Source organism: Oncorhynchus tshawytscha, linkage group LG33 (genome assembly GCF_018296145.1).
Source record: "Oncorhynchus tshawytscha isolate Ot180627B linkage group LG33, Otsh_v2.0, whole genome shotgun sequence".
Lineage (NCBI taxonomy): Eukaryota > Metazoa > Chordata > Actinopteri > Salmoniformes > Salmonidae > Oncorhynchus > Oncorhynchus tshawytscha.
The window spans coordinates 21,447,491-21,549,894 of NC_056461.1; the positions used below are offsets into that span (position 1 = coordinate 21,447,491).

General features: G+C 41.5%; 6 protein-coding genes across 15 annotated transcripts; 2 read left to right on the top strand and 4 right to left on the bottom strand.

Annotated features, from left to right (window-relative positions):
* Positions 1-426: 426 nt before the first annotated feature.
* On the bottom strand, positions 427-46,056 carry LOC112230963 (atrial natriuretic peptide receptor 2). The gene is made up of 22 exons (XM_024397401.2): positions 44,514-46,056; positions 40,477-40,658; positions 37,435-37,548; positions 36,995-37,130; positions 36,761-36,855; positions 34,909-35,044; positions 30,211-30,295; positions 23,795-23,915; positions 21,736-21,810; positions 20,631-20,708; positions 18,650-18,754; positions 18,332-18,403; positions 14,781-14,940; positions 14,503-14,658; positions 13,896-14,064; positions 12,186-12,332; positions 11,311-11,434; positions 4,085-4,153; positions 3,820-3,994; positions 2,467-2,565; positions 1,370-1,461; positions 427-957 (listed from the first exon to the last, which is right to left on the bottom strand). Exons 1-22 carry the CDS (start codon positions 45,214-45,216, stop codon positions 895-897), a joined length of 3,156 nt encoding a protein of 1,051 aa, XP_024253169.1. The 5' UTR covers positions 45,217-46,056; the 3' UTR covers positions 427-894.
* Positions 40,537-52,851, bottom strand: LOC112230964 (anaphase-promoting complex subunit 2-like). Of its 4 annotated transcripts, none has more exons than XM_024397406.2 (15): positions 52,117-52,851; positions 51,601-51,859; positions 51,178-51,490; positions 50,912-51,044; positions 50,455-50,665; positions 50,157-50,276; positions 49,879-49,996; positions 49,501-49,679; positions 49,201-49,342; positions 48,899-48,974; positions 48,327-48,530; positions 48,068-48,200; positions 47,711-47,952; positions 47,324-47,566; positions 40,537-40,658 (listed from the first exon to the last, which is right to left on the bottom strand). In XM_024397406.2, exons 1-14 carry the CDS (start codon positions 52,192-52,194, stop codon positions 47,354-47,356), a joined length of 2,421 nt encoding a protein of 806 aa, XP_024253174.1. In that variant the 5' UTR covers positions 52,195-52,851; the 3' UTR covers positions 40,537-40,658; positions 47,324-47,353. The 4 variants fall into 4 exon arrangements, with proteins under 4 accessions (XP_024253174.1, XP_024253173.1, XP_024253172.1 ...); XM_024397405.2 differs by lacking the exon at positions 40,537-40,658 and adding an exon at positions 46,478-46,538; XM_024397404.2 differs by lacking the exon at positions 40,537-40,658 and adding an exon at positions 46,478-46,538 and having other exon boundaries at positions 47,305-47,566.
* A 1,831-nt stretch (positions 52,852-54,682) lies between these two features.
* Positions 54,683-59,688, top strand: LOC112230569 (Sjoegren syndrome nuclear autoantigen 1-like). 2 transcript variants are annotated; one of them, XM_042311699.1, is made up of 4 exons: positions 54,683-55,059; positions 58,531-58,589; positions 58,728-58,927; positions 59,421-59,688. In XM_042311699.1, exons 1-4 carry the CDS (start codon positions 54,956-54,958, stop codon positions 59,511-59,513), a joined length of 456 nt encoding a protein of 151 aa, XP_042167633.1. In that variant the 5' UTR covers positions 54,683-54,955; the 3' UTR covers positions 59,514-59,688. The 2 variants fall into 2 exon arrangements, with proteins under 2 accessions (XP_042167633.1, XP_024252617.1); XM_024396849.2 differs by lacking the exon at positions 54,683-55,059 and having other exon boundaries at positions 55,727-58,589.
* A 2,197-nt stretch (positions 59,689-61,885) lies between these two features.
* LOC112230965 (taperin) lies at positions 61,886-90,094 on the bottom strand. The gene is made up of 4 exons (XM_024397407.2): positions 87,822-90,094; positions 65,687-65,885; positions 64,772-64,896; positions 61,886-64,618 (listed from the first exon to the last, which is right to left on the bottom strand). Exons 1-4 carry the CDS (start codon positions 89,895-89,897, stop codon positions 64,556-64,558), a joined length of 2,463 nt encoding a protein of 820 aa, XP_024253175.1. The 5' UTR covers positions 89,898-90,094; the 3' UTR covers positions 61,886-64,555.
* A 1,935-nt stretch (positions 90,095-92,029) lies between these two features.
* Positions 92,030-95,521, bottom strand: LOC112230967 (transmembrane protein 203). Of its 2 annotated transcripts, XR_002950394.2 has the most exons (3): positions 95,394-95,521; positions 92,553-93,353; positions 92,093-92,147 (listed from the first exon to the last, which is right to left on the bottom strand). XR_002950394.2 is itself a non-coding variant. In XM_024397415.2 (2 exons), the coding sequence occupies exon 2, from the start codon at positions 93,037-93,039 to the stop codon at positions 92,623-92,625; it is 417 nt and encodes a 138-aa protein (XP_024253183.1). In that variant the 5' UTR covers positions 93,040-93,252; positions 95,394-95,479; the 3' UTR covers positions 92,030-92,622. The 2 variants fall into 2 exon arrangements, 1 of the variants encoding a protein (XP_024253183.1); XM_024397415.2 differs by having other exon boundaries at positions 92,030-93,252; positions 95,394-95,479.
* Positions 94,442-99,493, top strand: LOC112230966 (delta-aminolevulinic acid dehydratase). 5 transcript variants are annotated; one of them, XM_024397410.2, is made up of 12 exons: positions 94,442-94,674; positions 96,136-96,258; positions 96,418-96,468; positions 97,024-97,120; positions 97,237-97,372; positions 97,477-97,560; positions 97,685-97,773; positions 97,932-97,987; positions 98,091-98,178; positions 98,291-98,377; positions 98,621-98,750; positions 98,852-99,493. In XM_024397410.2, exons 2-12 carry the CDS (start codon positions 96,143-96,145, stop codon positions 98,908-98,910), a joined length of 993 nt encoding a protein of 330 aa, XP_024253178.1. In that variant the 5' UTR covers positions 94,442-94,674; positions 96,136-96,142; the 3' UTR covers positions 98,911-99,493. The 5 variants fall into 5 exon arrangements, with proteins under 5 accessions (XP_024253178.1, XP_024253177.1, XP_024253180.1 ...); XM_024397409.2 differs by lacking the exon at positions 94,442-94,674 and adding an exon at positions 95,492-95,588; XM_024397412.2 differs by lacking the exon at positions 94,442-94,674 and adding an exon at positions 95,504-95,568.
* Positions 99,494-102,404: the final 2,911 nt, after the last annotated feature.

The window sequence follows — 102,404 nt, forward strand, 5'->3', positions numbered from 1 at the left end:
TTCAACAGATGGGCCCGTTCAAGATTCCCAACAGGTTATGCTGTGTGCATACAATTGGTTGGATTTCCCTTCAACTTCAATAGCATACACTTTCATTCTTAAAAAAGACAAATCATTCAAGAAAGTTCTTACATTTTTAGAGGACGGCATAAGGAAACTTAATTCAGTAGGAGTTAAATCTAAAAGAAAATATTTGGTTAAGCATTATCAGGGGAATTTGGCCCAGTTCTAAAAGTTCTGACATGCAGCCAGAAATAAGTAATTAGCTGGCTACAAGGAATGTCCCCCTTATACCGTCAATCATGACACTTCAAAGTGTTATTGTTTTGATCAAAAGGACATTAACAGTGCAGTGCACAGACCCACACAGGACTATGAAAACACACTAGGTTAAACCATAAATAATATTCTCTGAACAATGATTTGTTGTGTTTTACTCCGTTTATTGAACAAAATATCTTACAATATCTTGGATGTACATATATACATATATCATCTTGTACTGTATGACATCTCTGTGGAACTCTAACCTCTGCATTGACATTGATCATTACACTGTGCCCATCTGTTATGAACGCTGTATGGACTATTAATACATCATTGACTTCCAAACACATTATACAAATCTTGATATAAAGCACAAAAAAATATGAATTCATCATCATCGAAAAGTACTCACTCTCAGGACAGAAAGATTCTTCATACAAAACATCTTTACAACTTTTTGCAGTTACCGTACACAGGTATTAAACATACCATTAAACATCCCTTCTTTTCGTACTTTAGGAGGGTATCACCTTTAGGACTTATTCTAAAACAAATAAAGCAGTGGCTGGCTGTGCCACTGTGTGGCCTCCTGTGTGTTTGGCTCCAATGTGAGTACAGCAGCGCCTCTCAAATAACGTACACGTCAGTCTTCTCCCCCTGAAGCCAATAGGTTCTCATTTTGCCTTTGCCCTGGAAAAACACAGAAATCAATAGGTGTCATCAATGGAGACGAGTGATGGCTACACAAAAGGGCTTCTCTTCCTTAAAGGGTGACCCTGACATCTGCAGGTCCTGTTAGAACCCATCTGACATCCCTAGAGAGTATTACTACTCCACATAACCAGATATTATGGTTCTCTTTCATTTTGACAGGAGAGCACGGACATCTTTTCTTCACGACACTCGTAATCTGAGAGGCCCAGAGCTCCACATCTACTGACATGCAATGCATTCTTCCACCAAGAGATAGAATAAACAGGATGGGAATCACAAGACCACATTTACCATTCTTTCATATTCCTTTGTCTATTAAACAATACTCAATACGTGAAGCCATTAAAGATAACGCTGACAACACATTCATTCCTCTTCGTGGCCTCACCTTCATTTCCACGTCTCCTCTTAACTGGAGATCAAAATAGCCAAACTCATCCAGCACTTCTTTGGTGGCTGAGGAAAGGTGGATCCTCAAGGCTGTGAAACACATCAATGAGACAAGAGACACATCACAGTGAGTGTTTTGCAGGGAGTGACACCCAGTTGCATTACATGCAAGCATTTACCCTCTGCCATATGCACTGGGGCAGACAATAACAATCATAATAGACACGCATACTGTACGTTAACCAAGTAGATCTGTCTATGTTAGGTGGTCAAAAGTAGAAAAGAACAATGAAATTCCTTCCTGGTGCTATGGATATAGTGCCTAGAAACAACTGTGGACAGTGCAGTCCCAGAGGTGATTCCTACCACTATAGGATATTTGATGGTATACAGTTTTATCACTACGGATGTGACATGGGTATAAGTGTTATTAACTATTTATCAATGGACGTGAAAGCACACAGCAGGAAATGGGCAGGAAGGGAGTGGGTTAATCAATAACGTGATGATTCACTCACAAAACCTCCTGGCTGGCACAACACAGTGGCTCCCTACCACCACACCAGTTAAGAACAGCTGCCAGTAATACCAGTCCAGATAATCACTCTTAAACTACGATGACAACCTCCATCCTGTCTGTTGCTTTGTGACTATAAATATCCCATTCCCTGTCTACTTTATGCATCCCTTGACGTTTACGTTTCTTACAGGGACGTACGTGCAAAGAGCTAGTCCACAATTTGTACAATTGGATGGTCATGGACTCTCAGACACAAGATATCAGTCAGATTTAGTTAAGACAAATAATGACGGTGAACCAGTCTTTCACAACACCATTGCATGAGACCAATACAACAGGGAATACTCGGTGGACGAACAACCACAAAATCCAAATCCGAGCAAATACCACATAAATAACAAATAACGAGTACTTAGTAGTCAGTGTGTCAACTGAAACATGTTTATTTTTCCCCAATTGAATTCTAGAATGTGACCATTGTTCCATGCAGCAGCATTTCGTTCAAATATTTATTTATTTAAGAAGCGCTGACAGCCACTAAAATAGAACAACAGAGATCCGAATCTGACACTCACCCTCTCCATTCGATTCCATCCGAGACGCTGTGTTGACAGTATCTCCAAATAAACAATATCTGGGCATTTTCAGACCCACCACCCCAGCACAGACAGGTCCTGAACAGAAGAAAGGCAGTGAATTATACTGGAAATATACTCCATGGAAAACCATCATTTAGATAAAGTAGCATTTCTTTCATTACCAGAACCTCACATGATAAGTTGAGTGTACTTAAAAGCATGAAAGATTAGATTGAACTCAAACAACGCATGCAAAAAATGATGGGATTTGAGCACCTCCCACGCAGACTGTTGAAAGACCTATCAGTGATGTTCATGTCAAGTGTTTGAATAAGAATATACTGTACATTCTGCCTGCATGAGATAATGTCCGAGAGCTAATGGACAACAAAAAAAAACAGAAAAGCTTTACCTGATACGCCTGTACTTGTTCAAATATTGTCAATAATGGAGAAATTGCCAGAGATTTCTCAACTGAAATACAGTATGTCCTGAAACCTAAGATATTGTAATCAACGGTCATAACCATTCACAACAGTTTATAAAAATGACTGAGCAAAAGCCCTATGTGATCATGAAGCAGGAGTAGACAGGATACGTAAGTGGGCAATTGAATCACAGATGAGTTCTTGGCTAGTTGACTATTTGCAATAGTGATAAAAACAAAACGTTTTATCATTTAAACATTTTTACTCAATAGGGGTCTCAACTTACTGTTGAGAGTTAGAATAATAGAATGTGCCATTTCAAAACATGGTTGTGCATCAGCGATCACATAATTAGCCCATATCAGCAAATAAAATTGTATTGTTAAGTTAGTCTAGCGGCCAGCTATCTAAACTTGTAGTCAGTTATCATATTAAAAACTGCAAACATTTTCCTCCACCCTATGGAAAAACATGTAGAATTGCATGAAATGAGTTAGAAAATTGCAATATCTTCTCCACGCCCAATGGCAAAACAAGTACAATTGCAGGAAATGTACTTTAAAACCCATGAGGCACTGCAGCCCCTCATGAGTACCATTTTTTTTGTGGCCCCCACCTCCATCAAAGTTGCCCTTACCCGATTTAAGCTATTTGTCATAGAATTAAATAAACTGACAATGGCTAGGGGCCAGATCATATAACATTTAGGAGGTATTGAAAGATTGAACTTTTATGATTTATTCAAGTTTTTTAGGCGGTAACTATGTAGAAGCCAAGGATAAGGGAGAAGGATTGGGCAGTGCCCAAAGACACAGATTAATTCAACTGGACACAAACTTCTTTTTTTTAAACTGCCAGCTTCCTACACTAGTTAAGCATAACACATTTTAACAATAATTCCAAACTCCATGTGAAATGATACCTGTGTGGATTCCTATCCTTAGCCGTAGCTGGTCTTGGGGTCTGTGTCGAATCTTGAATGTTTTCACCTGTTCTAGTAAGGCTAATGACATCCCAGCGATCTCTCTTGCGTGGAGTTTACCATTCCTTACCGGAAGCCCTGACACCACCATGTACGCATCACCAATGGTCTCCACCTGAGATATACATGACAACATGTCAGCAGGTAAAACAGGTGATTATATCACTGGTTGAAAATAACGAAAAACATGATTACTCCGACTTACCTTGTACACATCAAAATTATCGATGATGGCATCAAAGCAGGTGTAAAGATCATTCAGCACCGTCACAACCTACGGAGAATTTAGAAAGACTTTAGGTACAGTACTCAGGTAAACTAGAAACAGTTGTTCACGGTTAAAACGCTCAGAAACACCACTACTAAAAGCATATTACCGTTACTCTTCTGCTCCCTCAGTCTCTATTTCAGAAATACTTATTTAGCTAGTGGCAAACTTTTGTGAAACAAAGCCATTTCAAATAAAGTGTCCAAAGATAGTAAATTCCACTTTGTGCGTTCATGAGGCATGTTCCATTTGGTTTGCCCCTGTGATTGACGGAGATGTGGTTCTGCATGAACTCCCAATGGTTCCTCCAGTCAGATGAAAATATGTCTGTCTGTTCCCCCGCCTTGGGCCAGTTCCCAGAACCTCAGATTACTGAGAAATGCATTTGCATGAGTAAAACAATGCAACAGACTAAATACTGGGAACACATTTTCAAAAAAAGGATTCAGAATTTTAAGATAAATAATTACGTAAAATATCAGCTGTTTATTCAAAAAGAGATATGAAGTGTTTCATGTTCTCATTCGTCAAACGACTGTTTCACTATTGTAATGCCCCTGAGTAGCTATTAGTTAGGAGATTCAGTGTGCTCATGGAGAGAGAAATGGGGTTCAGAAAACTATTTCAGTGCTAGTTTATACATTCTTTATTTCACCTTTATATAACCAGGTAAGCCAGTTGAGAACAAGTTCTCATTTACAACTGCGACCTGGCCAAGATAAAGCAAAGCAGTATGACACAAAGAACACAGAGTTACACATGGGATAAACAAATGTACAGTCAATAACACAATAGAAAAATCTATATACAGTGTGTGCAAATGTAGTAAGATTAGGGAGGTAAGGCAATAAATAGGACATAGTGACAAAATAATTACAATTTAGCAATTAAACACTGGAGTGATAGATAGTGCAGAAGATGAATGTGCAAGTAGAGATACTGGGGTGCAAAGGAGCAAAAAATATATAACAATATGGAGATGAGGTAGTTGGGTGGGCTTTTTACAGATGGGCTGTGAACAGGTGCAATGATTGGTAAGCTGCTCTGACAGCTGATGCTTAAAGTTGGTGAGGGAGATAAGACTCTAGCTTCAGTGATTTTTGCAATTCGTTCCAGTCATTGGCAGCAGAGAACTGGAAGGAAAGGTGGCCAAAGGAGGAGTTGAGCTTTGGGGATGTCCAGTGAAATATACCTGCTGGAGCATGTGCTGCTATGGTGACCAGTGAGCTGAGATAAGGCGGGGCTTTACCTAGCGAAGACTTATAGATGACCTGGAGCCAGTGGGTTTGGCGACGAATATGAAGCGAGGACCAGCCAACGAGAGCATACAGGTCGCAGTGGTGGGTAGTATATTGGGCTTTGGTGACAAAATGGATGGCACTGTGATAGACTGCATCCAATTTCCTGAGTATAGTGTTGGAGGCTATTTTGTAAATTATATTGCCGAAGTCAAGGATCGGTAGGATAGTCAGTTATTATGTTTACCAGCATGAGTGAAGGATCCTATGTTGCGGAATAGGAAGCCGATTCTAGATTTAATTTTGGATTGGAGATGCTTAATGTGAGTCTGGAAGGAGGATTTACAGTCTAACCAGACACCTAGGTATTTGTAGTTGTCCACATATTCTAAGTCAGAAACGTCCAGAGTAGTGATGTTGGGCGGGTGCGGGCAGTGATCGGTTGAAAGGCATGCATTTAGTTTTACTTGCATTTAAGAGCAGTTGCAGGTTGTGGAAGGAGCGTTGTATGGCATTGAAGCTCGTTTGGAGGTTTGTTAACACAGTGTCCAAAGAAGGGCCAGAAGTATACAGAATGGTGTCGTCTGCGTAGAGGTGGATCAGAGAATCACCAGCGGCAAGAGCGACATCATTGATGTATACAGAGAAAAGAGTCGGCCCAAGAATTGAACCCTGTGGCACCCCCATAGAGACTGCCAGAGGTTCGAACAACAGGCCCTTCGATTTGACACACTGAACTCTGTCTGAGAAGTAGTTGGTGAACCAGGCGAGGCAGTCATTTGAGAAACCAAGGCTGTTGATTCTGCCGATAAAAATGCAGTGATTGACATTTGAGTCGAAAGCATTGTCCAGGTCGATGAAGACGGCTGCACAGTATTGTCTTTTAACGATGGCGGCTATGATATCGTTTAGGATCTTGAGTGTGGCTGAGGTGCATCCATGACCCGCTCGGAAACCAGATTGCATAGTGGAGAAGGTACGGGGGATTCGAAATGTTCAGTGATCTGTTTGTTATCTGTAGTTGAAGTTTCAGATGGGCGTATCATTATTTGTTAAACCATTTTGACTTAATCTAATATTTAATTATATACAGTACCAGTCAAAAGTTTGGACACACTTACTCATTCAATATTATTATTTCATTTTTTATTACTATTTTCTACATTGTAGAATAATAGTGAAGACATCAAAACTATGAAATAACACATATGGAATCATGAAGTAACCAGACAAGTATTAAACAAATCAAAACATATTTAATTATTTGAGATTCTTCAAAAGCAGCCACCTTTTTGAATTTAATTCCATTTATTTTGAGCTACAGACATTTACAACAATGTGGACCCAGAGGATATCAAAGTATTAATTAAAATGCTTATTTCCAAAGTGGTCCTTGATAGTAAAACAATAACACGATTAAAAGAGAAGACAAAAATACAAACAACCATAAATACATTCATGTATATTGACATCCTAAAAAGTGTCACTTTTCACTGCACTTCTCCCTAACCTTAAAAATCAACCATATTCATTTCACATTATAACAATCTATTAACTGCACATCGCATCGATCCTTCAAATAAATACACCAAACCAGCATTAGGGGCACAAGGGGCAGTGGGGTAGTTTCCCTTACTTGGACAACCTTCACCAAATTAGACAACGATGCCTGCTTTTTAAAGCAATTTTTACTTTTTATTTGCTTTATCTCCAAGGGAAGGCTATTACATAGACAAATGCCTGTATGGAAAAAGTGCTCCTCGCAGTTCTGTTTACTTTTGCGATTTTTAATGTGGTCAAAAAGGTGGATAAGGCAAGTATCAGTGGAATGAGCTATTGTAGTAAAGCCAGATTGTAGATCATAAAGTAGTTTGTGCTCAAGAAGGTATCCCTCAAGTTGATTAAAAAGAAATCTCTCAATAACTTTGGATGAGTTGCTAAGGATTGACACAGGCCTGTAGATTCCTACATTTGTTTTACTGCTCTTCTTGTGGAATGGAACCACCCGGGCTATTTTGAGATCCTTGGGAAATGTACCACTACTAATAGAAAGGTTTACAATATGTGTTATCATTTTAGCATTGACAAAAGCACTATCCTTTATGATTCTTGGCAGGAAGATTATCCAGCCCAGTTGCTTTGTTTGTGCAAATAATTTGTGATACCTTTGCTATGGTAAAAGTTATTAATGAAAGACTGGCCAGTGTCCAGAGCAGATGGGTAACTTCTTAACCAGAGATGAGGCTATAGTAAAAAATGTGTTAAATTAATTTGCAACCTGTGCCTGGTCATAACATAAAACATCATTAATATCCAGGCCAATACTACAGGATTTTACCTTATGGGGATTTTTTAAGCCAATGTCCTTTAAAATTTTCCACAGTTTAAGGGGCTGATGTAAGTTGTCAGTAACGGCATATACCCTTTGCTTTGATGACAGCTACTGTATGCACACTCATGGCATTCTCTCAACCAGCGTCATGAGGTAGTCACCTGGAATGCATTTCAATTAACAGGTGTGCATGGTTAAAAGTTAATTTGTGGAATTTCTTTCCTTAATGCGTTTGAGCCAATCAGTTGTGTGGTGACAAGGTAGGGGTGGTATATATAGGATTGCCCAAGTTGGTAAAAGACCAAGTCAATATTATGGCAAGAACAGCTCAGAGAAACAACAGTCCATCATTACTTTAAGACATGAAGGTTCGTCAATCCGGAAAATGTAAAGTTTCTTCAAGTGCAGTCGCAAAAACCATCAAGCGCTATGATGAAACTGGCTCTCATGAAGACCGCCACAGCAAAGGAAGACCTTAGTTACCTCTGCTGCAGAGGATACGTTCATTAGAGTTACCAGCCTCAGAAACTGCAGTCCAAATAAATGCTTCACAGAGTTCAAGTAACAGACATCTCAATATCAACTGTTCAGAGGAGACTGTGTGAAAATCAGGCCTTCATGGTCAAATTGCTGCAAAGAAACCACTACTAAAAGACACCAATAAGAAGAAGCCTTGCTTGTGCCAAGAAACACAAACAATGGACATTTTTCGTTCCATTTGAGATTTTTGTTCCAACCGCTGTGTCTTTGTGAAACAGAGTAGGTGAATGTATTATCTCTGCATGAAGCATCGAGGAGATGGTTTGATGGTGCTTTGCTGGTGAAATGGTCAGTGATTTATTTAGAATTCAAGGCACAGTTAACCAGCATGGCTACCACAGCATTCTGCAGCGATACGCCATCCCATCTGGTTTGTGCTTAGTGGGACTATCATTTGTGTTTCAACAGGACAATGACCCAACACCCCTCCAGGCTGTGTAAGGGCTATTTGACTAAGAAGGAAAGTGATGTAGTGCTGCATCAGATGACCTGGCCTCCACAATCACCCGACCTCAACCCAATTGAGATGGTTTGGGATGATTTGGACCGGAGATTGAAGGAAAAGCAGCCAACAAGTGCTCAGCATATGTGGGAACTCCTTCAAGACTGTTGGAAAAGCATTCCAGGTGAAGCAGGTTGAGAGAATGCCAAGAGTGTGCAGAGCTGTCAAAGGCAAAGGGTGTCTACTTTGAAGAATCTAAAATATGTTTTGTTTAACACTTTTTTGGTTACTACATGATTCCATGTGTTATTTCAAAGTTTTGGTGTCTTCACTATTATTCTACAATGTAGAAAATAGTACAAATAAAGAAAAACCTATGAATGAGTATGTGTCCAAACGTTTGACTGGTACTGTATGTTAACTAAATAGAGCACTAAATGGTTGATGAGATACCTGAACCTCAAAGCCACACTAATGTTAAATAATACTCTGCGTTCTGTAGTCTTAATTAAATAGATCATTGACCTGAAAATCATGGGTAGAATAACTGACATTCAATATACTGTATTACACTGCTACTAAAAGCTAGTGGATGGATTCTTAGCTCTGGGCTATATGAACATTCATTTGCTGAAAGGTAGATGTATGACTGTTCTTGTAAGTAGCTTTCTGCTGGATGTATAGAATTGATCAGTCTGGGTAAAAAAAAACAGTGGTCCTTCAACTGGTTTTGCCTCGGAACCCAAATTGAACCAGGTTGTCTCAGTTGCGATACAATATTTACATCATGAAAAATAATTGGCAAAATACAATCTGGAAAACAAATTTTTATGCTACACAGATAGTAAATGTAGCAATTACATGACAAGGGAACAACATTCCCACCTCTTTCATTGTCAATAATACAATTTTGCCCATATTCATGGTAAAGAATGTTAAACTTACTGGCTTGAGACCAGAAAATTAACCAAAATAGTGCTGCTAACAGCACTATATTGAAAATATTGTGATTGAAGACTTTTTGTTCTCTAAATCAAGTTATTTTAAAAAGTAACCTCATCATTTCTACACACTTTCTACTTGATTTACGTTGCTTCAATTCAGAATGCAGTATTTTTAAAATGATTATGTTTTTTTTACTGACACCCGCAAGCCACTCAAAGCCTCCCGCAACGCACCAGTGTAGAATCGCTGCTGTAAAGTATCTTCACAACTTTAGAAGAAACACTCCAGTAACACCATCTTAATTCCTGGCACAAGTTGCATCAAGAAAAAAACCTGGTTCCTCTGGATACATTTCAGAGTTCTGAATGACCAAAATGTTATTTGGGGGAAAAACAACATGTTGGGGCACTGCACGTAAAACCATTGAGACCATTACAACCATCCCATAGGCCTTTCATCGTCATACAGTACATTTAGACCCTGTTGAAGGGTCTCTCAATGATATGAGTGGTCTTGAAATCTTCTTCATCTGAGAAAGAAATTCCATTGCAGCTATGGCATCCAGTGACTCAACAATGCGTCAATATGCTCTCAGCTCTCAGTACTATTTTGAGTTGTGGCCTCAGTGTGGGAATGCTTTATACTAGGAGACATACGGTAGGTGCTCTAATAGGCTCTGTGAGGTTACGTAAGTGACAAAGAAGCTCCTCTTCACATTCTCTTCTTTTCTTATAATGAGCTTTTGGATCAACATATATTTAAACTTTCATGTCAGCTACCTCGGAGTGTCTTGGGAGAGAGTTGACATTGTAGTCATTTAGCAGACACTTTTATCCAACGCGACTTAGAGGAGCAGTTAGGGTTAAAAGCCTTGCTCAAGGGCACATCAACTTGATTTTTTTACCTAGTCGGCTCGGGATTAGAACCAGCGACCTTTCGGTTACAACATTCTTATCCTCCCGAGTGGCGCAGCGGTCTAAGGCACTGCATCTCAGTGCTAGTGGCGTCACTACAGACCCTGGATACGATTTCAGGCTGCATCACAACCCGCTTTGATTGAAAGTCCCATAGGGCGGTGCTCAATTGGCCCAGTGTCGTCCGGTTTGGCCGGGGTAGGTCGTCATTGTAAATAAGAATTAGTTCTTAACTGATTTGCCTAGTTAAATAAAGGTTCAATAAATATAAACACCACCCATACAGGAAGTCTAATTTCCCCCGGTGAATTAATACTTTGACTCAATAAATATTGAGTGCATTTTACTTAGCAAAACTAACTGCACATACATATGGTATTCAAAGTCGGGGTCGACACATTTAAAAAACAAATAATACACACACACACAGTCACACACAGTCACACACACACACAGTCACACACAGTCACACACACACACACATATATATGAAAGATAGACAAATAAGTAAATGTATTTATTGGCTCTCTTAATTTGGATAAGAGAGAAGAAAATGATCATTTTTTGATGTAAAAATTTTAATCTACCGATTTTATTTATGAGTCATTTGATTTGGGGTGGGATCCCAAGAAATTATAGCAAAAAAACAACAAAAAAAATGAGGCTCCCGATAAAAAAGTTTGAATACCATTGTGTAAGGTATGTAATCTGATGTTGGTTAGTAGTGGATATCTCTACGAACAGTTGTTTACCTGCAGTGGTGTACTCTCAGCTGACATTGATGTGAAGCCTACAATGTCACTGAAGTAGATTGTCACACTGTCAAATGCCTCCGCTTGGACCGTCTCCCCTCGCTTTAGCTGCTCTGCTACTGAGCTGTGGATAAGAGAACACAAATTTAGTTAAACAATGCAGAGTGAAATGCTAATACAGACCTATGAATCAACAGTGACAGTAAGCTTGGCAGCTACGGTCCACAATGAATAAGGGAAGCTATAGTATAAGCAGATCCTAACAGTATCACTTCCTTTCCATGAATATTTTAAAGGACAGTAATTACATTAAAGAGCCAGGGGCACAGTGTAGCACTAGTAGCTAGGTTAACCCAGGACTCTAGTCAAATAGGCTGAATTCTGCAGTGAGAGAAGGTATCGCTCCGTTTTCTCAGGCCCTTTTCTGCCTGTCAAAAGGGCTTAAGGTTGGGGGGAGACATTTGGGCAGACAATGGGATGGTAAATGAGTGTGACTACACCACTGAGACAGACAGCTTAAATAGACTGAGGACATGGCTTGTCATTTGCTGCTTTCGTATTATCAGAGGTGCTTAACCCCCCTATCACATTTCTCCTCCTAGTTCTGGTTAATGAGAAGTTTGCTTGTCAGCTCCCATCTTGCCTTGCCCTTTCATCTCCTCTCTGCTTACGTAACTGTAAATGTGTATATTTCAAAAAAAGTGTGAGATAGAAGTGAAAGCTGATGCACTCTTCCACGCCGTGGAATTTAAACAATGAATAGGTGGAACGGCACAACACAGAAAATAGTCTAATTTTCTCTGTTTGATAATCAGAAGTTCAGATGTATAAACATAATAGTGCAAGAGGAGAATCCAAATAATAATTATTCTGACTGTGGCAAGATCTGGTAAAGTAGATTTTCGGCTTTTCTCTTCTCCTCCAGGTAGGCTTGCGTTCGTTCCTCTACCAGGTTCTCCAGGTTGTTGGCGTACTGCTCCATCCTGGACAGCAGGTTGTTCAGAATACTGGTACTTCCCTCCCTGTGACACAAACAGACAGAAAGATGACATACCCATTCATTTGTTGACATTCTAAATGAAAAATCTTTCCATTCCATTAACCTCACCTAATATGGTCTATTCAATGTGTATTTCAGAACTGACTTCATGGTCGTACTTTTCAGACCCTTTGTCTATACAGCACAGTGATTGAGTCATTCAGGGCTATACTGTAGCTGTCCAGTACTGTACACTCAGTGTTTGGAATCTTTCCCACATCTCTAATGGGTCATAGATCATACACCCACATGTAGAGGAACACGACGCTAAATCAAGACATTAAATACAGACGGTGGTAAATAGCAGTGCATCAAGGGTAATCACGTGAAGGATACACAGCTTACTCTCTTAAAGTACACGATAGACTGGCCCCGGCCCTGAATCATAAGGATTGTCACTGAGGACTGAGGACCCATAGGAGGGGAGAGATTTCACATTCTTTACCCAGCCGAATGGTTATCATAATAATCAAGGTCACTTACAGAGAAGTGAATTCAGCCATTTGTAATACACAAAGTGAGAGCCCCTTATGTGGGCTACATCAGATCGTTTACGACACTGATTACTAAAGACCCTGTTTGTTCTTGTGTCCTTCAGCCAGGGTTTCACACACCAAAAATAACACGCCATCAGCCACTACGCCAATAAATTATATTTACGGAATGAAATGAAGTGCTTCTGAGAGGTATCAATCATGTCTCTCTTACCTCAGGCCAGTGGAATTGGCCAGAAGTATCACTGAGGCTAGCGATGCAAGTGGCTATATGTTAACGTGACAGACAGACCGATCCAGAGCCCTGCTTTGAGCCACACGGCCAAGCCGCCAGTCAATATAATGAACCACAACCTGTGTTGTGATCTCCCTGTCACAACTGTCAGAATTCAAACGGAGTACGTCTAACTCGCCAAAACAAACAGCCTTTGTACTTGTAAGAAATACAGAAGCGTTGAATGACATGAAAACAGTTCTGCAGCAAGGGGACACATCTGATAGTGGGGGTGTTGTAGGGAAAAGGAATATGGCCCTGAAAGCTTGATCCGGTGACAAAACAAACACCAGGGTCTGATTTCCTCCCACAGCTCATAAAGCACTTGGTTTTCTTGGTTGCAGAGGTCACTCCACATCTTCAAGGTTTTCTGGATTTTGATCAGCAGGTAGATCACATATTTCTCCTTCTGTGACAGGTCTGCCCAGCTCAAGGGAACACGCACCCACACAGAAACCAAAATATGCATCTGAATAATGCATGGGGTAGGCCATGAAGAACAACAAGATAAATATAAACTCCACACTTGTGGAGGATGAAGACTTCCTATCGCTCTGATCTGAAATTATTTGTGTGTGATAAGCAGCACCACTTTCTTTCATCTTATTTATATTAATGCTATTCCCTTTTCTAGCATCTCTTGATAATATCAACTTCTTTCAATTATATCCTCCATTTTCCTTTTCAAGCTTCTTGATAAAAATAAATCCAAAGAAAATATGATCTACATGGAGGAGCTAGGCAGCCATTTTGGGGCATGGTGGTGATCGGTGCTCACTTGTTGAGTTTGGTGATGTAGATCTTGATATGGCTAAAGTCGGGCCGCTCGACGGGGTCCTCGGCCCAGCAGCTGTCCATCAGGATGGTCAGCTCCTCACAGTGGCAGCTGTTGTCTGTGGTGGGCCGGAAGTAAGGCTTCTGGCCGTTACGCACCTTCTGCACTATCTCTGCAGTAGTCAAGATAGGGGAGTGTTAGTGTGTGTGTGTGTGTGTGTGTGTGTGTGTGCGTGCGTGTGTGTGCGTGCGTGTGCGCACTGCAGTCTCTAGGAAATTGATCGATCCATAAAGTCCTAGGGAGAACTGAAACCAGCAGTACTGCAGCCCTTGAGCCAAGGACTGGAGTGGTCCAACCCGGAAGATGATTTTCTTTATGCATTAGGGAACATGCATGAAGGAGGAAATGGGGCAAAAAAGTTTGTCTTTTTGGTCTTAATTCATGTTAAGGGTTAGGCATTAGGGTTAGCAGAGTGGTTAAGGTTAGGTTTAAAATCAGATTTGATGACTTTGTGGCTGTGCCAGTTAGTGACCACTCTGCAGAGCTGCCTCCAGTACATGAGTCATTACAATAAATGCCAACCTGCATTTATTAGCATAATTAGTTTTACCTTTGGGGCTCAGATCCATGCCGTCCACATAGAAGGGTCCATTCCTCAGGGCTATCTCCTGTAGTATGATGCCAAAGCTGTACACGTCTCCTTTCTGGGTGCCCTGTGGAGGGTGTCTGTCGTAGATCAACAACTCAGGGGCCGTCCACAGCTTCTCTAGAAACACAACAAACTCACATTAACCACTGAGCATCTTCTCCTTTATCCAATCCTCCATTTTGTTTTCTTCCATTGGTGAAGAGGCAAAGTGATCACCTCGGCTGGCAATGTTGACCTACTTGCATAGAGTGCGTGCGAGTCGTCATTTTCACATGATGAACGGAAACTGGCCAGGCCGTAATCCGTAATTTTCAACACAAATCGACTGTCCACCACACAATTAGATGACTTCAGATTTCCATGGGAGCCGATGTAGCTGTTGTGAAGATAGTTCATTCCCTGACGGAGCAAGCATTAAATTGACCGTTCAAAAATAAATATCCTCCAGTATAGCATACATGAAAACATACACATCTGATCATGTGGAAATAATGTTTTGAGTTTGATCGAAATGGAAATGTGATGGAAATTCTGCACAGAGCTAAGTGTTTCAAGTAGTACATTTCACATGGGAAATCTAATTCCTACGGGGACACAAAAAGTGCACTGTCATGTATATGTCTAATATTTGTAGGAGCGTATGTCAGAATGTGGCTTATAGTGCCTTTTGCTTGTTAGAAAGTCCCTGTTGTTGACAGCTTGACGGACTGTTATTTTAACAGCAATTTGGTTAATTTCCTCCATGATCCATATAAAAAAAGCCCTTTTGTTAGAGCAGGCTAAAAATAATTCTTGAAAATACATGGATGATTACATTTGATTAAGCGGAAGGAATTTTGTAGCGAAGTTGTCATTATGTTGCTTTCTAAGTTTTCAACCTGGACTCAGGGGTAGATGTAACATAGTAAATGTAAATCTGTTTCCCTGTAGCATGAAATGTTACATTACATATGATGTTACAATTTGTATGATATGTTACAAATTGCAATTCGTACAATATGTTACATTTACAATATGTATAATATGTTACGAATTCCAATTTTTCTGGCTTATATTAGGTAGGTGGCTAACGCTAGCTAGGTGGGTGACGTTAGCAAGGCTAGGGGTAAGGGGTTACGGTTAAGAGTTGGGTTAAAGGGGTAGTCCTTTCCTGCAGTCAAACGAGCTAGGGGCCTCATGGGTGGAATGTTAAATGTTAAGAATTCCTTAATTACTCAACATCATTTTGAAAAGCCGCCAAAACTCTGGTGATTCTTTGTAGAACGGTTTTATTATATGTCAGTCTTTTGTGATGTACAGTACCAGTCAAAAGCTTGGATACACCTACTCATTCAAGGGTTTTTCTTTCTTTTTACAATTTTCTACATTGTAGAATAATATTGAAGACATCAAAACTATAAAATAACACATATGGAATCATGTAGTAACAAAAAAAAGTGTTAAAAACAAATCTAAATATATTTTAGCCACCCTTTGCCTTGATGACAGCTTTGCACACCCGGCATTCTCTCAACCAGCTTCATGAGGAATGCTTTTCCAACAGTCTCGAAGGAATTCCCAAATACGCGGAGCACTTGTTAGCTACTTTTCCTTCACTCTGCAGTCCAATTCATCCCAAACCATCTCAATTGGGTTGAGGTCAAGTGATTGTGATGGCCAGGTCATCTGATGCAGCACTACATCACTCTCCTTCTTGATCAAATAGCCCGTACACTGCCTGGAGGTTTGTTGGGTCATTGTTCTGTTGAAAAACAAATGATAGTCCCACTAAGCGCAAACCAGATGGGATGGCGTATCACTGTAGAATGCTGTGGAAGCCATGCTGGTTAAGTGTGCCTTGAATTCTAAATAAATCACTGACAGTGTCACCAGCAAAAGCACCCCCACACCATCACACCTCCTGCTCCATGCTTTACGGTGGGCACAACACATGCGAAGATCATCTGTCCACCTACTCTCACAAAGGCAGAGCGGTTAGAGCCAAAAATCCAAAATTTGGACTCATCATACCAAAAGACAGATTTCCACCTGTCTAATGTCCATTGCTCGTGTTTCTTGGCCCAAGCAAGCCTGTTCTTATTATTGGTGTCCTTTAGTAGTGGTTTCTTTGCAGCAATTCAACCATTCCTCTGAACAGTTGATGTTGCGATGTGTCTGTTACTTGAACTCTAGGAATCATTTATTTGGGCTGCAATTTCTGAGTCTGGTAATTCTAATGAACGTATCCTCTACAGCAGAGGTGACTCAGGTCTTCCTTTCATAGCGCATGATGGTTTTTGCGACTGCACTTGAAGAAACTTTCAAAGTTCTTGAAATTCTCCGGATTGACGAACCTTCATGTCTTAAAGTAATGATGAACTGTCGTTTCTCTGTGCTTATTTTAGCTGTTCTTGCCATAACATGGACTTGGTCTTTTACCAAATTGGGCTATCTTTTGTATACCACCCCTACCATGTCACAACACAACTGATTAGCTGAAATGCATTAAGGAAAGAAATTCCACAAATGTACTTTTAACAAGGCACACCTGTTAATTGAAATGGATTCCAGGTGACTACCTCATGTAGTTGGTTGAGAGAATACCAAGAGTGTGCAAAGTTGTCATCAATAAACTCAAATATAAACTATATTTTGAGTTGTTTAACACGTGTGTTATTTAATAGTTTTGATGTATTCACTACATTTCTACAATGTAGAAAATAGTAAAAAATTAAGAAAAACCCTTGAATCAGTAGGTGTCCAAACACTTGACTGGTTCTGTATATAAAATGTAATATTGGGATGAAAATTTTAAATGTAATACATTTCAACTCTATATCTGACATGCTACAGGCGTCTTCTTTTTTTAAAGCCCATAACCATGTGTGTGAGGTGTATACTTTAGTTTCAAAGTAAATTTGTTTAAGATTACCAAGAAAAAATTGTGTGGGGGAAGGGTTAGCTAACATGTTAAAAAGTTGCAAAGTAGCTAGAAAGTATTAAATATTTGCAAAGTTACTAATTACCTAATATGCTAAGGTGGTCCGTAATGAGATTCACGCACGCAACCTTTGGGTAGCTAGACGTTCGTGTTATACGCCCAGCCACTGCTGGTTTTGCCTTAAGTAACCGTCTGACTTATGTAACCACACCAAACATAACATATCATACTAATTTAAGTGTCCCGGATTTAAATTTACTATGTTACTTCTAGTCTATGAGACCAGAGTGAAGTTTTCGGTCATACTAAGTGTGATGCCAATGTAAAGGGCGTCACACTGCTTGATTAGTGAGCAACACCTCCTCCTGATTCAGCTCATGACGAGGCTCGAACCCAAGACCTCTGTCTTGCTAGCACACGTGACCGCCCTCCTGAAACGTGTTACGAGTCGGCGCCACGCAAAAAGCTTGCTATTCGCTGGTGTAAGTGGGGACACTTCAGCCTGAGAAGTAAGTTTCACACATCCACATGTGCTACATCAATACCTACTCTCTCTAATATTCATTAGACATTCTCATTGAACCTTTATTTAACTAGGCAAGTCAGTTAAGAACAAATTCTTATTTACAATGATAGCCTACCCCGGCCAAACCCTCCCCTAACCCGGCCAAACCCTACCCTACCCCGGCCAAACCCACCCCTACCCCGGCCAAACCCTACCCTACCCCGGCCAAACCCTCCCCTAACCCGGACGACGCTGGGCCAATTGTGCGCCACCCTAATAAGGTACCCATGTGACCTCAAAACAACCCAACTGCAGTTACAATCATAGTACATGTATTGTTGGCTGCTATCAAACAGGACACATACCTTGACTATGTCGTTGATGAGTGAATAGCGGAACATCCAGTCCAGATTGATGCTCTCATTCTCCAAAATGTCCTGGAAGTAGAAGTACAATTTTCAGCTGACATCGCTAATCCTGACATCGCTCTAATTCATCTGACATCTCCCTGTTTCACATAACGTATCCATCATTTGAATGAATAATAAATGAATGAATAATAAAATTAGCAAGACCACACCGAATGGTCATTTCAATATTCTAGTTGGTCCAAGTGATTATACTTGGCAAAACATGCAAACACAATTGAAATGCTATTAAACGGAATGATTGTGAGATCTTACCTGAAGACTACCTCTGGGACAATATTCAGTCACGATGCAGTTGTTGGGAGGGTCAATGCAGGCACCGATGAATCTGGTTAAATGATTGAACTGCACATCTCTCATCTGTAAACAAACAAATTGACATTCAAATCTCTCTCTCTCTCTCTCATATGGCAATAGATATGGTTTTTCCTTTCTAGAAAAGCAACCCCAAAAAAAGCACCTCATCAGAATAGTCCATTTACAGCGTGCAGGTTTTGGTACAGTGTCTTTTCTACACGTTGAGTATAGCATTCCCTCATTGGCCATCCAGTTGACACGTGCATGTGAATAACTTGGGCCGGGAGGTTATGAATGAGGCAGTGTTGTGGGAACTTACAGCATGTGAAAAAATGCAGAGGTGTTGAAAGGAGGTACTGGCTCTAATATGAGTGCATAGCAGTCAAACGTGTAAAAGGCACTACATGGAAAATTATCATTAATTCCATGTCCTCTTTTTACAACCTGGGATCTCATCCAAAAATGAATCATGTCAAATAAAAGCATACAAAACAAAATCCTATAAATGATGTTCGGGCTTGTCACATAGGAAAGCGTTGCATGCTCTGTATTTAAAAGTTCCATATGATGTGTATGTATAAACAACAGAGTGAAATTGAATCCAGTCCACACATCCTCTCTGTTTCAATACATCCATGCCCTGGCAGGGAGGATATACATAATATCTCAGAGCAGTGTGAAACTTCCAAAAACAGTGAGAATAACCTGTACAGTGTGTTTTGGTTTGGGGCCGATTCACTAACAGAGGTGAGTGACAGCTGCTGAAACACCAAAACCAGGGAGTCAGTTGCTCCTGTTTCACAGCTCAGGAGAAGTTAGCATACCCTTTGGCCTATATAATTTCCCCTGCGGAACACTAGCAAAGGGAGGATAGGAGAGAAGAGGGGGAGGATAGCCTCAAAGACAAACGGTTAAGTTTCCATTGGCAGGCCCCACTCTCCCTCATCTGGTCGGCTCTTTCATGAGCGGGGAACTGACAGCCGATCAGGTCCCTGGGGCGTCTGATGAGCAGCCAGCTCAGACTGGTGTCTCTCCTGAGTGCGCCGCCCACCCGCCATCGCTGAGTAGAGGCATCCAGGGCCTTCCCATCTACTGGGCCACAGTTCAGAGCGAGAGAGCGAGGGGGTGGGGTCTAGGCTGCCCAGAGCCTTGTCCATGGCACAGATGATAACTCAATTAATACAGACCCAGAGATCCGATAATAGCACTGACTAACGTCTGGCCTTTCATTAGCCTCAAACTAATATGTTTCAGCAATGTTTTGTCTTTCCCACATCGTGTTTCAAGTCGGATGTATTCTTCCCCCCCCCACACATTTCTCTGTCACTGTCTCATAAATGGAGACAATTTTCTTCATCCACAGCTGTTGCAGCTGATGTTGGAGGACGTTTGAGGATCTGAGTCTTTAACAGCAGCAGCACAGGTTCAGTAATAAGACATCTTCTGTAGCGGCGTGAAAGAGGCCCTCCTTCGAACAACTTGGTAATGATTCAGCACACACCCCCCAATGCCCACACTGGTTTTACCACCTCAGTGGGAGAGCCTCATTCTAATACTGCTGCTGCAGAGGGGTCATAAACAGAGGCATGCTCACCTAAAACAACATGAGGCAGTGCCCCGGTAAAGGGACATTCAACTCTAGTCCAGGAGGGTCAGACTGTTTACTAGTTTGGACCCAAGTCCTTTCATCGGTGACTGGTTCAAACATGGGGAAATCAGGTGAGTGGTCTCTATAGCAGCCAATAACACTAAATCATCAATGACGTATAAGAGGGAAAAGACCACTCGCTGGACTAATCTTAACAAACGCTTCAGGAATGTATACCCCTCTGCAGTGAGGCAGTAAGGAGATAAACAACCCACCAGACTTTATGACAATAACTTTAAGTAATAACAGCAGACATACACAGTTAAACATTGGGTACTGGTCTGGACTTACATGTTTGAGCTCGAACAGCACTTGTCTGGTCAGCTCGATCCTCTTCTTGTTCACATGTTTGATGGCCACCAGGTTTCCCTGTGTCAAAGAGATAAAGAGATGGAGATTAAAAACCTTCTACTGCAGGTTGAGCGACAGACTGCTGTGTAGTGTACTGGGACTATAGAGATATGTTCTTTAGTAGGGTTTCCCAAACTCAGTCCTGGGTCACCCCCCTGGGTGCACGTTTTCGTTTTTGCCCTAGCACTACACAGCTCATTCAAAGAATCAACTCATCATCAAGCTTTGATTATTTGAATCAGCTGTGTAGTGGGCAAAAACAAAATGGCACCCCTGTGAGGCCCCAGGACCGAGTTTGGGAAACCCTGGCCTATAGTATTATTTTTCTATGACAATTCAATAGGAGAGACCTAAATGTGACCATCTATGGGATCTGTGTGACGGACAGGCATCCATTCATTGGGAAGAATGAAAAGGACAAATATAATGCTAATGGGAACATATCTATGCATATTTTTCACAGAATTCTTGAAAGGTAAAGGGGAAAACACACGGGACAATAGGTGGACTATAGTGTAGATATAATAGTGTATGGTATATATGCCAGCTATATTTAACATCTGTTCTATGCTACTGAGATGGAGAGTTATATCTGTCACTTTGATATGTAAAGATAAGTCAATCTACAGAGAAAGTACCATCAAATCCAAGGTGTGAATTCTAACTAGAAAAAGTGAGAAAAATACACAAACTTTGGATACTTGATCATAGGGATATAATCCTATATGGTTGAATAGAAGAACAAACTAAATTGTTACATGTAGCCAACAGCCACGTATCAACATTCAAGGCCTGACATTGATATTATATTCCTCCACCCTCTCAATAGACTCGTTAAACAGAGACATTAACAACAACAACAAGTTGCTAGCGGTGTCCAGACTGCGAGGTGGGATGTGAACCACACTCTGTGTCTCACCAGCCATCTGAGCTGAGCTCTGCGGAGCTCGCCCACTCTCTTATCCATCTCCTCTGTGAGCATGCACATGTGTGGGTGTGAAGGAGTGAGCAGGAGTTGAAAATATCAGAACTCAGAAAGCCTTACCTTAAAATAGCCTGTTTTAGCAAATAGCTGATATTTTCCATGGGCAGTAATCAAGGAGCCGTAGCTGGAGCCTCTCTGGAAGGAGTAACAAGTATCCTTTCTCAGATAAGATACAGTCAGAGAAATGTTCAGGTACACTACAATTAGGTTCAGTTTGGTTATTATAAAATGTACAAATATACAATGCAACGATACAATGTTCACTGATACAATTGAGTTCTTTTCAGAGCTTTAACATTTTATTCATATCTCAAAACATTTTTAAAAAAGGCTCAGTGTATATTTGCCAGGTAAATGAAGAATTGGCATGTTTTCATATGCCAAACAGAATTCTGGGGAGATGTACGTGTAGGAACGAGCGTGCACAGGGTGAATGAAAAGGGAGTGAGGGAATATATTAAGTGTCAGCATGCACCACATATTAGTAAATAATGCAAATATTGGCAACGCATGGCATACTGGAAAATACATTTGTTTTGTAAATCAACATGTTTTCCACAGTTTTATCCCAGGAATTGGACTGAAAACTTGTAATGAAGAAAGTGTGTGCATGAATTCCTGTACATGTGTACTGTAAGTGTGTAATTATTGGCACCCTTGATAAAGATGAGCAAAAAAAAGACTATAAAATAATACAAATACTGAGCTATATTGTATGCAAAAAATATATACATTGTTATTTTATACTAATACAATTGCTCAGAGAAACAGATTTTGTTTAACAAATAATACAAATATTATTAAAAAAATTAGTAGCACCCCTGTTTGCAATACTCTCACTCTCCCCTTGTGAGGATAATGACACTGAGCCCTTTTCAAACAAATTGTATGTTATTGGAGAACACATTGGGAGGGATATTAGACCATTCCTCCACACAGAATCTCAGAATCTTCAGATCCTTGATATTATTTGGTCTACTCTGCTCTTATGAACTGCCCTCTTCAATTCAAACTACAGGGCTTTAATGTTGTTCATGTCCGGAGACTGAGTGTTGATTTTATGGCCAATTAACCATTTCTTTGTGGATTAATGATTGGTGCTTGCGGTTGCTGTCTTGCTAGAAGATCCACTTGCAGCCAAGTGTCAGCCTCCTGGCATAGGCAACCAGGTTTTGTCTAAAATGTCCTGGTACTTGGTAAAGTTCATGATACAAGGGCCCCAGGACCAGTGGAAGAAAAAACATAAAAAAGACCCACAACCACATTTTTCTGCATATGCTTCTGTTTTTCAACGCCAAACCCACCACTGGCGTGTGTGGCCAAAGAGCTCTATTTTCATGTCACATGACCAAAGCACCGGTTCCAATCCAATGTGCCAATGTAGTTGATCAAACTCCAGGTGGTGCTATGGTCAGATAACATGAAAATAGAACAGAGGTGCCAATCATTTTGTCGACAAGCTATTACTTTGTTAAACAAAATCTCTTTCTCGAAGCAAGTGTTGTAATATAAAAAACAACAATATATGAATTGTATGTATGTATGGGCCAGACTTGGGGATATTTTAACAATCATTTAATATGAGTCTGCCATTGCAAACCCAGCAACCTTCAATAAACCACTGGGAAGACTTTCAAGAATGTATAAACTAACAAATGATTTGGACCGTCTTTCACTCCTTCTCTGTCTTTCTGTGTTTCTCTCTCGGTGTAAAACATGTTCTGTATGTAGACACTGACATGTTCACACATGTTAATGCCATGTTTGCTATTTTGTTTGCTACTAAACAATAATGACATCAATAATAGTACCCAGAGGCAGATATCTATCCTCTGTGATACTTTAGGTCTATAGAGAGGATGAGCCTTTCATTTCACAGACTAAAATGGAATTCTAATCTGCCAGAGAAACAAGAACGTCTTAATTTCTGACGCACTGCAGTGCCAGGACTACTGATAAATTGAAATTCAATATTAAGATCAAATTGTGAGGAAATCTTTTAGGCAACCAGCATGTCATAATATGAGATATCTCTGAATGACTAATATACAACATACTACAGACCATTCATTGGTTTGAACTCTTGAGTCTTGACAGGATATTTCAGAGACAAACGTACCTGTGAGAGTGTCAGACGGCTGCCTGCTTTTTTGGGGTATTTGTTGGGGCTCTCAAACTGCAGGTCCTCCCACTTTATCCTCCACAGCATTCCAGCCAACTCCTTCTCCAGCTTCAGCTTCCTTCAACAGGAACAGCAGGAGGACACATTAATAAAGGGGTTTACAACAAAGGCACAGGACTGAACGCTCACATGTGGATGCAGTATGCATGGAATGGTTGTTATCAGATTGGCGAAACAGAAATGACAGAATCATCAGCCGTGACAGAATCATTACTGATGAGCAATGTATTTGTGATTTTTCAACAGATTTGAAACTTGCCATTTCAAATGAGATATTCATCTTTATGTCAGTGATATTTTCTCAGGTGCTATCTGTTAAATGCAATTGTTGAATGATTTGGGTTCAGTAGTCTAACACTGTCAGAGGGTATAGTTTGAATTGTAAACAGCTCTACTAAAAAAATGATCAAATATAAGTTGTGGTATAGTGAATAATCAGTCTGTAATAATGTAATGCTACAATGCTTCCTCCGTGATGTTGATCGAACGGCAAGTTACTGTAACTGCAAGTTAACAGGCCAACAGAAAATACTGGGTGACCAAAAATAGCCCACTTAAATATTTATTGACATTTTAATTTTCAGGTCACTGATTTCAGGACGTTTTTTCTGGTGTTATTTTTAAAACACCAGTATAACTGGCAGTCACTCCGAGACTTGGAAAAAAATATCCAAGTGAATCAACACATCTGGTGCAGATCTCTCAGGACCTGGTGTTTCTCAGCATTCACCGATTTGCTGCAAAAAGTCCATGTTTTTAAAATTAAACTCTTTTCCTCAAGCATAGCTCAAATGTTGAGAAAGTGAGCATTTTGCGGGGGAAATCCTTATTAGTTTGACACATTGAAAAGAGCAGAGCCCACACATTCCAGGCCAATCTAAAAGGTGTAAAACACTTCCAGATGGTGGCAGTGGATTATTGCAGCGTTTGCATATTGGTGGATTTTATGCTTCTACTGAGCCACCCGAGTTGGCCCCAAAAGAGACTATTATTTGTTTCTTTTAGAGCACATTTTCAAGTCAAACAGTCCAAAAACCTTTTGCTGGGTCCTAACATTGAAAACCTCCATGGCCCTGCATTCCAGACAGTTTAGAGTATTAAAAAAAGGCACTGGGCTTTCAAGTTAAATTCTGTTTTTAATAGGGTTTAAATTCAGAAACTTCAAAAACAGACATAAGTTGAACCAAAAAATAAGAACTACAAGATAAGTTGGTGTCTGATCAGCTACAATTAGTAAAAACAAAAACCAGATACACAAATCAACAAACAATCAATTTTGTAACGTTATTTGTTCCATGCCGGTGGGTATATAAGCTCTCTGGACTGTGCCCGTATGGAAGAATGGAAATTTCACATCATTGCAGGGGAGCAGCGCAACCTTTCAGGGCAGGAAACACCATTAAACCAATTATCTCTTCCCAAAAAGTATTTTTCTATTTAAAGGCCTTCGTTTGCAGGCCTCTGGCAGCCGCAGCACCAGAGTGTGGGGCTCCACACTAGCTCTATTGTTTCATAAATCCCATATGTGAATACCTTTGCTGGACCAACTCTCCATTAAACTACATAGCCTAGTAGGTTCTGCTCAACTTCCCCCTCACACTGCACACACATTTAAACCCTAGTCAGACGTCATTAGAAAGCTAAGCTGACCCTCCTTTGAATGGTGCCCGATACACATGGAAGAAAATCACACAATAAATGGTGACGTCCGTGAGAAAATATGTGTTCACATTTGGTATAAGAGAACCCCATATATGACCAAACCATGGAGTTTCATTTAAAGCTAATGCCCCACAAATATGTCTATATGCACTTGTTTCTGTTTCACTTTTCAGTCTCTAAGGCATACATTTTTTTGACCCCTTTTTCTCCCCAATTTCGTGGTCTCCAATTGTTAGTAGTTACTATCTTGTCTCATCGCTACAACTCCCATACAGGCTCGGGAGAGATGAAGGTCGAAAGCCATTCATCCTCCGAAACACAACCCAACCAAGCCGCACTGCTCCTTAACACAGAGCGCATCCAACCCGGAAGCTAGCCGCACCAATGTGTCGGAGGAAACACTGTGCACCTGGCGACCTGGATAGCGTGCACTGCGCCCGGCCCGCCACAGGAGTCGCTGGTGCGCGATGAGACAAGGATATCCCTACCGGCCAAACCCTCTCTAACCCGGACGAGACTAGGCCAATTGTGCGTCGCCCCACAGACCTCCCGGTCGTGGCCGGCTGCGACAGAGCCTGGGCGCGAACCCAGAGTCTCTGGTGGCACAGACCCCTAGACCACTGCGCCACCCGGGAGGCCCAGGCATACATTTTGATGAAACTGTGATAGGTAAAGATAAAGATTTGGTCATTAACATCCTGACAAATAGAGAGGCAAATTAATGTTTTAATATTTAAAACATAATTAATATGAATTATCAAGGTTCCACCTGTGACGGACAATATTAACATCAATATTTGGGGTGACAGTTAGATGCTTTTATTTACAGCTCAAAACTCCAACTGCATGAAGAGCAAGCGCAAACATTCACATGTTTCTCTAGATAGACAGGGTTCAGAGTACCAATTATTTTCCCAGCAGATGCATAAGCACACGGGTGGGTTTTTTTGCCACCGCAATTAAAAAGCCAATTATGCAAAACTATAACTTATTTCTGAAAACTCACTACAACTCTAGATCAGTTCACAAACATGTTGTAGCAAAGTTCAATACAATGCGAGTGGGGATCAACCAAAGATCTCAGTCTACATTCAGTGTAAAGAATAATAACAAAGTAACGTGTTAATGATTATTATGCGAGTGTAACGATGCAGGCGTTCAACTACAGTGCCTTCAGAAAGTATACATACCCCTGGACTTATTACACGTTTTGCTGTGTTTCAGGCCAAATTCAAAATGGATTAAATCAAATGTTTTTCCTCACCCATCTACACACAACACCACATAATGACAAGGTGAAAATGTGTTTTTAGAATTTTTTGCTAATTTATTTCAAATGAAATACAAAAAATATCTCACAGAACAATATCTCACATACTTCCATATGTGTTATCCATAGTTTTGATGTCTTCGTTACTTTTCTACAATGTAGAAAATAGTAAAAATAAAGAAAACCCTTGAATGAGTATGTATGTACAGTTGAAGTCGGAAGTTTACATACACTTAGGTTGGAGTCATTAAAACTCGTTTTTCAACCTCTCCACAAATTTCTTGTTAATTAACAAATTATAGTTTTGACAAGTCAGTTAGTGCATCTACTTTGTGCATGACACAAGTAATTATTCCACAATTGTTTACAGACAGATTATTTCACTTATAATTCACTGTATCACAATTCCTGTGGGTCAGAAGTTTACATACACTAAGTTTACTGTGCCTTTAAACTGCTTGGAAAATTCCAGAACATTATGTCATGGCTTTAGAAGCTTCTGATAGGCTAATTGATATAATTTGAGTCAATTGGAGGTGTACCTGTGGATGTATTTCAAGGCCTACCTCCAAACTCACTGCCTCTTTGCTTGACATCATGGGAAAATCAAAAGAAATCAGCCAAGTCCTCAGAAAAAAATTGTAGACCTCCACAAGTTTGGTTCATCCATTGGAGAAATTTCCAAACGCCTGAAGGTACCATGTTCATCTGTACAAATAATAGTACGCAAGTATAAACACCATGGGACCATGCAGCCGCCATACCGCTCAGGAAGAGGACACCTTCTGTCTCCTAGAGATGAATGTACTTTGGTGCGAAAAGTGCAAATCAATCCAGCAACAGCAGAACAACAGCAATGGACCTTGTGAAGATGCTGGAGGAAACAGGTACATAAGTATCTATATCCACAGTAAAACGAGTCCTATATCGACATAACCTAAAAGGCCGCTCAGCAAGGAAGAAGCCACTGCTCCAAAACCGCCATAAAAAAGCCAGACTACGGTTTGCAACTGCATATGGGGACAAAGATCATACTTTTGAAGAAATGTCCTCTGGTCTGATGAAACAAAAATAGAACCGTTTGGCCATAAGGACCATCGTTACGTTTGGAGGGAAAAGGGGGAGGCTTGCAAGCTGAAGAACACATCCCAACCATGAAGCACGGGGGTGGCAGCATCATGTTGTGGGGGTGCTTTGCTGCAGGAGGGACTGGTGCACTTCACAAAATAGAGGGCATCATGAGGATGGAAAATGATGTGGATATATTGAAGCAACATCTAAAAGACATACAGTCAGGAAGTTAAAGCTTGGTCGCAAATGGGTCTTCCAAATGGACAATGACCCCAAGCATACTTCCAAAGTTGTGGCAAAATGGCTTAAGGACAACAAAGTCAAAGTAATGGAGTGGCCATCACAAAGCCCTGACCTCAATCCTATAGAAAATTGGTGGGCAGGACTGAAAAAGTGTATGCGAGCAAGAGGCCTACAAACCTGACTCAGTTTCACCAGCTCTGTCAGGAGGAATGGGCCAAAATTCACCCAACTTACTGTTTAAAGCTTGTGGAAGATTACCGAAAATGTTTGACCCAAGTTAAACAATGTAAAGGCAATGCTACCAAATACTAATTGTGTGTATGTAAACTTCTGACCCACTGGGAATGTGATGAAAGAAATAAAACCTGAAATAAATAATTCTCTCTACTCTTATTCTGACATTTCACATTCTTAAAATAAAGTGGTGATCCTAACTGAACTAAGACAGGAAATTGTTTACGAGGATTAAATGTCAAGAACTGTGAAAAACTGAGTTTAAATGTATTTGGCTAAGGTGTACGTAAACTTCCGAATTCAACTGTACATAAGTATTCCCACCCCTGAGTCAATACTTTGTAGAAGCACCTTTGGCAGCAATTACAGCTGTGAGTCTTTCTGGGAAGTCTCTAAGAGCTTACCACACCTGGATTGCCCATTTTTCTTTTCAACATTCAACTGTTTGTTGATCCTTGCAAAAACAACCTTTTTCGGTATTGTTTTTGATTTTCAAGCAGATTTAAGTCAAAACTGTAACTTTAGGTTATTGTCCTGCTGAAAGTTAAATTAATCTCCCAGTGTCTGGTGGAAAGCAGACTGAACCAGGGTTTCCTCTAGGATTTTGCCTGTGCTTAGCAACATTCAGTTTATTTTTTATCCTGAAAAACTACCCAGTCCATACCCATAGCATGATGCAGCCACCACTATGCTTGAAAATATGTTGAGTGCTACTCAATGTGTTGTATTGGATTTGCCTCAAACATAACACTGTCACATTTTTCACAGTATTACTTTAGTACCTTGAGCAGGATGCATGTTTTGGAATATTTTTTATTCTGTACATACAGGCTTCCTTCATTTCACTCTGTCAATTAGGTTTGTATTGTGGAGTAACTACAATGTTGTTGATCCATCCTCAGTTTTCTCCTATCACAGCCAAATTCTTATTTGCAAATGGTGACGCTGCGCCGCCCTATGGTACTCCCAATCACGGCCGGATGTGATACAGCCTGGATGATTAAACTTTGTAACTGTTTTAAATTCACCATTGGCCTCATGGTGAAATCCCTGAGCGGTCTCCTTTCTCTCCGGCAACTGAGTTAGGAAGGACGCCTGTATCTTTGTAGTGACTGGGTGTATTGACACACCATCCAAAGTGTAATTAATAACTTCACAATGCTCAAAGATATAGTCAATGTCCGATTTTTATACCTTCTTTGCGAGGCATTGGAAAACCTCCCTGCTCTTTGTGGTACAATCTGTGTATGAAATTCACTGCTCAACTGAGGGACCTTACAGATAATTGTATGTGTGGGGTACAGAGATGAGGTAGTCATTCAAAAATCATGTTAAAAACTATTACTGCACACAGCGTCCATGCAACTTATTGTGAGTTGTTAAACACATTTTTACTCCTGAACTTATTTAGGCCATAACTAAAGGGTTGAATACTTATTGACTCAAGACATTTCAGCTTTTAATTTTTTTACAACAAAAAATATATAATTTTAAAAACACAATTCCACTTTGACATGATGGGGTATTTTGGCCAGTGGCAAAACAATTCTCAATGGAATCCATTTTAAATTTAGGCTGTAACAACAAAATGTGGAAAAAGTGTGAATACTTTCTGAAGGCACTGTATTTAGGCCAGGTAGTGTAATGGAGTTTGCCTTGGCAACTGACATACTTCTGCACCATCAGCTGCTGAGTGGTTGCTCCTGGCAACAGTCATGTCAATTCCATGCTGGCACCTTTTGTGTTCCTTATAAATAAATATCTCACTCTCTATCGCTCCCTCTCTCCGTCTACCCCTCCCTCCAAGATGAAAGATGTTTATTTCAACTACTCCGTCTTCAGAGCACAAGCCTGCGTGAACAAAACAACTCACCTATAAATGAGGAAGCTGGAGATTCCAAAAATGATGAGGGCTAAGCCAGACCCAACAGCTACAATCCCCAGCACTGGAAGGTGAGCTGAAAATACAGCGAACCAAATTATGCTTTAAAAAACCACAATACATTCCTGAAATAAATATATTCTGTATTTTCACTTTCAGGCACAATAACCACCAGGAACATTTCAACAATCCTGAAATTCCTAAAAAATAACTAATTGTACTACCACACTAGCCTAAATTAAACTCAAACTTGTGGCTTCTTGAAGATATATTCAACACACCACTTGTTACATCGTATTTTCAAATGTGCCTTTTTCAACCATTCTTCTTTAAGTGACCATCTGTGGGGCGTCATTCCAGTTCCCCATCAGTCCAACTCGTGCTAATTGAGTCAGAAGGTCATTCCTAAACAAGGCAGGATCCTATTGGTCCCTTAACCTTGTTCACCAGGCATAATGTATAGCAACTAGATTCAGCCGTGGGCCGATTTTCTCTTGAGCGTATGGCCTGGGAGCAGGAACATAATTACTAATCATTTGTAGACTGCAAATTAACCGAAAGAAGCCCAAACAGATAAAATATTTGACTAAAACATAATAATTTCAAACTTTATACACAGTATGTGATCATATACAAATGTACATAATATATATATATATATATATATATATAAATAAAATGCATGGGAATACTTTGGAACAGATTTCCAAAATGACTTGGAGCTGACTTGCTGGTGTTTTTAGTGTTGTATATAAAAAATAAATTTTTTATTTATTTTTATTCCACTTTTATTTAACCAGGTAGTCTAGTTGGAGAACAAGTTCTCATTTACAACTGCGACCTGGCCAAGATGAAGCAAAGCAGTGTGACACAAACAACAACACATGGAATAAACAAGCATACAGTCAATAAAACAATAGAAAAAAAGAAAGTCTATATATAGCGTGTGCAAATGGCGAGGTAAGGAGGTATAAGGCAATAAATAGGCCATAGTAGCGAAGTAATTACAATTTAGCAAATGAACACTGGAGTGATAGATGATGATGTGCAAGTAGAAATAAGTAGAGGGGGGCAAATAAAATCATGCCAGTTGGGGAACCATGCTGTATATCATCATGCCGGTCTTCCTTCTGTGCCACTGGCAACAGACAGCCAGACTCGTACATCAGATCATTATTTGTGGATGGACTCCACTTGTTGGAGAGATTGGGAGGCTGATGAGAAGCAACACTCATTCGTTATCTATAGATACCATATCACTTCATTGCGGCGGCCTACCTAATTATTCTTTATTATCTAATACATGTACATTTATTCAAAGGAAGTGTTTCTCCTTACACAGTGTTCAAATGTTTCATCTATACATGCCTTCCATGAAAAACCATGTTGCGCATGAAATACAGTTGAAGTCGGAAGTTTACATACACCTCAGCCAAATACATTTAAAATCAGTTTTTCACAATTCCTGACATTTAGTCCTAGTAAAAAGTTCCTGTCTTAGGTCAGTTAGGATCACCACTTTATTTTAAGAATGTGAAATGTCAGAATAATAGCAGAGAGAATTATTTCTTTCAGCTTTTATTTCTTTCATCACATTCCCAGTGGGTCAGAAGTTTACATACACACAATTAGTATTTGGTAGCATTGCCTTTAAATTGGTTAAATTTGGTCAAACTTTTCGGGTAGCCTTCCACAAGCTTCCCACAATAAGTTGGGTGAATTTTGGCCCATTCCTCCTGACAGAGCTGGTGTAACTGAGTCAGGTTTGTAGGCCTCTTTGCTCGCACACGCTTTTTCAGTTGTGCCCACAAATATTCAAAAGGATTGAGGTCAGGGCTTTGTGATGGCCACTCCAATACCTTGACTTTGTTGTCCTTAAGCCATTTTGCCACAACTTTGGAAGTATGCTTGGGGTCATTGTCCATTTGCGACCAAGCTTTAACCTCCTGACCGATGTCTTGAGATGTTGCTTCAATATATCCACATAATTTTCCATCCTCATGATGCCCTCTATTTTGTGAAGTGCACCAGTCCCTCCTGCAGCAAAGCTCCCCCACAACATGATGCTGCCACCCGTGTTTCACGGTTGGGATGGCGTTCTTCGTGGTGTAAGCCTCCCCCTTTTCCCTCCAAAGATAACGATGGTCATTATGGCCAAACAGTTCAATTTTTGTTTCATCAGACCAGAGGACATTTCTCCATAAAGTACGATCTTTGTCCCCATGTGCAATTGCAAACCGAAGTCTGGCTTTTTTATGGCGGTTTTGAAGCAGTGGCTTCTTCCTCGCTGAGCGGCCTTTCATGTTATGTCGATATATGACTCGTCTTACTGTGGATATAGATACAGTGCTGTGAAAACGTATTTTCCCCCTTCCTGGTTTCTTATTTTTTGGAACATTTGTCCCACTTAAATGTTTCAGATCAAACAAATTTTTATATTACACAAATATAACCCAAGTAAACACAAAATGCAGTTTAAGTGATAATTTTATTTATTAAGGGAAAAAAACTATCTGAACCTTCATGGCCCTATGTGACAAAGTAATTGCCCCCCCTTGTTAAATTATGAATTTACTGTGGTTAAATCACATTTTTTGGAAAGCTGAGTTCAATTTCACTATCACACCCAGGCCTGATTACTGCCAGACCTGTTGAATCAAGAAATCACTTAAATAGAACCTGTCTAACAAAGTGAAGTAATCCAAATAAATTCAGGAACAGATGAGAAACAAAGTAATTGACATCTATCTGTCTGGAAAGGGTTACAAAGCCATTTTTAAAGCTTTGGGACTCCAGCGAACCACGGTGAGAGCCATTATCCACAAATGGAGAAAATTTGGAACAGTGGTGAACCTTCCCGGGAGTGGCCGGCCTACCAAAATTACCCCAAGAGCGCAGCGACGACTCATCCAAGAGGTCACAAAAGAACCCACAACAACATCTAAAGAACTACAGGCCTCACTTGCCTCAGTTAAGGTCAGTGTTCATGACTCAACCATAAGAAAGAGACTGGGCAAAAATGGCATCCATGGCAGAGTTCCAAGGCAAAAACCACTGCTGACCAAAAGGAACATAAAGGCTCGTCTCACTTTTGTCAAAAAACATCTTGATGATCCCCAAAACTTTTGGGGAAATATTCTGTGGACTGACGGGACAGTTTTTGGAAGGTGTGCGTCCGTTACATCTGGTGTAAAAGTAACACAGCATTTCAGAAAAAGAACATCATACCAACAGTCAAATATGGTGGTGATGGTCTGGGGCGGCTTTGCTGCTTCAGGACCTGGATGAATTGCTGTGACTGATGGAACCATGAATTCTGCTCACTACCAAAAAATCCTGAAGGAGAATGTCCGGCCATCATTTCGTGACCTCAAGCTGAAGCGCACTTGGGTTCTGCAGCAGGGCAATGATCCAAAACACACCAGCAAGTCCACCTCTGAATGGTAAAAAAGAAAAAAAAAATGAAGGTTTTGGAGTGGCCTAGTCAAAGTCCGGACTTGAATCCTATTGAGATGCTGTGGCGTGACCTTAAAAAAGGCGGTTCATGCTCGAAAACCCTCCAACGTGGCTGAATTAAAACAATTCTGCAAAGAAGAGTGGGCCAAAATTCCTCCACAGCGATGTGAAAGCCTCATTGCCAGTTAACGCAAACGCTTGATTGCAGTTGTTGCTGCTGAGGGTGGCACAACCAGTTATTAGGTTTAGGGGGCAATTACTTTTTCACATAAGGCCATGAAGGTTTGGATAGCTTTTCTCCCTTAATAAATAAAATCATCACTTAACCAAAGTAAACACAAATTGCAGTTATCTTTGTGTAATATTTACATTTCTTTGATGAATTGAAACATTTAAGTGTGAGAAATGTAAAAAACAACAACAAAAAACAAATACCTTTTCACAGAACTGTACTTTTGTACCGGTTTCCTCCAACATCTTCACAGGGTCCTTTGCTGCTGTTCTGGGATTGATTTGCACTTTTCGCACCAAAGTACATTCATCTCTAGGAGACAGAATGCGTCTCCTTCCTGAGCGGTATGACGGCTGCGTGGTCCCATGGTGTTTATACTTGCATACTATTGTTTGTACAGATGAACGTGGTACCTTCAGGCGTTTGGAAATTGCTCCCAAGGATGAACCAGATTTTCTTTTCTGAGGTCTTGGCTGATTTCTTTTGATTTTCCCATGATGTCAAGCAAAGAGGCACTGAGTTTGAAGGTAGGCCTTGAAATACATTCACAGGTACACCTCCAATTGACTCAAATAAAGTAAATTACCCTATCAGAAGCTTCTAAAGCCATGACATCATTTTCTGGAATTTTCCAAGCTGTTTAAAGGCACAGTCAACTTAGTGTATGTAAACTTCTGACCCACTGGAATTGTGATACAGTGAATTATAGGTTAAATAATCTGTTTGTAAACAATTGTTGGAAAAATGACTTGTGTCATGCACAAAGTAGATGTCCTAACCGACTTGCCAAAACTATAGTTTGTCAACAAGAAATTTGTGGAGTGGTTGAAAAACGAGTTTTAATGACTCCAACCTAAGTGTATGTAAACCTCCGACTTCAACTGTAGCATCAACAAAGACGGTACAACACTACAAATAATTATTCAAACTGCTGTAATACTATATAAGCACCTGACTTAACCATTAAATCACTTGTACAGGAGCCAGCCTACTTGACCTACCATCAATGCAGATAGGCTCATCAGAAGAGAAGACGCACGGTGGGTTATCCAGAGGTGGGCTCCCTTTGGGCCAATGAATCCTCTCCGTTGAGGACCAGATGATCTCTTTGTTAGTTCCATTGTAATGGGCCACAAGCTGCAAAACACCAAGAAAAAGTTGTTGCTTTGTTTACAAACTCGATTCCCAAATGATACATTCAGAGGGATGAATAAGAGGCATGTTACATAATCAAAAGGAGCCCTTTTTCTCACACTTCCAATAAATATCACACCGCAGAGTATTATGAAAATGAGAGCCTGTTTAAATTTCACAGTAGCATTAAAGCTGCATATTAAAATAGCTGCTACTCTCCTTGAATACCTTTAAAACATGAAAGCCCATCAGTGAAGAACGCAAAAGTTTGGCCTGAATGTTTTGGGGGGCATGCCCATAATAAATAACCATATGACTAAAATGTTAAACATTAAAATATGCTCATGTATAAAGCAAGACAGGGTATCGTTGACTTATACTGGTCCTTCTCAGACAAATTGGTAGTTTTGAAAAGGTTGTCTGAGAAACGGTGTTCTTTCATCTCAGGCGGCGGGAGCTTTATTGTTTGATGATATGGCATTTGCCAGCCCTGTTAATAGCTTCCCTTGTTACAGAAGGGCATTGTGAAACATGACTCCAGTGTCTCTAACCAGCTGCTGGAGAATGTCAATATAGCCTGCCTCCCTTGTGGAGGGCCAGACAGGCATGTTGGGCTGGGTCCTCCCTGCTACTCAGTCTGTGAAGGAGAAGGGCAGCCCCACTGAGAGGGCCACAAGAACTATGCAGGTTGTAAAAGTTTGTTGAGGAGCAGGGGGGCCATTCAACTCAACCAGTCGTCAATGGCTTCAATAGCTGCTGGTTTCAATAGAACCGTGTCTTTCTAATCAGTGATTTATTCACATCAAGGAGTTTTAGTTAGGTTAGTGGACTCTGATCAATTACCCAATTTATCAGTAAGAGTAATGACCCCAGAATATCTCCCAAACAGTAATAGCCTTTAGTCTTTGTATGATGTTGAACATTTGCTTTTAAATACATTGATGGCAAAGCATTGGGTTTTCAGCTCCCCAATTCAGTATGCGGAGAGTAGTTGAGGGAAATTCTTGTTACAGTAATTACAGAAAACTAACATCTGGAACGGATTAGATCAGTCCCCCGAAAGTACTGCTCTCACTCACTGTTGTTATTTATTGTCACCGAGTTTACTATTGAGATCCATTTTAAAATCATAAAGTGCACAAATTGATATTTTGACAACAGATATTTTTGTAGTTTAGAAATATACATTTCTATTGAAATGTTGGCTACAGCAATTGACAATAAATAAACAAGAGGCTTTAAAAGAATAGCTCTGCATCCATCTCCACTGTGGGATATTGTAAAAGCAGGAATTTGAGAATGAACACTGTTATTGAATGTTCCCATAGGAAAACACATTGATAATGCCAAGTGTTTACTTGGGGAACTCAAGGATTCTCTTGTAAGTCACACTCAAAACGAACCTGAAAGTACCTTCGTCATAGTGAACGTATGGCCACTCATCAGAACATATTTGCATAAAGTATAAATAATGGTGCACTGTCTACCACTATGGTAAATTAGCAACAAATTGTGTAATGTTGATAAACGATTGGTCCTTTTTGGAATAGTAATAACTGTCATGACTGTAAAGTTAACTTGCCTGAAAAAAAAAGCCTGATAACAAAATAGCAAGTTGTGTCTTTTTGTGAGTGGCTTCTAAAATAGCAAAGATTTAGATGTCTTCCCTAATTAAATAAAGGTCAAATAAATAGATCTACCTGCAGAAGTAACACTTACCCCATACTCTCCAGATTCCTGGTTTGTCATTGCCCAGAGGTTGAAATCAGTGTTCCTAGCATTGTTTTTGTCTGTGGTCACAAGTCCTGTAACCCCTTAAAACACAAACAATCTTCACATTTAGACTTTTCATATCAGTCATAATGCAAAAATAGGTTTCCTACCCAACTGACACAAAAAGGATGATTGCAAAGTCAACTAAAAGCAGCACCATTATCAACTCATAATATTCACCCCAAAATCGCAGGTTTTGCATCCTCTGTGTGATGTTGATTCCATCGCTCTGTGAGCCCCCCTCCGCCAGCGTCTCCTCCAAGGCCTTAGCATACATCACAAAGCCATCATAGAAGCAGCCAGCAATGAAATCCATCTGAAAGGAATGGAGGTCTGTACATTAGCCAGCAAGAGAGTAGTCTTCATAATCTTCATTCACAAATGCAGCTTTTGTTTACTATTTGCATGGAATTATATTTTGACCCTTATGTGCATGGCTCTACTCCCTTTCTATCTCGATTTAAATATCTGGTTGAGCCCAGTTAGATGCCAAAACGCCATTAATCTTCACAAAGAAGGAGTCAAGTGTTTAATGAATCAAAGAAATCCATTAATTACTATGTATAAATGATCTCTTTTATAGCAGTGGCTGAGATGTGGCAGGATTTCACACAACTTACCAGAGAGGGTTCTATGTTCACATCAAAGTCCTTCTGGGCTCTAATGTGGAGCTCATCTTGGAACTCTTTATACTCTGGATTATCAGGCTCCCTGTATGTTATTACCAACACAGACTGGAAGAAAGAGAGAGACAACATTGAGAAAGTGGAACATTACTAGGGAATTACACCCAGAGCATCATAAACATGTACCAACTATGACAGATTTATAATCATGGCATGGAGAAGGATTTCCTACTGGGTGGAAATGTAAATTATTACAATTGTAATTCGAAATGCTTTGAAGTAGGATTAAAAATGAGCAGATGTATCCTGTTTTATAATCAGTCTAATGAACAGTCCCTTGTGAGTAAACGGCAACAACATTTATGGTGAAGAATGCACAATTAGCTGTGTCCAAATGCACTTAAACGCATGGACATGTCTTGAAGACTAGGGTGAAAACGTTAAAAACCAAACAAACAGCTGTGGTAACTATATATATTGCTTATGTTATATTTCATTTTCTATTTGCACGACTTGTTACAAATTGCTATTAGACCACAGTCGTGACGTTGTTTGATTAATTCTGTTTGGATGGAGGCATATTGATGGATGGAAAAGCACCGCTTCGGCCTAAGATTTAATATATGGTCATCATTTGAGTTGACTTGGACTTTGCCTTGTTATTAATGATATAAGCTAAATCTGGCTGAATGGTCAGATTCAGTAATGATATACAATCGACAAGTAACTTCCAAACGCAATCAACGTTCTATGAGTTGCATATTGCCATAAATCCTTTTACTGCTTGTAGTCAAATGAAGATGTTGTATAATCAGTAAAACAGGGCCAAAATCGTATGTTACAAGGTAGAAATATATCACGAGCAGAGGCATCCATTTGAAGTAAGTATTAGGTCTCAACAAACTGCTTTAGGAATAGCTTATCTATCTCCATCTAAGTGCCTTCATATTGTGTCTGTTATATCTAGCCTTTCTATTGTAACACTTCAGAAAAATATACTTGCAATAACCTGACAACAGCACACACTATTTCAGTCAAGTTAATAAGCTTAATTTGTCTTTATCAATCCAAAGCCATTTGTAGCGCCTTTCATTAAGTTCTAGAGGTCTACGCCAGAATGTCTAATACTAAGAGACTACAGTAACTGCAGCGAAATCAGTGACATTTAACGACCAAATTGGAAGAGAAGCATCTGTACCCCCCCCCACTTACTTATTTCTCAATACATCAACATGCAGGACTAAGTGGCTTTTAGCTGAAAACACATGCTCTCCTTTATTAACTCCATCCAATCATTAGTCCTCCGAGCAGAGACAGATTCTTGCCTGCCGAGTCAGAACCGTTATGAAGTTCGTTATCATGTTGATCAGAGAAACGCGCTCATTTGACATAACTGTGATTAAAATAAAAGCTTTGTCCATCTGCACAATGCAATTTCCATTTGACTTTTGTGGGACAAAGCATTGTTATCATAGGCAAAGGTCAGTTATGATTTGATTGGATGACTAATGCAGTGAGAGGCTGGTTTTGGGAAAGTTTTGGGGTTAGGTTGAGAGGATGCCTTGTAGGCCTACTGTAGAGAGAGGGACATGGTTCTCGTTAGCATCCTCATTAGGTTATGAACAATGAACCATAATTGTCCCAAGCTGGTTGTCAATGGCTGGTGACAAACATGCCTGGAAAACATCTCTAACTCTGACAAACAAAAACATGCATTGTAAACAAATACAAATATGCATGAGGTACAAACATCCTAAAAGTTTTATAATAAAACTTTACAGCAGTGCTGAGCGATTAGTGTTTTTTGAAGTTGGTTCGGTTTGGGTTAGATTATTAGAAAATAATCACGTTTTCAAACATTTTTTTAAACATTAAATGCATAATGACAATTATTTGTTAGCTTTTTAATGGAAATTCCAAAGCAAAAACCTTGAAAATATTCCATTGTCTCCAACAGGTCCGCACATCAACAGAAAAATAGGAAGTTACTATGAAATAAATAAAAAAACATTTTATTGTGTATATTAATGAATTTTTATTTGATTACTTTATTATTTTTTATTCCTTAGTCATCATCACATCTCTGCTCAGGCAGTAGCAGCCAGACAACGTGCTATGTGCTCCCCCATACTGTCTTTAGTCATCCTATTTAGTAAGGCTAACCTGCCTACGTATGCTGCAAAGCTGTCTGATGAAATAATTGTACTTCTTCAAAGTAAATCATGCATACTTTCACACACTCTCTCTAGCACTCTTTTGGTTGTCTTGTGTACATTCCTTTCTCATGCGGTCTGTGTGTATCTAACCTAACGTACCAGGTGTAAAAGTGTATCCATCTCGGTCAGAGCTGGAAAAAACAGGCACAATGGATTATGGTCATTGTAGTTCATTACCACGTTCTTGCTCTGAATTAGGTTGAATCTTCGCTTAATGAAAACTAGAACTCCCTTCAGCCCAGTGCCCCACATAGTTATTGGCATGATTTCTCTCATGAATTATTTGATTTCTCTCTGAAGAAAAGGCGCATTGGGCTCACAAAAAAGAAAATTCACTAAATGGAATTCAAGTAATTGAAACGATGTCGCTCGGTTCAAATTAAATGTTGGTTAATCGCTCAGCACTACTTTACAGTAATTCATACTTGTCGGTAAACCTTCAATCAACTTGGTGAACTTTGTGTTCCCTTTGATACAGGTTCAGTTGGAACAGAGGGATGTGGAATGATACTGTTGATGGACAGGCTTGTGATGCACACACGAAGTAGAGGCTTTGAATTGAATTTCCTCAGTGAGAGACATCCATTTCACAGGCCAAATGGCAGTTTCAGACTAGTAAACTTGGTTCCAATGACCGGAGGGGAAAGGCATTGACAGTTCAACATCAAATTAGTGACAGAGTATTTGGACACAATTACTAAAAAAAGGTTTCTCTGATAAATTAAATTAGCAAAACGTAATGAATGAAAGGGAACAAAGGCAGGAATATTTCTCTGTCTCCATGTCTCTATCTGTCCAACTCTTTGTCTGTGCAGTTTACCTTGAAGACCTTGATGGGATCAATCCAGAGGCTGTCGTTGTTCAGCCAGGGTTTGCGCTCCGTTAGGCTTTCCGCAAACACATCCAGATAGAAGATGGCGTAGTTCTCAGGGTCTGGGATCTCACTCTGGAAAAGCTTCATGATACTCAGAAACGTGTCCGGAGGCCCACAGATATACACAACTGTAGGGAAGACAAAAACACGACACAAAGGTTTCTTATCACTCTTTATAGGAATTATGTTAGCACTATTCAGTGAAATTGCTCCTCTTATCATTGTTAGACTAGATTTAGATATGAACCACAGATATGAAATCAATCCAAATCTCTAACTTTTGGGAAATGCAGTTCTGAGGAAGCATGTGTAGGTAGGTAGACCTACTGATGGTGCACATTCGTGCGTGCACTATTTAGGGGGAGTGTACATGTGTGTTTACAGGGTGTAAAGCTGTCTGTGCTGTTCGCCTGTCTACATTACACAATCCCATTCTGTTTGCATTCCGTCTACTCCATGGACAGCATGTCTGTAGGCATGATTTCCATTCACTGCATGTCAGAGTGACTTCTGCCAGGTCTAAGACAGTCCTCCCAGTTAGCAGACATTTCCTAAAGTGTTAGACCAAAGTCGGCACAGAACACCGCTCAGACCTCAACTCTCATCTCTTCCAAAACAGCTCACAAGGAGCCATGCCAAGTAGTCCCGCTGTCTCCTGGACATCGTCCAAAACAAATGTACAAAAAGGCAAGGAAAAAGTCCTCCTGTGTTGTAGAAATCATAAGGATCTGCCTGGGCTTAAGTTAATACAAAGCACTTCAAATTGTTTGGTACATTTTATTTCACTTCGTGGCAGACAAAGATGGCAAACAACCAACCTCGTCTTAATTTAAAATGACTAGTACAAGGCTGCATTCTGTCCCATGACTCACACAACATCTACATGCAGAGAAGGATAATGCTGCACTATTCAACACATCCCTATACAATGAATACATTCAATTTCAGTATTTTTTTTTCCTCTCCAGGTGAGACGCTTGAAAAAAGACCAATAAAACAGTCTCTACAAAATTGCATCTTTAGAATGTAGTCAACTTTCGTGTTTATCTTACTTAGTGTTATATAAATATGACAAAGAGCATTAGACATACATACGTATAACCTATGAGATCATGTTAGCATTATGGTATAACCATTATGGTATCATGTTAGAGGGACTTGAATAACTCCTGTAAGAGGACTTGTATACTGTACACCTTCATCGCATGTCTCTGTTCTCTTCCAGGAAGATAGTACACAACTTCCACAAACACATTTCCACCTATGAGGAAACTCACTTTGTGTTTATAGTGAGGGGTCTATACCTTCGCTCCATCATGTGGGCACCTGTGTTAGCACTCATGTAGCTTTTCAAGTCTGCAACAAAATATTCACATATGTACCTCCACAAAAAAGAAAACATAGCTTGATGTATTCTTCCTTTCAGCCATGTGGCATTTCCTTTCTCTGTATGTCTGCTTTTAGTAGTCTGACAAGCATCAAGTGGTGAGCTTTTCCAGAGGCAACCTGGTGGGATTTTAAAACATAATTGGCTTCATATTAAGTCTAGGAGTTAAGGTTTGTCCATTTGAAGCAGGTAAATGTTTTTTTTTCTTCCCATGAACAAAGGCCATTCCGTTTTCCAATAATTAGACCGGTTTCCCATCAGAAGACAAAATAGGAAGGACTATGATGGAGTGCATCAATTTACATTTCACATCTGTACCTGACAACAAGAGGCTGAAAAAAAACAATTGAACTCAAAACTAGACATTATTGCCAAGCCGTTGACTAAAAAGGAGAGACCACACAGTTGAGGTAAAGGTTGACAGCCCAGGGGTTATCTGTTGGTGATCTCATCGGGATAAAAGTGAATGTAATTTCGAGCCAGAACTCCAAGCCTGGACAAGCCCAGACAAAACCATTCACTTCTGTGACCCCAAGCTCACCATGGGCGTGCCTATAATTCGGCTAAGAGGTTTGGCAGCATTCAAAGTGCCTGTTCCTGATATAACATCAGTTTGGTACCCCCATATGCAGTGTTTTTAATAATCTTACTGCTGGAAAAAGTTTTTCAAGTGGATAAACCCAGTCATTTACATGAGTCACTCATCGGCCACACAGTCCCATCTGTGCTATGTTGTTTAGTGCAGAGTCACTCTATAATGTTCGAATCTACTGATTTCTCAATCAGTACCCTGACAATAACTACAAATGAAAACAGTGTGCCAAGAGTAACATTTAGTGGTTAGAGTAATGTTTTGGGGTTATTGAGAACACTGGAGGTCAGTATCTACCCAGAAGATGTGAAAGAGCTTTTACTTCTTCCAGAAGCACTTAAAAATCAACAGAGCATTAGATGTTTCCAACAAACAGAACATTTCTGGGCCAAAGTATACATCAAATATCACTTGCCTGCTTCAGAACATTGAACATAGATTTTAGCAGCATTGATGTTTCTCTGTTGAACTTTCATCTACTGGTATTTTATCAATATGTTTATATTACAGTAAAATGCTAAGGTCCAAGGTGATTTATGCAACCATGTCAGTAGAATGTATCATTAACATCATTCATTCCAATTTTTTAAGGATTCCCTGAGTTGCCAACAAATATTCATTGAAAATGTAAAAAGCTACCAATTCTTGAAATCATGTGTGAAATCGAGGTTCAAATAAACCCATATTGAAGCCACTCGACCGTGTTGATAAGATAAACAACAAGGTAGATGTTGACGTGAGAGATGACTAACAGAAAGCAAACACACACAAATGACTGGTATCAAACAATTTAACCAATGTCAAGCTTTGATTTGCCAACACAATTGGCAATTTGCCATGTCCAACAATAAATCAGGGAACAGCACTGTCACTTTCATCTGGTCTCATTGTGACCCTCTCTACAAGACATTTCTTAACCTAACAACAATATTTTGCTATTTATCACAACATTGAAATAATGTAAATGTACTGTGATGTGTATAGGATATGGTTATCTGAACTAATTAAAAGTTTGAGTTATTTTACCATTAAAATTATACAGTTTTAATAAACATGTAATAACATATCCTACAGCAAGCATTACCATGTGTCAATATGATTTTAGACTAGGTAAATAATCTGAATATATTGAGCTAGCCTACTAATGGTCTAATTCTAAGCATTTCTTATAAATGGCTCTGAAATAAGCAAGACTGTACTGTGTACTCAGATGGCTTACTTTTAAATAGAATGAGCTGCAAATTAAATTAAAAAAATATGATTGCGAATCAGCATTCCAAGATATTGTAAATTAACATGGGGCCATTGTAATTAATTAACGTCAACAATACATACATAATATTTACAACAATAATTCACATTTCAGGTTAAAATGGCTGTCTATTAAATTGGAATATATGTTGTAAATAAAATGCATGCAGGGACCCTTGAAAAAGAGAAGAAAGAACCCACGAGCCCATCACAGAGAGAGACAGGCACACACTTATTTTTCTTCAAAAAATACGCAGGTGGACAAGAGCAATAAACCAGTGGTCTGGTCACACACGGTGCATAAAAGTGTATTCTTTCTCGTCTACCTGTTATTTTAGATAAGAATGTCAAGAACAGGTTTAAAATCCACGGTAGGCCCATGTCAAAACCAAGAACTCAAAACTGAATATTATTGTTGGCTAATATGCTTACCTATCACCAACACCAAGTTTACTAGGCTAGTTAAAGGCCAAACTAGTATCTCATTATTGTCGAGACAATGTTGCATGCATTTTGGAAATCTGATCAGATTCTTGGAGCTAGGCTATTATGGCAACATCCACATTTCCATATGGCACAGCTGGTCAAAAAGCACATTTTTGTTTTCATGACTTTTTACAATATAGCCAATTTTGACATTGCAGCTGGCCTAGTTTAGAGGAAATTACTCAGTTCTGCCTCCAGGACCAGACTCATGACAATACAAGTCAACCTGCTATCGCACATGCGTAAATAGCCAACTAATAGACTTACTTCTTCCGTGGTCTTTCATGAAAGTAATGATTTCTTTATAATAGCTTGGTGAGTCTTGATATGGAAAGGCACCAACTGTGACATTTTCATCCTTCAAATTTAGGTAAATTCCTTCAGAGAGGAAGTAGTGAGGTCGGTCATCTTTTTTCAAATCGTGGAAAATCAGAATGGCACGAGAGGTCCAATTATAGTGCGCGTGAATAATGTTTGCAAAGTCTCCCAGTTTGGTGGTCGAGGGTCCGGTGCGAACAATTGTATTGAACTCGTCCCCTTTATCAAACCCATATGCGGTTCCTCCCGCAGTTATCAATGGGAGTTTCCAATGGGATGCAAATCTTCCAACTGAGGCCACTGAATACACGCAACCTGGTCCAAAGAAAGCATCTGGTTTATTATAAAGTTTGGTGTCCACGGCGATAATCTGTGCCTTATTTTCTGCGCAGACACCGGTTGAATCCTCCGTGCTGAAATTCAAGAGTTGAATAGAGTGGCCTTTGAGAAGTCCGTGCTTCTTCTGGAGATTCTCGTTCGCCATAAGAATTGCTGGGAAAACCCGAGGCAAAGCCCATGGATACTTGTGGTAATTATCGGGAAGCATCACCGCAACGGTGATATTATTTTCCATAGTCATTCGACACCTGGATATGAGAGAATATGTGAATAACACAAATAAACAATATCCAAGTTCCGTTTTATATCCCATTGCTCAAATTTGAAGTTAAATAAATCCAAGAAAACGGACCTCGTGAGTTCACCTGGGAAGTGGTAAAACGCCTTACTGTCCTGAAACCGAACCATATGGTTCTCTATTGAAATGCAATTTCAGTCAAAATAACAAATGCTTAGGTAATCCATGTGTAATTTATCCTCTATAATTTTGTTCCAATTGTTCTCCAGCAGCGTGATTCCGGGAGTTGTTCACTTCGGTGCAGTTTTCGGACTGATGTTCCTCAACTCCCCCCTCAAAGTGTGATAACATCCATCCATATGACTATAATCACTGCAACCTTCAGTACACCCCCCACACGTGATATCACAGGTCCGAGAAAGACAGGGATGAGGCGCCCCCTGCCTGCTGTCACAGTTCTTCAATCTTGGTCCTGGAGACCCACATAGTGTGCAAGTTTTTGTTCAGCCACAGCACTAACAGAACGGATTCAACTACCATTGAATCAGGTGTGAGTACTGGGGGCTGGAACAAAAACCAGCACACCATGTGGGTCTCTAGGACCAGGAAAATAGATCATCAGTTAAATAATAAACTGGCTTGGACAATAATCTGAAAGACAATTTAGCATTTGTGTTGAAATCCATGAGAGTTGAATAAACCAAAATCCAAGCAAGTAGTACACATGATAAACTCCGATGCCGAATTTGATATACACAAATCTAAGATTCCACAATGATCCACTAGAGGTCAGGAGTTCCTCACAGGACTTCATTTCAGCAAGCTCTACTACATCAAATCAAATGTATTTATATAGCCCTTCTTACATCAGCTGATATCTCAAAGTGCTGTACAGAAACCCAGCCTAAAACCCCAAACAGCAAGCAATGCAGGTGTAGAAGCACGGTGGCTAGGAAAAACTCCCTAGAAAGGCCAAAACCTAGGAAGAAACCTAGAGAGGAACCAGGCTATGAGGGGTGGCCAGTCCTCTTCTGGCTGTGCCGGGTGGAGATTATAACAGAACATTGCCAAGATGTTCAAATGTTCATAAATGACCAGCATGGTCAAATAATAATCATCACAGTAGTTGTCGAGGGTGCAGCAAGTCAGCACCTCAGGAGTAAATGTCAGTTGGCTTTTCATAGCCGATCATTAAGAGTATCTCTACCGCTCCTGCTGTCTCTAGAGAGTTGAAAACAGCAGGTCTGGGACAGTTAGCATGTCCGGTGAACAGGTCAGGGTTCCATAGCTACAGGCAGAACAGTTGAAACTGGAGCAGCAGCACGGCCAGGTGGACTGGGGACAGCAAGGAGTCATCATGCCAGGTAGTCCTGAGGCATGGTCCTAGGGCTCAGGTCCTCCGAGAGAGAGAAAGAAAGAGAGAATTAGAAAGAGCATACTTAAATTCACACAGGACACCGGATAAAACAGGAGAAGTACTCCAGATATAACAAACTAACCTTAGCCCCCCGACATAAACTACTGCAGCATAAATACTGGAGGCTGAGACAGGAGGGGTCAGGAGACACTGTGGCCCCATCCGATGATACCCCCGGACAGGGCCAAACAGGAAGGATATAACCCCACCCACTTTGCCAAAGCAGAGCCTCCACACCACTAGAGGGATATCTTCAACCACCAACCTACCATCCTGAGACAAGGCCGAGTATAGCCCACAAAGATCTCCGCCACAGCACAACCCAAGGGGGGGCGCCAACCCAGACAGGCAGATTACATCAGTGACTCAACCCACTCAAGTGAGTTGAGTAATAATCAATGTTTTATTAGCTCAGGCAATTGTAATGTTATCATAAGGGAACCCCAAATGACAAAGTTCAAACACATGTCAATTCAATATGCTGAAAAACTGCGTATGATTCGGACTCCCCAAAAGTCATGACAAGCAGTCCGAAAACAAAGTCAAGCAACCTGGATGATCAACAATAAAGAGAGAATGATTGGTTCATGCTCATTATAGCCATTTGTATTGTAAAGACATAGTAATCAGCAATGCTTGGCGCTTTCAGTTGCCTTCCAAACCTATTCCTGAACAGGTTAATCTTGGAAACTGTAGTTTCTGGCTGCAATGCTGCATCATATACATTTAGAAAACAAATCAGATACCTCCGTTTTTCAGTTCTACCTCTTTCCTCCTCCTCATCTCCTCTCCCCATCAGTTGGTGGACTTTGGCAGTCTGTAGACACCTGCGGACACGATGAGCTGATGGTCTCGCACTTTCCTCTGCAGGAAGGCCTGCAGCTCATTCACGTCCATCTCTGTGACAACGGGTCCCGTGGCAACGAACATCCGGAGCATGGAGTGGATGCGCTCCAGGGTCATGGTCTCCAGGTTGGTCAGCATAGCCTGGATGTAGGCCCAGAACAACTGCACAAAGAGGAGAGAGAACCTGTGCTGTTAGGGCTAGCTTGATTTGTATTTGACAGGAAATGTGTATTTATATTTTAATTACATGCCTCCGATGTGTGTGTGTGTTTGTGTGTGTGTCTGCGTGTGTGTCTGCCCGCATACCTGTAGTTTCTCTTCCCTCTGTTCTGAATGGGTGGTGGTATTGGAGTCTCCCTCCTCGTCGCTGTCGATCAGCATCTCCCCTCTCTCAGGTTTCTCCCGGGACGAGCCGGTCTCCAGGATAGAGTAGTGTCCCCCAGCATCCTCCTTCAGGACCCCCTGCTGCTGCCACAGAGCCAGCTTCCTTCTCGCCACCTCCTGCGGCACCCCCAGGACCCCACTCAGCTCCTCCAGAGTCCACGAGCCTTCAGGAGAGAGAGACAGATATAGATGGCAAAAGTTAACCGTAGTTACTGATACAATGTCTGTATACAATGATAAGTTGCACAAAAGGCAGCCTGTGACGGCCGGAGTTCTGACTTTTGTCCTGGAAGTGCAGGATGATGGCAGCGTGGATGGGGGACACAGTCAGGTTAGCCAGAGTCCTGTCCTCCAGCTCCACATCTAGTGTCACTGAGCCCAGATGAGGCTTCCAGCTCAGTGTCCTCATCGCCTGGGAAACCATTTGAATTATGGAATTATTTGATATCAAAATGCAATTTCCCTATTCTCTGTTTATAAGGACTTGAGTAAAACAGAAACAGACTGGCACCTATGCTACATCTTTATCATCAGGTACCTTGAGTTTCTCATAGCGGTGTGTGTAGGCCTCCATGGCCTGGGAGGCCAGGAGCGGGAGCTCCATCTTCTCCTCCTTCAGCGTGGGCCAGAACTCAGAGGACAGGATCATGGCAGTCAGGGCCATGGGGGGCTGCTCCTCCTCACCTAGCCTGGACTCCTCTTCACGGATGTTGGTGTTGATCCTCCGTGAGTCAGCCACGTCCTGAGAGAGAACAGAGAGAGAGAAGAGAGAAAGAGAGAGAAGAGAGAGAGAAGAGAGAGAGAAAGAGAGTAAGGCTTTGTCCTAAAGTGTTTCTATGGTCTCTGTCTTGGTTGTGTAACTTGTGTCTCCATGCCTTATTCTATGGTCTCTGTCTTGGTTGTGTAAACTTGTGTCTCCATGCCTTATTCTATGGTCTCTGTCTTGGTTGTGTAACTTGTGTCTCCATGCCTTATTCTATGAAAAACACTGGTAGGTGAAAGGACTATATATTTTCAAAGATACTAGGAAGTCACTTTGAGAATCATGTTGTCATAGCACATTCTAACATAAATGATAACTCAAGATTTCAAAGTCACGCCCTGCTTTACCTTCAGCATCACTTCACAGTAGTGCATGTGGGACTCTCCGAATCGCAGCTTGAGTAACTCCACGTTACGTATCTCCCTGGAGGCACATGAGAAAAGTTAATTACTAATATATATATATAATTACTAATATAAATATATATATATATATATATATATATATATATTAACCAAAATGTCCACACAGAAATACCAACACCAATATGCACATAATATTAAGAGTGACTAAGTTGAGTAATGTATAGTACTGTATAGTGCTGAGATACAGATGCTGGTACTAGCTACTGTAAATTAGTGTTGTGTACCTGGCGGTATTGTAGTTGAACTGGTGGAGAAGTCTGTCTGCCAGGACAGTTCTGTACTCATCTATGAAGATCTCTTTACTGCCGTATATGCTGACCAGAAGACTGATGATGTCAGACGAACGCCGCTTGGAGCCCGTCTTGTCTAAAGGGTGAGAAAGAAAGATGAGTGTATTTAGTAAAAGAGACGTGACAGAGAGGTGAAACATGTCTAGTTCAATACAGCAGAAACAGGAAAAAGCAACGAGCACAGTTTGTCTAGTCTAGTGTGATGAACTTTGTGGGTCCACTGAGGGTACTGACCTGTGACAGCATCCTTAGGGTCTGGGGTCCATTCCTCTGGGTCGCTGCCCTCGTCCTCACTGTCCTGGGTCTCCAGGGTCACAGGGTCGGCACGGGACAGCTCATTGGCCAGGTCACTGCAGCCCTCCGCGTCCCCAGTAAGGCTGGCCACTATCTGACGTACCGTGTCCTCCCGCGTCCTGGCAACAAACCACAGACGTCACATCAATGTCACGTCAACAACAACACAATATGCTATGGGAGTCAAATCAGTAAGTAAAGAACAATTTTCTCTAACATTTTGCCTCCCAATAAAGGTTTGCTTTGTACATTAATACTCATGAGGGAATAAAATAATAGATAACTAAATAGAGATTACGATAATACACATGCACCCACCTGAGGTACTTGCGGATTGGTTGGCAGGCAACCTGCAGGATGACCATAGATGGGTCCAGCTCCCGTAGGGCCTTTATGGCTGAGATGTATACAGTGATGATGTCAGAGGTATGGACTCCTAGAAGCGGAGAAGAATGTTGTTGAGCAGGGATTAACTAACACAAGTCTTATCACTCCAGCTTCTTCTGCAACCCTGTATTTGCAAACAAAACGTAGTCTTCACATCAAAAAGAGCCAAACACCAATCACTGTTCCTAACCCATCATTGGTTCACTGACCTGGGTGAAGCAGACGGGTCTCAAAGGCTGTCTTAAGGGAGGTGAGGAGCTGCTGCCTCTGATTGGTTCTCTCTAGACAGAATTTGAGGTCCTCAATGGCAGGCTTTGACTCAGGGAAATCTGACAGGGACAGAATGTGAGGGCGGAAGAAATGACAAAACACTTTCTACCTTCTTTCCCCTTATCAAATCTCTTCCCTATGCCATCGACACCCACAGGTGACAGCTTTATGTTCTTACTCTCTGTTTCATAAACCATCACCCTATCCATCTCCTCTCTCTGTTCCCTAACCCCTCACCTCTAATGATGCTGAAGAGCTCCTCGATCCTCATGTTGACATAGATCCTGCAGAAGAACTGGTGCATGTGACACCTCCAGCGCTGCAGCACGGCGTTGGCTGGCTGGCCCACCTCCCCAGCCCTGCTGCCTGTGCTATTGGGCACCATACCCAGTCCACCCTCTTCACTGGCAAACACCCTGCTCAACCAGCCTAACACCAGCTCTAGCCACTGGAGAGAGAGAGAATGACAAGAGGGACTTGAGAGAGTGTTTGTAAGTAAGTGTAAAACAGATAAATGATCACATTTCTGAGATTTGGACTTGGTGTAGAAAATTGTTTCATAGACAAATCATGTTTGGTCAGCAACCTATTCTGTTAAATAATGCAAGCTAGAAAATAATAACTTGTTGATAGGTCATGTCACATTATTATGTTAAGTGGTCCTCCCATAGACAGGCTCTCTAGTATACTGTACCTCCTGAAAGCTGAAGAGGAAAGAGCTCTCGTACTCCCCCCTGCAGTGCTGCTCCATCCGCTGCTCAATCAGTTTGTGTAAGATGGACGTCACTGCCTCTGAACTAACCCGCTCCAATAGCTGCAACCTGGACCTGGAGGGTGGGAAAAGTGGGTAAAGACAGCTGCAGAGACACAACAAACACGGCTGGCACAGATGTAGACAATGGTTGTTCTAGCACAACGTATAGAGCATACAGTGACATGGCCACGCCTCTATTCACTCACAGTATGTGGCTGAGCTCTTGCAGCTGCTCCAGGGCCTCCTGACACCAGCACTGCTGAGTGGGGACAGTGCAGCCCAGACAGACACCCCCATCAGGCCCCCTGCCCCCTTCCTCAGCCTCCCCCTTCTGGCTCATGTACACAGAGAAGGTCCTGCTGTAGAACTCCAGTATTCTCATCTGGAGGACAGCCGAGGGGGAGAACAGTAGAATGGCCCTGATGACGGAAAAGGCCCTCTCCCGGAGACCCCTGGCCCCAGGGCCACACAGACCACCCCGGCCCTCATCCTGCCAGGTACCCAGCCTCTCCAACCCTCCTGTGAAAAGAGACAGAGAGCAATTCCTTTACGCATTTGACAGCATTCTGTTCAGTCAAAATTCCAGTATTAAGGGTGTAGTCAACTGTAACCTGAATGTTTGAACCCACCTAGGAAAGGTTCCAGTCTGTCCAAAAGGGTACGGAAGGCAATGAGTAGGATCCTGGTCCTATCCTTCTCCCCAAGTTCATTCTCTGGCTGCTTCAGTCCAGCCCAAAACTCAGGGGCCACTGCAGTGGTCAAACGCACCTGCAGAGTCTCCAGGAGCCATCCCTCCAGAAACTGACCCAGACCATTTGAGCACAACAGGCTAAGCCCCTCACAGAGAGACCCATCAGACATTGTGTAGTCATTGGACACTGGAGACACCTACAGACAGAGGAAATTGGTCATGTTCTTATAAACAGACACGGACTATGGTTTGTAGGTACATTGATAGATAGCTAGTTAAGACCAATGTTGATCTATGTAATTCCTAATGTCATGTGAATGTGTTAGATAGCTACATGTCCAGCAATCAACCACAGTAGCGCAATAGATCTAATTTCATTCTCACATAAAAGGAAGGCAACCTATGTCAACAACACAAGGTACCTTGCGTAGGCAAGTTAGGTCCATCTACTCACCAGAGCTGCAGTTACAGTATCCCAAGCAGAAGATAGCCCCTGTGGTACTGAGAATAACCTCTCAGCGGAGTCCATCATCACCACGGTTGGACCAAATTACTCAGCGAGAACCATTCGATTGTGTATTGTCAAAGTTATCGTCTGTGTTATATCACTCAACCATATTAATGTGTACCTAATATGGCTCATAATACTAACATGTCTCTAATACTAATATGTCTCTGAAGTTATTGCGCTCGCGCGCAAGCCTGTGGCGCATAATACTGACGTATGTGTGGTTGCGGAACTTATAAAAGTGTGGCGGAAGTGTACGTGCCAGTTTGTTCGTTGGAGGGATTTTGAAGCTAAGTGGGTGACGAGAAGGATTTTATTTCGACTGCCTTAGTCATTGCAAATAATAGCCTATTTGTCAACTAGTTAAACCTAGCGCGATAGAGAGTTAACTGTAGCACTATTGGCTTCAAACTAGTGATGAGAAACCGAAGCATTCACGTGCTAGTCCGAAATAGGAAACGTCCGACTTGCTAATTGGTTGTACTTATACACGTGCGCGTTCATCCAATTAGCGAGTCAGAAATGTCCCGAGTTTCCTCGTTCCGAATAGCATATCAACGCTGCATTTCACCAAATTGTGCAGAAAATGGCTAATTACTCTGAGCTTTTTTAGTGACATCTGCTAGTCAGTAATGAAAAGCAGCGTTTGATGTTGAGATACTTTTGGTAATGTAGTGTATGTGGACACCTACTCTTCGAATATCTCATTTCAAAATCATAGGTATTAATTTGGAGTTGGTCCCTCCCTTTGCTGCGACAACAGCCTCCACTCTTCTAGGGAGGCTTTCCACTAGATGTTGGAACTTGCTTCCATTCAGCCATGAGCATTAGTGAGGTTGGGCGATTAGGCCTGGATCACAGTCCCATTCCAATTGATCCCAAAGGTGTTTGATGGGGTTGAAGTCAGGGCTCTGTGCAGGCGAGTCAAGTTCTTCCACACCAATCTCGACAAACCATTTCTTTATGGACCTCGCTTTGTGCAGGGGGGCATTGTCAAGTTGAAACAGGAAAGAGCCTTCCCCAAACTGTTGGAACAAAATTGGAAGCACAGAATCATCTAGAATGTAATTGTATGGTGGAGGGTAAAGATTTCCCTTCACTGGAATTAAGGGGCCTAGTTCATCCACCAAACTTCACAGTTGGTACTATGCATTTGTCCATCAGACTGCCAGATGGTTAAATTTGACAAACTGACTTGTTGGAAAGGTGGCATCCTATGACGGTGACACGTTGAAAGTCACTGAGCTCTTCAGTAAGGCCATTCTACTGCCAATGTTTGTCTATGGAGATTGCATGGCTGTGTGCTCGATGTTATACAGTTGTACACAACAGGTGTGGCTGAAATAGCCGAATTCACTCATTTGAAAAGGGTGTCCACATACTTTTGTATATATATAGTTTATATATATTTTTCCACAATATTAAGTAAATCGCCCCATAATCCATTGCCATTGAAGGTTCGCCCCTTCCATCATGCGTCCCTCTTTTGCTGTCAAAAACGGAATATATGCCATTTTTTCGGATGCTTTAAACATAATCGTATAGTTTACTCAAAGCGAATTGTTTAAACAATGTGCTGAAAGGGTGGTGTCACAAAACGATTCTCAAAATATACCTAGTCTGGTCCCCAAGATCCCAACTCTAGCTGCGGAGCAACTGTTCAGGTAACAAACCCTGGATGAAGAAATACTAACTACATTGAAGTACGGTGTCCAGTAGACGTCGTTGTTTGAATCGAAGAAAAAACCGGAACCACGTTGAAATTGCTATCAGAGGAAAGCCCTAAAAATGATCAGAGACTCCAGCCAGTCTACTCATAGACTGTTCTCTCTACGGAAAGCGGTACCGGAGCGCCAAGTCTTGGTCCAAGAGGCTTCTACCCCCAAGCCACAAGACTCCTGAACATCTAATCAAATGGCTACCCAGACTATATGCATGCCCCCTATTATACGCTGATGCTACTCATCTATGCATAGTCACATTAATAAATATTTACATGTACTACCGATGCTACTCATCTATGCATAGTCACATTAATAACTATTTACATGTACTACCTCTTTCCCAACTGTATTTAATTTTAATTAATTTATTTATTTTGCTCCTTTGCACCCCATTATTTTTATTTCTACTTTGCACATTCTTCCATTGCAAAACTACCATTCCAGTGTTTTACTTGCTATATTGTATTTACTTTGCCACCATGGCCTTTTTTGCCTTTACCTCCCTTCTCACCTCATTTGCTCACGTTGTATATAGACTTGTTTATACTGTATTATTGACTGTATGTTTGTTTTACTCCATGTGTAACACTGTGTCGTATCTGTCGAACTGCTTTGCTTTATCTTGGCCAGGTCGCAATTGTAAATGAGAACTTGTTCTCAACTTGCCTACCTGGTTAAATAAAGGTAAAATAAATAAAAAATAAAAAATGTACATATTACCTCAATTACCTCGACACCGGTACCCCTTGTATATAGCACCGCTATTGTTATTTTACTGCTGATCTTTATCTGTTTGTCTCTTATTTTTTTAAAGGTATTTTCTTAAAACGGAATTGTGGGTTTGTAAGTAAACATTATTTCACTGTAAGGTCTACACCTGTTGTATTCGACCGATGTGACTACAATTTGATTTGAAATCAGTGGGATTTTGCAACCAATTGAGCTATAATCCCCAAAGCACACACATCCCTGGATCGTTCCTCTTTTCAATTCGCTGCAGCTAGTGACTGGAACGAGCTGCAACAACCACTCAAACTGGACAGTTTTGTTTCCATTCAGTCATGTCTCTTCATGCAAAGACTCAATCATGGACACTGACAGTTGTGGCTGCTTCGCGTGATGTATTGTTGTCTCTACCTTTTTGCTGTTGTCTGTGCCTAATAAGGTTTGTACCATGTTTTGTGCTGCTACCATGTCTTCGGTCTCTGTAGTGCTGTGGTGTGTTTTGTCCAATATGTTTAATCTTAGCCCCCGTCCCTGCAGGAGGCTTTATGGTAGGCCGTCATTGTAAATAAGAATTTGTTCTTAAATGACTCGCCTAGTTAAATAAAGGTAATAAATAAGACCTAGAGACAGCCTCCAAGATGGCCGACCGTTATCAACATACTTTACTCACGGTCGCATACGCCGATTCGTGGGGTCTGACGTCTTGCTAGTTACGGTTTCAGAAGTCCGTTATTATTATTTTATTGCATTACACGAACCAGTGGTGGAAAAAAGACTTAAGCGTCATACTTGAGTAAAAGTAAAGATACCTTAATAGAAAATGTCTCAAGTAAAAGTAACCCAGTAAAATACTACTTGTGAAAAAGTCTAAAAGTATTTGTTTTCAAATATACTTGAGTATCAAAAGTAAAAGCATCAAAGTATAAATCGTTTTAAAAATGATTATATGAAGCAAACCAGACAGCTTAATTTTATTTTTTATTTATGGATAGCAAGGGGCACGCTCCAACACTAAGATATCATTTACAAATGAAGCATGTGCTTAGTGAGTCCGCCAGATCAGAGGCAGTAGGGATAACCAGGGATGTTCTCGCATAGGGCGGCGCACAATTGACCCAGCGTCGTCCGGGTTAGGGGATGGTTTGGCCGGGGTCGGCCGTCATTGTAAAATAAGAATTTGTTCTTAACTTGCCTAGTTAAAAAAACAAGGGTGTGTGAATTAAACCATTTTCATGTCCCGCTAAGCATTCAAAATGTAACAAGTACTTTTGAGTATCAGTCAAAATGTATGGAGTAAAAAGTACATTATTTTCTTTAGGAATGTAGTGAAGTAAAAGTAGTCCTAAATGTAAAGTGAAGTACAAAAAAGACTTACGTAGAACTTTCAAGTATTTTTACTTAAGTACTTTTTTCACCTTTATTTGACCAGGTAGGCTAGTTGAGAACAAGTTCTCCCTTTACACCACTGACATGAACATTGTACAAAATAATATACAGATATCACACATAGGAGCCCATTACTACATGCACACTAGCACTGGAGCCCAGCATGAACCGTGAGCTAGAGCTGGGTTCTGGATCTTGATTAGGGAGGGGAAATATGCAGGCAAGAAGCACAATGGAGGACCAAACCTGCCATAATTAGAATTAAATACATTCACACAAATGTATACATAAATATATAAATCCACACATAATTAAATAAATGAGCAAGGAAATAAAAAAATGCCAAATGTAATTAATTTTCTCTACATATCTGTTATGTATTTAATTATTTATCTATGTATTATAATTATTCAAACTTTAATTCATTTTATTAAATATTTATTTCTGTACTTCTTCCTCCAATATGATTAATGAGGGTTGTCAGTCAAACGTCTGTAGGCGGTATCTAACAAACTATTGGTTGATCAATGTCACGTGTTTCTCCACTGCTTTTTCCTGCTTTTGCACCACCTATGTGAAGCTAGCCACAATAACGATTTGCCAGAATAGTAGAATTTACTGTTTGCCTTCAAAATAAAAGTCCCACATTGAAACTGTCAGACAGACACAAATACTGGAATCATCCCATATTTTAACTGGATACTGCTTAACAAGTTTGGAATGTTATATCAATTCAACAAAAGACAATTTGCCCCCCCAAAAATTGTTAATCGCACTGTGGATTTATTAGACTTCACAATTGCAAAATGTGTGGGCTCAAAACAGGTGGGACTATTAAATTAATCATTGTTAATTAACAGCAAGCTGGAGAGGTCACAGTCAAACTTAGATGCATAACGTGAGCTCTGTTGCTCTCCCGTTAGATCTCTTATATACTACTTACATAGGCATTTTTCATAGGATTGGTTCCTGCAAAAAATATATATATAAATAAACATTTCTGCAAATTTGTATTTTTTAAATAAACATTTTTTAAAAAAGGATTGGTTCCTGCATGTGTCTGGCACGTCTCCTATCTTGATTTATATAACATATTCTGGGCGTTCTGCCAGATGGTCCTAAGGAGGGGATCATGACGCCCCCCCTCATCGTTACCAAGCACAGGCAGGAAACAATAATTTTTTATGACACGAAAGACAAGACGAACATTTAATGCTGTCTCTTCACATGATACATTTTCTCTCACAAAATGTTATTAACTGTGAAGAGTTTACACAAATATTAGCGTCGTAGCTCTTTTTGAAGGACTTAAACTGTGGGAAATCACCTCACTATTCAACATATTGCACATTCGTATTGCAATGTACAGCTTTACCTGCGGATCTTGGGTACATAAAATGGGGTGTCAATCCAGAGCACAACTCTGAAGAGTTTACACAAATATTAGCGTAGTGGTTTAAAAATCACATGATCAAACGAAGCTTCAGACGTTATTAATCACGTAATAATGTTACTTTGAAACGAGCATCAGTACATTTGGTGCTTTCAGGACAACTGGTGCCGCTTCAAAACAACTGGGAACTCGGAAAAAACGAGGTCAAATCATGACGTCAGTGATTTCATATCGGAAAGTTGGAGCCAAATTGTGGTCGCGGGCCAAGAAAGTTAGGTAACACCTGGTTTAGTGGGAGGGGATATAACTAAAAAATGCTGGTATCATCCAAGTAGTATGCTATTGTGTGTGTGTGTGCGTGTGTGGACTGCAGATACACTGCAGCCCTTCTATGCTACAGCAGACCCTTGGGAAATATCCACAGACTATATTTCACCTTGCTGTAACACTGCCATAAAACCCCTGACACTTGGGGTTAAAATCAAGACAAGGCATTCTGCTTATGTATAATTTAAATGCTTCCAACTCTGAGTAACTGTTTCAATCAGAGTCCATGTATCAGAAGCCTATTAGATGTAACTGTCTGACATGACTGGATAAATTAACCAGGATAAATTATCTAACCATGCAGACATGTCTCCTGTCAAGTTTAGCCCAAGTGATCTTCGTTATTTTTCAATTACATTGTCTGTGAGATCAATTGTACCCTTGATTCTCAATCCCAGTTATTTACAGTTTTGCTATATTTCATGTCAGCAGTTGTTATGAATCGTAATGAATGGCTTTGAAAATATAGGCTAGTGTTATGGAGCTGGTTAGATGGAGTGTTGGTGCGAATAGAGCCTCTCTTAAACCGGGAAGGAGATCTTTAGTCTGTAGCTGTGGTTTGAATTAGACGTGACCTCTAGCAGTGGGATTCAATTAATGTATGATTGACTCTCTGTCACACACACACACGTCCTTCATCCATCAAAGGCTGGAATGGGCTGATTCAGTAGGAATGGCCTGCTGAGTGAGTGGGACCTCAGCTTAGACATCCGCCTCCCTTTTACATTGTGCACAACAAGTCTGACATGTATTTAGGAGGATAGGCTACAGGTCTCTAGGTTGTTTTCTCTTTGAAATACCCAGATTTTCTACAATTTCCATGATGTTCGGACTCGGAATGCAGGCCCAGGCTATATTTGATGGTAAGCATTCATAATTATAAATAATTGATCTAGGCTACAGCTCAAACACTGTAAAAACCCGAGAAGTTGTTTCCATGAGTACCTTGGTTGTTTCCACATTCCACCTCTTAACAGCCAGTGTTGTTTCTTTTACCTCAGGTATCGAGAAGCTGTGTTCTAAGAGGGATGAGCTGAACCGTCAGATCCAGCAGGAGGAGGAGGAGAAGGGTCGTCTGCAGCACGACATCCATGTCCTCACCGAGAAACTACGCCGCGTCAACGAGAGCCTGGCCCGACGACACTCCGTCCGCGCTGACTTTGACCACACCATCGGCGAGACCGAGGGTGCCTTTATAAAGGTCAGGACCAGCCAGGGTTTAGGGTTTCTATTTTTCATGAGAAAAAAAAGTATGTTTTTCAGTGTTATTTAAGTCTCACAAAACCATGAAATCATATTATGTGAGCTTTACAGTACATATCAATTTGACTGCAAAAGGACCTGTAAATGTACTGGGTAAGATAACATTCTCCATGTCTTCTAGTTCTCAAAGAACACTGGATGGAATTATTTGCAGCAATTCCAGACAGCAAACATCCCACGTGTTATCTTAATATCCAACTCCCTTGGTGTTACTAAGAGCATAATAGCAGAGCAAACAAACACCCGTAAGTGTTGTTAATTAAAAACCACTGAGTGCTCAGAGTCAGACTCTTCAAATCAAATTGTGCACAGCAGATAGTCTGATTAAGTGGTTGTCTAGCTGTATCCCGATCCCACTTGACTCAGCCTATGGTATTTCATACAGTAAATGCAATGAACCTTATGTTGATTCATGTCTTACTCTCTCTAAGATTCTGGAGAGCTGTCAAACACTGCTGAGTGTAATAAAGAAGGAAGCAGGAAATCTCGGCAAAGCCACTGAACCCGGAAGGAAAGACCACTGACATCCAGACTACCTCCCCTAAACCTAACCTCTCACCCAGACACCAGCATTTCCCCTCACCCTTGTAACTGTGCACTGTTTGTACACTGAACAAAAATATAAATGCAACATGCGACCATTTCAAAGATTTTATTGAGTTACAGTTCATATAAGGAAATCAGCCAATTTAAATAAATTCATTAGGCCCTAATCTATGGACTGGGAATACAGATATGCATCTGTTGGTCACAGATAACTTTTTTTTTAAAGGTAGGGGCGTGGATCAGAAAACCAGTCAGTATCTGGTGTGACCACCATTTGCTTCATGCAGCTCATCTCCTTCGTATAGAGTTGATCAGGCTGTTGATTGTGGCCTGTGGAATGTTGTCACACTCCTCTTCAATGGCTGTGCGAAAGTTGCGGGAACTGCGATATTGGCGGGAACTGGAACACAATGTCGTACACGTCGATCCAGAGCATCCCAAACAAGCTCAATGGGTGACATGTCTGGTAGCTATGCAGGCCATAGAAGAAGTGGGATATTTTCAGCTTCCAGGAATTGTGTACAGATCCTTGTGACATGGGGCTGTACATTATCATGCTGAAACATGGCGGTGGATGAGTAGCACGACAATGAGCCTCAGGATCTCGCCACGGTTTCTCTGTGCATTCAAATTGCCAACAATGAAATGCAATTGTGTTTGTTGTCCGTAGCTTATACCTGCCCATACCATAACCCCACCGCCACCATGGATCTGCCATCTGCCCGGTACAGTTGAAACCGGGATTCCTCCGTGAAGAGTACCCTTCTCCAGTGTGCCAGTTGCCATCGAAGGTGAGCATTTGCGCACTGAAGTCGTTTACAATGCCGAACTGCAGTCAGACCAAGACCCTGGTGAGGCTGACTAGCACACAGATGAGCTTCCCTGCGCGGGTTTCTGACAGTTTGTGCAGAAATAATATGGCAACAGCTCTGGCTAGCATTCCTGCAAGCAGCATGCCAATTGCTCCCTTAAAACCTGAGACATCTTGTGGCATTGTTTAACAAAACTGCATATTTTGGAGGGCCCTTTTATTGTCCCCAGCACAAGTTGCACCTTTGCAATGCTGTTTAATCATCTTCTTGATATGTCACACCTGTCAGGTGGATGGATTAGTAAACAGATTTGTGCACAACATTTGAGAGAAATAAGCTTTTTGTGCGTATGGAACATATCTGGGATCTTTTATTTCAACTCATGAAACATGGGACCAACATTTTACATGTTGCGTTTATATTTTTGTTCAGTATAATATACACTGAGTATACAAAACATTAAGAACACCTGCTCTTTCCATGACATAAGCTGACCAAGTGAATCCAGTTGAAAGCTATGATCCCTTATTAATGTTACTTGTTAAATCCACTACAATCACTGTAGATGAGGTGGAAGAGACAGGTTAAAGAAGGATCTTTAAGCCTTGAGACATTTATGACACGGGTTGTGTATGTGTGCCATTCAGAGGATGAATTTGCAACACAAAAGATTTAAGTGCCTTTGAACGGGGTATGGTAGTAGGTGCCAGGCTCACTGGTTTGGTCAAGAACTGCAACACTGCTGAGGTTATCACACTCAACAGTTTCCCGTGTGTATCAAGACTGGTCCACCCCCCCCAAAGGACATCCAGCCAACTTCACATAACTGTGGGAAGCACTTGAGTCAACATTGACCAGCATCTCTGTGGAACGCTTGACACCTTGTAGAGTCCATGCCCCGTCGAAATGAGGCTGTTCTGGGGGAAAAAATGGGGGAAGTTCAACTCAATATTAGGAAGGTGTTCCTAGTATTTGTATATACAGTATATTTATGTAAAATGTTTTGACTTTGTCTACTAATACTGCTGTTCACTGGCATACTTATTTTATACCAATTGAATCATTTTAATAAAGATGATCTGTGAAGAATCCGGGCTCATTTGCCTATTGCAGTGTATGGGACACGCCCAGAAGTCATTCCTTGGGTTGTTTTTCTTGAGTGCTAGTGTCTTTCAACAGCGGCACACGAGACAGACACACACACACTCCCGGTGAGATGCTGTCTGACACTTTGATATGTAATTACAGGTAAATATAGCACAGATAAATATAGCACAATGCAGGTTTAGGTGGAAGCACGCTGCTCTATTCTTTCTACTAGTAAATCTCCTTCACAACAAATAAAAGCTATTCTCTGAGATTTCTGAAGCTTTCTGTCTGTTTTGTTGATGTTCTGTTTATTCGGTCAGGTTTAACAATGCATTTATGAGTTTTGGCAGGGTAATGTTTCGCAATTGGGAGATTCTGCCTTCACATGAGGGATGAAGAGTCATCAGAAATACGATAACAGACTATTCACACTGTCCTTCAAGGCTTCATCTATTTATTGAGCTTTTATTTGTAGTTCTGACATCTTTTTTTTGCCCAAAGCGTTAACAAGTACACATTTTACAGTAAGCACATCTCTTAGACGCTGGAGATTTAGACAGAGGAAGAGAAAAACAAGATGAGATGGGGCTTCTAGCTACAGTATGACAGACAAGTACTGTTTCTTCTCAACAGGACCAGACAGATAGGACAATATCAATCTTTCAAGTGAATCAGTCTTCATCACAATAATAGCCATCTCAGTCTTGCTTGTGTCACATACAGTATGACCACTGGAACATCCAATGATACAGCCCTGGCTTTTGGGCCTCCGCTTTGATGAAAGCCAACATTAGAAGCGCATGATTCCCAGGAAAATCTGTCGGCCTCCTTAGGGATTTGGTCCTCAAAGGCAGCAGTTAGCACAGATGAATGGCATACGTGCTCTGTATGCTGTGTGAGATAGATCGAAGGACTAACAGTAGACACTAACCAGGGATCATTCTCTGGTCTTCCAATAACGTTTCAAGGTTGTGGCAAAGATTTTAAGAGATCATGACATTATTGGGCAGTGCATTCTTCATATTCACCTATTTCTATCCGATGAGATGATACATATATGGATTGATGAGCACCTCTTTCACCTTCACTGTATTTCTTCTGAGGTGCAAAACAAAGCTAATACAATGACAGTGCAAATGGAAATACAATCTTGACATAAAACATAATCCAAGTCTGTCTAATCATGATACAGTATACAGAAAAATGTAGCCTCCCAATAGCGCAGTGCTTTTGTGTCTGTTCAGTCTAAACCAGTTCTTTTGATTGAAGATATGAAGAAAAAAAAGCCCTAAGATATGCAAGTAATAAATTATACGTATGAAAACATCATTGTAGATTATAGAAACGACATCAATACTGGCCAAAGGAGAACATTGGAAAATTATGAGAATGCGAGTGGTGGCCACCACAGCAATAGGTGGAACACTTGAGTCAATTGGCATTTTAAGAAAAATTATTTCGAAGACATGGGAGCAACCTTAAAATAAAAAATAAAAAAAGCTTTTTACTTCTTAATCTTTCACCACAGGTCTTATACACACAATCATTAGTTTCATAATCAATGTCTTCATTACTAAAAATGGACCAGCTCACGCTCTATGGAACGTGAAGGTTTATGAGGTCAGGCTGTAAAGGTCAAAAGATATTCAATGGTCAATGTGAAGGAAACACACACGGCCATGAGGACACACCCTTCCCTTCTATACCAGCTATTTGATCCATATACTATACACGAACGAGTCTCTGGCATGCAAACTTCAACATTAAGAGGATAACTCAAGCTTTCACAAACCAACGTGCTGGCGAATGGGTTCTCTCAATATTTGCTATTCGTGGTTTATGTTGGACATTTTTATCTTTCACACTTGGTGATCAAACATTGACACTGAAAAGGGGAAATTGTTCTAATAACATTGTAGACAGTGAGTCCAACACCAAGGCATTTATACTCTATGCTTCTTGACATGAAGCTTCTCTCAGAAGATATTCATAGTATAACATTTCCTGCCAAGGCAATCTTTTTAAGCAGTACATCGCAGATCTTTGATGATAAAACATTAAATTGAGTAGGTCTACAGAGCTTTGCATAATCTTAAAAGGGGGAAGTGTTGAAGTTTGCTTGCTCCTGAAGTCTCCAACACAGCATTGTTGTAAGGAAACATACAAAACTAAAAGCATACAGTACGAGGAACCAAGTCAATAGAAATCAGAACATGCAGGTACAAAACAACAATAAACTAGGCTTGTGGCACCCTTTCACTATTTCAGTCTTCAGTTTTTATTTTATTTTATTTTATTTGTCTGCCATCCCCTACGGAGTGTGGAGTCCTCGGCCTACGTCCTGGGACCCCAGGACACGATAACGCAGAGTCTCTTCTTCACCATGATAAGGACGGGCACTGATGGCTTCCTTGTTTTGAAGGAATTTGGTCACTTACCTTCACAAGGTGATCTCCACCACTACATATATCCCCTTCAGAAGGACACATGGAGACCATAAAACACATTATGTATATTATGACACTATTGATGGGAGACACAAAGGCTGCGTTTAAACAGGCTGCCCAATTCTGATCTTTTTTTTCACTAAAATTGGTCTTTAAAGCAATCAGATCAGCTCTGAAAAAGATCTGATGTGATTGTTCAAAAGACTAATTAAATGGAGAAAATAAATAAGGATTGGGCTACCCGTAAAACACAGCCTTAGAGATAGAGACATTGAGGCAGACAGATTGGCTTCTTCTGGAGACCGTAAGCCTGGGAAACCGCATTATAATGCATGTTTATCTTGAAAACAAGATTTATTTTGACAATCAAATAGTCTGTCAGATCTGGTTCAGACTTCACTGCTCAATGGCAGTCAATGAAAGTAGGCGTAGGTGGAGAGGAAAGACAGATCAACTGTACAGGTAAGGTGAGGACAGTCCAGCTGCTTGAATCTGTGGTGGTTGATTGGTTGGTTGATGTCGGTGTCAAACTAAACTTGAAAAAGAGGAGTGCTTTGAAGTGCAATGATGTCCAGTTCTGTTAAGTCTCACTGGTCCCAGGTGGGGGTTGTGGTTCCGGCTGCTGGTTCTGGTACTGGAGGGCAGTGGTCAGTCCTGTTTGGTCCAGGCAAATCAGAAGTACAGCGCAGGTTCACTGTTGAAGTCTGACAGAGAGGAGCTATCTGCTGGGGTGAGCTAAGAGATAGATAGGGAATGAAGAGCAGGGAAAGGGTGGGAAAACATTTAGTTACCTTTGTAAATCATGTGCTGGCAGGTAAATCTTATAGTGTACAAGTTAAGGTTAATGAATGAATGTGTCAGTTCATGTACTTTAAAAAGAAGCCTCACCATAACTTCCTCTAACATCTGTGCGTGCTGGGAATTGGTGGCCCCCTGGTAAACAGGGTCATCAAGCTTATGTTCCTGCCAGGTGTTAAAATCCACAGTGTGCCTGGGAATGTAACTGGACAGATCTGAATACATAGGAAACAGGGCAAAGCCCAATGTAAATCTGTAGCACAATGGGAATACATATTCTGCATGAATTATTTCAAGAACATAAGCATGAGCTCATGTACGGGTTAGTTAAAGATTGGCAATAAGCTGTGTAATGAATAACTAATGTAGAGACATACTGCATGGCTACTGTTGATCAATTTTATGGGAGAGCAGATAAACTTGTTCAGTTACATCACACTAAAAGATTGCTCTTGCCTGCTGAATTGACTGCGCCTGAGTGGCCAGCGGTCTAAGGCACTGCATCTCAGTGCTAGAGGTGTCACTACAGACCCTGGTTCGATTCTAGGCTATCATAACCGGCCGTGATTGGGAATCCCAATTGGTTAGTGTCGTTAGGGTTTGGCCGGGGTAGGCCGTCATTGTAAATAAGAATTGTCTTAACTGACTTGACTAGGCAAATAAAAAGGTTAAATAAAAATGAAATAACAAATAAAAGCAGAGTTCCTATGTGTTTGGATGTAAAGCTAACTCTGACCAGTAGGTGTCTCCCATGCTACATTATGAGCAGTTCAGCACCATTCAGCCACTTCCAGATTACTAATAAATTGGACAGAATTAATTTCTCTCCCTTTCCTTATCTTACCCTCTTTACCATGAGAATAGGTTTCGCTTAGTCTGTTCAATTCATTTTCCTCCAACCATTTATCCTTCTCACTCCTCCGATTCCATCCCCTCTCTCATCCTCTCATGCTATCCATTTCCTGCTTTCCTTTCCCCCTCCCCCATTCCCTCTAGTTATCTCACCAGTGCTGTTGCTGGTGTGAGATGGGGAACTGGTAAAGCTTGGACGAGGGATGTGGATACGGCCCACCATGCTGGGCTTATCTTCCTCTTCTCCTCCCTTCACGTCCTCCTCATCCTCCTCTTCGCTGTCCCATACGCTGCTCTCGGAGGGGTACTCATAGGTGCTTTGGATGCTCGACTCATTGAACGAGATATTCAGCTGAAAGAGGGGGAACGGAGGAGAAGTGACTCAGTGTTTAAACATTCAAAACATAAAAGACTGGTTAAATGCTAGGACTGTTGTTCTCTTTAGGATTTAGTGCTATGAATTGAATATATCAGGTCATTTCAGCACTTTTAATTTGTAAGTGCAGCAGAGGGAAAATGTCTGCTTCAGTTTAATTAAATGTACAAAGCCTGATATCATTAGGCTAACTCGATACTTGGGATTTCCCATAGCTTGCCACAAGAAGCATTTGTTCATCAGCACTACAGTACTAGTTCAGTAATGACAGTGCCACCGGTTTATTGTGCATTATTAACTTTACCCGCTTATGATGACAGAATCATTATGACCACAAAACAATAAAGCATTTTGTTTCCTTATTACTTATTATAATCAGGCTGGCCTACTTTGATTGGATGCATTTCTACACCAGCATTATATGTATGCATGTGTACATGAACCAAACTGAAACCAAGCACAATATCTTTGTTGATTGGGATTACCTTAAAAGGCACATGTCATTTATGATAATCTGTTCTTGACCTGTGAGTTTAATTTCCCAGTTTCTCTCTCTAGTACCATAGCACAGGGCAGGTAGCAGCCTTGCAGGGGCTGCTGGCTTTGTGATTGACGGCTGGAGAGCTCGTAAAAAAAAATCTCCATTTGGCAACACTCCAGCGTCCTACAAACATGCCACCGTGGGGTGAAACTGTTGCGATATGTTGCGGAACAGGACTGTCAACTTCACAACAGCAAACAATGGTCTTAAGGCTTAAAGAAGCTCTAAAGAATGTTCAACTTCAACATCCAATAAGTAGTGTCAATTAAGAGTACAATGCAGACAGTGCACACAGTGTACTGCTGTGTCTCCCAGGAGTCAGCTGATATCAGTGCTGAGGATCTGATGTACCCCTCTCCCCCATCCCCTTCAGTAGGCACTGCTCTAAATCACCCCTAATCTCCATCACATAGCCCAGCCCTTACCCTTCTCTAGCCCCTACCCCAGCTCCAGTCTGGCCTGCTAGACTTATGGATATAGGGGCCAGACAGGGAAATCTAAAATGTACATGGGCTAAGCATTGCGTCAATGCAACCACAAAAGATTTATACTTTTCTCCTCTACTGACAGAATTTACAAGATGGATTAAACTGTTCTAAAATGGCTTCCTTTTGATCAATATTATAATTTAGTCGAATCAAATTGAGAATAGGCTCTACCTCATCCCATTCAAATAACTCAATACTTTCTCAAACTTGTCATTTGATGAAACACAATCCTTTGATTCTTATTGCCTTAGAGGTCATCGCTAATTTGGGAAGTGCTTTAAAAACATTTACTTGTGGTGCATTCAGCTAATCATTTAAACACGTGCTTTGAGTGAAGGGAAAGGCTAGGGCTGCAGAATATGGGCAAAACATTGCGATTTGACGTGCAATAATCGATCAAAACACTTGGGTGAACTGTTGGAATCACAGAAATAGAATTACTTGTCTTAACAAGTGAAGTGGAATGCGGCATTGTCTTTGTTGGAACAATCAGTTGACCGCATTTGACCTAACAGAACAACATGCAAACCTATAGTGACTAACAGCGAGGAGTAGTAACTGCGCTGCTTGAGTGGGTGGGGCTTGGAGAAGAAAATATACTAGAAAAATGGACATGCTGCTGAGATGAGTTTCAAAATATTGCGTGCGATATGGATATTGTTGTGAATTTGATCAATTGTGCAGCGTCAGGAAAGGGCTAGCTAGCAGAGTTAAGTTGTGACACGTCCAGAAAAGCGTACCACCACCTACATCGAGTCACTATCAGTGGATACTTTGAACATTTGTACTTATTTAATACGTACCTTGTACCTACGCTTGTCCTGTGTAACTGCAGAACTTTTCTTTGGGTGCTGATATCCTTTAGTTCTTTATAAAAACTAGTGACTTCAAAACGTGCACTACCACTCCATACTTAATGTTATTTAACCTGTACTTTGACGGAGTCGTGCTGAGAAGGTCTCTTTTACAGATAATGTAAAACAGTGCTTTTTCGTAAGGCAAAACAGATTCAAAATCATAGAAAACAAAACACATTCCTCAGTAAAGGAAAAAAGGTCCTCAATGAGCCATCTGAATTGCCTTAGAGGCACCAAATCAGAGTTTGTGATTATTCCACAAGTAAGGTGAAAAAAACTAAAAGCAGATTTATCTAACTCAATAGAGATCGAAGAGTTAGCTCGTACGTCTGTAGATTAATAACGAAGTAAGGTATGGCAGGTTTATGCAAGACGGCTGTATAAACAAAAAGAGTACAATGCATTGATCTACGAGACTTCAAGGTAGGGCCAGCCATCTTTCTGGTACAGAATGCCGTGGTGTATACTGACCCTATCGCCCGTAATAAAGCTACAATAAACGGTGTCCAATAGCTTCAATACAGTGGCAGCTGCATTAATAGACAATCTATAACCGGTATCAATGTTGACTGAATTTGTTTTCTGCTATTTGAAAAAAAAAAATGCATAACCTGTTCATATACAGGAATGCTTGCTGTGTACCTGTACTTGTCCTGATTGTTATAGAGTGGTCAGTGAGAGTTGGAATCCATATTTTTGACTACCAAAAAAAAAAAACATTAATACATTAACAGAGACACCTTGGCAGAGGTCGGGTAAAATAGTCATTTTTAAAAAGGTAAGCGTTGAAGAATGGACATTTAAAAAAAGTATTGACTGATAGTCACTATGTAGTTGGCGGTACACTCTTCTGGATGTGTCGGTGTATGACTAAGAAGAGAAAGATTTGTAAAATGTATTGTTAGGGATACTGTAGATATATACCTAGAAAATAAGGCTGGGAATTGCCAGGGCCCTCACGATACTTAGGTGCAGACATGATATGTATTGCTATATGTACTGTGATTCGAAACTGGAGTTTTATAGGGCTGGGCGATAAGGCTGAAATATATCACAATATTTTTCACATTGATGATGGCACAGGATTATGTTTTTGAATAATATATTTTTTTAAAGATTTAAAAAAAGGTCAGTGCACACAAGTACCCCAGTGAGGCAGGGGCCCCTGAGCTTTAGGAAGGCCCCAACCAAAACTATTGAAAACGATAACATGGGTATTTCAAAATACCCCAGCATTAAAGAATACCGCCCAAGCCAAAAACACTTTTTTAATTCTGTGATCCTATCATACAGTTGCTGTGTGTTTGGCATCAAATGGCCATGGCTGATCCAAAATGACAGCCGTGGCCCATCAGTGACAACGACCAAATGAGGTGCAAATACTATTATTTCGGGGCACATAAATCCATTCCTTTGGAGTCTAAAACCATATCACTGGATCTCTAGCCCCAAAAACACCATCAGCTTTGTCTAAAACCCTCCATCTCACCCAAGGTTCCTGCTCAACTTAATCTCACAAAAGCATTTTTGGTGAGATTAATGCCCTGCTTTAGGAGTCTCCATGCCAGAGGAGTGTATCAATAAAATCAGACTAGCCGCTGGGTTAGCTTCCTCTCTGTGTAGATCTGGGCTGAGACTTCAAGGCTGCCCCCCCCCTCTCTCTCGCTCTGCCCACCCGTGGCTATGAAGGCCTGTATTATTGAAGCAGAAGTGATTGCCCTCCTCCTCTCTGGGCACTGAGACAGGCCAACAGAGGGCCGATTCAGGCCCCAGACTCTTCCCATTCACCAATGCACACTTCAGCAGGACGGAGACCACAGAACCGGATTGTTTGAGCACTCTCGCTCTCCAATAATGGGACAATGACCAAGAAATGACTCAGCGGAAGAGAAATGGCCAATTTGAGTATGTTTGGTGTTGGTTGTTCGTGATTTTTCCCTCAAGAGAGTAGTGAGAGTGTATAATTGTGGTGTGTTGAATATCATGTTTCTTTGTTTGCAAATTTTTGTGCGGGAGAGAACGAGAACAAGCAAGAAGGAGTAACAAAGCAAGAGGGAGAGAAAAAGCAACAGAGGGAGAGCGTGGGTTGTCTGTATGAATGTGCCTTGGCAAATAGGCGAAATGGGAATCGAGACAGAATTGAAGTTTTACAGGCCACCCAAACATGCTCTGTCCTAGTTTGGTTGAGGGTAGAGAGAGACATGTTGCCCACTGACAGACGCACAGCAACACACACGCGAGGGTAGAGTCTGGTCGAGTTCCTCCAGTCTGGCAGCAGATTGGAGGGGAGCGCTGCTGTGGAAGTTGGGAAGGAGCTACAGCAGCAGTAAGTACAGGGTTTGTGTGGGTGTGTGTTGTGATGGAGGGAGGGATTGCCTTGTTAATGCCTCTCATTGAGGTGTGGGACAGACTGACCAGATGCCTGATTAAAGCTAATCTCCTGCCAGGCAGTTGCAATTAGAATCCTACTACACCAGAGGACCCAGGCAGCCACGCACATACATTGTCACATAAGGAAAGAGGAGATTGAGCATGGATTGGAGTTACTCCACTAAATCACCCACCTAAAAATGCTCATTTCAATTCCAATTTTGAACAAGACTCAAAAAGGAAAACCATCTCTACTAAACGGAATATAAAATAGCAGCAGGAATCATTTGTTTCTGAACTCAAACAAGCATTAGAAAATCTTAGGGCTGGTAGAATTACTGTAGAAATCATGTAAATAACCATTTCTGATGAAGACAGTGATGAAAATAAAGTAACCAACATAACATGTTCAAATGGTTATTTATTGTTTTAAATTGTGGAACGAACAGCTGACTGAAGACTGGACGGTGGGCATTTGTGAGGAAAACCGTCCTAATGTTGGAAACACGCAGCTTTATGTTGTCACACAGAATCCAGTTTCTTTTCCAAGCTATAGCGCACAATATTTTACAAAGTGTTTTTTTAAAGGACCAAAAGAGTTTAGTCTGCTTTGTGTTTTCCTTTTTCTAAGAAAAATCAGGTATCGTAGGATTGCGATACTGGTATCGTGACAACCCTACTCAAGAGTGTGAGTCACTCCTCCACAGTTTGCCCTTTGTAGCTGTGTGTCTCGGTCAGTCGGTCCGACCATTTTTGTGTGCGTACACCTGTTGGGCAGAGAATAAAAGGTGTCTCTCTCCAGGCTATCATAGAGGGATTACAGTGTTATGAAGCTGAAGTGAGTCAGACAGAGAGAGGGAGGGACGATATTACAAAGTGTTTGTTTGCTGCAGTGTGAGTTGTCTCTTAGATACAGTCGAAGAAAGAGTGAGTGTATGGGTGAGAGATGCCAAATGAATGACAAAAGTGAGCTACTGTGCCCAGCCCCAATTAAGAGGAATGAAATGCAGAAATATGAGTCTCAAGATGAATCATCCACTACTTAATTACAATGTCAAAGCTAAGGTGAATATAAGACTGGAGTAAGAATGTGTACACAGTGCCTTCAGAAAGTATTCACACCCCTCGACTTTCCACATTTTGTTGTTTCAGCCTAGATTTAAAATTCATTAAAATTGAGATTTGTGCCACTGGCCTACACACAATACCCCGTAATGTCAAAGTGGAATTATGTTTTTAGCAATGTTTTCAAAATAAAACCTGAAATGTCTTGGGTCAATAAGTATTCAACCCCTTTTATGGCAAGCCTAAATAAGTTCAGGAGTAAAGATGTGCTTAACAGCTCGCATGGTCTCCCTAATAGTGAGTAACATGATTTTCGAATGACTACCTTGTCTCTGTACCCCACACATACATAATTATCTGTAAGGTCCCTCAGTCGAGCAGTGCATTTCAAACAGATTCAACCACAAAGAACAGGGAGGTTTTCCAATGTCTCACAAAGGGCACCTATTTGTAGATGGGTAAAAAAAAAAAAAAAATTAAAACATACATTGAATATCCCCTTTGAGCATGGTGAAGTTATTAACTACATTTTGGATGCTGTATCAATACACCCAGTCACAACAAAGATACAGGCATCCTTCCTAACTCAGTTGCTGTTGAGGAAGGAAACCACTCCGGGATTTCGCCATGAGGCCAATGATGACTTCAAAACAGAGTTTAATGGCTGTGATAGGAGAAAACTGAGGATGGATGAACAACATTGCTGTTACTCCACAATACGAACTTAATTGACAGAGTTAAAAAGGAAGGAAAAGGAAGAATAAAACATTTTAAAAAATGGCTCCTGTTTGCAACAAGGCACTAAAGTAAAACCGCAAAAAATGTGTCAAAGAAATATACTTTTTGTCTTGTATAAAAACCGTTATGTTTGGGGGAAATCCAGCACAACACATCACTGAGTACCAGTTTCATATTATCAAGCATGGTGGGGCTGCATCATGTTATGGGTATGCTCGTCATCAGCAGGGACTGGTGAGTTTCTTTAGGATAAAAGTAATAAAAGCTAAGCACAGGCAAAATTCTAATGGAAAAACTGGTTCAGTCTGCTTTCCAACAGACAAATTCACATTTCAGCAGGACAATAACCTAAAACATAAGGCCAAATGTTCTAAAACACCTACTCATTCAAGGGTTTCTTTATTTTTACTATTTTCTACACTGTAGAATAATAGTGAAAACATCAAAACTATGAAATAACACATATGGAATCATGTAGTTACCAAAAAAAAAGAAGTGTTAAATCTAAATATTTGAGATTTTTCAAATAGCCCCCCTTTGCCTTGATGACAGCTTTGCAACATTCTTGGCATTCTTTCTCTCAACCAGCTTCATGAGGTCACCTGGAATGCATTTAAATTAACAGGTGTACCTTCTTAAGTCAATTTGTGGAATTTCTTTCCTTCTTATGGCATTTTTGCCAATCAGTTGTGTTGTGACAAGATAGCCCTATTTGGTGAAAGACCAAGTCCATATTATGGCAAGAACAGCTCAAATAAGGAAAGAGAAACAACAGTCCATCATTACTTTAAGACATGAAGGTCACTCAATCCGGAAAATGTCAAGAACTTTGAAAATTTCTTCAAGTGCAGTCGCAAAAACCATCAAGCACTATGATGAAACTGTCTCTCATGAGGACCGCCACAGGAAACGAATACCCAGAGTTACCTCTGCTGCAGAGGAGAAGTTCATTAGAGTTACCAGCCTCAGAAATTGCAGCCCAAATAAATGCTTCACAGAGTTCAAGTAACAGACACATCTCAGCATCAACTGTTCAGAGGAGATTGTGTGAAATCAGGCTTTCATGGTCAAATTGCTGGGGGAAAAAATATCACTAGTAAAGGACATTAATAATAAAGAAGAGTGTTGCTTGGGTCAAAAAATATGAGCAACGCACATTAGACCGGTGGAAATCTGTCTTTTTGTCTGATGAGTCCAAATTGGAGATTTTTGGTTCCAACCGCCGTGTCTTTGTGAGACGTGGTGTGGGTGAACGGATGACCTCCACGTGTAATTCCCATCATAAAGAATGGAGGAAGAGGTGTTATAGTGGCACCAGAAAATCATCCCTGCACCATCTGTGATTTATTTAGAATTCAAGGCACACTTAACCAGCACGGCTTCCGCAGCATTCTGCATTCGATACGCCGTCCCATCTGGTTTGGGCTAATTGGGACTAACATTTGTTTTTCAACAAGACAATGACCCAACAACTCTAGGTGGTATATGGGCTATTCTACCAAGGAGAGTGATGGAGTGTTGCATCAGATGACCTGGCCTCCACAATCACCCCCAACCTCAACCAAATTGAGATGAGTTGGATCGCAGAGTGAAAGAAAAGCAGCCAACAAGAGCTCAGAATATATGGGAACTCCTTCAAGACTTTTGGAAAAGCATTCCAGGTGAAGCTGAGAGTGTGCAAAGCTGTCAAAGGCAAAGGGTGGCTATTCGAAGAAACGCAAATATAAATTGTATTTTGATTTGTTTAACACTTTTTGGTTACTAGATGATTCCATGTGTTATTTCATAGTGTTAATGTAAAAAGAAAAACCCTTGAATGAGCAGGTGTTCTAAAACTTTTCACAGGTAGTGTACACTGGAGTCTGTTACCACGAAGACAGTTTAATGTTACTCAGTGGACAAGGTATAGTTGGAAAAAAAGACAATTAAATCAATTTTTATCCCACTTCGTATTTTTTTTTGTCGTCAAGGGGTGTGAACACTTTCTGCAACAATTTCCATGATTTTACGGAGTTAAAATCTATATAAATAATCGTTCAATTGAAATAAAGTCATTAGGCCCTAATCTATAGATTTCACACAAGCAGGAATACAGATTAGAGGTCGATTATGATTTTTCAACGCCGATACCGATACTTGGAGGACCAAAAAAGCAGACACCGATTGGACGATTTTTTATTTTATAATTTGTAATAATGACAATTACAACAATACTGAATGAAAACTTATTTTAACTGAATATAATACATCAATAAAATCAATTTAGCCTCAAATAAATAATGAAACATGTTCAATTTGGTTTAAATAATGCAAAAAAAGTGTTGAAGAAAGTAAAAGTGCAACATGTGCTATGTAAGAAAGCTAACGTTTCAGTTCTTTGCTCAGAACATGAGAACACATGAAGGTTGGTGGTTCCTTTAAACATGACTCTTCAATATTCCCAGTTAAACTTCTTAAGGTTGTAGTTATTATAGGAATCATAGGACTATTTCCCTCTATACCATTTTTATTTCATTAACCTTTGACTATTGGATGTGCTTATAGGCACTTTACTATTGCCAGTGTAACAGTAAAGCTTCTGTCCCTCTCCTCGCTCCTCCCTGGGCTCGAACCAGGAACACAGCGACAACAGCCACTCTCGAAGCAGCGTTACCCATGCAGAGCAAGGGAAACAACCACAGGCTCAGACCGAGTGACGTTTGAAATGCTATTAGCGTGCGCTAACTAGCCAGCCATTTCACTTCGGTTACACCAGCCTCATCTCGGGAGTTGATAGGCTTAAAGTCATAAACAGCGCAATGCTTGACGCACAACGAAGAGCTGCTGGCAAAACGCACTAAATTAATGTTTACGCGCCTGCTTCTACCTACCACCGCTCAGTCAGATACTTAGATACTCAGTCAGTCAGATATGCAACGCACGACACGCTAGATAATATCTAGTAATATCAACCACCATGTGTAGTTAACTAGTGATTATGATTGATTGTTTTTTATAAGATACGTTTAATGCTAGCTAGTAACTTACCTTGGCTTACTGCATTCGCGTAACAGGCAGTCTCCTTGTGGAGTGCAACGAGAGAGGCAGGTCATTATTGCGTTGGACTAGTTAACTGTAAGGTTGCAAGATTGGATCCCCCGAGCTGACACGGTGAAAATCTGTCGTTCTGCCCCTTAACGAGGCAGTTAACCCACCGTTCCTAGGCCGTCATTGAAAATAAGAATGTGTTCTTAACTGACTTGCCCAGTTAAATAAAGATTAAATGGTGTAAAAAAAATATATAAAAATAAAATTTTAAAAATTTGCAAAAATCGGTGTCCAAATATACAGATTTCTGATTGTTATGAAAACTTGAAATCAGCCCTAATTAAAATTGGTTGACCTCTAAAACAGATACCTTAAAAAAAAGGCATGGATCAGAAAACAAGTCCATAGAAGTGAGACCACCATTTGCTTCATGCAGAGCAACACATTTCCTTCGCATAAAGAGTTGATCAGGCTGTTGATTGTGGCCTGTGGAATGTTGACCCACTCCTCTTCATTGGCTGTGCGAAGTTGCTGGATATTGGCGGGAACTGGAACATGCCGTCATACACGTCAATCCAGAGCATCCCAAACAAGCTCAATGGGTGACACGTCTGGTGAATATGCAGACCATGGAAGAAGTGGGACATTTTCAGCTTCCAGGAATTGTGCACAGATCCTTGTGACATTGGGCCGTGCATTATCATACTGAAACATTAGGTGATGGCGGCGGATGAATGGCACGACAATTGACCTCAGGACCTTGTTGTCCGTGGCTTATGCCTGTCCATAACATTGCCCCCTTGTGGCGGTGGGGTTCTCTGCTCACAACGTTGACATCAGCAAACCGCTCACCCACATGACACCATACACATGGTCTACGGTTTTGAAGCTCGTTGGACATACTGCCCAATTCTCTAAAACAAATCTCTTATGGTATAAAAATTGACATTAAATTATCTGGCAACAGCTCTGGTGGACATTCCTGCAGTCACAGCATGCCAATTGCACTGTTCTCTCAACTTGAGACATCTATGGCATTGTGTTGTGAGACAAAACGTGCACGTTTTAGAGTGGCCTTTTATTGTCCACAGCACAATGTGCACCTGTGTAATGTTCATGCTGTTTAATCAGCTCATTTATGCCACAACTGTCAAGTGGATGGATTATCTTGGCAAAGTGATGTAAACACAGGAGTGTAAACAAATTTGTGCACAAAATTTGAACATACACGTGGACACCCCTTCAAATTAGTGGATTCGGCTGTTTCAGCCACACCCATTGCTGACATTGCTCCCGAGTGGCGCAGCAGTCTAAGGTACTGCATCTCAGCGCTGGAGATGTCACAACAGACCCTGGTTCGATTCCAGGCTGTATCACAACCGGCTGAGATTGGGAGTCCCATAGGGCGGCGCACAATTGGCCCAGCGTTGTACGGGTTAGGCCGTCATTGTAAATAATAATTTGTTCTTAACTGACTTGCCTAGTTAGATAAAACGTCAAATAAAATAAAAAATAAAATGTTTAGCGCAATGCAATCTCCATAGACAAACATTGGCAATAGAATGGCCCGTACTGAAGAGCTCAGTGACTTTCAACTTCAACAGTCATAGGATGCCACCTTTTCGACAAGTCAGTTCGTCAAATTTTTGCCCTGCTAGAGCTGCCCCGGTGAACTATAAGTGCTGTTATTGTGAAGTGGAAACGTCTAGGAGCAACAATGGCTCAGCCGCACAGTGGCAGGACACACAAGCTTAGAGAACAGGACCGCCGAGTGCTGAAGCACATACAAATTCTATGTCCTCGGTTGCAACACTCACTAGAGTTCCAAACTGCCTCTGGAAGCAACGTCAGCACAAGACCTGTTCGTCAGGAGCTTCGCGAAATGGGTTTCCATGGCCGAGCAGCCTCACACAAGCCTAATATCACCATGTGCAATGCCAAGCGACGGTTGGAGTGGTGTAAAGCTCACCGCCATTTGACTCTGGAGAAGTGGAAACGCATTGTCTGGAGTGAAGAATCGCACTTCACCATCTGGCAGTCTGATGGACTAATCTGGGTTTGGCGGATGCCAAGAGAACGCTACACTTATTGCCAAGTGTAAAGTTTGGGGGAGGAAGAATAATGATCTGGGGCTGTTTTTCATGGTTCAGGCCCATTAGTTCCAGTGAAGGAAAATCTTAACACTACAGCATACAATGACATTCTAGACGATTCTGTGCCTCCAACTTTGTTGCAACAGTTTGGGGAAGGAACTTTCCTGTTTCAGCATGACAATGCCCCCGTGCACAAAGCGAGGTCCATACAGAAATGGCTTGTCGAGATTGGTGTAGAAGAACTTGACTGGCTTGTACAGAGCCCTGACCTCAACTCAATCGAACACCTATAGGTTGAATTGGAACACCGACTGAAAGCCAGGCCTCGTCGCCCAACATCAGTGCCTGACCTCACTAATGGTTGTGGTTGAATGGAAGCAAGTCCCTGCAGCAACGTTCCAACATCTTTCTTGTGGAAAGCCTTCACAGGAGAGTGGAGGCTGTTATAGCAGCAAAGGGGGGAGACCAACTCCATATTAATGCCCATGATTCTGGAATGAGATGTTCGACGAGCAGGTGTCCACATATTTTTGGTCATGTGGTGTAATATTTTTGTGCGTATGGAACATTTGTGATCTTTTATTTCAGCTCATGAAACATGGGACCAACACTTTACTTGTTCCGTATAAAATAGTCTTTGCGTAAGTATTTAGCCCCTATGTCTAGGCAAGCTTAAATTAGTTAATGAGTAAAATGTATAATAGGGGTAGACATGATTTTAGAATGACTAACCCCTTCCTGTTACCCATACATACATCTGCAAGTTCCCTCAGACAACTATTGAATGAAACTGCTCTTAAACAACCTAAGAAGACTCACAGTTGTAATCGATGGCAAAAGGTGTTTCTAACATGTATTAACTCAGGGAGTTGAACGCTTATGCAACGACTGTATTTTTGTTATTTCAGGGTATTTTGTGTAGATTGTTGACACTCACTTTGTAACACAGTAAAATGTGAAGAAATCCAAGGGGTCTGAATACTTTTGCAAGGCACTGTATGTGAGGGAGTGAGAGAAATGGGAGAGCGGAAGTGGAGTACAAGCAGGCTGTACAGGGCTGAGCGAGGGAACGAGAGAGAGGAACAGGCATGCTACTAGAGACAGACAGACTATTATATATGCTCATTGAAAAAGGGAGAAACAGGGCAGTGTGAGACAGAATTAACAGAGTGTGATCATACACTTAACACAGAAACACTTAGTACAAGAATAACCCACAGCACACAATGGCACCACAGACATGGGTGAGAAAGACTAATTACATGTGGTTGGCGCTGTAGCTGTCAGTGGGTTAGAGGGGAATTTGAATATTATTTGTTTGTATATAAATAGACATTAGAACTGAACTCCCACAGTGTGACATACAGTCCGGCACAATTATCTACAAGAACACAATGAGGGCTCTATTTTTGGCTGGCAGTAAGCCAGCAAGCCAGCGCAATCGTCACACGCGCTCGCTTGCTATTTCGACCTGTTAAAGCCAGAGCTCTTCTGTTTTAAAACCCTAGCGCCAGGACAGGTAATTTACCTTTCTTATATGAGCTCACTTGCACAGATGTGACAATATCTGAGGTGTGTCCTTAAGAACGTGCCAAAGTGCCAATTTTAGACAGTGCTGGTGGGGATATTTAAAAACCAATCAAATGCTGGTCTTAGCAGTAACACGGTTGGTTGTGACCCATCATTCAAGGAAGGTGGGGCACAGCCGTGATTGGTTCCTTGTTCTGTCACTCAAGGGGACACTAAGTCACTGCAAAGTCTACAGGGAAGCTAAAGAATTCAAGCCCCTTGGGTGCTGCCATAGAGTTACATTGGAAGTGCCCATCCAAGAAAGCTCAAGCTCATTGGCCACAGATAAAATGACGTTAAATCTACAGTAGCTTTGATTGGACTGATCTTAGTTGTCAAGCTTGCAGTCATCACGAATCAAGTCGACAATCTACTGGCAAATCCTTTTCAATCCTTGACATATGAAGATAAATTATGGATAAAACATATCGGTGCTCATCGGCCATTGGGCATAAACATTACACAGCAAGTTGAACATTTAAAATTCAAACAATGAGTGGTTTGGAAGGAATCAGTGGTTAACTGCAAGCATTGCAAAGCAATCACTAACCTGCTATTTAGTGGAATGGGTGTGTGGTCCAAGTCTGGGTTTAAGATTCTCTTTTCCAAGCTTAAAAAGATAAAACATTCACATTCCATGGGCCAGAAAAGGCTGAATACATTGGCCATGCTGTCAATCCAGCATGACTTCTACCGCGTTCAAAAACTGGAAACTCAGAACTGGGAAATCTCAGACTTCAGTGAGTTTAAGACAACTGGGAACTCTTTGGGTGGGGGGGGTGAGCTCCAACCGGGAACATACATTTTTAACGGTCATCCATGTCAGAATTCCAAGTCGAGAACTCAGGCCTCTTTCTAGAGCTCCGACCTGAAGATCACTGACGTCATGTTTCAACCTTGCCCGCCCCCAGAGTTCCAGGTTGTCTTGACAGCACCATAAATCCAGAGATGACAAAATCTGCCCACGAAGGACCGCCGCGCCACCTTCCTGTTCAAGTGAGTCCAAAAATATATTGTATGCTGCTGCATAAATGTTATATGCAAGGGAGATATGTATACTGTAGCTAAGAAAGTAGAACTAAGTGTATGTTGTGTAATAAGCTGTTATTAGCCCATGTGCCTCACTAATAATTTGGAATATTTTCCCCTTATAACTTAGCCTACTGTTCTGACTTGGTGGTGCACATGTAGCCTATAACCTGTTTTAGAGAAATGTAATCATCTAATATTGTAAGAGCTTTCATTGTCTGCTTAGATGCTCCCTTTTTTATCCTACGGTTCTGACTTGGTGTACAGGGAGAACACTAAGAATGGCCCATGTCCTGAATTCTGTCGCTGTGCATTTCAAAATAGTTACATTGACTACATCCACCTTAGCTCACTCATTAATTTCTTAATCTAAATTACGGATTGACTCTTCGCTGCTCGTCGTCCCCTTATGCCCTAGTTGGTATGTCTCAATTGTCATTAGAAACCACATTTATTTTAGCAAGTCAGCCATATCAACTATCTAGTCAGTAAATGAGGCTGAATGAACTGTTTCGATGCCAGACAAGGCTCCGCTGATAGCCAGGTGTAGCAGTAAGGATTCACTCCATTGTGCAGTAAGGATTCACTCCATTGTGCTGAAAAGAAAGCTCTGCTGTTGGGACAGCTTTATGTAGTCCCGACAGCTTTTTGTGGGCACCATTTGTCCCTGTTATAGTGCAATTAATGTATTGTTTAGATGTGTGGCTTTGCTGGCATGTATCTAAAACATAGTTGTTTTTTTGCCCGACCAAGATTTACATGCTAAAATCCCCACTGGCTATGACCGATTTTTACAGCGGAAGCGCAACCTATCCAGCCGTGATGCTCGTTACTGTATCTGATGCTATTTAATAAACTGTATCAATCAACAATGGACTAGGAAGAGAATATTCCGTGCCCCAGTCGAATTGGAGTGGATGACAATGCGAAGACCATCAATAACCTACAGAACTTGAGACAACAGCATGCAGAATAAAGCCATGAAACACACTGATTGGCCAGTGAGTGGCCAAGCCCTCGTCACACCTATCACTTATTTATCAAAACCCAGCCCCTTCGCACCACCGCCAGCCTTTGCGCTCATAATTCCTGCAGTGAAAATAGCCCACATTTTTCTGACACATAGCCCTACCGCCAGAGCTAAGACATACCATTATGTTAGGCTTGTTAAATACAGCCCTCAGAGGTGGTGATATTAATAGGTGCCGTTCCATCTACCCACCTGACATGATCGCCATCTTTTTTTATACACCTCTGCAGAATTCTGTCCATCCTGTTCTCAAACACTTTCTCTTCCCTTTTCCACTCTTAAAATCTCTGGCACACACACAGGGGTCAGGCCTGAATTAAAACATGACAATGGCACTTTGCTGACAAATCCAATTACAGTGACTAGCGGGGCTGTAAAAGTGACATGGGGCTGTATGTGAGTGTCTGTGCTAGAAGTGGGACAATAAACGTAAAATTATCGACACCGACCATACATCGCAGACATTTTGCGGATATCTTTCATTACAATAAGAAGCCTATAATAGAGAATTTGTGAAGGTTATGCATGTGAAGGTTATGCATGTGATATGTGTGTGTGTGTGTGTCTGTGTGCCATCATCCTGTTGGCATGTCCCCATTTCAATCGTCCCGTTTCTCACTCTGCCCGCTCAGGCTCACAGAAGAACCCTGCAGCCAGATAACACTTACTGGAAATGTCATGCTTGTCACAGGCGCACCAGAATTAAGCTGTAGCCCCAGTATCAATGGCGTAATTACACCTCTCCATGTGTCCGGAGGGAAACACTGTTCTACGCTGCAGTAGCTGCACATTAAACACAGACCTACTGGAGAAGCACAGGCAGGCATGCTTGAGACAGTGAGACACAGTCACGTTGACTGTTCAAAAATATGCTGAGGAGAGTGACTTAAACGATTCATCTAAACTGCACTGCGCCTCTTGGGTATGAGAAACACACAAAAAAGGCACACACACACACACACACACACACACAGTCAAGGAGGGAGCATGGAGAGAACAAACAGGGAGGAGTGCAGGAGAAAACGAAGACGTAGAGTTAAGGTAAGAAGGAGAGAAGGGTGTGGTTACAGAAAGTGTGATGAGGGACGAGGAGTGACTCGATGTGGTAAATAATTAAAATACAATGGACTTTCACACTTCGAGCCCAAGAACACGATAAGAATGTAGGAGTGAGAGACCTCCCATGTGTCACAGCGGTCTAAGGCACTGCATCACAGTGCTAGAGGCATCACTACAGATCCAGGTTCGAGGCCCATGAGTGGCAGTTTAATCATAGCACTTGATTGTTTTTGCGACTGCACTTTAAGAAACTTCCAAAGTTCTTGACATTTACCGTATTGACTGACCTTCATGTCTTAAAGTAATGATGGACTGATTTTCTTTTTTGAGCTGTTCTTGACATAATATGGACTTGGTCTTCTACAAAAATAGGGCTATCTTCTGTATACCACCCCTACCTTGTAACACAACTGATTGGCTCAAACGCATTAATCAGTGGTCTAAGGCACTGCATAACAGTTGCTTGCTGTGCCACTAAAGATCCTGGTTCAAGTCCAGGCTCTGTCGCAGACGGCCGCGACTGGGAGACCCATGGAGCGGCGCACAATTGGCCCAGCGTCGTCCGGGTTAGGGGAAGGTTTGGCCGGCAGGGATGCCCTGAGGCGGGCCGTGTGCATGCACGCTGACACGATCGCACGGTGTTTCCTCCGACACATTGGTGTGGCTGGCTTCCGGGTTAAGCGGGCATTGTGTCAAGAAGCAGTGCGGTTTGGTTGGGTCGTGTTTCGGAGGAAGCATGGCTCTAGACTGTCGCCTCTCCCGAGTCCGTACAGGAGTTGCAGTGATGAGACAAGACTAACTACCAATTGGCTACTTCAAAAATAAAACTTAAAATACTGGCTCGCATGAGGACCGCCACAGGAAAGGAAGACAGAGTTCCCTCTGCTGCAGAGTTGAAATAACAGACACATCAACAGTTCAGAGGAGTCTGTGTGAATCAGAAACCACTACAAAAGGACACCAAAAATAAGAGATTAGCTTGGGCCAAGAAACACGAGCAATGGACATTAGACCAGTGGAAATCTGTCCTTTTCTCTGATGAGTCTAAATTTGAGCTTTTTTGTTCCAACTGCTGTGTCTTTGTGAGACACCGCAAAGCATGGAAGTGGTGGTGTGGGGGTGCTTTGCTGGTGACACTGATTTATTTAGAATTCAAGGCACACCTAACCAGCATGGCTACCACAGCATTATGCAACGATACGCCATCCCATCTGGTTTGCGCTTAGTGGGATTATCATTTGTTTTTCAACAGGGCAATGACCCAACAAACCTCCAGGCTGTGGATGGGCTATCTTACCAAGGAGGAGAGTGATGGAGTGCTGCATCAGATGACATGGCCTCCACAATCACCTGACCTCAACCCAATTGAGATGGTTTGGGGTGCATTGGACCGCAGAGTGAAGGAAAAGCATGTGGGAACTCCTTCAAGACTGTTGAAAAAGCATTCCAGGTGAAGCTGGTTGAGAGAATGCCAAGAAAGTGCCAAGCTGTCATCAAGGCAAAGGATGGCTATTTGAAGAATTAAAAATATATTTTGATTGTTTAATACTTATCTGGTTACTACATGATTCCATATGTGTTATTCCATAGAAAATAGTAAAAATAAAGAAAACCCTTGAATGAGTAGGTGTCCAAACTTTTGACTGGTACTGTATGTATGTATGTATGTATGTATGTATGTATGTATGTATGTATGTATGTATGTGTGGACCAAAAAAAGACGATACCGATTTAAAAATCGGCCGATTTTATTTTATATTTGTAATAATGACAATTACAACAATACTGAATCAACACTTATTTTAACTTAATATAATACATCAATAAAATCAATTTAGCCTCAAGTAAATAATGAAACAGGTTCAATTTGGTTTAAATAATGCAAAAAAAAAGTGTTGGAGAAGAAAGTAAAAGTGCAATATGTGCTATGTAAGAAAGCTAACGTTTCAGTTCCTTGCTCAGAACATGAGAACATATGAAAGCTGGTGGTTCCTTTAAACATGAGTCTTCAATATTCCCAGGTAAGTAGTTTTAGGTTGTAGTTATAGGAATTATAGGACTATTTCTCTATATAGCATTTGTATTTCATTAACCTTAGACTATTAGATGTTCTTATAGGCACTTTAGTATTGCCAGTGTAACAGTATAGCTTCCGTCCCCCTCCTCGCTCCTCCCTGGGCTCGAACCAGCCACCATCGAAGCAGCGTTACCCATGTAGAGCAAGGGGAACAACTACTAGAAGGCTCAGAGCGAGTGACGTTTGAAACGCTATTAGCGTGGGCTAACTAGCTAGCCATTTCCCTTCGGTTACACCAGCCTCATCTCGGGAGTTGAAGTCATAAAAAAAGGCTTAAAGTCATAAACAGCGCAATGCTTGACGCACAACGAAGAGCTGCTGGCAAAACGCACGAAAGTGCTGTTTGAATGAATGTTTACGCGCCTGCTTCTGCCTACCACCGCTCATTCAGATACTTAGATACTTGTATTTTTTTACCTTTATTTATTTTGCTTTGCCCATTTTTGTCTCGACTATTTGCAGAGTGCCTTAATACTTCAAAGCTACCGCCTAGTCTTTATCAGGCTTCAATTTTATTACTATTAAAGAAAAACAAAGACCCCCTGGAATTTTACCTTTATTTAACCAGGCAAGAACAAATTCTTATTTTCAATGACGGCCTAGGAACAGTGGGTTAACTGCCTGTTCAGGGGCAGAACGACAGATTTGTACCTTGTCAGCTCGGGGGTTTGAACTTGCAACCTTCCAGTTACTAGTCCAACGCTCTAACCACTATGCTACCCTGCCACTAGGCTACCCAGTTAACTAGTGATTATGATTGATTGTTTTTTATAAGATAAGTTTAATGCTAACTAGCAACCTACCTTAGCTTACTGCATTCGCGTAACAGGCAGTCTCCTTGTGGAGTGCAACGAGAGAGTGGCAGGTCGTTATTGCATTGGACTAGTTAACTGTACGGTTGCAAGATTGAATCCCCCGAGCTGACAATGTGAAAATCTGTCGTTCTGCCCCTGAACGAGGCAGTTAACCCACCGTTCCTAGGCCGTCATTGTGTTCTTAACTGACTTGCCTAGTTAAATAAAAGATATATATATATATATATATATATATATACACATATAATATATATTTTAAATCAGCGCCCAAAAACACTGATTTCCGATTTTTTAAGTTTTCATAACGTCGGCCCCGATTAATTGGTCGACCTCTCGTATGCACACACACGCACTGCATTTTATTAATTTAGCTGACGCTCTTATTCAGAGCAACTTAAAAAGAAGCAATTAGGGCTGCGTTGCTTAAGTGCATATCAGATGTTTCTCCTAGTCAGCTCGAGGATTCAAGCCAGCGACCTTTCGGTTACTGGCCCAACGCTCTCAACCACTAGACTACCTGCTGCCGACAGCATGGGTCTAAACTATAGTAGCCTATACTACTCATCAGCAATCCCATATCCGGATAACAGGCCCTAAACTCAACAGTAAACAAACCGGGCTGACAGACAGCTGCTACCTGATCAGCCTGGAAGACAAATAGACATTATGAGTGTACCATCAGACAGCCAACACAGCTGACAGTCACAGGCCCCTCCACTCACTTCCTGATGCCGAGTGACATGGCCTTCTGCTGAGACAACAATATGATGATTCCTCTAGAAATGGGGAAGCGAGCTAGAGGTTTTAAGTGGGACTGCTATTTTATGTTTACTGATCGATAAATATGGAATTCAGTGCAAGAGAGACAGGGATCAAAGCATTTTAAAAGGTTATACGTTTTCAGCGATACGTTTCTGGAAAAGGTTTAGGCCTTATTATGAGAGGCATGTACATTTGAAAATAGACGAATCCTTTAGGCTACGACCAGAACATCTCGTTAGTACAGCCAGGAGCTTACCTCTATGGGTATTTAGGTTAAATTGGGTATTATCAGCTTGTCACAGGCTATTTTCCATTTGAACCAAGGTTATTCACAAGTTGAATACAGTATTTGTAGTCTGGAATGACTGGCATTACTACCACACAACAACAGTACTTGACAGAACTGCAACAGTCACCAAACCTCTAAATCATCAACTTGAAGACATAATTACCTAATGTGTTGTATCAATTACACAGCTGAGCAGGGCAAGGCCCAGGCCTTCCACTGAGCAAACACATGGAAATGGCAACATGGATATGCAGAAAGAACATAAACGGCAAGAATGGTCTCTGCCTGTTACGTCACAAGCACATGGGCGGTCTCCTGTTTCCCATACTAGCTGGTCACCAACCTCACAAACAACCAGCCACTCCTCCCCTTTCCATTGTCATGTCTTCCTGCCAGCTCCATCTCTATTCAATGACAGGGAAGTACCAATGTAGTAGACCTTACGAGAAAATACAACAAAAGCCGTTCTAAAAAGGTACTGAACACTAGTCTATAACCATGTTATTAGGGCGAGACACTTTGTAACACAATCCATTATAATTCCTAGAGAATCTAGGCCAATTGAATTATAAACTCAATCTAGGCATGCACCATACTTTAAGGACTTCCTAGATTTCTCCTTATGCAAATCAAACTGGTGCAGTGTAGAAGCTCCACTTGACCTTCATAAACAACTATCACTCCTTGAAGAGAAGATCAAACAAACAAAACAGGAAAGGAGCAGAGGACAAGATTGATTATCCAACACAAAGAATACATGGTCACAGTTGGACTAGGTACAACACGTAAGGGCCTTATTTGAGTGAGTCAAAGATCTGAGAGCGCAGCAGAGATTTAACACCAACATTCTGCGGAATCAACACAACAAAATAGCAGAAGTACAACCTTTAGAACTGAACCAGCAACCACGGCCAATAAATGAGGGAGTGGAAGTTATTTTGAGAAACATAAGAGCCTAGGAGGAGGCGATACACTCTGTTCAAGTTCTTCGCTCATCATATTGATGCATTTGAAAAAATATATCCGGCAAGCTCAGTACCTCTTAAAATTTGAATGGGAAAAAGAGCATAAGTTTAAAAAAAAATTTAAAATTATACTGAAAAGGAAACCAAACTCAGCCAGGCTGGTTTCACATAGCCAAGGAACTCCACACAAATAACATAGGCCTACACTTGATGCTTTTGTAATTGCTTCCGGCCCTGCCCTAGCTTTAAAACCAGAGAAACCTTGGTCATGTGAAATGATGACCGGGAGGAGAAGCATCCATGCTCAAACAACAAAGGCGAGGGAATTCGGTGAACCCAAACTTAGTACGCCTAATGAATTCAAAAGGGTTCAGAGGACAAAAACACTGAATGCTTCCGAGGGGCCTGGCCTCATTACTGCCTGTGTTCTCTATCTGGCCAGGGACAAACAACGACACACACGCTCGACCTGGTTGGGTGTGACCGGAGCTGAGGTTGAAAGGAGTGAGGGCAGGAGACTGGTAATACCTAGAGACCAAAGGATTAGGATACGACAGAGACAGTGCTGCACTGCCAAGTACGTAGGATAGATCTCAGGTAAATGCCAATAAACACTGATCTCCATCTTGGGGGGGACATTCAACTCATAAATTGAAATGTATAGGAGGGGTATGAAAGGAAATAGTATTGATTCCAACCCTGGTCACAAAAACACCAACATCTCCATGCTGCAAACCATGTTGAAGGCTGGTGCTATGAACAGCGGCTTCTGCCTTGTTCAATCCTACTACTAAAGATGCAATAGATCCTGTAGCGTTAGGAGAATGTCATGTTGAATATCGCACATTTCAGCAACAGGGACCCGTTTTAGCTACACACACACACACACACACACACACACACACTAAACAATCTACAAAGGCATGCCGTAATGAGATGGGCAGAAAAACAGCCCTAAATTATATGCTTAGCCTAGTCCATTGATTTGCATACACACATATTGTGTTGAATTATACTAAAATGACAAATCTTGAATAGAGAAATTAATTAATGAGTGTTACATTATCGGTGTAAAAAGAGCTCTGCTGGTGTTCACTTGATGTATAATAGAAGTACTCAGTTGGGCATCATTTCTCACCTTTTTGCCAGTGGAGCCTGTCTTGGTCAGGCAGGAGCGTCCCAGGGACTGGTACCCACCGATGACCTCGATATCCTCCACGGCAGGGTAGCGCTTCTTCAGCAGGGAGCCCAACTGGGAGTAAAGGGCCTGTGGTGGCGTGGAGGGCGCCTGGGCCCCTCCGGAGGGCTCTTGGGGCTCTAGAGAGCCAGGCTGAGGCTCTGACTTACGTTTAGGCACCACAGTGAAGGTATTCCCCTTCCGCCTCTGCACCACTGGAGTGGGGCTGGGGGCAACGGGCTGCGAGGGGTCCACGTCTATGTCATCTATGTTGGTGACAGGTAGCTGGTCAGCAGGGGCTTCCTCTGGAGGTGGCGACTGGACAGAGGGGACTGGGAAGGGTGCTGGAGGGGAGGGGGTCGCAGTGATGGTGGGTGGGTCTGGTTTGGTTAGCCCGGCTGCCCTCACCTCATCCCGTTCCTCTGCTTTACTCTTGGAGATTGCTGGGTTGGGTGGAGGGGTGACAGGGGTTGGCACTCCTAGAGTGGGCATCTCTGCCACTCTCTGGGAGGGAGGAGACTTAATCGGGCTGGAGGGGGCCGTGCTGCCCGGGGAGGCGGCGGCTCTGTGGCGTTTGGGGAAGACTGTGAAGGAGTTGCGGGACTGGAGACGCAGGTTGGCAAGGGCACGGGCCTGGATGTCCCCGGCAGGCAGCAGGGAAAGGTCAGGGCGGGGTGAGGGGCAGATCTCGAATCCAGGCGAGGGGGGAGACATCGGGGGCATGGTGGGACTGGCAGGGGACTCGACACGACTGGTATCCGGAGAGAATGGCACCTTGGGTTTGGAGGGCACCTCTGTGCTCTCCCAGTCTCTCTCTCGGAAAGGCTTGGTCTGGGACCCCTCTGCCTCCTCTATGGGGTTGACCACCACACTGCGGCCCCCACTCACCTCAAAATGCTGGCGGTAGGAAGACACTGACTGAGCGGGTCCAGCAGAGCAAGTGGTGCTGTCAGGCTCACAGAGAGGGGGCTGTGGCTTTGGTTTGGAAGACTGGGAGCTGAGGAAGACTGAGGATGACAACTGTGTGTTACCTAGGGTGCGGACTGGTGAGCTAGGCTGGGCTTGTGACTTGTATTTTGGCACCAGATCTGGCTGAGGCTTGGGTCGTTGTCTTGGCCTGCTTGAACTGGTTTCCAAGTCCAGGAGGTTCTCTGTGCTGCGAGACTTGGGTTGCAATTTTCCATAGTTGCTGTCGAATTTCTGCAGCATGCGGCTCACCCTGCCGTGACCCTCTCCTGTCTCGAATGCGGCCTCGTGACCAGGACGACCCAACGTGCTCAAATTCTCCTCGCTCCGGCTTAGTGCGGTGTCATAAATGACCACCTCCTTTGCTCGTATCTCGGTAACCCCACTGCCTCTCCGGTCCAAGAGGTCGTTGAGGGAGCTGTAACTGCTCCCATTCTGCTGCAGATAAGACTCGCTTTTTATTCCACTCGCCTCCGGAAAGTAATCCGGATCGGATTCTATGATAATGATATTCTCAGCGCGTATAGTCCGAATTCCAGGAACACTGCCATACAATTCCAGTATGTGCTGAACTGGACGAGTGGCGTTCTCCCTGTCCTGTTGTTTCTTTCGCTCCTTCTCCAGTTTGATGAAGGGGTTCTCCTGCAATGGGCCTAGACTGTCCTGCAGAACCAGGCTTTCCTGTCCCTCGCCATCGCTTACCGTTTTCTCCGAGTCATAAGGGTCGGTGGCAGTCCAGGGGTCTTTGTTTGTTTTCACCGGCGAGAGCTCTGGGGACGTGGGGGCGCTGCCACGCTTGCCTGCAAAATGCTGGCTCGCTGGAGTGATGGTGTAGTTCCGAACTGAATTAGCACTGGTTCCATTGTCTGTTTTTGAGGCGCTGCTGTTTCCCGTTACTTCGCCATTAACCCGCGATAAGATCGCGCTTGGGCAAGGCTCAGTTGCACCTGCTCCAGACGCGCCGCCCTTTGCTTTCCTCCGCTCGAGAATCTCTCGTTTCCAGGCCGGCATCCTCGGGCTCTCCTGCCCAGCCTCCTGGCGGAGCACACGGACTTCTCCTCCAACAGACATTTTGGGGAGAAATTGAATATCTCCGGGGTTTGGGAGATGGTGTTCCCGGAATGGGACGGAAAGCTGTATCCTCTGTCTGTCGCTGTACCTGCAGCGCCGATTATAGTATACACATATACATCCCCACGGTCTTTTTCAGTCTTTCTACGTTCTTCTCCCTCCCTCCGCGACTCCTGACCCGCCCTCTGCACCTGTAAACCTACGTCATTCTTCAGCTCTGCGCCCAAAGAAGCAACCTCATTTGCTCATATCGATTTAGAATACACCCCCTTTTCACAGAACACACACCAAAGGAAATCCCTCCTCTTTCTATTGTTGAGTAGGCAAAGAGGACCTGTCAGTCAAGGAAACTCAGCTCAGCCCCCTTTTACTGCTTAACCCTTTCAGTGAATACATGTTATTTTAAGATCCCGTATCGACCACTAAATTGTTTTTTAAAATAATAACATTATGGATTTCATTTTCAATTGAATTCATGAACTAAACATGGAAAGTAAACCAACAAATGGTTTGAAAAGATGAAAGGCTATGTAAAGATAGTGATTGTGAAGCAGGGTGAGAAAATTGTCGCCTATCAGTCATTCGTTACTTACGTGTAGGCTTTGCTGTAGCATCCTATGGAAAGACCCATGTCATAGCGTAGTTATTCATATCTATTCAGCAAGAGGTTGATGATACCACCTGACAAATAATCCTGAGATAAATGCATTACGAAATAAATGAGGCGGTATTAGAGGTCTATTCTGAGTACAGCATGTACGAGATTACTATTGTTCCTCATCAAACATTCATCACTGCACTGCCACTACGAAACGTGAATCCCAAGGAGACATTAACATACGGACGGACACTGAAGAAAGTAGTGTGTTATATGGAGCAGTCTCAGTCAGTCGTAAATTCTGTTATAGAATGATTTGTAAAAATGCATCCTATATGCAATGGATTTTTTTTGTAATTTGTTTTTATCTGTGGTGTGCCTAGAGAAAGAGCGCAAAATAGTTCAATTCCATATTTTAAACTTGTTTTTGATATGCTGTGCTTAAAAAGAACAAAGCTCTGAGGTTTTCATCTGAGGAAAGTCCAAGAAACACAAAAAAGTTATTGCGGTTGCCTCTAAAGAAAAATGTCTTAGATATAATATAATTCATTATGACAGGCTATGCCTGCTACTAATCTACAAGTTATTTAGGAAGAACATTAGATGGAATCCTGTTAAGACTATAGTTGGTGAGTGGATCATGTTCGATTCACTGTCATCCACGTAACAGGAGAAAAAAATGTAGATTAGTGTTTGATGAGCCTAAAATTGTCAAACGGCTAAATAAAACGTTTTATTTTATTAAGTTTATGACTTTTCCTTCCATGAACTCACGCCCATGTGAACTTTGCTTTAGTTTTATAACTTGGATGTCCTTCCCAATGTTGACTTGGGCATCGGAAATTGATGAGTCTGTCACCACTCCCATCTTCAATGTAAATAGCGACACACCGTGGTCACACTTCGTCATCACAAGGGATAACAGTGAACATACTGTACCAAATATCCAAGTCTACAAAAGACACAACGGTATTGTGTCTGTTCAGAATTGATCCAAAGTTGACTGATTAATGTTTCATAGATTTTTGAGGAGCTGAAATAATATTGCATGATAAACTTTACCAGCTCAAATGCTTATTTACACATACAGTGCCAATCAAAAATTGACACACCTAATCATTCAGGGGTTTATCTTTATTTTTACTATCTTCTACATTCTAGAATAATAGTGAAGACATCAAAGCTATGAAATAACACATTTGGAATCATGTAGTAACCAAAACAAGTGTTAAACAATTTATTTGTGAGATTCTTCAAAGTAGCCACACTTTGATGACAGCTTTGCACACTCTTGGCATTCTCTCAACCAGCTTCATGAGGTAGTCACCTGGAATGCATTTCAATTAACAGGTGTACCTTGTTAAAAGTTCATTCGTTTGAGGCAATCAGTTGTGTTGTGACAAGGTAGGGGTGTGGTATACAGAAGATAGCCCTATTTGGTAAAATACCAAGTTCATATAATGGCAAGAACAGCTCAAATAAGCAAAGAAAAACGACAGTCCATCATTACTTTAAGATATGAAGGTCAGTCAATCCGGAAAAGCTTCTTCAATGCAGTCGCAAAAACCATCAAGCGCTCTCATGAGGACCGCCAAAGGAAAGGAAGACCCAGAGTTACATCTGCTGCAGAGGATAAGGTACTTTGATTGGTACTGTATAGAGAAACACAACAAGGGTAATAAAAACAAGAACATAATAAATGGGCTAAAACAAACAAAGTTGCAGACAGTCTTACCAAATTCAAAAGACCGATTACTTCAATTCTCAAATGTCCCTCTCCCGCATCACATCAGGATATAAATTACAATGAAGGATAAAATGAGGCCATCAATACATGCTTGAGCAAGAGGTCCATAACAGATCAAATACAAAAAAAAGGTATCCACAGGAAGCAATGTCCAGGAGAGCCATACTGACAAAGGACTGCTCATGGAAAACACATTCTGTCACACTGTCCTCAGACAAGGTTAGAAATAGAGGGGAAGCCTGTGACCCTCATCTCTCCAGCCATTAGTCCAAAAACTATTTCTCAATAGTCAGTTAATTAAAACAGTCACCTAGTATGAATAAACCTGGATCTTCTATGGATGATAAACGACTCCTGCCCTCATCACACCGCCCTTGGAATCAGTTGACACGGCAGGCGCGGATCATCAGTAGCTGCAGGAGGATGAAGAGCGGTGAGACGATAGGACCAAACCACAGGTTGCGTGCCTGTTCCTGCTCAACCAACTTCTGGCACAGCAGCACCTCACACACCAGCTTGAGGCCGAGCACCATCAGCACCCACAGCAGCCTCAGCACTGCTAGCCTTTTCTCATTCTCCTGGTACAGCCGGATGGATACAATAGCCGTGAAGTAGGTGCTGAGGCCATCAGCGGCAAACAGAGGGGCGAAGACCAGCCACCAGCTCATGCCAGGGGCAAACAAGTCAGCCCGCAGCGCTACTAGCACACTGAAGACCAGCAGAGCTCCCAGGTGGAGGAAGAGCTCGAACGTGGCAAAGCCCAGCCATTGGACCAGCTCCTGCAGGGAGAACAGCATGGCCTTAGGGTGGAGGGAGTGGATTCAGGTGGACTGTTCAACCAGGGACTGAATGGGGCAGACTCACTGGTTCTACTCAGGAGATGTGACGTTTCCAGACTCAGGGTGGTAAAGTGTGAGGGAAGGGAGACATTGAGGTCTGGGCAGAAATCCACAGAAGGCAATAGGAAATGGCCCTTAACAAGGAACTGCTGCACAGACGATCAAGCACACCTACATCATTGAAGACAGTGGGGGCAGAGAGGACGAAATACTGTGAGCCAATGAAGAGTTTCACATGTGGAGGATGTCTTCATGGAATCAAGTTGTTCTGCCTTTATTTAGAAACATAGACATTTTATTCAGAGCATGACAACAGTTTACAATGTATTGAAATTGACCTAATGTTACACTGTAAACATCAACAAAGTGACAGTATTTCCTTCACTTCCCTTTTACCAAGCTATATTGTAACAAGCGTGAAGTTGATTGGAACAACTACCAAAAGTTGCAAACGTTGTTACAATCTCATTCTGTCTTCTAGACTAATGTTAGTCTAGTAGTATGTGTCCTTCACAAATAGCCTACAATATATCAAGGGTTGATGACAGTATCCCAATAATGGACTAAAGGAACCTATCGTTACTCCTTATAGTCCAAGGACCTTACATGTTCTGTTAGAATCTAATTGGTTCTGGCAACCAAAACAGCCAAATACTCCATCTAAACGTGAATCGATTCTCAATAAACACTCGGAAAAGATTTTCCAGGTAAGCCCAATTCCCCATTAAATAACTAGTGAAATCCCCTCAAAATGATCCAAAACAATGTTTCTAATACAAAATTAAATTAAAACAGACTACCCCTTGCTCATCAGGAAACTTGTGTACGTTGTGATGGACATTACAATTGCTTCACAGGAGCCTGGCAAAATTATGTTTGTAGTGTAGTTAGCCACTGAATTCACTGTCAGCATGCAGTCAAAGCTATAACCACTTTAGAGCAAACTAGTGCTCTCAAATATTATCCTAATGTCAACATCAGATGGGAGTTGTATTAAAAAAATTTTTTGCTGCCGTTATATTGTAAAAATTCATGAAAACATGTCTTAATTTAACGCTGCAATATGTAACTTTTTGGACGAACCGACCAAATTCACATAGAAATGTGAGGGTAAACTAGTGAAATCAGTAATACTCTATTTGGGATCAACCAGTTAAATGTATTGATGTTGCTAGAGATGAATGTGACAGAAGAATAGAAACGAACTAGATTAACTGTCGTAATGAGCCTTTGTGCGCCCCAATCAGTCGGCAGCTCTGCCAGCCAATGAAACCAGTAGGTCAATAGGAGAATAACTTTCATCTGTTCTAATTATTAGCTAGATTTGGTCGAAGATGTGCTCCCTGCTGAAAACCATTCTCCAGCCTTGCGAAGCACATGTGCATCAAGTACGGAAAATGTGGGCTAGACATCTGGCAAAAACAACATATGGCAAAATACATGTGCATCTGGTGGACATACGGCCCAATGCTTACACAGCTGTTCGGAGCATGCTAGATAGCTAATTTTAGCGCAGGCGGTCGCCTCCTGTCTTCCGTAAACAAGCGCTATAACGTGGAGATACGGTCACGTGGGAACACTAACCCTATCAAGGTGTGTATTTTTTATTTATTTTACTAGGCAAGTCAGTTAATACAAATTCTTATTTACAATGACGGTCTACTGGGGAACAGTGGGTTAACTGCCTTGCTCAGGGGCAGAACGACAGATTTTGACCTTGTCAGCTCGGGGATTCGATCTAGCATCCTATTGATTACTGGCCCAACACTCTAACCTTTTTATTTCTTGCTGATATGAAAGATAAGTCCTTAAGCGTCCAAATCCGTACCGCAAGCAATGCATGTTAATGTTCAGACCGAGCGTCGGGGATCTTCACAAAACTCCCCCCTACAAGACGCCTTTGTCCAATTACTTATGTGTAATGTAATGGGACTGAGTCGTGATCAAAGACTACTGTACTATGGTGACAGTTGAAATCGTTCGCCAGCTAGCTAACTGCCTGGCTACATTCATGGTTTTAACTGACAACAATCGCTCACAAAGATTCCCGATAATGTTACAGTCTAGCTAGCTGGTAAAATGCTTTATTGTCAGATCATTAGGCTGACGTTAGCTGAGCTACAGTAACGTTACAGCAAAGTACGTGGTTACAGTGCTCGCACAATCAACAACTAGCTAGCTAAAGTTACCTCGTAGTCCTTACCATCTCATACTAGCTACAGATACGTTATCCATCTGTTCATGTGTCAAGTAATATGGGTTATTATAGGACATGACAAGGTTTAGCTTTTTTTCATATATATTTTTTTTACCTCAATTCCGATTCAAGTGTCAGGTTAGCCTTTTCATAATGTTTTCATTCCGTAACTTAAATCTACCGTGTACTATCGCGGGAACTTGCACGTTTACGGAACAATTTGTGCAGTGAGGTGGCTGGTTAGTGTCTGCGTCTAGTGCAAGCCAAGGAGGACTTACGGACGGACGGACGTACGTACGTACTGTACAAGGCAAGAACACCGAAATCCATGTATTTATTTTAGTAGAGTTAACATTGTTGTATGTTAATTAATGCCGACAAGTTACGTTTTTTTTATGTTGCAAGGTTTACAAATCTGCGGAATATGACCAGGAGGAGTTGCAAGTGTGTTTTCTAGTCGTGTGGTGCATGGAGCATATCATTGGCCCATTTGAGCACATGATTGTTGATAGTCAAAGTTAGCTTTCTGTCGTTCATTACATCTGTCGTTCGTCACATCCCGATATAAAACTGTTGTTTTACATCGGATTTTGCTTAGTTCTCATAAATGTAGACCTTGAATGTCAATGATCTTGAAATTATAGCATTAAAGGGATCTGCAATGGGCTTTCATAAATGTGAGCATTTATTCTGCCTCCAGCTGTGTGAAAGCAAGCATTATCACTGCTGTCACTCAGGGTCATCCAACTGTTTAGTTTAAGTCAGGTTATAGCCTAAACTACTCTCTCATTCCAATGCATCTCAGAAATGTGGGGGTGAATAAAGGTGACACTGTCAAACCTCTCTCTTTCTCTCAGCGCAAAGATGAAGCCGGTAGATTCTCTCCTCCACAGTGGCTATTTTCACGCAACACTCAGATGCTGGCAGAGCTGTGCCTCAGACTTGAGACCTGAGAATCTTATTTACCCCATCTTCGTCACGTAATGTCTCCTCTCCCACACAGACACTAGGATGTCGTCTTGATGTTGTGATACAAATGCCAGATTCCCCCGTGTCAAAGTCAGTTATACTGTGGGCTATATCTGAGTGGCTGTGTGTTTTTTACGACATGGCAGCTTTCTTGTTCTTTTCTCCAACAGTGACAGTCCTGATGCTGTGGAGCCCATCGCTAGTCTACCAGGCCAGGCCAGGTAATGACTCCAGATAACCTGTTCAATGTGGTTGATTATCTCATCTATGGTAATTGCTTATCTACACTAGGTACAGTAGTTGAATACCCATCATGTCCTGTTAATGTGTCATTTGTTGTAATCAAATTTTAAAACATAAATTACTTTGAAAGATCATTTTTATTCAGTCTTTGTTTCAAAGTGATCTGAGAGTGGGAATGAGTGGGGGATGGGAACCATTGAGATCAAGGCTGTGACCTCCAGATAAGTACTGTGAGGCAGGGTGGATCCAGATAAGGAGAGAATCCGTTAGCTGTTTGTCCCACACAACCCTCCCTGCTCATGCATCATTTGGTTACAATAAAATAGGCTGAAATATAATACTGAGGCCTAAGCCTTGGTTTGTTTGTTTTGTTGACCAAAACAAATGTTATTTTAGGCTATAGAGATCAAATGCATCCCAGTGCATTGATAATGAAGTGCCACTTTGTAATTGCTTGCCTCAAAGTGGTATTGAATTAGCACTTTAGTTTGTCCATTCCATGTGTCCCCCTCAATCTCTTTTTCTCCCAACAGATATGGAGTGAATAAACTGGAAGGCATGCTACGCCCCCTTGTGGAGAAAGGCTTGAAGTGTGTGCTGATTTTCGGCGTGCCTGCCAAAATCGCTAAGGTACAGTAAAGTATATGCACTCGTAAAATGTGTATTTTCTTTTGCCACCACATCAACTCCGAAGGGCTTATGACTGCAACCTTGCACACTGTCATAACTTTGACCTTTCTTCTCAGGATGAGAGGGGTTCGGGTGCAGACACAGGTGATACTCCGGCAGTATTGGCTGTGAAGAAGATAAGCTCTCTGTTCCCTGACCTGCTGATGGCCTGTGACGTCTGCCTCTGTCCCTACACCTCACATGGACACTGTGGTCAGTCACTCTCTATCACATCTTTTCGCCTACAACAAATGCAAATCTAACTTCCTTTGATTAACACGACAGTGTTATAAGACTGCACTCTGATTCGCCCTCAGGAATCTTGCGGGAGGATGGCACTCTGGACAATGGTGCCAGTTGCCAGCGTCTGGCAGAAGTGGCATTGGCCTACGCCCGTGCTGGTGAGTCTGGTCACTCCTCCCCCCTCTTATCTACTCTCACTTCTAAAAATACTGGACCGATGTTGATACTGCTCAATGGGGCACCACACCCATGTCAATGGGATCTCTTGTTCATCTCGTACAGGCTGTCACATCATTGCACCCTCTGATATGATGGATGGGCGAGTGGGAGCCATCAAACAATCACTGATGTCCAATGACATGGGCAACAAGGTAACAGATGGGAGCACTAGTTTGTACATAACCTTATATTCATATGAACTCAATAAGGAAAGGAAAGCATTTGCCATAAGGAAACCCTTAGTAAAGAAGCCACTAATGCTGAATCTCCTGGGGGAAAAAAAGTTATGTTTTTCCTCCTTCCCCCCCAGGTTTCTGTACTAAGCTACAGTGCTAAATTTGCTTCCTGTTACTATGGTCCCTTCAGGTAACTAATGATTGTAAAACCAAGTATGGACAGAAAAGGCATTTACTTACCAGTTATTATTTGACAGGATGCTCTAAGGAAGCTCTGTTTTTTGTGTGTGTAGAGATGCAGCACAGTCCACACCAGCATTTGGAGACCGGCGTTGTTATCAGCTGCCACCTGGTGCAAGGGGCCTGGCACTGCGAGCTGTGGTAAGAGTGTCTGAATTGCATGCATGTGTATGAAAGGTAGAGAGAGTGTGTTTTTGTCAGAGCTAGTTAATTTACCCAGGTGGTTGAGGTTTTGTTTATGTTTTTCTCTCAGGACAGAGATGTCAAGGAGGGGGCAGATATGCTGATGGTGAAGCCAGGACTGCCCTATCTGGACATAGTGAGGGAGGTCAAAGACAAGGTTAGTATGTTCTGACTAATTTCTCTCTGCATGGTTAGAGTTTCAGGCTTCAGGATCAGTATCGATAGTTTCAGCGAAATAACCAAACATTAAGTTCACATCCAAGGGTACAATAACCAAACATTAAGTTCACACCCAAGGGTACACCCACAAGCCTATCATTAGGTGTTATGAAGACTCCAAAACCCTTCTGCTTTTACCTGCTCCATATTTTTCTCACCACCCTCCTCTGCTCCTTTCCAGCACCCCAATCACCCACTGGCGGTGTATAACGTGTCAGGGGAGTTTGCCATGCTGTGGCATGGAGCTCAGGCTGGAGCCTTTGACCTGCGCACCGCTGTACTGGAGTCTATGACCGCCTTCCGCAGGGCAGGTGAGAGGGGAAGGAAGTCATTGGGTCTGGAGGAACAGTGCTCTGTTCTCTATAGAGAAAGAATGAGTTCTACTGCTCTAGTTTTATATTCTTCCCTTTAGGTGCTGACATCATCATCACCTACTACGCACCTCAACTGCTCACCTGGCTGAAAGAGTAACAGACAGAAGGATGGACCTACGGATTGACATGCGATTAGCTCCTTTTTACCAAGCTGTTCAATGCTGAACTACACTGACAAATGGGGTCTACTGAAGCCAAACTGACATGTGAGAACAGGCAATCTATCTTCATACATTAATTTACAGTTTATTTTTCTATATAACATTGATATTTTGTTCTGGGACTCTTTTTTTTAATCATGTGCAGCAACCACAAATTCTCACCAAAGATGGTATTCTTCTAGCTCGTAACCACAGCATATCAAATAAGGTTTGAAGGGTTAGCCTAATGTTAGATGAAAAAAACCAGGACTGTAAAAGCTATCTGTTGATTGTCTTGGTGGGTTTATGGGTATTTTTTACTATTCTATAGTTTTCCAAATTGAGTAATTATGGACTTTTATTTTATTCTGTGCCTTCTGTAATAGCCACTCTGGCTTCAGCACTGATATTTACTAGTGTTTGTAAGGTTGGGTTAAGAAACCTGTAAAGCTCTTATTGACCAGGGTAAATGGACCTATCCAATGTCCACATTTTTGGGGATAACAACAATAAAGCTACAATCGAGTTTGAAATATGGTCCATAGACTTACTTTTGTTTTATTACGTATACCTTTGTTCAATTTTTTACCGTTAAATGTTTACTTAAAGGAAATAATACAATAATGAGGCTACAGTATATAGGAGTACCAGTACAATGTGCAAGGGGGTACTTTTGTAGTTGAGGTAATTGGGGTAATATGTACATGTAGGTAGGGGTAAAAGGGACTAGGCAATCAGGATCGATAAAGAGTATAAGTAGCGTATGTAAAAGTGTGTGTGTTTGAGTGTCCATTGAGTGCATAGAGCTAGTGCTAAATGAATAGGGGATCAATGTAAATAGTCTAGGTAGCCATTTGATTAACTGTTCAGCAGTCTTATGGCTTGAGGGTAGAAGCTGTTTAGAAGCCTCTTGGACCTAGACTTGGCTCTCTGGTACCACTTGCCATGTGGTAGCAGAGACAACAGTCTATGACTACAATTTTAAGCGCCTTCCTCGGACACCGCCTGTTATAGAGGTCCTGGATGGCAGGGAGCTAGGCCTCAGTGATGTACTGGAACGTGTGCACGCACTACCCTCTGTAGCACCTTAAGGTCAGATGCCAAGCAATTGCCATACCAAGCAGTGATGTAGCCAGTCAAGATGCTCTCAATTGTGCAGCTGTATGACTTTGAGAGTCTGAGAGCCCATCTTTACAGCCTTCTGAGGGGGAAGAGGCATCGTCATGCCTTCTTTACGGCTGTGTTTGGACCATGACAGGACCTGCTCCCTATAGGCCCTCATCGTCGTCAGTGATCAGGCCTACCACCAGGAGTCATTAGCAAGCTTAATGATTTTTGTATTTTATTAGGATCCCCATTAGCTGTTGCGAAAGCAGCTCCTGTTCCTGGGGTCCACACAAAACAAGTAACATGACATAGACAACAGAACTACATACGTAGTTTGTAGGCACACATAGTCCACATATAAATACATACAAAATATCTTGGTCAAATAGGGGAGAGGCGTTGTGCCGTAAGGTGTTGCTTTATGTTTTTTTAAACCAGATTCTGTTCATTTGAGCAATAATGGCTTTATATAATACAGTACACTTTTTTGAATTTGTTCTGGATTTGGGGACTGTGAAAATACCCCTGGTGGCATGTGGGGTAAGTGTGTGTGTCAGAGCTGTGTGTAAGTTGAGTATGCAAACAATTTGGAATTTAACGTTTCTTATTAAAAATAAAAGTCAGTCTCTCCTCGACTCTTAGCGAAGAGCGACTGGCATGCATAGTATTTATATTAGCCCTCTGATTACAATGAAGAGCAAGATGTGTCGCTCTGTTCGTTGGAGTCATGCGTGGCCATGCAGTTGTGGGTAAACTGAGCACAGGAGGGGTCTCCGTGTTGTTGGTCAGTGTGGCAGATGTGTTGTTGCCTACCCTCAGCACCTGGTGTCGGCCCGTCAGGAAGTCGGATCCAGTTAGAGGGATGTGTTCAGTCCCAGGTTCCTTAGCAATAGTGATGCGCTTGGAGGGCACTATTGTGGTGAACGCTGAGCAGTAGTCAATGAATAGCATTCTCACATAGGTGTTATTTTTGTCCAGGTGTAGCTACTTGGACATAAATAATGGACATTGTCGAACAAATCAAACATTTATTGTGGAACTAGGATTCCTGGGAGTGCATTCTGATGAAGATCAAAGGTAAGGGAATATTTATAATATTATTTCTGTTGAATCAAACATGGTAGACAAAAAATTACTTCTGAGCGCCATTCTCAGATTATTGCATGTTTTGCTTTTTCCATAAAGTTTTTAAAAAATCTGACACAGCGGTTGCATTAAGGAGAGGTATATCTATAATTCCATGTGTAACACTTGTATTTTCATCATTTATGATGACTATTTCTGTAAATTTGATGTGGCTATGCAAAATCACTGGATGTTTTTGGAAGTGAACGTAACGCGCCAATGTAAACTCAGATTTTTTAAATAGAAATATGAACTTTATCAAACAAAACATACATGTATTGTGTAACATGAGGTCCTATGAGTGTCATCTGATGAAGATCATCAAAGGTTAGTGATTCATTTTCTCTCTTTGTGCTTTTTGTGATTCCTCTTTTTGGCTGGAAAATTGGCTGTGTTTTTCTGTGAGTTAGTGGTGGCCTAACAATCGTTTGTGGTGCTTTCGCTGTAAAGCCTATTTGAAATCGGACACTGTGGTGGGATTAACCACAAGATTACATTTAAAACGGTATAAAATACATGTATGTTTGAGGAATTTTAATTGAGATTTCTGTTGTTTTGAATTTGGCCCCTGCACTTTCACTGGCTGTTGTCATATCAATCCTGTTAACGGGATTGCAGCCCTAAACAGATTTAAGGTCATCTTTCTATGTTTGACATTATTATAGCATATATACTAGGGACCTTCACTAGGACAGCAAATATGTTTATTTTGCACCCAGTGAAATTCAAAGCTCTATTTGTCATCTATAATTGCCCCTTCTACATTTTCATACACGAAATTGTGTAGTAGACTTTTACAGTAGATCACAGTTCAGATTATTAACACAATCCTGCAAATGTGTCTACCTACAAGGACAACCAGCATAGCTATATGACAGCCTGGTAAAATACAACCTAAAACGTGATCGGAGTGGTAACTCCTTGGCCAATGGAGAAAAAAAAATACAAACATTATCTTATAGGTGTCTTGTTTTAATGAGCATAGAAGACTGTTAAATTACTTAATTCATTTAATATTGCATAACTCTTATTTTGGTTAAATATTGAGTAAACCAAACTGGTATATTACACTTGTTTGCTGTATAATCGTAATTTTTCTGAGTCACAACATGGCTTGGCTTCAGAAGATGGTTTTGGTCATAGACTGTATGGGTTATAGACCGTTTACACCCCGACCCGAGTACTCTGTTCTGCCACCTCTGGGCCCTCATAAAACTGT

Bases quoted from the DNA above. Each gene is read 5' to 3' on its own strand.
- LOC112230967 (XM_024397415.2), bottom strand. From the start codon at position 93,039: ATGCTGTTCTCCCTGCAGGAGCTGGTCCAATGGCTGGGCTTTGCCACG.
- LOC112230966 (XM_024397410.2), top strand. From the start codon at position 96,143: ATGAAGCCGGTAGATTCTCTCCTCCACAGTGGCTATTTTCACGCAACA. The intron at 97,121-97,236 runs GTACAGTAAAGT...CTTTCTTCTCAG, and splicing joins TGCCTGCCAAAATCGCTAAG to GATGAGAGGGGTTCGGGTGC. The intron at 97,774-97,931 runs GTAACAGATGGG...CTTCCCCCCCAG, and splicing joins CCAATGACATGGGCAACAAG to GTTTCTGTACTAAGCTACAG.
- LOC112230569 (XM_042311699.1), top strand. From the start codon at position 54,956: ATGTCTCTTCATGCAAAGACTCAATCATGGACACTGACAGTTGTGGCT. The intron at 55,060-58,530 runs GTTTGTACCATG...TGAAATACCCAG, and splicing joins TGTTGTCTGTGCCTAATAAG to ATTTTCTACAATTTCCATGA. The intron at 58,590-58,727 runs GTAAGCATTCAT...CTTTTACCTCAG, and splicing joins GGCCCAGGCTATATTTGATG to GTATCGAGAAGCTGTGTTCT.
- LOC112230965 (XM_024397407.2), bottom strand. From the start codon at position 89,897: ATGTCTGTTGGAGGAGAAGTCCGTGTGCTCCGCCAGGAGGCTGGGCAG. The intron at 65,886-87,821 runs GTGAGAAATGAT...CCCCTCTTTCAG, and splicing joins CAGGCTCCACTGGCAAAAAG to CTGAATATCTCGTTCAATGA. The intron at 64,619-64,771 runs GTGAGGCTTCTT...TCTATCTCTTAG, and splicing joins AGATGTTAGAGGAAGTTATG to CTCACCCCAGCAGATAGCTC.
- LOC112230963 (XM_024397401.2), bottom strand. From the start codon at position 45,216: ATGGGATATAAAACGGAACTTGGATATTGTTTATTTGTGTTATTCACA. The intron at 36,856-36,994 runs GTGAATATTATG...TTGTGTTTTAAG, and splicing joins GCAAAACCTGCGATTTTGGG to GGGTTACAGGACTTGTGACC. The intron at 21,811-23,794 runs GTACGTTTGTCT...TACTCCTTCCAG, and splicing joins GCCGTCTGACACTCTCACAG to AGAGGCTCCAGCTACGGCTC.
- LOC112230964 (XM_024397406.2), bottom strand. From the start codon at position 52,194: ATGATGGACTCCGCTGAGAGGTTATTCTCAGTACCACAGGGGCTATCT. The intron at 51,491-51,600 runs GTGGGTTCAAAC...CTCTTTTCACAG, and splicing joins CAGACTGGAACCTTTCCTAG to GAGGGTTGGAGAGGCTGGGT. The intron at 49,997-50,156 runs GTCAGTGAACCA...CTCCGCTTCTAG, and splicing joins GACCCGTCTGCTTCACCCAG to GAGTCCATACCTCTGACATC.